The sequence below is a fragment of the Salmo trutta genome, chromosome 25, assembly GCF_901001165.1.
Source record: "Salmo trutta chromosome 25, fSalTru1.1, whole genome shotgun sequence".
Taxonomy (NCBI): Eukaryota; Metazoa; Chordata; class Actinopteri; order Salmoniformes; family Salmonidae; genus Salmo; species Salmo trutta.
In genome coordinates, this window is record NC_042981.1 from 7,379,640 (window position 1) to 7,522,743 (window position 143,104).

General features: G+C 43.1%; 5 protein-coding genes and 1 long non-coding RNA gene across 12 annotated transcripts; 1 reads left to right on the forward strand and 5 right to left on the reverse strand.

The window, feature by feature from the left end:
* Window positions 1-42,939: 42,939 nt before the first annotated feature.
* LOC115161939 (zinc finger protein 345) lies at window positions 42,940-55,040 on the reverse strand. 4 transcript variants are annotated; one of them, XM_029712791.1, is made up of 4 exons: window positions 54,003-55,040; window positions 53,637-53,775; window positions 46,889-47,770; window positions 42,940-46,473 (listed from the first exon to the last, which is right to left on the reverse strand). In XM_029712791.1, exon 4 carries the CDS (start codon window positions 45,941-45,943, stop codon window positions 43,799-43,801), a length of 2,145 nt encoding a protein of 714 aa, XP_029568651.1. In that variant the 5' UTR covers window positions 45,944-46,473; window positions 46,889-47,770; window positions 53,637-53,775; window positions 54,003-55,040; the 3' UTR covers window positions 42,940-43,798. The 4 variants fall into 4 exon arrangements, with proteins under 4 accessions (XP_029568651.1, XP_029568648.1, XP_029568649.1 ...); XM_029712788.1 differs by lacking the exon at window positions 53,637-53,775 and having other exon boundaries at window positions 47,027-47,770; XM_029712789.1 differs by lacking the exons at window positions 53,637-53,775; window positions 54,003-55,040 and adding an exon at window positions 51,733-51,941 and having other exon boundaries at window positions 47,027-47,770.
* A 6,276-nt stretch (window positions 55,041-61,316) lies between these two features.
* Window positions 61,317-64,606, reverse strand: LOC115161940 (oocyte zinc finger protein XlCOF19). Its single transcript, XM_029712792.1, has 4 exons — window positions 64,448-64,606; window positions 63,550-63,781; window positions 62,929-63,048; window positions 61,317-62,570 (listed from the first exon to the last, which is right to left on the reverse strand). Exons 2-4 carry the CDS (start codon window positions 63,647-63,649, stop codon window positions 61,795-61,797), a joined length of 996 nt encoding a protein of 331 aa, XP_029568652.1. The 5' UTR covers window positions 63,650-63,781; window positions 64,448-64,606; the 3' UTR covers window positions 61,317-61,794.
* An 8,816-nt stretch (window positions 64,607-73,422) lies between these two features.
* On the reverse strand, window positions 73,423-87,645 carry LOC115161941 (myb-related transcription factor, partner of profilin). Of its 4 annotated transcripts, XM_029712793.1 has the most exons (5): window positions 87,372-87,645; window positions 86,891-87,093; window positions 83,216-83,272; window positions 81,530-81,940; window positions 73,423-74,676 (listed from the first exon to the last, which is right to left on the reverse strand). In XM_029712793.1, exons 2-5 carry the CDS (start codon window positions 87,090-87,092, stop codon window positions 73,442-73,444), a joined length of 1,905 nt encoding a protein of 634 aa, XP_029568653.1. In that variant the 5' UTR covers window position 87,093; window positions 87,372-87,645; the 3' UTR covers window positions 73,423-73,441. The 4 variants fall into 4 exon arrangements, with proteins under 4 accessions (XP_029568653.1, XP_029568654.1, XP_029568657.1 ...); XM_029712794.1 differs by lacking the exons at window positions 86,891-87,093; window positions 87,372-87,645 and adding an exon at window positions 85,920-86,884; XM_029712797.1 differs by lacking the exons at window positions 86,891-87,093; window positions 87,372-87,645 and adding an exon at window positions 83,832-85,906.
* LOC115161942 (uncharacterized) lies at window positions 74,399-74,810 on the forward strand. Its single transcript, XR_003869461.1, has 2 exons — window positions 74,399-74,474; window positions 74,523-74,810. It is a non-coding gene; the product is annotated as an uncharacterized LOC115161942 (long non-coding RNA).
* An 8,144-nt stretch (window positions 87,646-95,789) lies between the features above and the next one.
* LOC115161943 (gastrula zinc finger protein XlCGF67.1-like) lies at window positions 95,790-103,589 on the reverse strand. Its single transcript, XM_029712798.1, has 4 exons — window positions 103,512-103,589; window positions 98,050-98,254; window positions 97,531-97,578; window positions 95,790-96,386 (listed from the first exon to the last, which is right to left on the reverse strand). Exons 2-4 carry the CDS (start codon window positions 98,150-98,152, stop codon window positions 95,992-95,994), a joined length of 546 nt encoding a protein of 181 aa, XP_029568658.1. The 5' UTR covers window positions 98,153-98,254; window positions 103,512-103,589; the 3' UTR covers window positions 95,790-95,991.
* A 5,635-nt stretch (window positions 103,590-109,224) lies between these two features.
* Window positions 109,225-118,236, reverse strand: LOC115161944 (gastrula zinc finger protein XlCGF42.1-like). The gene is made up of 4 exons (XM_029712799.1): window positions 117,934-118,236; window positions 114,999-115,203; window positions 112,222-112,278; window positions 109,225-110,422 (listed from the first exon to the last, which is right to left on the reverse strand). The coding sequence occupies exons 1-4, from the start codon at window positions 117,937-117,939 to the stop codon at window positions 109,842-109,844; spliced, it is 849 nt and encodes a 282-aa protein (XP_029568659.1). The 5' UTR covers window positions 117,940-118,236; the 3' UTR covers window positions 109,225-109,841.
* Window positions 118,237-143,104: the final 24,868 nt, after the last annotated feature.

The following is a 143,104-nucleotide window of genomic DNA, read 5'->3' on the forward strand; positions in this document are numbered from 1 at the left end:
AAAGGAACCAACTTCGGCGGAAGTCGTGACAGAACCCCCCCTTGACACGCGGCTCCAGCAGCGTGCCGACGTCGGCCTCGGGGACGACCCGGTGGGCGAGGTGCAGGGCAATCCGGATGGAGACGGTGGAACTCCCACAGCATTGAAGGGTCCAACACGTCCTCCACCGGAACCCAGCATCTCTCCTCCAGACCGTACCCCTCCCACTCCACGAGGTACTGGCCCCTTGCCAGTATAGATCGAACTGAATACGCCGGGGCCCCCTCGATGTCCAGATGGGGCGGAGGAACCTCCCACACCTCAGACTCCTGGAGCAGACCAGCCACCACCGGCCTGAGGAGAGACACATGGAACAAGGGGTTAATACGGTAATCGGGGGGAAGCTGTAACCTGTAACACACCTTGTTCAATCTCCTCAGGACTTTAAATGGCCCCACAAACCGCGGACCCAGCTTCCGGCAGGGCAGGCGGAGGGGCAGGTTTCGGGTCGAGAGCCAGACCCGGTCCCCCGGTGCGAACACCTCACTGCAGTGACGGTCTGCGCTGGATTTCTGGCGCAGCCCGGCCTGCTGAAGGTGAACATGAGCGGCGTCCCATGTCTCCTCCGCACGCCTGAACCAGTCATCTACCGCAGGACCTCGATCTGGCTCTAATGCCAAGGCGCCAGAACCGGCTGGTACCCCAGTATGCACTGGAAGGGGGAGAGGTTAGTGGAGGAGTGGCAAAGGGAGGTCTGGGCCATCTCTGCCCAGGGCACGAATGCCGCCCACTCCCCCGGCCGGTCCTGGCAATAAGACCTCAGCCCGTTACTCTCGGGGTGAAAACCCGAGGTAAGGTTGACCAAGACCCCATACGTTCCATGAATGCCCTCCAGACCCTCGACGTGAACTGGGGACCCCGATCAGACACTATATCCTCAGGCACCCCGTAGTGCTGGAAGACGTGTGTAAACAGAGCCTCCGCAGTCTGTAGGGCCGTAGGGAGACCGGGCAAAGGGAGGAGACGACAGGACTTAGAAAAACAATCCACAACGACCAGGATCGCGGTGTTACCCTGTGAGGGAGGAAGATCGGTCAGGAAATCTACCAACAGGTGCGACCACGGCCGTTGTGGAACGGGTAAGAGTTGTAACTTACCTCTGGGCAGGTGCCTAGGAGCCTTGCACTGGGCGCACACCGAGCAGGAGGAAACATAAACCCTCACGTCCTTAGCCAAAGTGGGCCACCAGTACTTCCCACTAAGCCAGCGCACCGTCCGACCGATACCGGGATGACCAGAGGAGGGTGACGTGTGGGCCCAATAGATCAGCTGGTCGCGGACAGCAGACGGAATGTACAGACTCCCAGCTGGACATTGGAGGGGAGCGGGCTCTGTACGTAACGCCTGCTAAATGTCCGCGTCCAGCTCCCACACGACTGGCGCTAACAGCCAGGAGGCCGGGAGTATTGGAGTCTGATCCATGGACCGCTCCTCTGTGTCATACAGCCGGGACAGTGTGTCTGCCTTTACATTTTGGGAACCTGGTTTGTAGGACAGGGTAAACACAAAACGGGTAAAGAACATGGCCCACCGTGCCTGACGAGGATTCAGTCTCCTCGCTGCCCGGATGTACTCCAGGTTGCGGTGGTCAGTCCAGGTGAGGAAAGGGTGTTTAGCCCCCTCAAGCCAATGTCTCCACTCCTTCAAGGCTTTACCCACAGCCAACAGCTCCCGGTCCCACACATCATAGTTCCGCTCCGCCGGGCTGAGCTTCTTCGAGAAGACAGCACAGGGGCAGAGCTTCGGTGGCATGCCCAGCGCTGAGAGAGCACAGCTCCTATCCCAGCCTCGGACTCATCCACCTCCACTATGAACGCCAAAGAGGGATCCAGATGGGCCAGCATGGGAGCCGAGGCGCCCAAAAACCCTGCCTGCCTCAGCCGACCACTGAAAACGTACAGGACCCCCCTTCAGCAGTGAGGTAATGGGAGCAGCCACCTGGCCAAACCCCTGGATAAATCTCTGATAATAATTGGCAAACCCTAAAAAACCGCTGCACCTCCTTTACCGTGGTGGGAGTCGACCTATTACGCACGGCTGAAATGCGGTCACTCTCCATCTCCACCCCTGATGTGGAAATGCAATACCCTAGGAAGGAGACAACCTGCTGAAAGAACAGGCATTTCTCAGCCTTGACGTACAGGTCATGCTCCAACAGTCGTCCAAGTACCCTGCGCACCAGGGACACATGCTCGGCGCGTGTAGCGGAGTATATCAGAATGTCATCGATATACACCACTACACCCTGCCTGTGCAGGTCCCTGAAAATCTCATCTACAAAGGATTGGAAGACTGATGGAGCATTCATCAACCCGTACGGCATGACGAGGTACTCATAATTCCCTGAGGTGGTACTAAACGCCGTCTTCCACTCGTCTCCCTCCCGGATACGCACCAGGTTGCACGCGCTCCTGAGATCCAATTTAGTGAAGAAGCGCACCCCGTGCATTGACTCAATCGCCATGGCGATGAGAGGTAGTGGGTAACTGTACCTCACCGTGATTTGATTGAGACCTCGATAGTCAATGCACGGGTGCAAACCTCCCTCCGTCTTCACAAAAAAGAAACTCGAGGAGGCGGGTGAAGTGGAGGACCGAATGTACCCCTGACGCAGGGATTCAGAGACATATGTCTCCATAGCCTTCGTCTCCGCTTGCGACAGGGGATACACGTGACTCCTGGGAAGTGTAGCGTCCACCAGGAGATTTATCGTACAATCCCCCCGTCAATGGGGTGGTAATTGAGTCGCCTTCTTTTTGGAGAAGGCGAGAGCCAAATAGGCATATTCTTGGTGAATGCGCACGGTGGAGACCTGGTCTGGACTTTCCACCATAGTAGCACCAACGGAAACCCCTAAACACCTCCCCGAGCACTCTCGTGACCACCCGTGAGAGCCCTCTGTTCCCAGGAAACAGTGGGATCATGACAGACTAACCAGGGTGGGCCTAGCATTACGGGAAACGCAGGAGAATCAATAACGAAGAGACTGATTCTCTCCTTATGACCCTCCTGCGTCACCATGCCCAGGGGCGTGGTGGCCTCCCTAATCAACCCGGACCCTAATGGTCGACTGTCTAGGGCGTGAACTGGGCAGGGCATATCCACTGGAACAATGGGGATCCCTAATCTATGGGCAAATGATCTGACAATGAAATTCCCAGCTGCACCTGAATCGACAAGCGCCTTATGCTGGGAATGCGGGGAAAACTCAGGAAAGTAACGTTCAAAAACATGTGGGCAACAGAGAGCTCTGGGAGAGCATGGTGCCGGCTCACCTGGGGTGACGCGAGAGCACCCTGCCTGCTGCCTCGACTCATAGAGGAACCTCCCCAGCACCGACCGGCAGTGTGTTCCAGATGGTGCATGAAACGGCTACAAACAGCCACAGATGGTGCATGAAACGGAACCTCCTCCAGTCTCCCTAAGCGCAGCACCTCCCAGCTCCATGGGCGTCGGAGCGGTGGTGCTGGGGGATGGAACCGACAGACCCCGATCTGGACATCCGCGGGTAGCCAGCAGGTTATCCAACCGAATGGACAGGTCCACCAGCTGATTGAAAGTGAGGGTGGTATCCCTGGAGGCCAACACCCGACAGACGTCCTCGCGCAAACTGCAACGATAGTACTCGATCAGGGCCCTGTCGTTCCATCCCAAGCCAGCGGCCAGGGTCCGGAAGTCCAGAGTGAACTCTTGGGCGCTCCTTGTCCCCTGCCTCGGATGTATGAGACGTTCACCCGCCGCTTCCGGGTAGTCTTCGACCACCCGCCTGAGGGTAGAGCGGCGGGTGAACGTCTCATACATCTGAGGCAAGGGAAATCTTCGATGTGGTCCAGCGCCACATCTCCTTCTCCCCACACGGCGTTGGCCCACTCCAGGGCTCTCCCTGAGAGGCATGAGACGAGGGCGGACACCCTCTCTCGGTCCGAAGGCGCCGGGTGGACGGTTGCTAGGTAGAGCTCTGGTTGTAAGAGGAAACCCTGACATTGTGCAGTCGTCCCATCATACTCCCTAGGGAGGGCCAGACAAATCCCACTGGGACCGGGTGAAAGAGGGGCGAGTAGTGGAGACCTTGGTTGCGCTGGCGGAGGCACCGGAGGGCCTCCCTTTCTCTCCCAGAAATCCATAGTCCGTAGGACGCGATCCATGGTGGTGCCGAGATGATGGAGCATCGCCGCTTGCTCCTGGACGCGCTCCTCGACCCCACTAACAGGGGTATCTGCTCCTGCTGACTCCATGACGACTGGTGTGTGTTTCTGTCAGGCGGTGGGTGTAGCTGGTGCATGATGTCAGGCACAGGAGAGAAGAGATGAGTGAACAACGCACTTTACTACAGAAAATAGCACAAAGTAACAAAACCAATGTGCAAACAATAATGGTTGCCATACAACACGGGTGAACACAGCACCTGGAACAAACCAGCCGGAAACGTACCGACCCTAACATCGGTGGAGGCTAGAAGACTGGCGACGTCGACCGCCGAGCGCCGCCCGAACAAGGAGAGGAACCGACTTCGGCGGAAGTCATGACACTGGGGTTGTTCAGCATGCAAAAGGACTTGTAGATCAGTGACTGTCAACATAATTCTATGCTTAGTTAATCACTGAAGGAGAGGACACAGTTGTCGTAAAAAAGATTGTGAGTGTAGAGAAATGCTTGTTGGAGCTAGAAACACAAGCATTTCACTACACATGCAATAACATCTGTTAAATATGTGTTATTGACCAATAACATTTCATTTCATTTTATCTCTTATTATTTGAGATAAGAGGTATTTCCGGAGGGTATAAAGTAATTTGAGCAAAAAATGTCAGTGAACTGGCTATTCGTAACATTTTAATACATTTATTGACATATGAATGCTACATTGGTTTGGGGATCCTGCATATCATATCAGTGAATTGCTACATCCCTAATATGTACCCATTGATTCTTAAAGAATATAGCATATAAATGCCTCAACTGCCCTACCTAATCAAAACCCAAAATATAAGCTTGTTTTACTCCAATGTTTGTAAACATTGTAAATGTAAACAACTACTGTATAGCCTATAAACTTGGTTAAAACTTTAATGTTGATATGATGGATGGTCAATACTCCATAGTGTAGTCTATGGATAAGAGAGTGGTTATATTTGTCCGGTCCAGTCCCTCAGATTTTTATTGTAACTATAGCGGGGAGAGCACTTTGTTCATGTTTAAATTCAACATTGCTGCTTTAAACACATTTAATAGATTAATCCTCGTGACAATTTAAAACAGGAAAAATAGTGTATTCTTTTTTTTAGATGTGAAATGTTCCATATGATAAGCTCACACACATTCACACGAATCTCAGGCACTAGATTATTTTAAATTATTTAATTAAGCCTATTATACCACTTACTATAGTATAATTATTTTACCACTTGAGATGAGAAAACATGTTTTTTATTAAGTTGACCATGTGCTCTTTATGACAGAATGTTAAAATTAGGTGAAATCTAAAAAATATATTTTTACCTACATCACATTTTTAAATTATAGCACTGCCAAACTGTTATTTTACCAGGTAAGTGGACTGAGAACACATTCTCATTTACAGCAACGACCTGGGGAATAGTTACAGGGGAGAGGGATGAATGAGCCAATTGTAAACTGGAGAAGATTAGGTGACCATGATGGTATGTGTGCCAGATTGGGAGTTTAGCCAGGACTCCAGGGTTAACAGCCCTACTTTTACAATAAGTGTCATGGGATCTTTAGTGACCACAGAGAGTCAGGACACCAGTTTAACATCCCATCCGAAAGACAGCATCCTACACAGGGCAATGTTCCCAATCACTGCCCTGGGGTATTGGGATCATTTGTTTTAGACCAGAGGAAAAGGTGCCTCCTACTGACCCTCCAACACCACTTCCAGCAGTATCTGTTCTCCCATCCAGGGGCCAACCCTGCTTAGCTTCAGAAGCAAGCCAGCAGTGGGATGCAGGGTGCTTTGCTGCAGGGTGGAATGCTGCTTTAACATGACAAATACAGTGTCTTCAGAAAGTATTCACACCCCTTGACTTTTTCCATATTTTGGTGTATCACAGCCTGCATGTTAAATTGATTAAATTGAGATTTTGTGTCACTGACATAAATACAATACCCCCATAACGTCAAAGTGGAAAAATGTTTTTAGAGATTTGTTAATATTATTTAAAAATGAAAATCTGAAATGTCTTTAGTTTATATGTATTCTACGCCTTTGCTATGGCAAGCCTAAATAAGTTCAGGAGTAAACATGTGCTTAACAAGTCACATAATAAGTTGCATGGACTATTCGTTAACATGATGTTTATTGACTACCCCATCTCTGTACCTCACACATACAATGATCTGTAAGGTCCCTCAGTCGAGCAGTGAATTTCAATCACAGATTCAACCACAAAGACGAGAGAGGTATTCCAATGCCTCGCAAAGAATGGCCCCTATTGGTAGATTGGACATTTTTTTTAAAAGCAGACGTTGAATATCCCTTTGAGCACGGTGACGTTATGAATAACATTTTAGATGGCATATCAATACACCCAGTCAATACAAAGACACAGGCGTCCTTCCTAACTCAGTTGTGGGAGAGGAAGGAAACCGCTCAGGGATTTCACCATGAGACCAATGGTGATTTAAAAAAAGTCAGAGAGTTTTAGGGATGTTTTAGGAGAAAACATTGTACTTACTCCTCAATACTAACTTAAATGACAGAATAGAAAAAAACACAAATATACCAAAACATGCATCCTGTTTGCAATAAAACAATAAAGTAATACTGCAAAAAATGTGGCAAAGAAATTAATGCTTTGTCCTGAATAAAAACTATGTTTGGGGCACTACTGACAAAACACGTCACTGAGCAGACCACCATAGTCCCTGTGCCCAAGAACACCAAGGTAACCTGCCTAAATGACTACCGCATCATAGCACTCACGTCTGTAGCCATGAAGTGCTTTGAAAGGCTGGTCATGGCTCACATCAACACCATCATCCCAGAAACTCTAGACCCACTCCAATTTGCATACCGCCCCAACAGAGCCACAGATGATGCAATCTCTATTGCACCCCACACTGCCCTTTCCCACTTGGACAAAAGGAACACCTAAGTGAGAATGCTATTCATTGACTACAGCTCAGTGTTCAACACCATAGTGCCCTCAAAGCTCATCACTAAGCTAAGAACCCTGGGACTAAACATCTACCTCTGAAACTGGTTCCTGGACTTCCTGACGGGCCACCCCCAAGTGGTAAGGGTAGTAATTTTTTATTTATTTAACCTTTATTTAACCAGGTAGGCAAGTTGAGAACAAGTTCTCATTTACAATTGCGACCTGGCCAAGATAAAGCAAAGCAGTTCGACAACATACAACAACACAGAGTTACACATGGAGTAAAACAACATACAATCAATGATGCAGTAGAAAAAAAATAATACTATATACAATGTGAGCAAATGATGTGAGATAAGGGAGGTAAAGGCAAAAAAATGCCATGGTGGCAAAGTAAATAAAGTATAGCAAGAAAAACATGGGGTAGTAGGGTAGGGTAGTAATAACACATATGCCACGCTGATCATCAACAAGGGGGCCCCTCAGGGGTGCATGCTTAGTCCCCTCTTGTACTCCCCGTTTACCCATGACTGCATGGCCAGGCACCACTCCAACACCATCATTAAGTTTGCCGATGACACAACCTATAGGGAGGAGGTCAGAGACTTTGCCGTGTGGTGCCAGTATCGCAACCTCTCCCTCAACATGATCAAAACAAAGGAGATGATTGTGGACTACAGGAAAAGGAGGACCGAGCACACCCCCATTTTCATCGACGGAGCTGTAGCAGGTTGAGAGCTTCAAGTTCCTTGGTGTCCACATCACCAACAAACTATCATGGTCCAAACACACCAAGACAGTCATGAAGAGGGCACAACAAAGCATATTCCCCCTCAGGAGACTGAAAAGATTTGGCATGGGTCCCCAGATCCTCAAAAGGTTCTACAGCTGCACCATCGAGAGCATCCTGACTGGTTGCATCACTGCCTGGTACGGCAACTGCTTGGCCTCCGACCACAAGGCACTACAGAGGGTAGTGCGTACGGCCCAGTACATCACTGGGGCCAAGCTACCTGCCATCCAGGATGTCAATACCAGGCATTGTCAGAGAAAGACCCTAAAAATTGCCAAAGACTCCAGCCACCCTAGTCATAGACTGTTCTCTCTGCTATCGCACGGCAAGCGGTACTAGATGCCAAGTCTAGGTCCAAAAGGCTTCTTAACAGCTTCTACCCTCAAGCCATAAGACTCCTGAACAGCTGACCAAATGGCCACACAGACTATTTTCATTGACCCCCCCCCGTGGCTACTTTGAAGAATCTTAAATATAAAATACATTTTGATTTGTTTAACACTTTTTTGGTTACTATATGATTCCATATATGTTATTTCATAGTTTTGATGTCTTCACTATTATTCTACAATGTAGAAAATAGTAAAAATTAAGAAAAACCCTTAAACTTTTGACTGGTACTGTATGGTTTTGGTTTGTTGTAACCCTCCCTAAAAACTATAAAACAAATGCATACTAGTCGTGGTCATGGGTCCTGCTGGAGTTTCTACACATTCTGGGTGACGTGACACAACGTCATCATCTCACTGGCTTCTTCTCTGGTGAGCTCTCATTGTCTATTGCTGATCACCGTTCTGAAAACATCTCACAATACAAGAGCATTGCAGATTTCGTAGCGCTAAAATAAAATATTGGAAAATATTGGAACATCTGGGAAGGCTCAAAGACAGAATCGGTAACTCTCAGAATGTGTCTCTGACCCGCTCACATTAAACAAGCATCGGTGACGGCCAAGCAGGCAATGACAAGGGGATTTTGTCTCCGATCTCAAAAACTTTTCAGAGACAGCTAAATCGTGGCTAAAATCGTGTAAAATACGCCCGGCTTTAGTCGCAGCCACTCCCAGGTAATATCCCGCAATAACTGACGGGCTATGAGTGTTCTGGCACAAAATGGCTGCTATGAGAGACACGCGTTGGCAGGTGATGAGGTGTTACCCTCCACACGACTACTGTTCTGATAGGATATGGGGAAAATGTCTTCCAAACAACACTGGCAGGCCTAGTCTTTTAGTCAGTTACACACACATCTGACCGCTAAGATGCATGTCTCAGGGTCGATTACAATAACAGTGGTCTGTTGTAATGCTCAAAGTGAGCAGTAAACTGGTAAGACTCCAAAAAGGTGGGCCAGCAGTAAAATCAGACTTTTATAGCCTTCCCCGTAGCTCAGTTGGTAGAGCATGGTGTTTGCAACGCCAGGGTTGTGGGTTCGATTCCCACGGGGGGCCAAGTACGAAGAAAAAAAAATGTATGAAATGAAAATGAAATGTATGCATTCACTACTGTAAGTCGCTCTGGATAAGAGCGTCTGCTAAATGACTAAAATGTAATAGGGGCAGCTAGTGATGCAGAATATGCTGGAGCCATTACCTTACCTGCTATATTTAAAAGTATAAAATCCCCAGAGACCCTTCTCTGTCAGACTGATGCTTCAGAGGAGAATTTGGTCTGAAGCATTTCAGGTAAATGGGTTTTACATGGTGTTGGTATTACAGTAAATTAGTTTTACATGATCTTGGTGTTACAGTAAAAGGGTTTTACATGGTCTTGCTATTGCAGTAAATGAGTTTTACATGATCTTGGTATTACAGTAAATGAGTTTTACATGATTTTGGTATTTCAGTAAATTATTTTTACATGGTGTTGTTATTACAGTAAATTATTTTTACATGGTCTTGGTATTACAGTAAATTGGTTTTACATGGTGTTGGTATTACAGTAAATTAGTTTTACATGGTGTTGGTATTAAAGTAAATAAGGTTTTTAATGGTCTTGCATGTTTGAAATACAGCAGTGCACTTGTACCAGCAATTTGTGGCGAGCAGACATGACATTGCTGCTGAGATTTTTGAAAAGACTGACTTGGAGCTTGTTTAAGGGAAGTGAAATTATAGGTTCCAGACACTGAGTTAAAATAATCTCCAAAATCTCCAAGGACCCAAGACAAAAACACACAGGAAGGTTTTTTTTCACCATAACCCATATTGTGTCGATCTGCCAGTATGTGTGTGTCTTTTCCTGTGTTTGTGTGTTCATGTTTGCATGTGTGCATACAACAGTCCTGCCATAACATACATATTTTACCAATTACTTGAATTTGAGCTATGGAGAGTGGCTGTGTGGGGAGGTGAGCTACATCGTCGCAAGGGGGGAGAGCTACATAGCTGCAGGGGGAGGTGAGCTACATAGCCGCAAAGGGGGAGGGGAGCTACATAGCCGCAAGGGGGGAGGAGAGCTACATAGCCGCTGGGGGAGGTGAGCTACTTAGCAGCGGGGGGAGGTGAGCTCTATAGCTACGGGGGGAGGAAAAACTACATAGCCGCAAGGGGGGAGGTTAGCTACATAGCCGCTAGGGGGAGGTAAACTGCATAGCCGCATGTGGGAGGTGAGATCCATAGCCGCAAGGGAGGAGGGGAGCTACATAGCCGTGGGGAGAGATGAACTACATAGCCGCGTGGAGAGGTGAACTACATAGCCGCAAGGGGGGAGGTGAGCTACATAGCCGCAAGGGGGAGGTGAACTATATAGCCGCAAGGGGGGAGGTGAGCTACATAGTCGCGGGGGGAGGTCAACTCTATAGCCACTAAGGGGGTGGTGAGCTACATAGCAACAAGGGAGAGGTGAGCTACATAGTCGCGGGGGGGTGAGCTACATAGTCACAAGAGGAGAGGTGAGCTACATAATCGCAAGAGGGGAGGTGAGCTATACAGTCACAAGAGGGAAAGTGAGCTCCATAGCCGCGGGGGAAGGTGAGCTACATAGTCGCAAGGGGGGAGGTGAGCTCCATATCCACAAGGGGGGAGGTGAGCTACATAGTCGCAAGGGGGAGGTGAACTCTATAGCCGCAAGAGGGAGGTGAGCTACATAGTCGCAAGGGGGGAGGTGAACTCTATAGCCACAAAGGGGGAGGTGAGCTCCATAATTGCAAGGGGGGGTGGTCCAATCGCCTCGACCACAGATCTGCTTCAATATGGATATGTCCTTAGTCTACCGGTTGGTAGGGAGCTGAGTTTTGCTGACATTATCAAAACATCAATTTGAGAATGAATGTAGTAACTATTACCTGAGTTTTCTCCTGAAACTGAAACTACCGGAAAGCCATCACTGTGTCACTGGCATCTGACTAACAGCACTGAATAGGTGAGGGAGCCATTGGCAGTCTAATGATGTTTTTATTATCCAAATCTTCCTTTCTAAGTTCTTCGAAAGCTAAGTTAACAAACAGATTACCGACCATTTCGAATCCCACCGTACCTTCTCCACTATGCAATCTGGCTTCAGAGCTGGTCACGGATGCACCTCAGCCATGCTCAAGGTCCTAAACGATATTATAATCGCCATCGATGAGAGACATTACTGTGCAGCCATATTCATCAACCTGGCCAAAGCTTTCGACTTTGTCAATCACCACATTCTTATCGGCAGACTCAACAGCCTTGGTTTCTCAAATGATTGACTCGCCTGGTTCACCAACTACCTCTCTGATAGAGTTCAGTGTGTCAAATCGGAGGGCCTGTTGTCCGGACCTCTGGCAGTCTCTATGGGGGTGCCACAGGGTTAAATTCTCGGGCCGACTCACTTCTCTGTATACATCAATGATGTTGCTCTTGCTGCTGGTGATTCTCTGATCCACCTCTATGCAGTTGACACCATTCTGTATACCTCTGGTCCTTCTTTGGACACTGTGTTAACTAACCTGTAGACGTGCTTCAATGCCATACAACTCTCCTTCCGTGGCCTCCAACTGCTCTTAAATGCAAGTAAAACTAAATGCATGCTCTTCAACCGATCACTGTCCGCACCTGCCTGCCTGTCCAGCATCACTACTCTGGACGGTTCTGACTTAGAATATGTGGACAACTACAAATACCTAGGTGTCTGTTTAGACTGTAAACTCTCCTTCCAAACTCACATTAAGCATCTCTAATCCAAAATTAAATCTAGAATCGGAACAACAAAGCATCCTTCACTCATGCTGCCAGACATACCCTCGTAAAACTGACCATCCTACCGATCCTCGACTTCGGTCATTTACAAAATAGCCTCCAACACTCTACTCAACAAATTGGATGCAGTCTATCACAGTGCCATCTGTTTTGTCACCAAAGCCCCAGATACTACCCACCACTGCGACCTGTATGCTTGGCTGGCCCTCGCTTCATACTCGTCGCCAAACCCACTGGCTCCAGGTCATCTACAGGTCTGTGCTAGGTAAAGCCCAGCCATATCTCAGCTCACTGGTCACCATAGCAGCACCCAGCCGTAGCACGCGCTCCAGCAAGTACATCTAACTGGTCACCCCCAAAGCCAATTCTTCCTTTGGCCGCCTTTCCTTCCAGTTCTCTGTCGCCAATGACTGGAACGAACTGCAAAAAACACTGAGGCTGGAGACTCATATCTCCCTCACTAGCTTTAAGCACCAGCTGTCAGAGCAGTTCACAGATCACTGCCCCTGTACATAGCCCATCAGTAAATAGCCCCTCCAAATACCTCATCCCCATACTGTATTTATTTATTTATCTTGCTCCTTTGCACCCAGTATCTCTACTTGCACATTCATCTTCTGCACATCTACCATTCCAGTGTATAATTGCTATATTGTAAACACTTCGCCACCATGCCCTATTTATTGCCTTACCTCCCTTATCCTACCACATTTGCACATACTTTATATATACTTTTTCTGTATGTTTATTTATTCCATGTGTAACTCTGTGCTGTTGTATGTGTCGAACTGCTTTGCTTTATCTTGGCCAGGTCGCAGTTGCAAATGAGAACTTGTTCTCAACTAGCCTACCTGGTTAAATAAAGGTGAAATATATATATATTTATTTAATCCAAATCCAAATGTCTTAAACGACTTCTATATCTTTTCATGTTGCAATGGAGCCTCTAAAGTTGACTGATTGACTCTGGATGCAAGTGATTTCAATGGCAAACTGTTACAGCCGGACATTACTTTCTTTCTTGTGTTAATGGAAGGGTTACTATGTCACCAGCCAGGGCATTATAATCCCTTTCATTTTGCATAACATCTCATAGGGGTTTTAAAGGTCATAAGTAAGTTGTTTTACCAGCCGGTTGTCTGCACCATCCTGAGGGCATAACATGGGAGTAGTCAGTCCTGCGTCCTCTCTCCTGCATCCTCTCTCCTCCCTCCTCTCTGGCCTCCTTTTGAAAAAGGTTGAAGGTAATTGAGAAGAGGAGGAGAGGAGAGGGAAAGTGGACGAAAATGTGCTTGTATGAAATGAGACTCTCCTTCTCCAATTGCGTGTCGTCAGGCAAATGGTGTTTACAAGGTAGAATCCCCAAATAAATGTTTAAAGCGATAAAATGAATTTAGTTAGTTAAAAAAAATGTATAGATAAAAGGATAAGGAGCATATAGTTTTTAAATGTTCGCATGCTTTTCTCCTTCAAGAAAACAATAGCTGATTCAAAGGAGTGTGGCAGATTTCAGGTAAGATACACTTGTGCTTCCTTGCCAAAAGCAGGCTATCGAGGAGGGGAGGACCGTCTTACGTTTTGCCTACTAACGAATTGACACTGTCCTCGAACGGTTTCTGGGTCACGGAGTAGAAAGGATGAAGGCAACAGGGCAGAGGACTGACTTTTTTCCCCAAATGGGAAAAGGCCAGTGAGAGGCTTGACCTGGGACACCTAACCCCTAAACTCCCCAACATGCCTTCTATCGCACTCAAACCAGGAAGTGGCTATGGGTGTGGCTATGGAGTGACCGGGGCAGAGTCCACATCTCAAGTAATCATCGATGCAGTAAAGAGGTCAATGTAACGCAGGACGCTGTGACGCCGTCATTAATATTGGCACACAAATCTGATCTAACAAAGTGTTTGCATCTGGGCCTCGGCTTTTGCATTGATACTATTATACCATTTCTTTTTATTAAAAAAACTCCCATGTCCTTGCCAATGACAAGCATACCCATAACATGATTCAGGCACCACCATGCTTGAAAATATGAAGAGTGAAACTCAAATCAAATCAAATGTTATTGGTCACATGCGCCGAGTACAACAGGTGTAGACATTACAGTGAAATGCTTACTTACAAGCTCTTAACCAAAACCAAAGTGTTAAATCATTACAGCTCTTAAGTTCACAAGCAATGTTATTTCATTCAAAAAGTTGGCTAGATATTTCAACTCTGTATGGCAAGCGTGAATGTCTGACTGAAAATGTTTCTGAGGCTGCTTTGAGCCACAGCTCGTTCTAAGTATGTTAACAATCTAATCACATAATCACATTGTTTTTTGCAAGACAGCGTGGTATCGAAAATCCTCACGACCAAGTGAAGATTCTTGAAATGTGACCCACATCTGTGCCAAATCATTTAGTGTGTGCACCACTATGTTGGCATTACAAAAAAAAACACAGGAAAGACAGTTGTTTGATGTGAGGGGCACAGCGATGTCAGGATTTTGAAAGTCATGTATTGTACACCCAGCATAAGACCCTGGTTTCCTCAGACAGGATGTCCTAGGTTAAGCCCCTCTGGACACCTGCATAGGATTGTGCAGATGCCGACTCATCACAATGTTCAGAGGTAATGTCAGTTCAACTCAGCCCATTCAACTATCACACTTCCTCTATACCTCCTCAGCTTCACAATCTCTCAACATACTGTATCCTCGCTGGAAGACAGCTGACATTGACCCCTGAACACTATGAGGTTGTAATAATACTGTGAAATTGTGAAAATTATAATAATGCCCTTTTAGTGTAAGAGCTGTTTGGAAAGACTGCCTGAAATGTCAGCCTGTTTTGTTGGTATGCAGTTTTGGCCTGCCTGGTGACATAACAGGGCGGTAAATTAGTTAATAGACCAATAAGAAAGAGCGTTCCAAACCTCTCTGCCAATAACAACTAGTTTTCTCCTCTTCACTTAGACCATTCCCAGGCAGTTCTAGCTTGTTTGAGAAATTGCTCTTTGCTAACACTACTTTGTGTTTATTTTTGACCATTTTAACTTAAAACAGTCACAGTAAGGTATCTGTATTTATTATGGATCCTCACTCTTCCAGGTAAACAATTTAAAAAACATTACAATACATTTCACAACAGATTTCACTACACATTAAGTGTGTGCCCTCAGGCCACTACTTTACTACCACATATCTACAACACAAAATCCATGTGTACATATTTGTATAATGCATGTGTTATCATGTGTGTGTGTATGCATGTGTTTGTCTCTCTGTGTGTGTGTGTGTCACTTCACAGTCCCCATTGTTCCATAAGGTGCATTGTTATCTGTTTTTAAATCTGATTTTACTGCTTGCATCAGTTACCTGATGTGGAATAGAGTTATATGTACTCGTGGATCTATGTAGTACTGTGCGCCTCCCATAGTCTGTTCTGGACTTGGGGACTGTGAAGAGAGTATCATCCAGGTGCTACAAAACTAGGGCTGGTTGGACCTGCCTTGTTGATAGTGATGTTACGAAGGCAGAGCAGCGCTGGACAGACCTCTCCCCATCTTAGCTACTCTTGCATCAATATGTTTTGACCATGACAGTTTACAATCCAGGATTACTCCAAGCAGTTTAGTCTCCTCAACATTTTCAATTTCCACATTATTCATTACAAGATTTAGTTGAGGTTTAGGGTCTAGTGAATGACTTGTCTCAAATACAATGCTTTTAGTTTTTGAAATATTTAAGACTAAGTTGTTTCTTGCCACCCATTATGAAATTGACTTCAGCTCTTTGTTAAGTGTTGCAGTGATTTCACTTGCTGTGGTAGCTAATGTGTATAGTGTTGAGTCATCAGCAAACATAGACACACAGGCTTTACTCAGAGCCAGTGGCAGGACATTAGTAAATATTGAAAAAAGTAAGGGGTCTAGACAGCTGCCCTGGGGAATGCCTGACTACCTGGATTATGTTGGTGACTCTTCCATTAAAGAACACCCTCTGTGTTCTGTTTGACAGGTAACTCTCAATCCACAATATAGCAGGCGATGTAAAGCCATAACACATATGTTTTTCCAGCAGCAGATTATGATCGATAATGCCCCAGTGTAGTAGGTTAAATACTTTGACTGCTTTAGCAACGCCCCAGTGTAGTAGGTTAAATACTTTGACTGCTTTAGCGACGCCCCAGTGTAGTAGGTAAAATACTTTGACTGCTTTAGCGACGCCCCAGTGTAGTAGGTAAAATACATTCAAATCAAATCAAATCAAATGTATTTATATAGCCCTTCTTACATCAGCTGATATCTCAAAGTGCTGTACAGAAACCCAGCCTAAAACCCCAAACAGCAAGCAATGCAGGTGTAGAAGCAGGTGTAGAAGCATTGACTGCTTTAGTGACGCCCCAGTGTAGCTCCTTTGTTAGGCTACTCTAATTATTAGCAGAGGGGTTGTTTTTGAATAAAGAAAATCACCTGTCTAATGGGGCAACCACAGTGAAGGCTCAATTTTTTAAAATAAAATGTTTTTTTTGTTATTTTTTTATACATTCTACAGCCTGTAATACCTACATATTTCAAGCACACCAACATAGTCCCTGCCCAAGAACGCCAAGGTAACCTGTCTAAATGACAATCGCCCTGTAGCACTCTCATCTGTAGCCATGAAGGTCTTTGAAAGGCTGGTCATGGCTCATATCAACACTATCATCCGGATACCCTGGATCCACTTCAATTCACATACCTCCCCAACTGATCCACATATGATGCAATCTCTATTGCACTCCACACTGCCCTTTCCCAGCTGGACAAGAGGAACACCTATGTGAGAATGATGTTCATTGACAACAGTTCAGCTTTCAACACCATAGTGCCATTCAAGCTCATCACTAAGCTAAGGACCCTGGGACTGAACACCTCCCTCTGAAACTGGATCCTGGCCTTCCTGACGGGCCAACCCCAGGTGGTGAGGGTAGGCAACAACACATCTGCCACGCTGACCCTCAAAACGTGGGCCTCTCAGGGATTCGTGCCTAGTCCCCTGCTGTACTGCTTGTTCACCCACGACTGCATGACCAAGCATGACTCCAACACCATCTTTAAGTTTGCCAACGACGGTGGTAGACCTGATCACCGACAACAATGAGACAGCCTATAGGCAGGAGGTCAGTGACCTGGCAGTGTAGTGCCAGAACAACAACCTCTCCCTCAACATCAACAGGGCAAAGGAGCTGGTCGTGGACTACAGGAAATGGGGGGCGAGCACACTCCCATCCACATCGACAGGGCTGTAGTGGAGCGGGTCGAGAGCTTCAAGTTCCTGGGTGTTCTCATTGCTAAGGATCATGAAGAGGGCACGAAGACGCCTCTTCCCCCTCAGGGGGTGATCTTTAACCTCTACGGGCCACGGTGGCAGTATTGAGCATTTTGAAAAAAATACGTGCCCATTTTTAACTGCCTCCTACACCAACTCAGAAGCTAGGATATGCATATTATTAACACATTCGGATAGAAAACACTCTGAATTTTCTAAAACAGTTTGAATGGTGTCTGTAAGTATAACAAAACTCATATTGCAGGCAAAAACCTGAGAAAAATAGATTTAAAAAAAATGAGAATTTTGTGGCTGTACTATTTAGTGTCATTGTTTATTAGATACCATAGTGAGAAAGGATTCAGTTCGCAACTCCTACGGATTCCACTAGATGTCAGCGATCTTTATAAAGTTGTTTGAAGCTTCCATGATTAACAGGGAGCAAATAAGAATGCATTGAAGTTGACGTCCGTGGGATGTCGTCACTTCCATTATGGCCTGCACCTGCGCAATCATGAGACACGGGACATTTTTCAAAAACGTTTTTCTAGACACAGGTGAGGTCGGGTTGAAACATTACTGATGTTTCACGTTAAAAATGGCTCTAAAGATTGATGCTAAACAACGTTTGACATGTTTGAACAAACATAAATAGATTATTTTTGTAACTTTTTTAACTTTTTGCCGTGACTTCACACACCCCCCCCGCGCTACCTTTTAGTAGCCACCGAAGCGCTAACAACATGGAACAACTTGGAGTTCTTTGGACATCAATTATGAACTTTGTCAAAAGAAACCACATTTGTTGTGGACCTGGAATTCCTGGAACTGCCAATGGATGAAGATAATCAAAGGTAATGGATTATTGACAATAGTATTATTGATATTACATGGTTACAAGATGATGCTAAGCTAATTAGGCTAGCTTATTGTTCTTAGCACAGCACCTGGTTTATTGCAACTTGTGATTTCCCAGTAAAGTTATTTTGAAATCTGGCAAGACAGTATCATTTACGAAATGTTAAACTATAATTATTTGAATGACAATATTATAATTTACCAATGTTTTCGAATAGTAATTTTGAAAATTGTAACGTTGTTCACCGGAAGCATTTCAGAGAAGAAAAAAAGCAGAATTTCACAGCTACTGTAAAATGCGGTTTTTGGATATAAATATGAACTTGATGGAACAAAAAATGCATGTATTGTATAACATAATGTCCTAGGAGTGTCATCTGATGGAGATTGTCAAAGGTTGGTGCATAATTTTAGCTGGTTTCTGCTTTTGGTGACGCCTGACCTTGAATTGAAAATGGATGTTTGTACTTTTGTGGCTATGTACTGTCCTAACATAATCTAACTTTATGCTTTTGCCATAAAGCCTCTTTGAAAATCGGACAATGTGGTTAGATTAAGGAGATGTTTATCTTTTAAATGGTGTAAAATAGTTGATTGTTTGAGAAATTGAAATTATTAGATTTTTGATGTTTTGAATTTCCAGCCTTGCTAGCAATCCCGTCTCAGGGTTCATTGCTAACCCGTGGCCTCAACAGGTTTTAACACAGTAGTTTCAGTCATAACTACCACCGATCACAAGCTTTTTAATCCCACCCCTCAGCTTCTCTCAGCTCATCCCACCTCTCTCCACAGACCACCTTCTTCTATCTCCATGTGCCATATGTCTTTCAACTGTACTGTGATGTTTAACATAAACGTTTTACCTTTCTAATCACATAGTATCCACAGATTCTAAGTATATTTTTGCTAAAGTATTTTTATATTGTTGATTGATTGAAACTGTCTTTCCAAATCTCCCACAGTGCTATTTGTAGGGTTCATTTTAAATCGATGCTGTAATTTTCCAGCCATTCCTAAACTTGTAACCAAAAACAAGTTACTTGGGGCAAGAATTTTGTACAATAATTTAAATTGAAAACTCCAGGTGTTGAATCTTGCATTGTTTTGTATATCAGCTCATGCATCTTGTGCCATCGGGTACATTAGAAATCTCTTCCCAGCTATTTTGCAATCTGTATGGTGCAACTGTCAACATTTTGGTCCTCAAATAAAACAAGTATATTTTTCTAATTATGGCAGTTTTTTCTCCTCTAGTTTTGGTCCTTAATAAAGGGCAGACAGACCAGTTCTGTACTTCCTCCCCTTTCCACGTACCTACTCCATTTCTGCGGTAGTGCTGCGTTAATTGGGTGTTACTTTGGATTGTGCAAACTATCCCATATATTTCTGCAGGTGTGACATAACTCTATCATGCCTATTCATAATTTTAAAAATAAAAAAAATAAAAAATATATATATATATATATATAATACCCTTTAAAATATATAAATATCATGAAGAAAGTTTTTTTTAATCAATCAGTATATTTGAGTTTAGCCATCATACTTGTCCTAATATTTGTTCTGTCTTTTCTGGAGGATGAAATTGAAATTATAGCCAGGATGGTATGGCTTGTTTGAGAAAGGGCGACACTTCAAACAAGGTTTCTGTCATGTGTGCTCCCTCTCCAGCCTCTAGGTCACCAGGCTGCTCGTAGGGCACACACCTGTCACCATCGTTACGCGTACCTGCGCGTCGTCAGACTCACCCGGACTCCATCACTTCCTGGAGTACCTTCCCTATATACGGTATATATATCACTCCCCCAGGCATCATCGTTTCTGTTTCAGTTGCATGTCTGTGTGCTGTTAGTGTTATTTGTTTTGTATTATGTTTAATTTATTTTATTAAAAGACTCACTCCCTTAACTTGCTTCCGTGACTCTCAGCGCATATCGTTAGGTTCATTTTCAATTATCCGAAAATGAGAAGTTGTAATCTTTATGAACAAGGGATGAGCCTTAGTAATCTACTGCAGAACCAGTTCGGGTTTAAGTAAAACGTTTGAGTGAAGCTTTTTTGTGAGTGGTTTAGTGCTTTAATATTACATAATGTCAACCCCCTCCCAAACTCATATTAATTATATAAATAGGCATGTTTAATCAACGTGCCTGGCTGCTATAAATGCTATACATTGTCCATCTTTCACTTAAACAATGGGGATGAACCAAAAATATCAGTTTTTGGCTAGGTCTACTGGAATTCTTTACAGTTTTGTTGTTTTCAGTCAAAACAAACACCTGGTGCAACTTTAGAGCAGGCTCAACTTGCCTGACTGCCCAGTTGACATGCCCCAGGCAATAGAGGGCAACCCTTAAAGTCAACCACTAAATATAGAAACTGTCTCATATCCTGTAGAATCCCCAACCAGATGTCTCATAACAGGGCATCTAGTTTGTTACCGCAGTGTCTACAGGATGGGAGAGGCAGATGCACTATGTCTGTCTCTAATTAACGCCAGCCTGACTGTGCCAGAGAGAGATGTGTCCAGACATGATAGTTAAAGTACCAAACAACCAAAGATCTGAGATAGGGAACATATCCAGGCACTTGGCTTATGTCTTGAATCATGTCTACCTGGGTCATAAATACCAGTCCTAAAAATAAAAAATATAAAGATACTGACTCTCCTCTGCAAAAACAAATTTAACTTCAAAACTTCGAAGGGCCAGACATTCCAATAGTTTTGGATTCAGATCCCAATGATTGGATTTGCTTCATAGGGCAGGCTCCAAGCAACAAATATATTTCGCAACTACCAGATAATATAATAATTGGATTATGAAGTAAGGTCATTATTTGGGAGAATGTAAGGTGATCCTAAATGTGTGCTTAGGGGATAGAGTGGGTTAGAAGGTAGAGCAGAGTACAGTGTCAAATATTGGCTCCAATTCACAAAGACATGCCAATGGGGAATGAGTTACACATGACATCATACATCTGTGGAAGATGTATGATATATTTCCAATCCTTTGGATCAATACAATACATGGAAATCATTGCTGGATTTCTTAGGAAGTGTGGGGGGAAAGACTGTTTTTGAAATGCTTGCATAACAATAGAGATGTGTTGGCATTAGATAAGGATTACAATGGGCTCTGTGTTTCAACATGGATGGATTTACTGTGTATTTTGTACTGTAGGATTCAATGGAATTAGATTTGCTAACATTCTTTCTTTATAGTTCTGGTTGAAATGCAATTGAATTATATGTGTCCCTATGGTCCAATTATATGTGTGTTTCATCCTCAGAACTTCTAATAAACATGATCGTCTTTCCAACTTAATCCAAAAAAACTAAAATCCAGCCTGCAATTATATGTAACATGGGTAATGCCTTCCACACAGACCCCAATTTACAAATCCTCACCATCTGATTCCACCCCCATAATCTTGTCAGGAAAGGAAACGGAAGAAACCAAAACCATTTATGACCTGCAATTTGACCGCTGTAGCCCGGGAGTGCCACCACTCCCATCCCTGGCCTATTAATCTGTGTGTATGGCTCTGAGGAAGAGAAGAGAAGAGACGAGAAGAGAAGAGAAGAGAGGAGATTAGAGGAGAGAGCTGGAGTTATATCAGCATACTGTAGGTGGCCTTCTCACCTCCTCAGATGATGCCAACGTCAGGGTGTGTTGTTAACACAGGAGGACAAAGACTAGGAGAAAACAGAGGTTAAACCTTCATATGATGTGAGGTAAAGGTAGACCAAAGTGGAAACAGACTTAAACAGAACACAGGGTCAGCTCCATCATGTACATTACGTGCCTCGTCAAAAGGAATTCTTTCAGAATTATAGATTAGGTTTTCCTCCAACAATACGCCTTTGTAACAAAACAAGGTCGGGCCGAGATCCTGTGGATGATGTAAGGAATCACGCTCTTTAAGGACGAGGTGAGAGAAACAAAACAAAAAAACTCAGGGTTCAGCCAGAAGTGGAACTGTTCCCTCTCTTTCTCCTCCACTCTCTCACATAACTGCACTCTCAATTTCTCTTTCTATCTTTTGCAACCTCTCTCTCTTTCTCGCTCGCTGTCAACTCCTAGTCTTTAACTCCTAGTGTTTAACTCCTAATCTTTAACTCCTAGTGTTTAACTCCTAATCTTTAACTCCCAGTGTTTAACTCCTAATCTTTAACTCCCAGTGTTTAACTCCTAATCTTTAACTCCTAGTGTTTAACTCCTAATCTTTAATTCCTAGTGTTTAACTCCTAATCTTTAACTCCTAGTGTTTAACTCCTAGTGTTTAACTCCTACTCTTTAACTCCTAGTGTTTAACTCCTAATCTTTAACTCCCAGTGTTTAACTCCTAATCTTTAACTCCCAGTGTTTAACTCCTAATCTTTAACTCCCAGTGTTTAACTCCTAATCTTTAACTCCTAGTGTTTAACTCCTAATCTTTAATTCCTAGTGTTTAACTCCTAATCTTTAACTCCTAGTGTTTAACTCCTAGTGTTTAACTCCTACTCTTTAACTCCTAGTGTTTAACTCCTAATCTTTAACTCCCAGTGTTTAACTCCTAATCTTTAACTCCCAGTGTTTAACTCCTAATCTTTAACTCCCAGTGTTTAACTCCTAATCTTTAACTCCTAGTGTTTAACTCCTAATCTTTAACTCCTAGTCTTTAACTCCTTGTGTTTAACTCCTAGTCTTTAACTCCTAGTCTTTAACTCCTAGTCTTTAACTCCTAGTATTTAACTCCTAATCTTTAACTCCTAATTTTTAACTCCTAGTGTTTAACTCCTAATCTTTAAATCCTAGTGTTTAACTCCTAATCTTTAACTCCTAGTGTTTAACTCCTAGTGTTTAACTCCTACTCTTTAACTCCTAGTGTTTAACTCCTAATCTTTAACTCCCAGTGTTTAACTCCTAATCTTTAACTCCTAGTGTTTAACTCCTAATCTTTAACTCCTAGTCTTTAACTCCTAATCTTTAACTCCTAGTCTTTAACTCCTTGTGTTTAACTCCTTGTGTTTAACTCCTAGTCTTTAACTCCTAGTCTTTAACTCCTAGTGTTTAACTCCTAATCTTTAACTCCTAATCTTTAACTACTAATCTTTAACTCCTAGTGTTTAACTCCTAGTGTTTAACTCCTAGTGTTTAACTCCTAGTGTTTAACTCCTAATCTTTAACTCCTAGTGTTTAACTCTTAGTGTTTAACTCCTAGTGTTTAACTCCTAGTGTTTAACTCCTAATCTTTAACTCCTAGTGTTTAACTCCTAGTGTTTAACTCCTAATCTTTAACTCCTAGTGTTTAACTCCTAATCTTTAACTCCTAGTCTTTAACTCCTACATTTTCATTTTATAAAAGTTATAGATTATACAGTGCATTCGGCAAGTATTCAGACCCCTTGACTTTTTCCACATTTTGTTACGTTACAGTCTTATTCTAAAACAGATTAAATCGTTTTTTTCCCCTCATCAATCTACACACAATACCCCATAATGACATTTTTAGAAATGTTTGCAAATGTATTAAAAGTAAAAGACAGAAATACCTTATTTACATAAGTATTCAGACCCTTTCCTATGAGACATTGAAATTGAGCTCAGATGCATCCTGTTTCCATTGATCATCCTTGAGATGTTTCTACAACTTGATTGGAGTCCAACTGTGGTAAATTCAATTGAATTGATATGATTTGGAAAGGCAGGCACATGTCTATATAAGGTCCTACAGAAAAAAAACAAGCCATGAGGCCGAAGGAATTGTCGGTAGAGCTCCGAAACAGGATTGTGTCGAGGCACCGTTCTGCGGAAGGGTACCAAAGAAATTCTGCAGCTTTGAAGGTCCCCAAGAACACAGTGACCTCCATCATTCTTAAATAGAAGAAGCTTGGAACCACCAAGACTCTTCCGAGAGCTGTCCTTCTGGCCAAACTGAGAAATCGGGGGAGAAGGGCCTTGGTCAGGGAGGTGACCAAGAACCCGATGGTCACTCTGACAGAGGTCCAGAGTTCCTCTGTGGACATCGGAGAACCTTCCAGAAGTACAATCATCTCTGCAGCACTCCACCAATCAGGCCTTTATGGTAGAGGGGCCAGATGGAAGACACTCCTCATTAAATGGTTTTGAACTCCCAGTGTTGAACTCCCAGTGTTGAACTCCCAGTGCTTAACTACCAGTGCTTTTCCCAGTGCTTAACTCCCAGTGTTGAACTCCCAGTGCTTAATTCCCAGTGTTGAACTCCCATTGCTTAACTCCCAGTGCTTAACTCCCAGTGCTTAACTCCCAGTGTTGAACTCCCAGTTCTTAACTCCCAGTGTTGAACTCCCAGTGTTGAACTCCCAGTGTTGAGCTCCCAGTGCTTAACTCCCAGTGCTTAACTCCCAATGTTGAACTCCCAGTGTTGAGCTCCCAGTGCTTAACTCCCAGTGTTGAACACTCATATCCTTCCACACCCCCTTCCCACATCACTTCCACCTGCTCTGGGTGAACCCCCCCCCCCTCCCCCCTTAACGTAGTGGTCCTAGCTTCGCTGATTGATTGAAACACACGAACTTGGGCACACACCCAAGTCAAAATCAAAACCTTGTGCTTATGCACACCAATGAGACTGAAGCACCTCCACCCTCTCTTCAGGAGAAGCCAATATAAAGCAAATCCCTGGCCTCCATTTTCCCTCTCTTCCAGAGTTCATACAAGACTTAGGGTTCTAGTCAGTCTGTATCGCTGAACTGTTACAGATTGCACAATATACATTTAAGGGTTATTTTCCGATTGAGCCAACATCCAGTACCAGTCAAAAGTTTAGACACACCTACTCATTCAAGAGTTTTTCTTAATTTTTTACTATTTTCTACGTTGCAGAATAATAGTGAAGACATCAAAACTATGAAATAACACATATGGAATCATTTAGTAACCATAAAAAGTGTTAAACAAATCCAAATATATTTTATATTTGAGATTCTTCAAAGTAGCCACCCTTTTCCTTGATGACAGCTTTGCACACTCTTGGCATTCTCTCAACCAGCTTCATGAGGTAGTCACCTGGAATGCAATTCAATTAACAGGTGTGCCTTGTTAAAGGTTAGTGTGTGGAATTTCATTCCTTCTTAATGCGTTTGAGCCAATCAGTTGTGTTGTGACAAGGTAGGGGTGGTATACAAAAGGTAGCCCTTTTTGGTTAAAGACCAAGTCCATATTATTGCAAGAACAGCTCAAATAAGCAAAGAGAAACGACAGTCCATCATTACTTTAAGACATGAAGGTCAGTCAATCCGGAAAATTTCAAGAACTTTGAAAGTTTCTTCAGGTGCAGTCACAAAAACCATCAAGAGCTATGATGAAACTGGCTCTCATGAGGACCGCCACAGGAAAGGAAGACCCAGAGTTACCTCTGCTGCAGAGGATAAGTGCATTAGAGTTACCAGCCTCAGATTGCAGCCCAAATAAATGCTTTAAAGAGTTCAAGTAACACACACATCTCAACATCAACTGTTCAGAAGAGACAGCGTGAATCAGGCCTTCATAGTCGAATTGCTGCAAAGAAATCGCTACTAAAGGACACCAATAAAAAGAAGATACTTGCCAAGAAACATGCAATGGACATTAGACTAGTTGAAATCATTCATTTGGTCTGATGAATCCAAATTTGAGATTTTTGGTTCCAACCTACCGTGTCTTTGTGAGACGCAGAGTAGGTGAACGGATGATCTCAGCATGTAAAGTTCCCACTGTGAAGCATGGAGGGGTGGTGTAATGGTGTGGGGGTGCATTGCTTGTGACACTGTCAGTGATTTATTTAGAATTCAAGGCACACTTAATGAGCATGGCTACCACAGCATTCTGCAGTGATACGCCATCTGGTTTGCGCTTAGTGGGACGATCACTGTTTTTTCAACAGGACAATGACCCAACACACCTTCAGGCTGTGTAAGGGCTATTTGACCAAGAAGGAGAGTGATGGGGTGCTGCTTCAGATGACCTGCCCTCCACAATCACCCGACCTCAACCCAATTGAGATGGTTTGGGATGAGTTGGACCGCGGAGTGAAGGAGAAGCAGCCATCAAGTGCTCAGCATATGTGGGAACTCCTTTAAGACTGTTGGAAAAGCATTCCAGGTGAAGCTGGTTGAGAGAATGCCAAGAGTGTGCAAAGCTGTCATCAAGGCAAAGGGTGGTGACTTTGAAGAATCTCAAATATAAAATATATTTTGATTTGTTTAACACTTTTTTGGTTACTACATGATTCCATGTGTGTTATTTCATAGTGTTGATGTCTTCACTATTATTCTACAATTTAGAAAATAGTAAAAATAAAGAAAAACCCTTGAATGAGTAGGTGTGTCCAAACTTTTGACTGATACTGTATGCAACGTTTCCCGTGAATGCAGTCTCCGCCGACTCGGGAAAATTGCCTTTAATTTTCAATTGGGCTTTAGCGGTGAACTTCCACGATACAGATTAAATAGAGCCCTTAATGGATGTGCCAATGAGAGAAACAAACATTAATGTATTTCTCCAGTTGAACAAGGAAATTCTTCCTGAGCAGATCTGAATATGGGAGGATGGGGATCAATTTAGAGGGCCATAATTAATAACCCAGCTCAGTCCAGCCAAGTCCAGTCCAGTACAGCAAAGTTCAGCCCAGTCAAGTCCAGCCCAGTCCAGCCAAATACAGCCCAGTCCTGCCCAGCCCAGTCCAGTCCAGGCAAGTCCAGCCCAGCCAAGTCCATTCCAGCCAAGTTCAGCCAAGTCCAGCCCAGTCAGTATAGAAGCAGCCCAGTCAGTATAGAAGCAGCCCAGTCAGTATAGATGCAGCCCAGTCAGTATAGAAGCAGCCCAGTCAGTATAGAAGCAGCCCAGTCAGTATAGAAGCAGCCCAGTCAGTATAGAAGCAGCCCAGTGAGTATAGATGCAGCCCAGTCAGTATAGAAGCAGCCCAGTGAGTATAGATGCAGCCCAGTCAGTATAGAAGCAGCCTAGGGATTCTTTATGGCTGGTCTATTGTTGTCTACAATATCTAGTCAGATATTCCTCTTCTCCATTCCTCACTGGTCCCCCCCCTCTCTTAACCCTGATGGAGAAGGGTCCAGAACCCCCCCCCCCCCCACACACACACACACACACACACACACACACACACACACACACACACACACACACACACACACACACACACACACGCGCACTCACAGCAGAGTGGAAATCCAGTATGGTCCTCTGTCTTGCCATATTCTTGGGTAAAGCTTTTCTCCAGACACAGTTTTTCTGCCTGGGTTGACTGCTCTATAGGTCTGGAAAAGTCAATGCAGACTGCGGGAACAAGCCAATGAAGATTGAAAGAAATTGTCCTTGTCATTCCCGTTATAGATTATTGGAGGATTGTAACAAAGTTGTGGAACTTTGCATGGATGACCGTGTTAGCACTGGGTTTCTTAAAGCGATACTAAACGGGAGATTACATGCACCTGCCGAGCTAAAATAAGATTGATTACAATGAAAAACCCACGTAGCTGATCTTACGGGTGATACCAGACAGCTACAACTTTCCTTGTCTAGGTTCTCTATTCCCGCCCCCAAAATTAAATAGTCTGCTGAAATAGTAGGTTTAAATCTCCACTTAGTCTGCTTAATGAGTAGGTTTAAATCTCCACTTAGTCTGCTCAAAGAGTAGGTTTAAATCTGTACTTAGTCTGCTCAAAGAGTAGGTTCAAATTATACTGAGAATAATACCCTGTTGAGGGACAAAATATCTTCCAAGATTTTGACAGCAAACTGGACTGAATGTTAAAGCTGCAATATGTAACTTTTGGATGACCTGACCAAATTCACATAGAAATGTGAGCTATAGATTTGTCACTCATTGAAAGCAAGTCTAAGAAGCTGTAGATCTGTTCTATGTGTGTTATTTCTATGCTTCCTGTTAAGTTTCGTTTCTTGCGTCTTTTACTTTTGGTTTTGTTCAGCAGCTTCAAACAGCTGAAAATACAATATTTTTGTTTATGGAAAATATATTTCACAGTGGTTTAGATGGTACAATGATTCTCTACACTACACTCTGCTTGTTTTGTCACATAAACTGAAATTAGGCAAACTATTAGAATTTTAGCAATAAGGACATTTTAGCATAGGACATCTTTAACACTGACATCAGCTTTAGGGAGCAATTGAGAGAGGGGAGAATGAGAGGAATGGAGAGAGGGGAGAGAGAGCGGGAGGAGAGCGAAAGGGGAGAGAGAGAAAAGAAAAGGAGAGGGGCGATGGCAAGTGAGACAAAAAAAAGGAAAGAAAGGGAGGGAGGGAGGTAGGTAGGGAGGGAGGGAGGTAGGTAGGTAGGGAGGGAGGTAGGTAGGTAGGTAGGTAGGTAGGTAGGTAGGGAGGGAGGGAGGGAGGGAGGTAGGTAGGTAGGTAGGTAGGTAGGTAGGTAGGTAGGTAGGTAGGGAGGTAGGTAGGTAGGGAGGTAGGTAGGTAGGGAGGTAGGTAGGTAGGGAGGTAGGTAGGTAGGTAGGTAGGTAGGGAGGGAGGTAGGGAGGGAGGTAGGGAGGGAGGGAGGGAGGGAGGTAGGTAGGTAGGTAGGGAGGTAGGTAGGTAGGGAGGTAGGTAGGTAGGTAGGTAGGTAGGTAGGTAGGGAGGGGCTAACTGGCTAGGAGAATGTCCTTTCTATCAGTTATCATCAACAACTGGCTCATGAAGGCCTCCATTCATCTCCCGAGTCGATCTCCAACTGGCCCATGAAGGCCTCCTCCTCTTGCCAGGTCGCAATTGTAAATGAGAACTTGTTCTCAACTTGCCTACCTGGTTAAATAAAGGTGAAATAAATAAATAAATAAAAATCTCCCCAGTCAATCTCCAACTGGCCCATGAAGGCCTCCATTCATCTCCCGAGTCGATCTCAACTGGCCCATAAAGGCCTCCATTCATCTCCCAAGTCAATCTCCAACTGGCCCATGAAGGCCTCCATTCATCTCCCCAGTCAATCTCCAACTGGCCCATGAAGGCCTCCATTCATCTCCCGAGTCGATCTCCAACTGGCCCATGAAGGCCTCCATTCATCTCCCCAGTCGATCTCCAACTGGCCCATAAAGGCCTCCATTCATCTCCCAAGTCGATCTCCAACTGGCCCATAAAGGCCTCCATTCATAAACACACTGACAACGACCCTGACACCCTGCCGTAAGGGAGTGCCACTGGGGAGTGTGTGTATTAATATGTATGTGTAGGTTAATAAGTGTGCATGCGCAGGCTTGGGGAGGGAGTGCATTTTAAGGATTGTGTGTGTGTGTGTGTGTGTGTGTGTGTGTGTGTGTGTGTGTGTGTGTGTGTGTGTGTGTGTGTGTGTGTGTGTGTGTGTGCAAGTCGGCCGTATTTCCCTCTATGTATTATTCCAGTTCTTCTGTCTTCACACACTGAACGACAGTAACCACGACGGGCCGTCTTACTGTAAATGACCATAGCTTGATCTCAGAGATGTTATGACTGTTCTCCCCCATTAGAGGAGGGGGTTCCTCTTTTACACCAACCAGTGTTTTATTTAGAGGAGGGGGTTCCTCTTTTACACCAACCAGTGTTTTATTTAGAGGAGGGGGTTCCTCTTTTACACCAACCAGTGTTTTATTTAGAGGAGGGGGTTCCTCTTTTACACCAACCAGTGTTTTATTTAGAGGAGGGGGTTCCTTTTTTACACCAACCAGTGTTTTATTTAGAGGAGGGGGTTCCTCTTTTACACCAACCAGTGTTTTATTTAGAGGAGGGGGTTCCTCTTTTACACCAACCAGTGTTTTATTTAGAGGAGGGGGTTCCTCTTTTACACCAACCAGTGTTTTATTTAGAGGAGGGGGTTCCTTTTTTACACCAACCAGTGTTTTATTTAGAGGAGGGGTTCCTCTTTTACACCAACCAGTGTTGTATTTAGAGGAGGGGGTTCCTCTTTTACACCAACCAGTGTTTTATTTAGAGGAGGGGGTTCCTCTTTTACACCAACCAGTGTTTTATTTAGAGGAGGGGGTTCCTCTTTTACACCAACCAGGGTTTTATTTAGAGGAGGGGGTTCCTCTTTTACACCAACCAGTGTTTTATTTAGAGGAGGGGGTTCCTTTTTTACGCCAACAAGTGTTTTATTTAGAGGAGGGGGTTCCTTGTTTACACCAGTCCCCACCTAAGGGGTTTGGCGCCCACCCCCTTGTGTTGTGCCGTGGGGAAAATCTTTGTGGGCTATACTCGCCTTGTCTCAGGATGGTAAGTTGGTGGATGAAGATATCCCTCTAGTGGTGTGGGGGCTGTGCCTTGGCAAAGTGGGTGGGCTTATATTCTGCCTGTTTGGCCCTGTCCGGGGGTATCGTCGGACGGGGCCACAGTGTCTCCTGACCCCTCCTGTCTCAGCCTCCAGTATTTACGCTGCAGTAGTTTATGTGTCGGGGGGCTAGGGCCAGTCTGTTATATCTGGAGTATTTCTCCTGTCTTATCCGGTGTCCTGTGTGAATTTAAGCATGCCCTCTCTAATTCTCTCTCTTTTTCTCTCTTTCTCTCTTTCTCTTTCTTTTGTTCTTTCTCTCTCTCTGAGGACCTGAACCCTAGGACCATGCCTCAGGACTACCTGGCCTGATGACCCTTTGCTGTCCCTAGTCCACCTGGTCGTGCTGCTGCTCCAGTTTCAACTGTTCTGACTGCGACTATGGAACAATGGCCTGGTCACCGGACGTGCTACCTGTCCCAGACCTGCTGTTTTCAACTCTCTAAAGACAGCAGGAGCGGTAGAGATACACTGAATGATCGGCTATGAAAAGCCAACTGACATTTACTCCTGAGGTGTGTGTGTGTTGCACCCTCAACAACCACTGTGATTATTATTATTTGACCCTGCTGGTCATCTATGAACATTTGAACATCTTGGCCATGTTCTGTAATAATCTCCACCTGGCACAGCCAGAAGAGGACTGGCCACCCCTCATAACCTAATTCCTCTCTAGGTTTCTTCCTAGGTTCTGGCCTTTCTAGGGAGTTTTTCCTAGCCACTGTGCTTCTACACCTGTATTGCTTGCTGTTTGGGGTTTTAGGCTGGGTTTCTGGCCAGTACTTTGTGACATCAGCTGATGTAAGAAGGGCCTTATAAATACATTTGATTGATTTTTATTTAGAGGGTAGGGTTCCGTGATGCCAAAACGAGACCCACAAAAAGGCCACACACACACACACACACACACACACACAACATTGACTGTGTACCACATCAACGTCTGCTGGGAGCCAGTGAACGCCAGCTGGAGGGTCTTCCCTAGCATGACCTGTGATGTGATTCATGTCACACAGCCGAGCAGAACCAATCAACAATGCCTTTCGTTGTAAAGAAGAAGTGTTGCGTCGTACACCGTATCCCGCCGGCATTCTTTTACCAGATAAAACCTGGCTCAGAAACGGCATTATCTGGGTTTCATTCATTACCAAACGCTCCTCCTCCTCCTCCCTGCCCGGGAGGAACATGATTCAGAGAAAACACTTGGAGATATATCTTTTCTTGTGGATAATCTTTGACATCCTCTCCTCCTTCGCCTCCTCCACTTTCTTTTTAACCCAAGGACGTTGTGGGTCAGGGCTGGTGGCCTGAAGGATAAGTTACCTCCCCACACCCCTGTTCTCAGCAAGGTTGCCAAGGTTACCGCTCTGAGGAGAATGATGTCATGGATGTGTTATGTCACAGCAGCCATTGTTTCCAGAGTCCAGGCAGATCTCTTTGGTTCATCATAACAGGGATCAGTATAGTATATTTGATCATAATGAATACCATTATATGCACAGGGAGGACCTGATTGTAGATCAGCATTCCTGTTCTGAGATACTGTGAATATACAGTGGCTTGAGAAAATATTCACCCCCTTGACATTTTTCTTATTTTGTTACCTTACAACCTGGAATTAAAATAGATTTTTTTGGGGGGTTGTATCATTGGATTTACACAACATGCCTACCACTTTGAAGAAGCACATTTTTTTAAATTGGGAAACAAACAAGAAATAAGACAAAAAAAGTTGAGCGTGCAAAACTATTCAACCCCCCAGGTCAAAACTGTGTAGAGCCACCTTTTGCAGCAATTACAGCTGCAAGTCTCTTGGGGTATGTCTCTATAAGCTTGGCACATCTAGCCACTGGGATTTTTACCCATTCTTCAAGGCAAAACTGCTCCAGCTCCTTCAAGTTGGATGGGTTCTGCTGGTATACAGCAATCTTTAAATCACACCACATATTCTCAATTGGATTGAAATCTGGGCTTTGACTAGGCCATTCCAAGACATTTAAATGTTTCCCCTTAAACCACTCGAGTATTGCTTTAGCAGTAGGCTTAGGGTCATTGTCCTGCTGGAAGGTGAACCTCCTTTTCAGTCTCAAATCTCTGGAAGACTGAAACAGGTTTCCCTCAAGAATTACCCTGTATTTAGCGCCATCCATCATTCCTTCAATTCGGACCAGTTTCCCAGTGCCTGCTGATGAAAAACATCCCCACAGAATGATGCTGCCACCACCACGCTTCACTGTGGTGAGTGCCCCTTACTTAGTGGTGTTGCAGACTTTGGGGCCTTTCAGAACAGGTGTATATATACTGAGATCATGTGACAGATCATGTGACACTTAAATAAAGTCCACCTGTGTGCAATCTAACTAATTATGTGACTTCTGAAGGTAATTGGTTGCACCATATATTATTTAGGGGCTTCATAGCAAAGGGGGTGAATACATATGCACGCACCACTTTTCCATTTTAATTGTATTTCAAAAAAAATTAATAAGTATTTTTTTCATTTCAGTTCACCAATTTGGACTATTTTGTGTATGTCCATGACATGAAGTCCAAATTAAAATCTATTTAAATTACAGGTTGAAATGCAACAAAATAGGAAAAATGCCAAGGGGGATGAATACTTTTGCAAGGAACTGTAATCCCAGAATAACTCAGAACACATCATTCCAAACATCACCTACTGTTTACGGTCCACACTGTGGTCAGTATAACCTTTTCCCAACACATTCCCAGCCCATTGAGTAAGACGGTGATGCGAGAATTAATTTTGGGCTAACAACACATCGTCTCCTAAGCACAGCACCTCATCCTCTGAGAGGATTTGACAGGTGTAATCAATCTGGTAGTAGCTCCACTTTGCCCTTTGATAGGCTAGGTGGATGTTTCACCATTTTGCTTATACCAATCAAATCGTCTCAGATCTCTACAAATTCATAGCGTGTAGGAGACAATTTGGGATTCGCCCCAAGATTCCCTTCAAACGCTCTCTCTGGTCCTTCTGTCATGGCTGCGAGAGGTGAGAGAGCATGTATAACTGTAATCATATGATATGGAGATTGAACCCTGTCTTTACCTCTCAGAGGTCAGCTTGGAGATTTCACGGCCGATAACTCAGAGACGGTACTGGTAAAAAAAAAAATACACTAGAAGTGAGTATTTCATGAAGTATGGTTAAAAGGACATCCGGAAAGAACGTAACTTTCTCCATTGCTGTCAAGAATCTGAGAATATTAAACCCTATTTGTGATTTTAATCTGAGAAAATTGTCCAACAACACTTTGTCCACTGCTTCTCCTCTGCATCATCTAAAGACAAGTCAAAGTGTAACCGGAGTTTAAAGCTGTTACTTTCCCTATGTTCTATAAACTATGGGGAAACTCCCAGTGAAACAGCTGTGAGGAAATACCCTGGTATTAACAAATGGCTCTCTACTGTTTGAAGTCCGAGTCCCATCTGTTTGGATAGCGCTAAGTGCTTCCTGGTTGTGATTGGGCCAAACGGGTCGGGGTGAGAAACAGCAGCCATCGAGGAAGGAAGAGGGGAAATGGATGGAGATGACTGGGGTTTTATAGGAGGGAGGGAGGGAGGGAGGGAGGGAGGGAGGGAGGGAGGGAGGGAGGGAGGGAGGGAGGGAGGGAGGGAGGGAATTACACTTCTGGCTGAACCCTGTACCATTGTGTGGTAGATCCTATCGTCTTTTCCGAAACCTGCTTTCACCGGGTGATCAGAGGAACTTAAACCAGAGGATATAGAACTGCGATAGGATTCAGCACAAACATTACCAACTAGACCTGGCAGGGAGAGAGTTTTTATGTTCTGTGTATCTCACCTCGTCCTTACAGAGCATGATTCCTTACATCATCCACAGGATTTGTGCCCGACCTTAAGAGTTAAACACAATGCCATGTGTTTTTTGTTTTGTTACAATGGAGTATTGTTGGAGGAAAACCTAATCTATAATTCTGAAAGAATTCCTTTTGACGAGGCACGTAATGTACATGATGGAGCTGACCTTGTGTTCTGTTTAAGTCTGTTTCCACTTTGGTCTACCTTTACCTCACATCATATGAAGGTTTAACCTCTGTTATCCCCCAATCCTTTGTCCTCCTGTGTTAACATGCCCAGAACTTGACCTTTTGTGTTGAAAGAAAGAAAGAAAGAAAGAAAGAAAGGAAGGAAGGAAGGAAGGAAGGAAGGAAGGAAGGAAGGAAGGAAGGAAGGAAGGAAGAAAAGTAGAACATTGCAACATTGCAACATTAGGATAATGCGTTCGATTCCCAGGACCACCCATACGTAAAATGTATGCACGCGTGACTGTAAGTCGCTTTGGATAAAAGCATCTGCTAAATTGTATATATTATTATACTATAGGAAGGAAGGAAAGAAAGAAGGAAGGACTTCCTGCTACATCAGCCAGTCAGATCCGTCTCCACTCTCAGAGCCTCTAAACAGGTCACAAGGTGTTTCGGTAACACCTTTGAAGGGTACCTTTCATAAAACATTCATAAACCATGCATAATCCTTGCACAAAGAGTTATAGGTTTCTCAAGCATCCAACTAGACCATGACAAAGCAACGACACCTTTAAAGGGACACTGCGAGATTCTGGCAATTGCGCCATTTTTTTTTACTGACCCAGAGTCAGATGAACTTGTGAATATCATATTTATAGATCTCTGCGTGCAGTATGAAGGAATTTAGAGGTAGTTTGGCTAGTGTTTGCACAATGACTGGGTAAGTAGAAAAACTGCTTAATTGCCAGAATCTCGCATTATTCCTTTAAGCAATGACATAAACATATGTTCTATAGAGCATCTACACCAATGACGGAAATAATTAAACAATGTATTTGTCATCTGCCCATCCATGAGCATGGAGGCCAAACAAACTCTGGATGTAGTAGATCAGTCCAACCGGCCTGTCGTCAACAAAGCAAGACCATTGTTTTGCTTGGCCAGTGTTTTTCCCTTGGCTTTAAGTTTACCCTTAGCAACTCAGCAGCCAGTAGGAAAAGAAAGCATCCTCTTTGCCAGAGAGGGTTACAGGTATAATCACTGTTGCATGGAAATACAAGTGATGCTGGAAAATTAATCATGAGGGTAGAATCTCAGTATGAACTAATTGACAGCTATTCAAGCCTGAGTACGTTCATGAAGCAACTTTTTGGAGTCGTGATAATCCGTGTGTCGTGTTAATGAGGATTTTACAGTGGCGTGCTGCTAGATAACATCACATTCATTAGTCAGACCATGACAGGCAGGGAAACAGCAAAGCAATGCTTCTTAACTTTTTAAGGTATAGGGGGCAGTATTTTCATTTTCGGATGAAAAGCGTGCCCAGAGTAAACTGCCTAATACTCGGGCCCAAACTCAAATATTTGCATATTATTGGTAGATTTGGATAGAAAACACTCTGAAGTTTCTAAAACTATTTGAATGATGTCTGTGAGTATAACAGAACTCATATGGCAGGCAAAAACCTGAGAAAAATCCATCCAGGAAGTGGGTGATCTGAGAATTGTAGTTCTTCTTTTGAATCCCTATCGAAACTAGTGTCTGTGGGGTCACGTTGCACTTCCTAAGGCTTCCATTGGCTGTCAAAAGCCTTCAGAAAGTTTTTTCATCTGTCTCCTGTAACCGGGCAGAGAATAGGAGCTCAGTCAATGAGTGGACTGCGCACCACCTCTCAGCACCACCTCTGGCTTGGTTCAGTGTAAATATACCTCTGGCTTGGTGATTTGTAAATATACCTCTGGCTTAGTGATGTGTTCTTATACCTCTGGCTTGGTGCTGTGTAAATATACCTCTGGCTTCATTATGCCGAACTCACCTTTGAACTCTGAGAAAAAAGGACCCAGCGACCTTGAGGAAACGCTTTGAGACATCATCGATGCGGGACGAGAACAAGTCGCACGGGTCAAATCAAATCTTATTTGTCACATACACATGGTTAGCTTGGTGCCGTGTAAATATACCACTGGCTTGGTGCTGTGTTAAAATACCTCTGGCTTGGTTCGGTGTAAATATACCTCTACCTTTATTAAAGGTCTCCCCTCAGAAATTCTCTGGCTGTGTTCCAAATGGCACCCTATTCCCTAATATAGCGCACTACCATAGGGCTCTTTTCAAAAAGAGTTCACTAAATAGGGAATAGGGTGCTTTTTGGGACTCAGCCTCTTGATGAAGGGCTGGCGCCAGTGTTTGTCTATCAACCCTGAGAACCCTATTCTTGAAGTGTGACTATTTTTGTCCCAGCTGCTGGAAATTCATTATGCCAAACTCACCTTTTGAACTCGGAGAAAAAAGGACCCGGCGACCTTGAGGAAACGTGTTGAGGTCAGAGACATCATCAATGCGGGACGAGAACGGGTCAAATCAAATCAAATGTTATTTGTCACATACACATGGTTAGCAGATGTTACTGCGAGTGTAGCAAAATGCTTGGGTCAAGCAGAGTGCCGTGACCTCCCATGGTATGTGAAAATATGATGTGTAAATCATTGCGTTGCGGTCAAGGTGAAGAAAAAGACCTAACACTACTAACGTATAATCATCTGCGAGACAAACAGCATCTCTCCTCTGTTCTCAGATGATGAAGTACAACAGGGATCAACATTTCCTAAACATATCTCCTTGAGGAATTTCATCTTGGCTTTGAATGAAATGTATAGCCTACCGTGAGGTATAGGGGACAGGGTTACAAATTCCACAAAGTCAACACTTCTAAAGCATAATCAGCATGTCTGTATCTCAAGATCAACAGGCTACATTCCCTGAGAAACTATAATGGAGGAGAAATGATACGCAGCCACCTTCACCTAGCATGATACCTCACTGCAGTTCAACCAGGGACAAACGTCAACAACAAACCCTTTCACAATGTTAGACGAGATAAACAGATGTTCCAGGACAATTGGGATTCCATTCATACCGAGACCTATGACAACGGCTAAACAGTCCCCATAAAACTAACATAAGTGGAAATATTGGCAAAGGATCGGATATTACGAAAACCAAGTGGAAATTTGGGCAAAGAATCAGATCTTACAAAAGCAGCACATTGGGCCAACTACAGCCATTTGACACACTCTCAATGCCACTGGTCACAGAGCCATCTCTTCAATGAGCTAAGAGGTTGGCGTACACTGCTCATGTCAAGGGGAAAGTAGAGGCACAGCAAATGCTGGAAAAATTATCTTTTCAACCTTGCCAAATCACGTTCCCTCACTGATTCAAAAGCCAGTAGTAGCTCTTGTGTAAAGGAGCCAGACAAACCCAGTAAAATGTCAAAATAAAAAGTATATTTTGAAGAGTTTCGCTTTTCAAATTCTTCATGCTTGACATCCACTGGCCCAGTCAACCATATGAGGTATTGCACACGTCATCCATTGGCCCAGTCAACCATGAGGTATTGCACTGAGCAGCGACACTGAGCAGCCACAGCCCCATGAAAGAGTAGTGAGTGCCCTACAGACGAGCAAGAAGGGAATGACATGTAAATGCAACAAATCCCTATTAAAAGTGGTAATCATGTCATTTGTTTAACCTGGTAAAACGTCAAATAAAGTAGAAATACAAAAACATGACCTTCAATAGATGTTAAATCTGATTCACTCCTTCATTTGGAATTTCTACATCTGGAAAACACGGAGTGTGCAAAACATTAAGGACACCTGCTCTTTCCATGACATAGATTGACCAGGTGAATCCAGGTGAAAGCTATGATCCCTTATTGTCACCTATTAAATCCACTTCAAATCAGTGTAGATGAAGGGGTGGAGACAGGTTAAAGAAGGATTCTTAAACGCCTTGAGACATGGATTGTGTATGTGTGCCATTCAGAAGTTGAATGGGCAAGCCAAGATTTCAGTATGGTAGTAGGTGCCAGGCGCACTGGTTTGAGTCAAGAACTGCAACTCTCCTGGGTTTTTTACACTCAACAGTTGCCTGTGTGTATCAAGAATGGTCCACCACCCAAAGGACATCCAGTCTAACTTAATACAACTGTGGGAAGCATTGGAGTCAACATGGGCCAGCATCCCTGTGGAACGCTTTTGCCACCTTGTAGAGTCCATGGCCCCGATGAATTGAGGCTTTTTCTGAGGGCAAAGGTGTGTTCCTAATGTTATGTACAGTCACTGTATTATAGCCATTGCACTCAAGCTAGAAGTTGCTCTTAGTAGCAACAGATCTGGGATCACATATTTCTGATTCAGTTGGAGGCTGCTGAGGGGAGGTCGGCTCATAATAATGGCTGGAACGGAGTGAATGGAACGGCATCAAACCATGTGTTAGATGTATCTGATACCATTCCACTGATTCCACTCCAGCCATTACCACAAGCCCGTCCTCCCCAATTAAGATGCCACCAATCTCCTGTGTTCTGATTGCATATTGGGATGAGTGGCCTGGCCTACTTCTGAGAGTCTAGGAACGTACTCCGCACGACAGACTTGAACAGGGCATCTGGGTGGATCGTCTTCACGGTTTTGACATAACTCAACGTCATTACTACCCCCTGGGTAAAACCAGTCACAACTTAACAAATCATTTATAGACAAATGTTTCAGTTGAAAAAAGAAAGTCGGTGATACAGTGATCTGCACCGTTACTCCTTATCCCAGCTTTGCTCCAGGCGGGGCAGTGACGTTTCCGTAGAGATCCACCACTGTTCACTGAGATTTCCACAGCTCAAACGAAAACACATTGAGCAGGCCGCATCTCAATTCATCACTACAAAACAGATTAGACTTTCAACCAGAGGCGACTCAAACTGACTAGATGATTTAATGTCTTGAAGGATCAGAGCATTTCTCTCTCTCTTGCCTTCACCCCATACTTCATAAGGTGTAATAAAACTATGGCGTTAAACAGAAACAGATACCTGCAACAGATGGAGTCGATAAGGAAGAGATAGTAGTCAGTGGAGGCTGCTGAGGGGAGAACGGCTCATAATAACGGCTGGAATGGAGTGAATTGAATGGCATCAAACACATAGAAACTACGTTTGATATATTTGATACAATTCAACTGATTCCACTCCAGCCATTACCACAAGCCCGTCCTCCCCAGTTAAAGTGTCACCAACCTCCTCTGCTATTGTGTCCCGTAGCTGTTTGGTCTGATTGTATTTCTATGAAGTTCAAGCAGGTTGAACTTACTGTAACAGTGGCCTGAATAGACTACAACTAGGGACCAGAGTTGTTCCTGGTCAGGTCATATGGTCAGGGACTGACCCAAGAATTATGGTGACAGGCACAGCAGCATCCAAGGTGACCTCCCCTGTCCTCACTGCCCAGAATGGCCGCAATCCACGATGCAACACAGAGATGGATGCTGCTACTGGGCGGCTCTCTCCTCTCTGAGGTGTGGTTCAGTAAACGGCAGTAAATCTGTCAATGCGGCCGGCCCTGTCTTGTTATTAGCGTAGCAGCTGCATCACCGCAGGAAAGTTGATCAGTCCATGGAGACATTTACCAGAAATGTGAAGCAATTGAAAACATTGGCGTGACTAACTCCCCTCCATAAGACTTACTGTCCTCCATCAGCTGATCTGGGAGGGAAGCAGTTAGAACCGTCAGGGTGACTTAGTGTCCTCCATCAGCTGATCTGGGAGGGACGCAGTTAGAACCGTCAGGGTGACTTAGTGTCCTCCATCAGCTGATCTGGGAGGGAAGCAGTTAGAACCTTCAGAGTGACTTACTGTCCTCCATCAGCTGATCTGGGAGGGACGCAGTTAGAACCTTCAGGGTGACTTAGTGTCCTCCATCAGCTGATCTGGGAGGGACGCAGTTAGAACCATCAGGGTGACTTACTGTCCTCCATCAGCTGATCTGGGAGGGACGCAGTTAGAACCTTCAGGGTGACTTAGTGTCCTCCATCAGCTGATCTGGGAGGGAAGCAGTTAGAACCGTCAGGGTGACTTAGTGTCCTCCATCAGCTGATCTGGGAGGGACGCAGTTAGAACCGTCAGGGTGACTTAGTGTCCTCCATCAGCTGATCTGGGAGGGAAACAGTTAGAACCATCAGGGTGACTTAGTGTTCTCCATCAGCTTGACTCATGTTGCTTGAGTGCCCTTCACTTTTTTTCCCATTGTATGGTCACTACTGAATTGGCTGTGGATTCAGGTAAGCTGTGTGGAGAGTCGTTTTACAGTGTCCTTGTTTCACATTGATGACCTGGTAAACCAACTGAGTTTTTATAAATAGTTTGTTTATAATTCAAGCAAGAGTTTATAAAGTTTATAGCTCAAAATCCTAGAGAGAGAAAGCTGGAGCCTGGACCCTGACATCCATTGAGTAAACTAATTAAAAGACGCTTGCAGCCTACACCGACCTGTTTTCCCAGGGGGTGCAAGGATATGGTCAGATGACTTGATTGGTCACAGCGACAGTCAACACTGCCATCTGGTGGTCAAAATAACAGGCTTCTTAGAGACATTTGTATTAAAAATATATATATTTAACCTTTATTTAACTAGGCAAGTCAGTTAAGAACAATTCTTATTCACAATGACGGCCTACCTCGGCCAAACCCTTACGACGCTGGGCCAATTGTGCGCTGGTTGTAATACAGCCTGGAATCGAACCAGAGTCTGTAGTGACGCCTCTAGCACTGAGATGCAGTGCCTTGGACCGCTGCACCAGTCAGGAGCCCAGACAGTAATATCATAGTCCAAAACATGTAAGCACAGCAGTGTTCTAGAATATTGGAATATTTCATACTTTTCGAATTTCATACTTTAATTCTACCCTGTTGATGATGGTCTCAGAGCCGCATAACTATGTCACAGTAAGACGCCAGACTACCCCATCTCAGCATGTGACATATGATTTACACTTAAAGCGTCTAACGCAGGGGTGTCAAACTCATTCCACGGAGGGCCGAGGGTCTACAGGTTTTCCTTTAAATTTAGATATAGACCAGCAGGTGAGGTGACTTCCTTACAAATTAGTGACCTTAATTCAATCAATCAAGTACAAGGGTGGAGCAGAAACCTCAGACCAGACACTCTGGCATATAATAGCTGAAATGGTGTCATACACATGGTTTCCATGGTTTCTATGTGTTTGATACCATTCCATTCCATTCACTCCATTGCAGCCATTATTATGAGCCGTCCTCCCCTCACCAGCCTCCAGTGTTGTAAAATATTGGACCATTGGCTTTCATATTCTCAGAGCAGCTCAAGCAATTTCTCCAACTGTCAACACATTCAAATAAATCGTGGATGCGTACCGGAGCCGCGTTGGTTGGTAATTGTGGAGCGGTGCGCATTTGTGCTGTGTCCCATGCGAATGGTGGTCTCAGAGCCACGTAGCTATGTCACAACGGGACTCTGGACACGTAGCTATGTCACAACGGGACTCTGGACTATCGCGTCTCTGCTTCTGTGGACTATGATTTACGCTCAAGGCTACGTTTAGACAGGCAGCCATATTCTGATATTTTTTCCACTAATTGGTCTTTTGAACCAATCACATCAGACCTTTTCAGACCTGATTGGTCAAGACCAATTAGTGAGAAAAAAAAGATCAGAATTGGGCTGCCTGTCTAAACACACCCACATAGCCTGATTCAGTTGAGATGAGTGTAGACGTTCACATGATTTATTAATTGACATCAATGGGAGACCACCTTCCTAGATCTGCCCCCTACAATACAAGTCAGCTAGGATCATATTTAGCATTAGGATGAGCACTCTAGAGCCCACCGGAACTGTACTGGCTCTGACATTTTCATTTCCAGAACGGTTCAAGCAACTACAATGAATGTGTAGCCAGGCCAGTGCAGTACAGCTCTGCTTGACTCGGCTCAGTACAGGTCCAATTATTCCACTGTGTGCAGAGTGTGAAGGCAACACCTTCTGACGGACCTCGTAGTAAAACCCAGGATGGGAGTCACTGTGTGCAGAGTGTGATGGACCATGTAGTAAAACCCAGGATGGACTAATTTTGTGCAGAGTGAAGAACCTCGTTGTAAAGGACAGGAAGGGAGTCATTGTGTGCAGAGTGTGAAAGACATTGTAGTAAAACCCAGGATGGGACTAATTTTGTGCAGAGTGTGAAGGACCTCATAGTAAAGGAACAGGATGTGAGTCATTGTGTGAAGGACTACATAGTAAAGGAACAGGATGTGAGTCATTGTGTGAAGGACCACATAGTAAAGGAACAGGATGGGAGACATTGTGTGAAGGACCACGTAGTAAAGGAACAGGATGGGAGACATTGTGTGAAAGACCACATAGTAAAGGAACAGGATGGGAGACATTGTGTGAAGGACCACGTAGTAAAGGAACAGGATGGGAGACATTGTGTGAAAGACCACATAGTAAAGGAACAGGATGTGAGTCATTGTGTGAAGGACCACATAGTAAAGGAACAGGAAGGGAGTCATTGAAAAATTGTCTTTATTATCTGACATTTGAATAATTGACCAAACAGACATTTACAACTACGAGACTCAAATCCTTGTTGTTACCACGACAACACAAAAACACTTCTCTGTTATGTTTTGTTGGTTAGAGTGAACATGAGAGATGCAGTTCAGTAGGAAACCTGTAGCTTATGTATTGTGATCGCACATCCTCCTACGCTAACTAAACATCCTCCTACGCTAACTAAACAGTATATTTACATGCTAACTAAACATCCTCCTACGCTAACTAAACAGTATATTTACATGCTAACTAAACATCCTCCTACGCTAACTAAACAGTATATTTACATGCTAACTACAAAAGGTGATCAACATAAAAGTCCATATATACAAAAGGTAGAAGTCCATATATGGCAGCACAGTGATCGCTCTGGTCTGTCCTGGCACCCCAATGGTAAAAGGAGCTTCCAGTTAATGTCAGGAAAGCGGAGTCACTGCCCATATTCTGAAAACATCTGAAAGAGTATCGCCCCCACCCCCCTTTTTTTCCTACTAGCACTGACTTTGCGGATAGCTACTTTAAGAAAAAATGTACTTAGTCTACTACGACTGATGTGTGGCTGTCTCACCTAGCCATCTTAAGATGGATGCACTAATTGTAGGTCGCTTTGGATAAGAGCGTCCACTAAATGACTAAAATGTAGATGTAAAATGGCATTCACCACTCCTTGCCAATTGTCAATGCCTTCATATCAGGCAATTCAGGAGTGACCTGGTGTCTCAGAGGTTTCCACCTGATCAACGTTTATCCCACAGTCAGAGCAGTGGTATGACTTCTCACTAGTATCCAATTGATTGTGTATCTTTCGATTTTACAGGTTTACAAAACTCTTTCCATACGCAGTACAGTCATAAGGAGTCTCTCCAGTGTGTATTTTCTGATGTGCTCTAAGGCCAGAGATCTGCCCGAAACGCTTCCCACAGTCAGAGCAGCCATAGGGTTTATCTACAGTAGAGCGCATGTGAGGAGGCTTGTGTGTTACCTGGTGTGTTTTTAGATAATCTACCCGGGAGAAACATTTCTCACAGTCAGGGCATTGATACGGTTTTTCTCCCGTATGTTCCCGCTGATGTCTCTTTAAGTGTTTTGCGTGGGCAAACTGCTTCCCACACTCAGGGCAGACATGAGGCTTTTCCCCAGTGTGTGTTCGCTGGTGTTCTGTAAGGTTACCTAGTTTGCCAAAGCTCTTTCCACAGTCGGAGCAAAGGTACGGTTTTTCTCCCCTGTGTATTATTCTCTGATGATTTTTCAATTGGGTCGAATTATTGTAGCTTTTATCACATTCAGGACATTGGAAAGGTTTCTCTCCTGTATGTGACATCATATGAACTTTCAACCGATCTGATCTTGTAAATTTCTCATCACAACGCTCGCAGTGGAAAGGTTTCTCTCCCGTATGTAACCTCTTGTGTTTTTTCAAATTACCTGCTGAAGAGAAACTTTTTTCACAGTCAGGGCAGTGGTGAGGCTTCTCTCCAGTGTGAATCCTTTCATGTGCTTTTAAGTCCTCTTCTATGAGGAAACTAAGACCACAGTTAGAGCAGAGGTGAGGCTTCTCTCCGGTATGTTGTTGTTTATGTCTCTTAAAGGGTATCCAAGACGTAAAACTTTCATTACAGTCTGGACAGTGGTGGCGGGGCTTCTCTCCAGTGTGTGTGTACAGGTGATGATTAAGACCTGTTTGTGTTGTGAAACTCTTCTCACACTGAGAGCACTGGTAAGGTTTCTCACCAGTGTGTATACGCATGTGTTCTTTAAGATGTGATCGTTTTGTGTACCTCTTTTCGCAGACGGGGCACTGGTGAGGCTTTTCCCCAGTATGCGTTCGCTGGTGGGCATTAAGGTTGCCCAGTAGACCAAAGCTCTTTCCACAGTCAGAGCATATGTAAGAAGATGCTGCATGCACTGCTCTCTGGTGAACTTTTAATTGCCTAGAATCATGGAATTTCTTTCCACAAACCGGGCATTCATAAGGCTTCTCTTCAGAATGTATCTTCATATGATCTTTTAACTGGTCCGCTCTGGTGTACTTCTTACCACACTGTGGGCAGTGGAAAGGTTTCTCTCCTGAATGCAACAGCTTGTGTTTTTTTAAACATCCCGCTGTAGCAAAATTTTGCCCGCAGTCAGAGCAGTGGTGAGGATTCTCTCCTGTGTGAATCCTTTCATGTGCTTTTAGATCTTCTAATAAAGAGAAACGAACACTACAGACAGAGCAGTGGTGAGGCTTCTCTCCAATGTGCTTGTGTCTCTTATATTCGATTTCATTAAGGAAATATAAATTGCAATCTCCACAATGGTATAGTTTCTCTCCAGTGTGTGAGTACATATGTCGCTTAAGATGTATTTGTTTTGTGAAAGTCTTATCACACTGAGAACACTGGTAAGGTCGGTCACCAGTGTGTGAACGCAGGTGTTCTTTGAAGTGTGAAGTGCTATGGTATTTTTTTCCACATTCGGGGCAGTAGTGAGTCTTTTTCTCAGTGTGCGTTGGCTTTTCGGCAGTGTGTGTTGGGCTTTCCCCAGTGTGTGCTTGCTGGTGTTTTACCAGCTTGTCTTGTTGAGCAAAATCTGTTCCGTAGTCAGAGCCGAGGTCAGGTTTGTCAACAGTATGGGCCGTTTCCTGACATTGTTCTCCTACATTTCTGGAACTTGGCGATCTATTCTCAGAAACTAAATTAATCTTCTCTTCAGTATGAGACATCATATGTTCTTTCAACTCATCTGAAGTACTGTACCTCTTCTCACATTGCAGACAGTGGAAAGGTTTCTCTCCTTTGTGTAACTGCATGTGTTCCTTTAAAGTTTCCTCAGCGGAGAACCTTTGATCACAGTCAGGACAGCGGTGAGACATCTTTACCTCATGTAATAACAGGTGCTCTTTAAGATTTGCCTTCATTTTAAAACTCTTCTCACATTGACCACATTGGTAAGGCCGCTCCCCAGTATGCGTCATAATATGAATTTTCAACTGATCTGATCTGGTGTACCTCTTGTCACAATGGGGGCAACAGAAAGGCTTAATCCCTGAATGTATACGCTTGTGTTTAGTTAAATACCGTGCAGTAGAGAAAGTTCGGCCACAGTCAGAGCAGGGGTGAGGCTTCTCTCCAGAGTGCACTGGCAGGTGTTGATAAAGATTTTTACTCTTTATGAAACTCTTGTCACACTGTGAGCACTGGAAAAGCCTCTTACCACCATGTAATCGCAAGTGTTTTTGAAGACCTGAATTACTAGAGAATCTCTTCTTACATTCAGGGCATTGGTAAGAACTTGCAGAAGATAAACTTTCTTTGCTACCTGAACAGTGGGATGACTTCTCTCCAGAGTGTGTGTGCAGGTGCCGTTTAGGCTGTGATCGTTTTGTGGATCTCTCCTTACGTTGAGGGCTGTGGTGAGATCTCTTTGCTTTGTCAAGTTCCTGGTGTTTCTCCCCTGGTGTAGATAATGTCTCCACTGATGAGTCTGAGGACTCAGGACCCTGTCCTGTATGAATGACAACAGAAAAACATGTCAGAGTTGCAACAAGTTACACGATATCAACTTTGAAAAGGTGCAACACCCGCTCACCATTAAAAACATTTTAACTATTAAAAGGAAAGATTCACCCAGAAATACCACCTGTATTTCTGCCTGCTTGAAAGTTGAATTGCTCAGATTCACATGAAAACATGAAATAACCCTGGGAGTAAATAGAACAGTCAAAAAGGGGTGAATCTTTCCTTTAAAAGCTTGATGTTTCGGCCTTCATCAGAAAATCAAGGCCATTGACGAAGGCTGAAAACGTCAAGCTTAATAGTTGTTTAAATACAATAAGACGTTTTTTTTTTAATGCTGAGCGAGAGTTGCGCATTTTTCCTTCTCGATGATGATCAAATGTCTTGGTTGCACCTCCACTCACGTCGGTTGAGCAGTGAGAACCCCTCCACTTCTTTCCACTAGATCAACATTGAACATGAGCACAAATCGGCATTAACATGCAATGTGACATCATCGCCCTGCAATGTGGCGTCTTAAATGCAATCTGTTCTATTCATACCTTCATTAGCAAAGACCGAAATCATCTCCTCCTGCTCTTCCACTTTGAATCTCCGCCCCAGCATAAACCTACAGTCCTCCAGCAGCACTGTTGCCTCCTGCTGTACAGACTGTGTGCCACTGTCACAATCAGGATCTAGTGACTCACTCTGCTCTGGTATAATGAGCCACTCTGGTGCTGGATCCGCCAACTTCCTGTTATTAGGTAACCGAGATCCTCCCTCCTCATTCGGTTCTCCATCACAGCTTGCTTGTGAGGTGTCCACCTCTGCTGTCGCTGATTGGCTGGGACTCGAGGGCACACCCCTGGCATCTTCCTGTATTCCTTTGATGTCTTCTTTCAGTTGGAGTAACCGAGACATTCCCTGCTCATCTGATTCCATTAGATTTACATTTTCACAATATTCCCCTACTATACGACGCAATGAGCGTTGAGTCTTTCCTTTGATTTCTGACCCATCTTTGCCTCCTATTCCAATACGTTCACAGAGGTAACGTAAATTGTCCTCAGTTAAAGTATATAAACTCAGTTCGATTTCATCCAACAACGTTTCCCTCTCTCGACTCATATTGTCCTACTCAAATCACGTGGCAACCTTGGACTGGTCAGCCAGCCAGTTCCTCCAAGGTCTCGGACACTTTGCACTTCTCTTGCGTGATATGTGCTGATGCTCACATGAAAATAAAGCTGTGCTGTGCTGCCTCCAAGGTAGACTGAAGGTATTTAGGACATGTCCTCACTCTCCTGAAATAAAATCACACAGAGAAGGGGAATGAAAATCCCAGAATGCCTTGTTGACTTGTTACCCACAGTGACATAACAATAACTTAGCTTTTTTAAACAATAATTATTGATTTGTTCCTGGAATGCCAAAGGTAGGCAGGATAAGGCTGCCACCTAGGGCGGAATTTTCTGAGCTAAACTGACCAAGACGCACCTCCAACAACGCATTGCACCTCACACAATTCTGCCCCAAAACAATGAAAACTTTTCGCCCAGTGGCATATGCACTATTTCAAAATGTAAAAGGAACTCGCACATCTGAGCTATCTTTTTTGCAGCTGCATGGTAACAGTTGAATAAAATGAGAAAAAAGAAGAAACCCGCACACTGCTCTTGATAGTATCACTGATCTTTAATAAGCTTTACGTATCGGCCTTATGGCCTTCATCAGAGCTTTACGTATCGGCCTTACGGCCTTCATCAGAGCTTTACGTATCGGCCTTATGGCCTTCATCAGAGCTTTACGTATCGGCCTTATGGCCTTCATCATAGCTTTACGTATCGGCCTCAGGGCCTTCATCAGAGCTTTACGTATCGGCCTTATGGCCTTCATCAGAGCTTTACGCATCGGCCTTATGGCCTTCATCAGAGCTTTGCATATCGGCCTCGCGGCCTTCGTCAGAGCTTTGCGTATCGGCCTCGCGCTTCGTCAGAGCTTTTGTGAGTTTATATAATTAGCACCCTGATGAAGACATAGCCCCACCCACATCCGTTCCACGCATCGAATGGGGTTGGAGGTGAAGGAAAAACAAATAAGTACTACCAAATATAACAATATGCATTTCATAAATATTTGAATAAAGTGTGTAGTCATTGGGTACAGTGTAAGAAAAACGTCAGAGTAATCTGAAATAGAGGCATAATTCATGTTCACATTTACAACATAACATACATCGGCATTTCATCATGAAGACCTCTAGATAATGTCTGGAGGGTGAAAATCTTTTGCTCAGAGTATTATTTATATCACCTCCCTGTCTGATATCTTAACTGTCTCTAAGCCACAACATCTAAAAAAAAAAAGGTAGAAATGTCATGTTTTAGGTCATTTAAATGAACTGCGACTGGATAATACCTGTCGTTTCTCCCGATTTAACTTTTAAGTTACCTACATAGCAAAACCCACATGGACATTTAATCATGTAGATAACATGAGGGGGGAGCACGTAATAATGTCATTAATTTGGAACTGTTTTCCTGTATGTGGGTGGCAGAAATATTCACACTTCATCATTTGGGGCGGCAGCGTAGCCTAATGGTTAGAGCGTTGGACTAGTAACCGAAACGTTGCAGGTTCAAATCCCCAAGCTGACAAGGTAAAAATCTGTCGTTCTGCCCCTGAACAAGGCAGTTAATGGAAACCCACTGTTTCGAGGTCGCCATTGAAAATAAGAATTTGTTATTAACTGACTTGCCTAGTTAAATAAAGGTTTTTAAAAAAAATAGCATATTGTTGCACTGTGCGCATCCTCCGCATTTATAGCTACCATTCAGAAGAGGGCGTAAAAGTGCTTGGCTAATTTTCTTTTGTGGCTGGCAGTTGGCATGGATCAATTTATCGCTAAATTGCGACCTCTCCTATACACAATAAGTGATTTGATTCTTACATTCAGCTGGCAAAGCTGGGTCCGATTAGAAAACATGCCTGTGTTTCTTGACAGCATCTCCCACTTTTCACGAGTTCAAAGTATAACATTGTTCTTTAGCTCTAGCGGGTCTTCTCATGTTTTCCCCAATGCCAAATTAAGAGTTTCATCCACACATTGTAGAGAGTAGCGTCTTCTTAGAAACCCATTGTTCATCTCCGCTGCTTTTTCTAGATAGTCCTCTGTGGAGTGGCATATATACGGCGCAGTCTGAAAAACGGGCTTCTTGGAAGTCCTCTTTTTAATGGCTCAGGGTGGAAGCTGTCCCCTTGTAATACAGTACTTCTGTCCGTTTCTTTTCTATAGAGTTGTTCATTGAGTAATGCCATAAAGTCTGACAGCTCTTCTCCCGTTCCTCCCCATATGCAAAACATGTCGTCAATATATCAATACCACTTCAGGACTTTATTCAAAAATTGAGTTTCATTTTCATTATTGACAAAACGTTCTTCAAAAAGACCCACATAAAGGTTAGCGTAGCTTGGAGCGAATGTGGAGCCCATCGATGTTCCATTCATTTGGAGGTAGTATTCATCGTCAAACCTGAAATAGTTATACATCAAAACATATTCAGCTCTAGAATAAAGTTTGTTGGTGGGTATTCGTTAGTATCTCTGTCTCTCAAATAGTGAGCAAGGGCTGCCAGCCCCCCCACATGGGAAATGCTGGTATATAGACTCTCGACATCTAATGTGACCAAAATATGCACTATTTAGCAGTGCCCACTGCCAAAGTCAGGAGTGCAAAATATTTATGTTGTCCATGCCCAGCGCGCCTCTCCTGGGTTCTGTTGGAGAGACGCCGTGCTCCACGACACTCAAGTAATCTAATATAAATCACGTAGCCTATGTGGTCTTTCTATCGCCTACAGACTGGAGACCATATTTATGACAATGTTATGTGACACTGTTTTTCTACATCATGCACGTGTCGCTGATCAAATAGCCTAAATGGTGCCATATCATATAAAAAATATGAAACGGACAATATGGAATGAAATTTGGCTATTGACCGGGAGTTTCACTCCTTGGGCTAAATTATAATAAATCCGTGATTTTAATTGATTTTAAGGTACTTTCTTTACGAGCTAGTCATAGCAACAAAAATTAAATACTTTGCTTTTCCTGCTGTGTAAACACAATGATTCCTGCTGTGTAAACACAATGATTCTCATTGCAAATTGCAAATGAGCTCAAAATAACTCCCGATAAACTTGGGTAGCTGATATGCTGATCAGATAGCCACAATTATTAGTCTTAAACTTTGGTCAGGAATCAGGACTGGGCTAATAATGCCAATACAGCTGCCTATTTTAGAAACGGTATGGCATGGATAGGTATTTATAAAACTGCATTGCGGCCGACACTATTATATTTTGCGGGGATATGTGGAGCGGAGGCAATTTTTGGTGCTTGCCTAGGGGCTGCAGAATGGCGAGGACCGGTGTTGTGCCGAAAATCCCCCCCCCCCTTCTAATTTCCTTAATTTTGTGGCTAGAGTCAAATACTTTCTATAGAACAAACTTCACTTCAGGATAGGCATCCGAAATTGATAAATGTGTGTTATATTAAAAACAGAGGGAGTAAAATGTTCGCAAGCAATACACATTTCAGAATGGCTGAATTATTATCCTTACAATTACAAAAATACTGGTCGAATAAGACATGGTCGAGATTACGAATTTTGGCAAAGAGATTTATTTATAGACCAATAGAAAATCAGTAGCGGGTTTAAGTACGGGCGACATGGGGGAGATTCTGGCACAACACCGGGTCCGACTGCAGTGTTGAGTCAACCAACACCACATCAAACACTAGGCCATTTAACTAAATGCAACACACCTGGTCTCCCAGGCCTAAAGCAAATAGGTTACCAAGTGAATGGAAAAACAAGAGGCCCCGGTGGCATTCAGGACCAGTGTTCCCTGCTCTGTTTTGAGCCACATATTAAACGTTAGCGATTAATTATCTATGATTATTTCACTCACCAGCTTGACGATTTGAGAAGGTGTGAAACTACCATACAGAGAAGTTAAGTATTTGCTATCATGTTTTCGGGTTCAATTGCCTGTATAGCTAGCTGTTAGCAATACTAGCTAGGTAGGTAAGATATCTAGCCTGCTAGAGTCGAACAATGAACATGTTTTGACCACGTGCAAGCGTCCTTCATTGGTAGGTTAGTTTCAGGACTGTAAATATAATGGACTTGTCCTTGCAAGGCAACATTTAGCAATGTATTTAAAAAGTGAAAAAATTAAGCTATGAATCAAAGTCGGACCTTTTTACTTATCTTTCCCCATCAACGTCTCCTCAGCAACACTAAAAGAAGAATACTTCCGGGTCATGGAATTTGACGTTTTCAAAATAAAAGTCCCTCACGTAATATAAAACTGTCATTAACCTGTATTTATTAATTGTCTAAAACATTAACAATAACTAATATTTGTTCATATAAGTGGCATTTGCATTACATTTTGGGTTTTAAAATATGTCCAAGGTCAAGATGCCTGGACACTATATGGTACAAATATATAGCAGTGTACAGGAAAAACGATTCTTTGTGCAGGCGTAAAAGTGGTGTGGGGAGTACTCAGTAGGGTCTGTAGAATCTATATATGGTGTAATTACATGGGGCGTTGAATCATGGAGTGTTGCTGGCCTTAAACTGTGGTCAAACAGCTTAAAATGGGTTGCCTGGATACTATACGGTACATATAGCACTGTACAGGAAACACCATATAGATTGTGTCCATAAAGCCAGGGTTCTGTCTACTCACTAGAGTTCCTAGAATACAAAACAGCCGAGTTTGAACACAAAGCTAGGTCATAAGAAGCTTTATGTTGATATTTGAATAGAGACACACATATCAGGACCATGCTAGAAACACTTTCTACTCCACCCACTCCATTGGTCCCAACGCAATACACTACAGGCCTATAAATTACATATTGGCTTATAAACTATTCTAAGTGCTGAAGTACTAAGGTCTGTAGAATCTATACAGCGCCTTCGGAAAGTATTCAGACACCTTGACTTTTTCTACATTTTGTTAGGTTACAGCCTTATTCTAAAATTGATTAAATTAACAAGGCAGCTCCCACAATTTTATTATCAATTTCTCCCAGCCGATCAGTCATTTGTGTAAGTGCTGTGCTTGTTGTGTGTCCTTCCCAATAAGTGTGCTGAAAGTCTGTTGTCAATTTGTTTACTGTGAAATAACATTGTATCTGGTCAAACAACTTTCTCTAGAAGTTTACTAAGGGTTGGTAACAGGCTGATTGGTTGGCTATTTGTGCCAGTAAAGGGGGCTTTACTATTCTTGAGTAGCGGAATGATTTTTGCTTCCCTCCAGGCCTGAGTCCACACACTTTCTAGTAGGCTTAAATTGAAGATGTGGCAAATAGATGTGGCAATAATGTCCGCTATTATCCTCAGAAATTTTACATCCAGATTGTCATTTTTGATAGACAACAATTTTCTCACCTCTTCCACACTGACTTTACGGAATTCAAAAAGTACAATTCTTTTCTTTCATAATTTGGTCTGATATACTTGGATGTGTAGTGTCAGCGGTTGTTTCTGGCATGTCAGCCCTAAGTTTGTCTATCTTGCCAATGAAAACGTCATTCAAGTAGTTGGCAATATCAGTGGGTTTTGTGATAAATGAGCCATTAATTCAGCTCCAGATGGCTTTCTTTCCAAAAAATGTTGTTGCCCCAAAGATTTTTACTATAATTCTTTAACTTATTTGTTTCATAGTGTTGTCGTTTCTTCTTTTTATTTAGTTTAGTCACATGATTTCTTTTATTTTTTAGTATGTTTGCCAATCAGTTGTGCTGCCAGATTTATTTGCCATAGCTTTTGCCTCATCCCTCTCAACCATACAAGTTTTCAATTCCTCATCAATCTAAGAGGATTTAACAGTTTTTAGTCATGTTCTTAATGGGTGAGTGCAAATTTAGTAACTGGAATATCAATTTCATTAATGTGTCAAGTGCAGTGTCTGGTTGATCTAATTACACACCACAGACCAGCAAATATTCTTTACATCATCACATCAGTAACTGTAACAAGGAAGTAAAACCATTGAACATTGTCATGTAATATGACTTAATCTTTCCTGTTCAAAGAACAACATCTTCTACTGTGATGTTGACTCTCTGCTCCAGCAGCACAGTTACCCTCTTAAGAGTCGGCCAAGATGCCATCTCTGGAGCCTGCCCTACACTCTGGGCTCTACTGTTACAACAAGTACCCAGTGACTCTGTAGGCTGTCTCAGTTTGGAAGGACAGCGGCAGGCTAAGCAGGTCCTCGATCTCCTAAAATAAACACACACACACACACACACACACACACACACACAAGGAAATCAAAATGCCCTACTAATGGGTCTCTCTCTAGAGTTTACAAGGTTGAATCATTTCTAATTCCCAGCATCTCCTTCTCAGTCCATTTACAAGTGGATGTTCTAGGCTTCTGAAGTTGTGCTTTTCTTTCTAATCGCCTGTCAGTTTATGACAGTTTGTCTTTATGACAGATTACTCACCCCTCTCACTCTGCTGTGGTATGAGTCACTGTGGAGTTGACTTTGTCTCCAGCCTGTTGCTGCAAAACCAAGCCCCACCCTCCTCATTCTGTCTTCCTTCGGTTGGTGTAACCCAGACATTCCCTGGTCAGTTGGTTCCAGTAAATCAACATTTTCACAATATTCTTCTTATTTTACCCAATGAGCGTTGACTCTTTCCTTTCACTTCAGATCCATTTATTCCACAACGTTCAAACAGGTAAAGTAAATAGTCCTCAGTTAAAGTCCATGAACTCAGTTCGATGTCATCCAACAACGTTTCCCTATCTCGATTTCATGTTTCCTACTCATGTTGCAAATATTTTCCAGTGCTCACATGAAGATCGATCCAAGTGGTGCTTCCAGCATTGAAGGAGAGGAGCAGGTTGTCCTCGCTGTCTTCAATGTAAACCTACTCTATGAACTTAGAAGGTAGACGGTACACTCAAACACACCAGCAGCATATACGCAGCATATAAGCACGAGGTAAGTCTCTTTACCACTCCAATGGAGGACACGGTAACTTTTGGGTTAAAGGTATATTCTAATATGCATACCATCAAATGCATGTGGTAAACAATGCAGGAAATAGAAATGCGTCTCCCATGACTACAACATTTGATCAATAGGCCTATGTTATAATTTGAAGCTACATAATTTTGTTAACAAAACATTTCTTTACATTTATACAAATATCTATAATTAAGCAAGTCCCATGTCATTTTGATCACAAGAAATGCTAACGTTACCTAGATTCTCTGGCTAACTAGCTAGAGTGCATCAAATTAATATCGAATTAATACATTTCAAGCAAAGTTTTGCACAAGACTGTAGATCGCTAGTTAAATAACTCACCATTTAAACATTTTGAGCATGTATAAAGCTTTGCCAGTAGTGCAAATGCCCCCATTTTTGTGTTCATGGTTGGACCCAAAGATGGTGGACGGCATCAGCGTCTCATCAGCAACAATATAGTACTTCCGGGTCACAGAAATTAGGAAAAGTCCACAATAAAAGCCAGGAGTCAGTATTCACGTCATGAAGTAGCCCTCTAAATCACCCCCACCAATTTAAAATGAGATAAATGGTATGGTAAAGCCTTTACTAGTGTTGTCTTATCCAAAAGTTACATACCAAAAAAAATATAGACATCAAATTCTTCAACCTGATAAAAGCCTTTAGATACAAATACTTCATTTTATATGAGAGGACAAACATACAATAGGTGCAGCTCTATCTGGAGAAACTTACTTATTGGATTTTACTTTCATAAAAAATGTATTGACTTAGTCAATGTCGTACTTTATAATGCATTATCAGTTTTGATTCAGGTTATTATTCGCTATTATACAATGTACATTCACACTTTTAGCTCTTATCAAGAGCGACTTCTTACAGCAGCGAGTGCATACATTTTCGTACTGATCCACCATGGGATTCGAACCCACAACTCTGGCGTTGCAAGCACCGTGGTCTACCAACTGAGCCACACTATGTGTTTATAAAAGTGTTATAGGTTTGACCAGATTTCAGAGTTCTATATAGCAAGTATCTATTAACACTTATGTGTATTATTTTACACACATTACAAAAATAACTCACATACCCCTCCATTTTTTTTTCTTTTAAATTTTTCTATTTGGGGTTTATCACCTTAAACCATCAATGGAGATTACTACAAGCACCACTGGTGATGTTTTAAATTGCCTAGAGAAAATAAACTCTACCCACAATCGGGGCAAAAATATGTGTTCGCAGGTGACATTTTAAGTTACTCAGGCTTCTCGCCTGTGTGCACTCCCTGGTGACTAATTCATTCAGATAAAAGAAAATTAGCTATAAATAATACGATTTAAAAACAAATGTACATAGTATATACACTGTTTACATATGTGCATAGTGAGTGGGATAACCAAATAAAGTACAATGCAGTAGCAGCATAGAATTATAGAGAAAGAATGATGAGTATTTACATGAGTTATGTAAATAGGCTAAGTATATGAATGCAGTAAGGTGCGTCAGTAGTGCAGTAAGGTGTGTCAGTAGTGCAGTAAGGTGCGTCAGTAGTGCAGTAAGTGGACATAACTATTGTATTGGTCTGGTAGACTAAAGTGATTCCAGTGTGTAAAGAATATCAATAAATAGTAAGTGTGTGGTAGCATTTCGCTACATCTGCTAAACACGTGTACTGCACTACTGATGAACGACGACACGGATAATATAGAGCTGGCGGGATTTTCCATGCATCGGCAGGACAGAGAAGCTATGTCTGATAAGACGAGGGGCGGTGGGGGTGTCTATTTGTCAATGACAGCTGGTGCGCGATGTCTAATATTAAAGAAGTCTTGAGTTTTGCTCGCCTGAGGTAGAGTACCTCATGATAAGCTGTAGACCACACTATCTACCAAGAGAGTTCTCATCAGCTGGTTGACCGCACTCATCCAGCTGTATAAGGCATAAGCAAACAAGAAAATGCTCATCCAGAAGGGCGCTCCTGGTGTCCGTGACTTTAATGCAGGCAAACTTAAATCCGTTTCACCTAATTTCTACCAGCATGTCACGTGTGTAACCAGAGGGGGGAAAAAAACTCTAGACCACCTTTACTCTACACACAGAGATGCATACAAAGCTCGCCCTCCATTTGGCAAATCTGACCATAATTCTATCCTCCCGATTCCTGCTTACGAGCAAAAACTAAAGCAGGAAGCACCAGTGACTCGCTCAATACGGAAGTGGTCAGATGACTCGGATGCTACGCTACAAGACTGTTTTTCTAGCACAGACTGGAATATGTTCCGGGATTCATCCAATGGTATTGAGGAGTATACCACCTCAGTCATCGGCTTCATCAATAAGTGCATCGACAACGTGGTCCCCACAGTGACTGTATGTAAATATCCAAACCAGAAGCCATGGATTACAGGCAACATCCGCATCGAACGGTTCGAGCTGCTACTTTCAAGGAGCGGGACACTAATCCGGACGCTTATAAGAAATCCCCTAACGCCTTCAGATGAACCATCAAACAGGCAAAGCGTCAAAACAGGATTAAGATTGAATCCTACTGCCCCGGCTCTGATGGTCGTCAGATATAGCAGGGTTTGAAAACTATTATGGACTACAAAGGGAAACACAGCCGCGAGCTGCCCAGTGACGCGAGCCTACCAGATGAGCTAAATGTATTTTATGCTCGCTCCAAGGCAAGCAACACTGAAGAATGCATGAGAGCACCAGCTGTTCAGGACGACTGTGTGATAATGCTCTTGGTAGCCGATGTGAGCAAGACCTTTAAACAGGTCAACATTCACAAAGTCGTGGGGTCGACGGATTACCAGGACGTGTACTCAAAGCATGCGCAGACCAACTGGCAAGTGTCTTCACTGACATTTTCAACCTCTCCCTGACTGAGTCTAATACCTACATGTTTCAAGCAGACCACCATAGTCCCTGTGCCCAAGGAAGCAAAGGTAACCTGCCTAAATGACTACCGCCCGTAGCACTCACGTCGGTAGCTATGAAGTGCTTTGAAAGGCTGGTCATGTTCTCACATCAACAGCATCCTCCCGGATACCCTAGACCCACTCCAATTCGCATACCGCCCCAGCAGATCCACAGATGACGCAATCTCAATCGCATTCCACACTGCCCTTTCCCACCTGGACAAAAGGTACACCTATGTGAGAATGCTGTTCATTGCCTACAGCTCAGCATTCAACACCATAGTGCCCACAAAGCTCATCACTAAGCTAAGGACCCTGGGACTAAACACCTCCCTCTACAACTGGATCCTGGACTTCCTGACAGGCTGCCTACCCTTACCCAGGTGGTAAGGGTAGGCAACAACACATCCGCCACGCTGATCCTAAGCACTAGGGCCCCTCAGGGGTGCATGCTTAGTCCCCTTCTGTACTCCCTGTTCACCCATAACTGCGTGGCCAAACACGACTCCAACACCAAGTTTGCTGACGACACAACAGTAGTAGACCTGATTACCAACAACAATGAGACAGCCTATAGGGAGGAGGTCAGAGACCTGGCAGTGTGGTGCCAGGACAACAACCTCTCCATCAATGTCAGCAAGACAAAGGAGCTGATTGTTGACTACAGGAAAAGGCAGGCCGAACAGGCCCCCATTAACATTGACGGGGCTGTAGTGGAGCGGGTCGAGAGTTTTAAGTTCCTTGGTGTCCATATCACAAACAAACTATCATTGTCCAGACACACCAAGATAGTCGGGAAGAGGGCACGACAACGCCTTTTCCCCCTCAGGAGACTGAAAAGATTTGGCATGGGTCTCCAGATCCTCAAAAGGTTCTACAGCTGCACCATCGAAAGCATCCTGACCGTTTTCATCACTGCCTGGTATGACAACTGCTCGGCATCTGACTGTAAGGCGCTACAGAGGGTAATGCGTAAAGCCCAGTAAATCACTGGGGCCAAGCTTCCTGCCATCCAGGACCTATATACTAGGCAGTGTCAGAGGAAAGCCCCATAAATTGTCAAAGACTCCAGTCACCCAAGTCATAGACTGTTCTCTCTGCTAACGCACAGCAAGCGGTACCGTTGGCTAATGCCTACTTTGTGAAGTGCAAGTGTGCAATTACTCAATTAGCCTTTGCCCTTCTAAACAACACCATTTTTTTTTTTTACTTTGGCAAAGGGTAAAGTCTACAAAAATGAGTCCACTCTGTTCATAACATTTTCTAGTTTTGGGAACAGAAAACTGTATTGAGATCAAATGTTTAATCGATTAGTCAATTATCAGAATGTCAGACAAAATCCATCTCATTCCATCTTCTCCTACTGCTGGCCACTGAGCTTCCTTGCACTACCACATTTGATAGTGAGTGGAAATGCCAACTGGATGCTTCACATTTATACATACGGTGAAATATCTGTCTCATTGTTCCATCTGTAGTGCAGTAGTCGGCTGGTGGTTCAATCATTCTTCTGATTTCTAGCTGCACCAATCAAAGCAATGAGGGTGGTGAAAACCATTCAGCTTGGGGCGACAGAGGAGCAGGGTTCCAAAATGCAATCATATCATATACAATTTTGCTATTTATACAATTGTATTTTTTTGTATACAGACTAGTCTAAAAATCAGTGCAACTTGACAAAGTATCCAATAGACTGTGATCAGTTGCTGGTAAAAAAAAAAAAGAAAAGAGGTTTGCTCATTTGCTCAGACAGCCAGGTGTTGTCCACAGTGAAAATCTGTAGCCAGAGACGGGAGAGAAAGCGAGACACCCCACTCTCGGATTTTTTCTGGTTCAATTAAAGTCAATGACCAGTAGACCAGACCCAGCTGCTACTGCATTTGGGTCTATGGGAGACCCACCCTGTTAAGTAGCCTGAAACGGACCATTTTCTTTCAATGGTAAATGGTCTGAATTAATTATTTTAATTTATCCACCGTCTTGGCTGTAGTCAAAGATGATATATTATGTTGCTCAGCTCAGACGCGACTCGCGAACTTTGCAGGTGTTTCTGATGAATAAACAATGCCAGCCCTGAAACAAAACGTATGCTAAAAATAATTTACACACGTCATAAGAAGTACACGCCATTGGCACGAATTTGCACGAAGCAGGCATTTTGGTTTTGTGACTTAAAGCCCAAATAAATCATACTTTGACTAAAACGATGACTTGTTGACTTGTGCAAGTTATGTTCTTAACTGCTTGCCCACTAGCAAGCTGGGTCCTTAGCATGTTAGCAACCTAGTTCACCTGTTCCTCCAGTAACTCGAGACCACTAGCAACCTGGGTCCTTTAGAATGTCAGCAACACGGGACATTTGGTCCTACAGCATTCTGAGATCTGCAACTTTAGCTTTTGGTTTTCCTCAGCCAGCCGTCTCATTTCCTGCTGGATCCTTTTCATTTCTACGCCGAAAAATCTAACAAAATTATAGGTTTTAAATTGCACTCCTGGGAAATTGACAGGTTATTTTCAGCTATAAAACTGGTACTAATAACATTAAATACTTTGCAAGGCAGAACACAAGCATAGTTTAGGGCGACAGGTAACCTAGAGGTTAAGAGCGTTGGACAAGTAACCGAAAGGCCGTTGGTTCGAATATCCCTAGGGGACAAATCGGTCGATGTGCTCTTGAGCAAGGCACTTAACCCTAATTGCTCTGGATAAGAGCATCTGCTAAATGACTCAAATTAGAAAAATGTTCAACTTCATATTCATCCTCTCCAGCACAACATCAACATATGTGTAAATGGTGCATTTCAGTTTTTTGAAGTAAAAAAAAAGATAAGAGAAAGATAAGCGTTTCCAATGACATCATCAGTGTGCATCATGTGCTTAACCAATTATGAGTAGGCATTGTCTAATTGAATGTCATTGGAAACACTTATCTTCTATATTTTTTACTACAAAACATAGAAACGCATAGAAATGTTGGTGTGTGTGTGTCCCTTTAAGTGAATGTGCATACAATGTTGCTGTGGCATATGCAGTGGAGGGCAAAAGGAAAAGCAATAACAAATCATATTGTGTAATATTTTGTTTACTAACCATACACAAATTTTACAAGACTTATGAGACATAATAACTTGAAAAGACCCAACCGCTCTGGATAAAACCTGCTCTTACCATGATCAAATCGTCCAATTCTTTCATCCTCTTCATCAGAGTCACCTTCACAGTGGTACCGAAATAGGACTTCCATAATGTTCTCTTGTACACAGCATCTTCTTTCAACATTCTCAAGTCGGAGGTTACCGACTGGGCAAAACTGTCATTTTCAACAGCTCTCCTGTAATTGTCCAATACGTCAATGTTCTGTCAGCACGACAGCTGAATCAATGACCTTGTCCTCTTGGTGTGTGTTTTTCTTCTTCATGATGGCTTAAGGTTGAGGGTTCAATCCCTGGATCCTGCTGTACACCTGAGGATCTGCTGGCTACAGCTAGTTTACATGGTATGGACGTCCTAGAAAGAATACATCCTAAACAGTGGTCAGAGTTCAACCTCCTGTTCCTCCTTTGCGTGCCACACCCTCTCCCATTTATACTGTATGTATGAGCAGATTTCAAACAAATGACTGCAGTAAGTGTTGTGGTGCTTATAAACACGAAAGGGAAGGTTTTGGTAGATGGAAAAAAAAAGAATTAGATGGGAGTAATCGAAGATGAGTTCACAGCTCTTTCATACGGACTGTGAAATATCTATTTACATAAACAAACAGGTCATTGGTTTACTACTAGCTTCAATGCAACTTTTTAATAAGAGTATTTTTCTGTTGTTGAAATGTATCCTAAATCAAAGAGGGAAAAACATCTGAATTCAGGGTAAAGACTTTATTATCATTATAACTCATAGCCAATACAGTTAGGCCTACATAACAAAAAATAGAATTTAACAAACTTTAAAGAGTTCCATATAGAATCTAATACCTTTAAATTCAAATATGTATCAATCCTTTCATGCATTATTTCCCTTTTACACACCTTTAGCAACATTAGTTACCCCTAGATGTTTTCCTCTCTACTTTCATTTTGATTCAATGTCCTTAAGTCAGGTTAAGCCATTGGAGATCACCACAAGCATTTTAGAATGTCCCTCACTTCTTCTATGAATGCCATTATGGGGGTAACTAAACTCTGCAGGTCTAGCATTACTGATACGGCTTCTCTCCTGCGTGCCCACTGATCCACTTAAGGAATGATTTGAATGTTGAAAAATGTGCATCAATCATATGTAAAGCTTTCCTACTGGTGGATGTCTGACTGAAGTTAGTACGTTAAGACGAAGGGTCTCTACAGTGAGATCAATGGTAAGGCTTCTCTCCTGTGTGTTCGCTGGTGTGATTTCAAGTTACTTTGTTGAGAGAAAAAGTCCCCACATTCAGAGCAGCAGAAAGGTTTCTCTCCCGTATGCACCCTCTTGTGAACCTTTAGCTGATTCGATGAGGTGAAGCGCTTCTCACAGTCATGACAGGAGTATGGCTTCTCTCCTGTATGTATTCTCTGGTGATGTTTGAAGCTGCCTACATAAGAGAAACTCTCCCCACATTCAGAACAATTATAAGGCTTTTCTCCAGTGTGCACTCTCTTATGAACGGTTAGATGGCTTGGTGAGGTGAAACCCTTTCCACATTCAGAGCAGGAGTAAGGCTTTTCTCCTGTGTGAATCAGCTGATGACGTTGCAAGTCTCGCAGATAGGAGAAACTTTTGCTGCAGGTAGAGCAGTGGTGAGGCTTCTCTCCAGTGTGTGTTCGCTGGTGACCTTTCAAGCCACTCAGTTGAGAGAAACTCATCCCACAGTCAGAGCAGTGGTAAGGCTTCTCTCCTGTGTGCACTCGTTGATGAACTGTTAGATGATGTGATGCAGGAAAGCGCTTCCCACAGACAGAGCAGGCATAAGGCTTCTCTCCAGAATGTTTTCGAAGGTGTCTTTCAAGATATGATGGGAATGGGAAGCTCTCCTCACAGTGTGGGCAGTGGTGAGACCCTTTAGCTTTGCTTCCTTCCTGATGTTTCTTCCCTGATGCAGAAAATGTCTCAACTTGGTCAGAGGAGTTAGGGGTCTCTCCTGGGTGAATGACAACATAAAAACAGGTGAACAGGTGCAGCACACTTTATTTAATTTTTATTTAACCTGGCAAGTCAGTTAAGAACAAATTCTTATTTACAATGACTGTCTACCCCGGCCAAACCCGGACGACGCTTGGCCAGTGCCTCCAGCACTGAGATACAGTGCCTTAGACCGCTGCGCCACTCGGGAGCCTACATCCACAATCATTGTATCAAATTAAAATGTGTCCAATAAAGTAGTAGTGAAAATGGGTATAGAGAACTAACCTTCTAGTGTATGAAGAGTACTATTGAAGTGGGGCTAAGTAGGTTTCTCTGGTTGAAACTATAATGCTACATTTCCTTTCACTTCTTACCGTGATCAGATTCCCCAATGTCGTCTTCCTCCTCCTCTTCTTCTTCTTTTACGATGACATTTAGGCCCAGTGTTTGACTGCTGTTTGACGGCTCCACCGATGCCATCTCTGGACTCGCTCCTGTGTGAATGAGAACATAACAAATTATGTCAAACAAATACTAAAACCATGTAACAAAGTGGTTGGCAGGCATCTAAATAACCAAACTATGTACTTTAAATCTGCCTTGCTCGATCAACAAAAGCCTAAAAATAGTGTCCTAAAAATAATGAAATTAATCTGACTCTGGCTAAAAGGAAAGTAGGAAACCAGCTGGCCTTGAGGACCAGAACACCACTGGGAAAGTGGGATACCTAGTCAGTTGTCCAACTGAATGCTTTCAACTGAAATGTCTTTCGCATTTAACCCAACCTCTCTGAATCAGAGAGGTGTGGGGGGGCTGCCATAATCGACATCCACATCTTCGGCGCCCAGGGAACAGTGGGTTAACTGTTTGCTCAGGGGCAGAATGCCAGATTTTTACCTTGTTAGCTCAGGGATACGATCTAGCAACCTTCCGTTTACAGGCCCAATGCTCTAACCACTAGGTCTAACCGCCGTTGATAAAACCTGCTCTCTTACCTGGATAATCATCATATTCCCAAATCTTCACTTCCTCCTCTTCATCTTTTGTGATGATATTCAACAGGAGTGTTTGACTGCTGTCTTTCACTGATGCCATTTCTCCTGCGGTGCCAAGTGATATTGTCAGTCAGGACCCAGTCAGTATAGTCTTGGGCTCAGTGTGGAGAAGCGGTATAAAGCTGCAGGATGGTTATCCTCACTGTTCCAAAATGAAGCCCTGACTAACAACCTGTAAAAAAAAATATATTTATTTTATTTGACCTTTTATTTAACTAGGCAAGTCAAGTCAAGTCAAGAACAAATTCTTATTTTCAATGACGGCCTAGGAACAGTGGGTTAACTGCCTTGTTCAGGGGTAGAAGGACAGATTTGTACCTTGTCAACTCGGGGATTCGAACTTGCAACCTTCCGGTTACTAGTCAACGCTCTAACCACTAGGATACGCTGTATGAAATGCACGACAATTATGTCATTTGATGGCTTGCTTGCTATATAGCTAGTTAGCACACAACTCTTGATTAAAACAACACATCCCATATTTTCTGATTTATTCAATGTTGCAACGCAAACCTAGTTCCCTGTCCCGGGCCTTGGGTGGCTAAGCAACGAAATAAAATCTACATGTGCAAGGTAGCTGGCTAACGTTACCTATTTTGGGTTTTAGCCAACATATTTCGCTAGCTAGCTAGGTTAGCAGCTACATAATATTTGGTTTAGCTAGCTAACGTTACATATTTCCCTATGTTGCTTACTTAAGGGGGAAAAAACGTTATGTGGTGACATTATTTCGCAAAGAATTGTTTGTTAGCTTTAGCTAATAGTTGAGTCTCAAACGTTAGCTAGGCCTTCCCTAGCCATTTGCCCTGCAACAGACCCGCAAGCGGCGGGTACTTACCTGAGGCCTTGTTCCGCAAAAATAGAATCAGAAAATATTTTTTGTGGACTGGTTGAAGTTATTGTTAAAATTATATTTATGACCTAACATCTCCTCTAAATTAAGAACCAGAACAAACGCAATAGCAACTTCCTCGTTTTCTTTCTCGACATAGTAGGCGTTTTGTCAAACTGCACTTAATGTAGACACACGCCACCTGTTGTCCGGGAGGGTCTTTTTCTTCTTCGATGAGACTAAATGACGGTTGGCATCCAATAAATGTTGCATTACCACCTACAACTAGATTGAGCTATAAATCCATTGCAGCGGGAAGTAGGGGCGCTGCACTGGGCCTTTAATAGTCTTGTATTAGAGGACCAGTATAGCCGCCTGCAGCGCTTTGAAGAAAAATCTAAACACACCCAACCCCAAACTACTTTCGCCACAATGTATAAATCCCTTATGAAAACGATCCCTTATCTAAACCTATACTCATTAAAAACCCACCACCCTATTCCACTATTTAAACCTATCTAGTCCTACCTCAGGCCAAAGCCTGGAAGGACGGGACACCACCACTCAACACACCCTGTAACTCTTCTGACGTCAAATCTCGTGCACCCAAATACTTCTCAGCAGCTGCCACAAGAACCTCTATTTTCTGTGACCTGCGGTACGGTTTATAACCATTGCTATGAATGCTAAAAAGTCAATGTTACTGTAGCATCTATCACTTGTTGGCCTATCGCTCTGTACTGGCACAGATCTACTACTCACATGAACCCTCTCAGGATCTCTCCCCCTTGACCCATCTTCCTCTACTTTCTTTACTGCCTCAGCATACAACACCTTCTGCACTATTCTAACCCGGTTTGGTGTAGGGGGACAAAATAAATTTATGCACGATGGCGCATGCGAGCAGACGGTTTGGGTTCCGTGTAAGGCCCTTCTGCTAGCTTGCTAGCCCCGGCCCGCTAGCTGTCTGAATCGCTGTGTCTCGGGCCCACCAAGCTACTCACTGGACCCCTATGATCACTCGGCTACTGCATGCCTCTCCCTAATGTCAGTATGCCTTGTACATTGCTGTTTTGGTTAGTAATTATTGCCTTATTTCACCGTAGAGCCTCTAGCCCTGCTCAATATGCCCCCAAAGCCAATTCCTCATTCGACCGCCTTTCCTTGCAGTTCTCTGCTCCCAATGACTGGAACGAACTGCAAAAATCACTGAAGCTGGAGACTCATATCTTCCTCACTAGCTTTAAGCACCATCTGTCATAGCAGCTCACAGATCACTGCACCTGTACATAGCCCATCTGTAAATAGCCCATCCAACACAGAAAATTCAAGGAGAGGGCGTACAAAAATGGTCAGATTAATACTGCCATTGAGAAAATTCAAAAGAAATCGAGACATGATCTCTTTCAAGGACAGTCTCGCAAAAAGAAGCATTCTTGCATTCTAACTACCCTCTCAAAGTGCTCTGAACAAATTAAGGGAATCGTTCAAACATTGGCGCATTCTAAGATCCGATGACAGTATCGGTAATGTGTTTTCGGACCCTCCCTTGGTCGTATTCTCGCGGGGCAGAAATCTCAGATCAATTGGTAAGGAGATGATTGTGGACTACAGGAAAGGGACGACCGAGCACGCCCCCATTCTCATCGACGGGGCTGTAGTGGAGCAGGTTGAGAGCTTCAAGTTCCTTGGTGTCCACATCACCAGCAAACTAGAATGGTCCAAACACACCAAGACAGTTGTGAAGAGGGCACGACAAAGCCTATTCCCCCTCAGGAAACTAAAAAGATTTGGCATGGGTCCTCAGATCCTCAAACGGTTCTACAGCTGCAACATCGAGAGCATCCTGACTGGTTGCATCACTGCCTGGTATGGCAACTGCTCGGCCTCCGACCGCAAGGCACTACAGAGGGTAGTGCGTACGGCCTAGTACATCACTGGGGCTAAGCTGCCTGCCATCCAGGACCTCTACACCAGGCGGTGTCAGAGGAAGGCCCTAAAAATTGTCAAAGACCCCAGCCACCCCAGTCATAGACTGTTTTCTCTACTACCGCGACACCAGAGTGCCAAGTCTAGGACAAAAAGGCTTCTCAACAGTTTTTATCCCCAAGCTATAAAACTCCTGAACAGGTAATCAAATGGCTACCTGGACTATTTGCATTGTGTATCAGCAACGAAGGAGAGGGGGTGACCTCGTCAATGTATTGTTAAATCAAGAGGCTGCCTGGATCTTTAATTTAAAAACCCTTGCTCCCTTCGGTCTCAAGGTAGACTTTGATCTGAAACCATTCTTGTGATTAGGATTTTGCAATTCATTGTAAATGTTTGTAGGCCTATGTATCTATGATCGTATGCTATCCATTCGTGTGTTATTTTTATATCTGAGAATTAACCAATGATATCAGGCCACACCCAGCCATGATTACAGACAAGTGTGTCCTTTGACACTATATAAACTAGTGACCTGCAGTGTTTGTCATTATACCCTTATGAAGACAGCTTGTCTGTCGAAACGTTGGATATTAGGTTGTTAAATTATTGCAAATGAGCTCAGTGTGCTGCTCTCCTTTTCTTTTTCAAGGTTTCCTGACCAAGGGCTTCCCATACCAGGAAGAAATGTTGAAAGTAAGAGTACTCTCGATCAGTGATTTGTACACAATGGTCAGTCAGTGTGTTTGCTGGCATTAAAACCCCTAAGCTTCCCAAGTAGGAAGATAGGTCAATGTTTTCCTGAAGTTAGGTTTGTGGTCTAAAATTGTCCACCAGGTATTTCTTAAAAGGTGCGACTTGCTCCACGTCCTGTTCTTTCATGGTGCGCTCTAGAGAGGGGCTTCCGTTATTCCCCAGTTTACCACCAATGTTCCCTCTAAACTGCATGCGTGTCTGCAGAGCACTAGAAATGCTATCCCACGCAGAGGCACAAGGTTGAACTTTTAGTCAACTTTACTAGAGTTTCTCCCTGTTTACACCAGCAACGATTTCCTCCACTGTGGGAATTCTGATCGAGCCAACGTCAAATAAGTTCCTTTCCATGCAACGTGCCCAAAAAAAAATATCTAACTATACAAGACTTAGTTTGTGGTTTTGTCTTCGACAGAGCGGTCAGAGGAGGATTCTATTGCATTGACAAGAGTCCCAAGGTCACTTTTATTTATTTATTTTATTTAACCAGGTAGGCAAGTTGAGAACAAGTTCTCATTTACAACTGCTACCTGGCCAAGATAAAGCAAAGCAGTTGGAAAAACATACAACACAGAGTTACACATGGAGTAAAACAAACATACAGTCAATAATACAGTAGAAAAATAAGTCTATATACAATGTGAGCAAATGAGGTGAGATAAGGGAGGTAAAGGCAATAAATAGGCCATGGTGGCGAAGTAAATACAATATAGCAATTAAACACTGGAATGGTAAATTTGACAGATGAATCACTGATAGGCCTACATTATGATCTGTCATTTAAAGCGGGTACAGCCTCAGTGTTTACAGTAAAAAGCGGGTACAGCCTCAGTGTTTACAGTAAACTCGTGCCAGAAGTTGCACATAATGTTCACCACGTTCAAGTTTCCGTGGGGGGATACGGGGGGCTTGCCGTTCAGGGTTAGAATCTTTTCTAAGTCAAAGGAGCACTATTTTTGTGGCCTCTAGCGCATTCTAATGCCTTTATTCCATCCGAAATACACAGCGAAATTATTAAATACTTTATCGAGGTTACCTCCCAGATTGGAAAAATGTGTTGTGGTATTGTGTGTAGAAGACATGACTTTACCATTTTAAATGACTGAAAATGTATGAATTTAATATATTGTTAGATGTTTTGGATATTTGTTTTTAACCTGTCTTCTCTTGAGATTTACCGCAATATATGAATTGGCACAATGCTTGTTCTTCAAAGTATGTATTTTATTAAAACTGAAAAATGTAAATAGCCGACATTATCCTGAAATTAAAGATTACATAAAAAGGGTTATCAGTCTCAAGTATTATATCTTTCAGATTTTACATATGCTAATCTAAAATTAATTTAGGCTAAGGTAGGGCACTATCAAATTAGGTTTATTTTCTGCCTGATTCCGTTTCATTTTTCACCAAATTCTGTTTTCTTTGTTTAGTTTTCAGGTTTTCGTTCTCAAAATCACACTTTTAATAGAAAAACATCCAAATTGGATGTCCTAGATTGACAATGATGCTTAAATCACATCAGTAGAACACTTTTGAGATCTGGGAAAAATCTGAGAATTTTGGATTTATGGGTGTAGTTACTTTAATTCAAGTGCAGCTGTCATTATGGGTTATTGTGTGTAGATGGGCCGGTGAGAGAAACATGTATTTAATCAATTTAGAATTCAAGCTGTAACACAACAAAATGTGGAATAAGTTAAGGGGTATGAATACTTTCTGAAGGCACTGTATTAACCAGAAAAATGTCTGGCTTTAATGGTCAAAAAAGCAGAATAGTGTTTTTTTATAAGCACAAAATTGTGGGAAACAATAGAGATGAAAAGAGGAAACGCCCTCCACTTAAGCCGTGTCATGAGGACACCTGAACCACCTATTGAGATGTGCCTTTTGTTAAGTAAAGCAGGTAATAAGTGAGGTGCTTGGGAGGCTGAAGTGGGTCTGTCTTTTAACAAGCACATTTTTTAAAAACCATTTCCAAGTTGCCTAGACTACGAGGGTATGCTTTTTAAAAATGACAATTAATAGAGTAATAGCCTACAACCTTGTTTTTTACATTATGATAAATCGGTTAGAGGCAGGGGCCACCCATACGAAACATTTAAGCATGATTGTAAGTCGCTTTGGATAAAAGCGTCAACTAAATGGTTTATTATTAGTATTATTATTGTTATCGTAACCCTTGTAACTCTCCAGTGAAATGTTGTCTGAAATGTATGGGACATTTAACTCTGAAACAGAACCAACCCCTCAAAGGACCAACAAGTTGAAATGTCTATTCAACATGTTACAGCAGGATTATTTCTGAGAAAGTTACTATGAAAAATCCAGACTAAATAGAAGCTAGGCTATCATTCTGGAGAGGGTTTACTGGCTCATTTTGCTGTTGACTTTCATTGCAAGAGATGCCTGTTATGACTGGGCAGTATTGTAAATCCTACTGTGTAATAGATTAGGTGCAATAACTTTTTGTGTTAATCAGGCAAAAAACTAGCTTGTTGCAAATATTGACTTGTTTTTCCTATCATTTACACAGAAGGACCTGACTCCGCTGAACTTGACGTTGAAATGTCTGGAAAGCAACACCCGACAGTTCAAAGATAAGAGGTCTTACCACTGTCCTCACTATGAGAAGAGTTTCCCATTCCCATCATATCTTAAGACACCTGCAGAAGCATACAGAATAGAAGCCTTACTCCTGCACTGACAGTGGGAAGTGCTTCAGAACATCAGCTAATTTAACCACTCACCAGGGAGTGCACACAGGGAAGAAATCGTACTCCTGCTCCGACTGTGGCAAGTGCTAACCAACATCAAGTCAACTAACCTCTCAGAGTTCACACAGGAGAGATCCTATTCCTGCTCTGACCGTGGCAAGAGTTTCTCAAGACTGAACTTCCTAAAGTTACACCAGTGAACACACACAGGAGATAAATCATTCTCCTGCTCTGACTGTAGAAAAGTGCTTCGCTAAATCTAGTAACCTAATAGTGCATAAGAGTGCACACAGGGGAGAAATCATACTGCTGCTCTGACTGCGTAAAGTGCTTCATCGCATAAGCTAACACTTCATAAAAGAGTGCACACGGGAGAATCCTTAGTCCTGCTCTGACTCTGGCAAGAGTTGACTGAACCGCCTAAAATTACACCAGCGAACACACTCGGAGAGAAACCTTACTCCTGCTCTGATTGTGGAAAGTGCTTTGCTACATCTAGTCAGCTAACCGGCCATAAGAGTGCACAAAGGGGAAATGCCTTACTCCTGCTCACACACAGAGGACTGAACCCTTATGACTGTGGGAAGTGAGTCACAAAAATAGTCTAACCATTCAACAGGGAGTTCACACGGGAAAAAATCTGTGGGAGGGGATTTCACTCAAATCGGATAAGAGTGAAAGTTTGTATACTTAAATCCCATTGAAATGAAGAGGGCAGTCCATGAGCACAGACAAAAGATGTTAAGGATCTGGGAAAAATCTGTATTGAGGAATGGTCTAAGATCCCTCCCAATGTGTTCTTCAATCTTATAAAACATTTTACCAAAAGGCTCGGTGTCGTTATCCTCGCAAGGGGTATTGAAAACAGGGGTGCCAATAATTTGACCGTCTTTTCAAAAAAATGAATTATTACTTCTTAAACAATCTTTCTCTGAGCAATTGTATTAGAATAAAATAATTGTCACATTTTTTTGAAGGAAACAATATCGCTCAGTATTTGTATAATAATTTTAGGATTTTTTGCTGATCTTATGTGTCATTAATTCCGTACCCCACTGTATCTAGTATCTGTCCTTGATTACCTGTGATTACCCCTGCTGGTTTTCCTTTCTCCTTATGGGTGGAGGGTGCATGCATGTGGGTTCAGGATGCTACAACATTCTAGACATAAATGTCTTGTCATGAAGAATATGAGACGACACACTGTTCTATGTACAATCTACATTTCTATTTGAATGAGCTGTCCTGATGCATCCCTCCAAACATGCACCAGGTACAAATAAATATCTGGTTGAATGTCTGATTTTCTAGAAAACGAGCACCCACAGCTCCATTTCCGTTTAGTACCAGGGCCTGTATTCATTAAGTGTCCCAAGAGTAGCAATGCTTATCTTATGCGTATTGTAAACCCTACTGTGCAATATATTAGGTGCAAATACTGACTTGTTTTTCCTATTATCATTTACACCGAAGGACCTGACTCCGCTGAGGTTGACGTTGAAATGTCCAGAGAGCAACACCAGACAATTCACAAAGATATGACGTCTCACCACTGTCCTAAGGAACTACTAAAAGTGCTCATTGTGTAGAAAATACTGCAGGCTCTTTGTATGTGCAAAATCTTGTTCTGTTAGCGGACCTCACAGGAATGAAGAATCCAACGTTAAATAAAATGATTGCAACCTGATTAATTCAATTATCCCACGTGATTCACACTCCGGCACAACAGGTGGCGTACGCCTACGTCTGTCGAAAAAAAAAACAATGCGGAAGTTGCCATCACGTTTGTTATGGATATTTATTTTATAAGAGATGCCAAGTCATAAATGACACTGTACTCATTAAACAATGAACAAATAACTTCACCCAGTCTACAAAAAGCATATCTGGTTCCGTTTTACCGCAGCAAGGCCTCGGATAAGAACCCCCAGTCCAAATGGCCAGGCAAGGCCTAAATAGCTCGCTAATGTTACTCAACTCTTAGCTAACGTTAACAAACGCGATCACGACACACAGGTTAAAATATCAAAACAAACTCTGAACCAATTACATTTATTTGGGAACAGGTCGAAAAGCATTAAACATTTATGGCAATTTAGCTAGTTAGCTTGCACTTGCTAGCTTATTTGTCCTATTTAGCTAGCTTGCTGTTAGTTAATTTGTCCTGGGATTTAAACATTGAGTTGTTATTTTACCTGAAATGCACAAGGTCCTCTACGCCCAAAAAAATATATATGTTGAAAATATATATATAATAGGGAGATTCCAGCATGCAAATGTAACCGATGTGAAATGGCTAGTTAGTTAGCGGTGGTGCGCGCTAATAGCATTTCAATCGGTGACGTCACTCGCTCTGAGACCTGAAGTGGTTGTTCTAGGAAGAGTCTTGGTGGTTGCAAACGTCTTCCATTTAAGAATGACGGAGGCAGTGTTCTTGGGTCCTTCAATGCTGCATAAACATGTTGGTACCCTTCCCCAGATCTGTTCGACACGATCCTGTATCAGAGCTCTATGGACAATTCCTTCGACCGCATGTCTTGGTTTTTGCTCTGACATCCACTGTGGGACCTTGTGTAGACTGGTGTGCCCCTTTCCAAATCATGTCCAATCAATTGAATTTACTGCAGGTGGACTTCATCCTTGATGTTTCTACAAATTATTGAAACATGATGCACCGGAGCGCAATTGAGTCTCATAGCAAAGGGTCTGAATACTTATGTAAATAAGGTATTAATGATTTTTTTACATTTTTATAAATTAGCAACAACCTGTTTACGCTATGTCATTATAGGATATTGTGTGTAGATTGAGGGGAAAACAATATTTAATCCATTTGAGAATAAGGCTGTAACGTAACAAAATGTGGGAAGAGTCCAGGGATCTGAATACATTGTGTGTAAAAAAAATGACATGGCCGGCGGCCTATGAGCCTGTTTTTGTATTTATTTTTGCACTATTTTTCTGTTGTCAATCATTTATATTGAGCATTTGGCTAACCAGTGGGCAACGGCCAGACCCCCTACCAAGGTGGAACAGCCCGCTTTTCTGGTTGAATGATCTGAGGTGGCGCAAATTCACATTCAAAGTCAGAGTGAGACCCGCTCTGACTGTTCGGCTCAGGCGAAGTGTTATGCCAACCAAGCTCACAAAATGAGACCACCGATGCAATCTTCACTCTCTCCCACTACTCTTCTATCCCATCCTCTTCCTTCTGTTAAATCCTTCCTTCTGTCTCCTGACTGCCTTTTCAACCCTACTCTCCTCCCTTCGACTCCAACTGTCCCCTTTCTTCCCGGGCAGCCCGATCCTCCTCTCCCGCTCCATGGCTGAGTGACTCACTACGTGCTAACACAACAGGGTTGCTAACACAACAGGGTTGCTAACACAACAGGGTTGCTAACACAACAGGGTTGCTAACACAACAGGGTTGCTAACACAACAGGGTTGCTAACACAACAGTTATGCAGAACTGGAAAAAAACTAAACTTCCGGAGGACCTATCATCCTTCCACTCCTTCTCCGTAGCAAGACTACATGTGAGTAATGTGTAGGAAGAGGCTGTAAAAAAAGATAAACACTTGTATTTTATAACATTATTTGTTTATTGATGTTTTTTATTCTTAGCAGTGGATGCAGGCCAAGGCCGGACTGTCTCCTGAACTCGCCGTTTAACAGATCCGGAGATTGTAGGGATGAGAGAGTGGGCAGAAACGGTTAAGGTAGGGGTGGTTGGGGCAGGGCTGCTTAAGGTAGGGGTGGTTGGGGCAGGGCTGGTTAAGGTAGGGGAGGTTGGGGCAGTTTGTGATGGCTGGGTGGAATGGGTTGTGATTACCGGTAATGGGGAAAATAAGAAATCAAAGTGTGGTGCAGTAGGTGATATTAATGTGAGGGGACTGGACATGGAGGCTGATGGTGTTCCCAGAGGAAAGGTGGGGGAGGCACTGGCAGTTCTTGAACTCCCAGGCGTCTGGTGTTCTAGGGCGACTGACCCGGAGACAGAGAGCTGCCGAAGCACCTCCCGGGCCTCCCCTTCCCCCAGGCGATCCTTCTCCAGCTGAAGGCGCTCCCTCTCCACCTGCAGGCGCTCTGTCTCCACCCTCAAGCGCTCTCTATCCAGCTGGAGCCGGTTCTTCTCCACATCCAGGTGTGCCTTCTGTGTTTCATGTGCTTTTTCTAATAAATCATAAAGAGCTTGGTGGATGTGTTGGGCGGTCTCTGTAACATGGATTTGTTGTGTTTGTGTGTCCAGGATTTGTTGGAACAGATTGGCTTGGGGGCCCTGTGGTGTCCAGCCAGACGTGATGGGTTGGGGTGTAGAGCCAGAGTGGATGGAGTGAGATGGTGCAGGACAGGAGGTGATGGGTTGGGGTGTAGAGCCAGAGTGGATGGAGTGAGATGGTGCAGGACAGGAGGTGATGGGTTGGGGTGAAGAGCCAGAGAGTGCATCTGCATTGCTTGCTATTTGGGGTTTTAAGCTAGGTATCTGTAAAGCACTTTGTGACAACTGCTGATGTAAAAAGGGCTTTATAAAATAAATTTGATTCATTGATTGAGCCTGCATTGAGTGAGCTGGTGCAGGACGGGAGGTGATGGGTTGGGGTGTAGAGCCAGAGTGAGATGGTGCAGGACGGGAGGTGATGGGTTGGGGTGTAGAGCCAGAGTGAGATGGTGCAGGACGGGAGGTGATGGGTTGGGGTGGCACTGTTGGTGCTGGCCAAGGTGTTGATGGTGAGGTGGAGGGCAGCTCCTCCATGGTGACAGAGGGTAAAGCTGACTCCACAGTTCCCTCTGCTGCTGGTGGGGGACCAGAGCTGGAGATTTCTCCCTGAGAGAGACCTGGACAAGAGGATTAGGTCAATATTATTTATCACTTCTTGTTGAAATTACTTCCTTTAAAATGTCATGTTTTCTGTTGGTTTACCATTATGGCATTATGCTTTTTCATTCAAATAAAGAACACACTTAAATTATTCCTGGAGTGTGTTCCATCCTTTCCATTCATCAGGTACTCCTTTAACACTGGTGCTGATTTAATACAGTCTGTATGGAATTTAATAAAGTTTGTGTGGCTCAGTGAAATGTAAACTTTGCCTTGCCTCCTACAGGCTACTCATGAGACCACACACACATCTGAAGGGATAAAAACTAGTGGACTGATTCATTAGATGTGTAGATTAGCTTTTTGTTGTAAAAATGTAAATGTGGACATTGTGTGTGCGTCAGTGTATGGCACAGAGTGGCCATGTCTTGCGTTTTGCCCTGCAGCCAATGGCCTAGCATTAGAGGTCCACAATGTCTGTACACTATGCCTTGAATCTATGCTATCGTGCCCAGAAACCTGCTCCTTTTACTCTCTGTTCCGAACGTGCTAGATGGCCAGTTCGTATAGGCTTTAGCCGTACCCTTAACCTACTCCTCCTATGTTCCTCTGGTGATTTACAGGTTAATCCAGGTCCTGCAGTGCCTAGCCCCACTCCCATTCCCCAGGTGCTCTCTTTTGTTGACTTCTGTAACCGTAAAAGCCTTGGTTTCATGAATGTTAACATTAGAAGTCTCCTCCCTAAGTTTGTTTTATTCACTGCTTTAGCACACTCCGCCAACCCTGATGTCCTAGCCGTGTCTGAATCCTGGCTTAGGAAAACCACCAAAAACTCTGAAATCGCCATCGCTAACTATAACATTTTCCGGCAAGATAGAACTGCCAAAGGGGGCGGTGTTGCAATCTACTGCAAAGATAGAACTCTGCAGAGTTTTGTCTTACTATCCAGGTCTGTACCCAAACAATTCGAGCTTCTACTTTTAAAAATCCACCTTTCCAAAAACAAGTATCTCACTGTTGCCGCTTGCTATAGACCTCCCTCTGCCCCCAGCTGTGCCCTCGATACCATATGTGAATTGATTGCCCCCCATCTATCTTCTGAGCTCGTGCTGCTAGGTGACCTAAACTGGGACATGCTTAACACCCCAACCATCCTACAATCTAAACTTGATGCCCTCAATCTCACACAAATTATCAATGAACCTACCAGGTACAACCCTAAATCCGTAAACACGGGCACCCTCATAGATGTCATCCTAACTAACTCACCCTCCAAACACACTGCTGTTTTCAATGAAGATCTCAGCGAACACTGCCTCATTGCCTGTAATGGGTCTACGACCAAACGACCACCCCATCACTGTCAAACGCTCCCTAAAACATTTCCTTTCTAATCGACCTGGCCGGGGTATCCTGGAATGACATTGACCTCATCCCGTCAGTAGATGATGCCAGGTTATTCTTTAAAACCTGTTTGGGCTAGGGGGCAGTATTGAGAATTTTGGAAAAAATATGTGCCCATTTTTAACTGCCTCCTACACCAACTCAGAAGCTAGAATATGCATATTATTGTTCAGGTTTGGATAGAAAACACCCTAAAGTTTCTAAAACTGTTTGAATGGTGTCTGTGAGTATAACAGAACTCCTATGGCAGGCAAAAACCTGACAAGGTTTCATGCAGGAAGTGGCCTGTCTGACAAGGAGTCGTGCGTCTTGCATCTGTTTATTGAAGAGTAAGGATCTTAGCTGTAACGTGACAATTCCTAGGGCTCCAATAGGCTCTCAGAACCCGGGAAAAACCTGAACGATGACGAGGCGGCCTCTGGCTGAAACAGATTATCGCCTTTGCCAAGTGGCCGATCAGAGGGTCATTGAATGAGGCGCGTGCACGATTCGCCCCCGTGGAGAAATTTCATTCGGCTGTTTAGGCTCATTGCAGATTCCCGGTCGGAATATTATCGCTTTTCTACGAGATAAATGGCATAAAAATTGGTTTTAAACAGCGGTTGACATGCTTCGAAGTACGGTAATGGAATATTTAGAAATTTTTTGTCACGTAATGCGCCATGCTCGTGGCCGTGATTTGCCTTTGGGATAGTGTCTAGAACTCACGAACAAAACGCCACTGTTTGGATATAACGATGGATTATTTGGGACCAAACCTACATTTGTTATTGAAGTAGAAGTCCTGGGAGTGCATTCTGACGAAGAACAAGAAAGGTAATAACATTTTTCTTATAGGAAATGTGATTTTGGTGAAAGCTAATCTTGCCGGGTGTCTAAATAGCTAGCCCGTGATGGCTGGGCTATGTACTTAGAATATTGCAAAATGTGCTTCATCCGAAAAGCTATTTTAAAATCGGACATATCGAGTGCATAGAGGAGTAATGTATCTATAATTCTTAAAATAATTGTTATGCTTTTTGTGAACGTTTATCGTGAGTAATTTAGCAAACTGTTAGTAAATTCCCCGGAAGTTTGCGGGGGGTATGCTTTTTCTGAACGTCACATGCTAATGTAAAAAGCTGTTTTTTGATATAAATATGAACTTGATTGAACAGACATGCATGTATTGTATAACATAATGTCCTAGGTGTGTCATCTGATGAAGATCATAAAAGGTTAGTGCTGCATTTAGCTGTGGTTTGGGTTTATGTGACATGATATGCTAGCTTGAAAAATGGGTGTCTGATTATTTCTGGCTGGGCACTCTCCTGACATAATCTAATGTTTTGCTTTCGTTGTAAAGCCTTTTTGAAATCGGACAGTGTGGTTAGATTAACGAGATTCTTGTCTTTAAATAGCTGTAAAATAGTCATATGTTTGAGAAATTGAAGTAATAGTATTTCAAACGTTTTAAAAATCGCGCCACTGGATTGAAGTGGCCGTTACGTAGGTGGGACGAATTCGTCCCACATGCGCCAGAGGTTAAAAGTGCCTTCCTCACCATCTTAAATAAGCATGCCCCACAAATTTGTATTTTTTTTAACTCAAAAAAGGTTCTGGGACATTGAAGTCCATGGAGAATAAGAGCACCTCCTCCCAGCTGCCCACTGCTCTGAGGCTAGGAAACACTTACCACCGATGAATACACTATAATTGAGCATTTCAAAAAGCATTTCTCTACGGCTGGCCATGCTTTCCACCTGGCTACCCCTACCCCGGTCAACTGCCCGGCACCCTCCACAGCAACCCGCCAAAGCCCCCACCATTTCTCCTTCACCCAAATCCAGATATCTGATGTTCTGAAAGAGCTGCAAAATCTGGACCCATACAAATCAGCCGGGCTAGACAATCTGGACCCCCTCTTTCTAAAATTATCTGCCAAAATTGTTGCAACCCCTATTACTAGCCTGTTCAACCTCTCGTATCGTCTGAGATTCCCAAAGATTGGAAAGCTGCCGCGGTCATTCCCCTCTTCAAAGAAGGTGACACTCTAGACCCAAACTGCTACAGACCTATATCTATCCTACCCTGTCTTTAAGGTCTTCGAAAGCCAAATTATCAAACAGATTACCGACCATTTCGAATCCCACCGTACCTTCTCCGCTATGCAATCTGGTTTCAGAGCTGGTCATGGGTTCACCTCAGCCTCGCTCAAGGTCCTAAACGACATAACTGCCATCGATGAGATATTACTGTGCAGCCGTATTCATCGACCTGGCCAAGGCTTTCGACTCTGTCAATCACCACATTCTTATTGGCAGACTCGACAGCCTTGGTTTCTCAAATGATTGCCTCGCCTGGTTCACCAACTACTTCTCTGATAGAGTTCAGTGTGTCAAATCGGGCCTGTTGTCCGGACCTCTGGCAGTCTCTATGGGTGTGCCACAGGGTTCAATTCTCGGGCCGACTCTTCTCTTTATACATCAATGATGTTGTTCTTGCTGCTGGTGATTCTCCGATCCACCTCTACGCAGATGACACCATTCTGTATACTTCTGGCCCCTCTTTGGACACTGTGTTAACTAACCTCCAGACAAGCTTCAATGCCATACAACTCTCCTTCCGTAGCCTCCAACTGCTCTTAAACACAAGTAAAACTAAATGCATGCTATTCAATCGATCACTGCTCGCCCGTCCAGCATCACTACTCTGGACGGTTCTGACTTAGAATACGTGGACAACTACAAATACCTAGGTGTCTGGTTAGACTGTAAACTCTCCTTCCAGACTCACATTAAGCATCTCCAATCCAAAATTTAATCTAGAATCGGCTTCCTATATCGCAACAAAGCATCCTTCACTCATGCTGCCAAACATACCCTCGTAAAACTGACCATCCTACCGATCCTCGACTTCGGTGATGTCATCTATAAAATAGCCTCCAACACTCTACTCAACAAACTGGATGCAGTCTATCACAGTGCCATCCGTTTTGTCACCAAAGCCCCATACACTACCCACCATTGCGACCTGAACGCTCTCGTTTGTTGGCCCTCGCTTCATACTCGTCGCCAAACCCACTGGCTACAGGTTATCTACAAGTCTCTGCTAGGTAAAGCCCCGCCTTAGCTCACTGGTCACCATAGCAGCACCCACTCGTAGCACGTGCTCCAGCAGGTATATCTCACTGGTCACCCCCAAAGACAATTCCTCCTTTGGTCGTCTTTCCTTCCAGTTCTCTGCTGCCAATGACTGGAACGAACTGCAAAAATCTCTGAACCTGGAGACTCAAATCTCCCTCACTAGCTTTAAGCACCAGCTGTCAGAGCAGCTCACAGATCACTGCACCTGTACATAGATGGGCTGTTTACAGATGTGCTATCAACCTACCTCATCCCCATACTGTATTTATTTATCTTGCTCCTTTGCACCCCAGTATCTCTACTTGCACATTCATCTTCTGCACATCTACCATTCCAGTGTTTAATTGCTATATTGTTATTACTTCGCCACCATGGCCTATTTATTGCCTTAACTTACCTCATTTGCGCTCACTGTATATAGACATTTTTTCTTTTGTTCTACTGTATTATTGACTGTAGGTTTTGTTTATTCCATGTGTAACTCTGTTGTTGTATGTGTCGAATTGCTATGCTTTATCTTGGCCAGGTCGCAGTTGCAAATGAGAACTTGTTCTCAACTAGCCTACCTGGTTAAATAAAGGTGAAATAAAATATAAAAATGGAAACAAGTCTGACTTCCTGTGTGTATAATCCTCTGCCATTTTGGTACACGAATTGGCTGCATGGTGTGGCTTCTCCATGAAATGGTCAAATAAAATTAGCAATAACTACACTTGCATTTATGGATGTATCGGTTTGCCTGCAACAAAAATATCACAACATCCTGGATTGTTCTGAAATGTAATGCACAAAAAAATGTCTGTTGGGGGAAGGATGTTGGGTAGATGTCAATATGTATGTAAAACACAGTTGAAAAATAATTGAAGTGGGGATATGGCTGACATATATGGCTGACATTTTGAGCTTGCCCAGGTCTCCTTCACGACACCATAATCTTCAGTCTGTAGATGCTACCAAGCAGGAATTGATGTAATTTGAAGCTTTACTGCATGTTCTGTAATATGAGTAGTATTTAGATTTCAATATCAAATTGTTTGAGTAATGTTGAACATTGTAAACATGATAAATTCAAAAACCCTCAGATTCGGCACATTTGTGCATACATACCCCCTGAACTTAAAATTGATGTGTTTTTTGTAGTCATGGGCCTACACGGCAGGTATCCTAGTGGTTAGAGCGTTGGACTAGTAATCAAAAGGTTGCAAGATCGAATCCCCGAGCTGACAAAGTAAAAATCTGTCGTTCTGCCCCTGAACAAGACAGTTAACCCACTGTTCCTAGGCCGTCATTGAAAATAAGAATTTGTTCTTAACTGACTTGCCTAGTTAAATAAAAGGTCAAATAAATAAAAAAACACGTACCCCATAATATCAAAGTGGAATTAGGTTTGTCAAAATGTTCAAATTAATTAAAAATGAAAAGCTGAAATGTCTTGACTCAAGTATTCAACTCCCTTGTTATGGCAAGCCTAAATAAGATCAGGAGTAAAAAATATGCTTAGCATTTCACATGGACTCACTGTGTGCAATAATGGTGTTTAACATGTTTTTATGACTACCTCTCTGTACCCCACACATACAATTATCTCTTAGGGAACCTATTAGTAGATGAGTAAAAAAAAAAAAAAAAAGCAGACATTGAATATCTCTTTGAGCATGGTGAAGTTATTACACTATGGATGGTGTATCAATACACCCAGTCACAACAAAGATACACAGACGTCCTTCCTAACTCAGTTGCCGGAGAGGAAGGAAACCCATGAGGTTAATGGTGACTTCAAAAAGCATTTATGAGCATTCCCAACAGTGGGCAGCAGGTAAGCTAGCGGTTATGAGCTTTGTGGCAGCAACCGAAAGGTCGCCGTTTCGAATACCTGAGCCGAATAAGTGAAAAAACAGTTGATGTGCCCTTGAGTAAGGCACTTGACACTAATTGCTCCTGTGAGGCCTACATTCTGTCAAACTATTTATGTACAGCAAATAAACAAATAAACATTAAACCCCAATCAGAAGCAGTGTTTTTGAAATATACATTTTTATATTTCTCAATAATTCATGTAATTGATCTAAATATACACTTGCTTTGTAGCACATTTGATAGGGCCAGTCTACAAGAAGGCCTGGTTGAGGCCAAAATGTCAAACATAAACATTAATTAATTATTTTACATTACTTAAGTCAAATTTAAACCAAATAATAGATAGTGAAATATAACTCACATTATACAATATTGAATTATGAAATATACCGTATATAGGCCTAATGTATAATATATTATTACTATGATGTAATTATAATAATTTTATATAACATTAAGATATAATTACAAGATTAGTACTCACCAAATCCCAAATCAGCAGGCCCTACACCAGCTTCGGTCTCTGCCATTCGGGAAAGCAGTTGCTGCTCCAGGTCGGTCAGCGCCGGCACGGTGTTGGGCCCCCCACCAGTCTGGGTGGACAATGCCCGGCTAGAAGAAACCTTTTGCTTGATTTGGCTCCTTATGAGATTGTACTTCTTCCGGACATCGTCACCACATCTAGCAACAGCTGATGTAGGGGTCAAGGTCCCCGCGATGGTGTTCCAGGTTGCCGTCTTTGACCCCCGGGGGCGAATGTGGGCCTGGGCACCGAAGAGGTCCTCCCAGTGCCCAAGTACCCCTGAAATAATAAGATCCTCATCTCCAGGGGTGAATCGGTGCCTCTTTTTTTCAGTTTCCTTCTCCATTCCTTTGTGTTTTCTTTTTCCTTTATCTACATGTGAAATTTATATAAAATCAGCATCAGGTTGTATGATTCATTCCTAGGAAACAGGCCAAACTTATTAACTTACTAGTGTTCTCCCTTGTTGGTCACATTAAGAAACACAGTTGTAACTGTGTGGTATTTAAACCATAAGGCCCAACGTGGTGTGGTTTATTTAACCTTTAACTACGCAAGTCAGTTAAGAACAAATTCTTATTCACAATGACAGCCTACCAAAAGGCAAAAAGCCTCTGGCCATTATAAACAGATAGTTTGGGTCCCGAATGCTAATTAATAAATCAAGTTAATGTACCTAATCTATTACACAGTAGGATTTACAATACTGCCCAGTCATAAAAGGCATATTTTGCAATGAAAGTCTACAGCAAAATGAGCCAGTAAACCCTCTCCAGAATGATAGCCTAGCTTCTATATTGGATTTCCTAGCTTCTTCTGGATTTTTCACAGTAACTTTCTCAGAAATAATCCTGCTGCAACATGTTAAATAGACATTTCAACTTGTTGGTCCTTTGAGGGGTTGGTTCTGTTTCAGAGTTAGATGTCCGATACATTTCAGACAACATTTCAGACAACATTTCACTGGAGACTTTTGGGCTCCCGAGTGGCGCAGCGGTGTAAGGCACTGCACCTCAGTGCTAGAGGTGTCACTACAGACCATGGTTCGAATCCAGGATATATCCTCATAATTGGCCCAGCGTTGTCTGGGTTACGCCGTCGCTGTAAATAAGAATTTGTTCTTGACTGACTTGCCTAGATAAATAAAAGTTAAATAAAACATTTTCATCCATTGATTCTTGTGGAATCTAACAAGTGCATTTCAATTTATCATGGACCTACATATCACAACATAAGGTTATACGCTACTACTCAATTATGCTTTTAGTGCTGGGATTTTCACACTCAACACTTTGTAGAGTCCACACCCTGATGAATTAAAGCTGTTCTCAGGGCAAAAGGCAATATTAGGAAGGTGTTCCTAATGTTTTATACACTCAGTGTATCTCTTGGACTGAGTCCAGCATGCAGGTTAACGCCATTAGCCTGATGGGTGTGCATGCATCATAAAATCACGTGTTCTTTTTCATAACATTGCTAGAATCAAGGTATTGTTCGTCATTGGGTGTTGTTCAGCCCCCTGAAACAAGGCAGGCTGGAGCAAACATTCTACAATTAAATCGCTGAGTGATGTTGGTTTGAATTCTGTCCAGATTCTCAACTGTGGCTTTAAATGTTCCCATGTGTGAGAAGAAAGAAAACACATACCTTTGAGTAGTAAGACTTTCTTTTCTTCCGTCTTTTCTTTGAGCTCTCCAGCCGGCCCTAAGTTGAAGACAAATATAAAATGTTGATGGCAAATCAGGTGAGTAGGTTACCCTTTTCATGACTCCAATTACATTACAGTGGAGCCATTTCACGTCCCATTTTGCCTAGTGGGGAAAATGGCCCGACTCTCCGACGCTGCCCTGCGTTAACCAAATGCTGTCTAAACGCTAAATAATCCTCACTTGCGATATACGGGTTTGGAAACATTTGGAGCTTAACTTTAATATAAGACCATTTTTCTCAAATTACAAAATATATACTTACAGTACGCAGTCTAGCAAAGCTGCACCTGGCTTTATTTTGAGAAATACGTGATCCAGCCGGATATGTGGAATGGAATAATCCAATGGGAATGTAAGCACAAGGTGAGAGGACGTCGTAGCAAAGGGTGTGTGTGAAAACAGCCAGATACAATTTTACTAAACTGTGCATAGTATGCATCTTATGTATTTTAAAAGGTTATTTATATGACAGTTACGTTAAAAGGTTTCCAAAAGCGTATTGCTATAGGATTAAAAAAACATTGAAAACAGGAGAATAAGTCTAATGAATTTACCTTAAAGACTAGGTGTGCCGATTTCCCAGCTAGCGTATAACGTTCTGAGAACCATGTTTCTTAGAGTTTGGTGAGTGGTTTTTCTATGGATATTTTTCATACAACCTTCCCACAATGTTCTGGGAATGCTGCAGGATACCCATGTAGCACATAACGTTCCCGAGAACCATATGTTTCTTAGGTGGGAATTTCAGCACTTCAGCATAACGTTTCCTACAGTTTTCCTCATGGTTGTATTTAAAGCACATGTGTCAAATTCATTCCACAGAGGGCCAAGTACCTGCAGGTTTTCACTCCTGCCTTGTACTCGATTGACAAATTAAGGTCCGCAATTAGTAAGGAACTCTCCTCACCTGGTTGTCTAAGTCTTAATTGAAAAGAAGAAAAAAAAACAGCAGACACTAGGTCCTCCGAGGAATGAGTTTAACAGAACTGATTTAAAGTAACATTCTCAAATTGTTCAGAGAACGTTAAGAGACTACATTCTTCTGTGGGAATTTCAGTACTTAAGCAGGTTTCCTCATCATTCTGTTTAAATTCATGTTCTCAGAACATAAAAAGAAAAGAAAACTTTCCATAAAAACCACAAGAAAACATTAGTAACGTTCAAAGAACATTCTAAGAAGGCTATTTAAAAACAAACATCACGTTCTCAGCATCAAAACTACTTCTTTGGAGTTTAACGGCAGATGGCATCCAATGTTGCATTACCGCCCCCAACTGGACTATAATATAAATACATTATACTTTGTGATACATAATGGGAAAAATAAATAAAAATGAAAAAAAAAAAAAAAACTACCTGCCAACTAACCCTATACTCATTCAAAACACACTAGCCCATTCCACTACTTTGACCCAATCTGCTCCTGCACCATGCCAATGGCCTGGAAGGACAGGACACCACCACTTAACACACACTGGAACTCTTCTGAAGTCAAATCTCGTATAGCCAAATACTTCTCCGCAGCTGCCACCACAACATCTATTTTCTGTGATTTACATTCCATTTCAGTGGTACAGATGATAACCGTCGCTAAGAAGCCAACCTTTCTGAAGCATATATCACTAATTGGCCCATCCCTCTGTGCTGGCACAGATCTACTACTCACAGGGATCCTCTTAGGATCCTTGACCTATCCTCCTCTACTTTCTTCACTGCCTCAGCATACGACACCTTCTGCACTACTCTGACTCTAGCCACCTCAACCTGCCTCTCTCTCACCAGACACTTCTGATGCCAAGCAACATGGGCACTTCTACAGTTGGCACACAACTTTATCCACCGAAAGTACACAATCCTCCATCCCATTCCCTCATCTTGATTGGGATCTCCCTCCTACAAACTGCTATGACATGACCATAAATGTTACACCTGAAACAGGGCAGTGGATTCAGCACAAAGCTCTAAAGGATAACTGATATATATCCTAACATGACTTTGTCAGGTAGAGACTCTGACTCAAAAAGACTGACAGTGACTCCTGTTTCACCACCGGATCTGCGTCGCACCAAACGGCGGGCGACACAAACACCAGGAATTTAAACTTCAATTGCTCCACCTCCACACTTAAAACTACCCCAGAAAATCACTACTTTCAATGGTGCCCCGTTCCTAAGAGCAAAGCAAGAAACAGATCTTGACCCAAGTTGCATAACATGGACCGCCTGCTCCCTCTGATCAGAAGAAACAAACAAATATCACAAGTCCACTACAGGTTACCTTCACTGACTCAACTGCATCCAACTCCTTTCCCACTCACCCTGAAACCACAAATGGTTCTGCCAAAAGGCAAGGATGCACTTTCTCCCCAAAAAGTCGCCCCTACTGGACAAGACTCTTCTTTATCATGTCCATTGATGCCAGGCTCTGTTTCCAAGCTCTTCACCACACCTCACTTAACTAGGCCCTCATTAACCATGCATTTCACTTCCAGAACTCAGTCTGGTGTACAGCTCACTTTGTTTGCACTTGACACCAATCCTCTTTGACACCCCATCTCCACCTTCCTCAAATTCAACCTCTGCTATCCTCATTCTCTTCAACCTCTTATTCCTCCCTCCTTCCATCCCTCTTCAGAAATCCACCTTTGCGTCCGTGTCCCAATAGTCCTCTTCTCCCGACTTGACTTGCGGCCCAGTGGCATTCAGACGTAACTCCATCTCATAACCTCCAGGGGGGGCAACATTTTGGGAACATGAGCAGTGACCACACACTGAAAAAAAACGACCCCCAGACTCAACTCTTCTCGTAAAGGAAAACCTTCAGCTCTCCGCTTCCTTTTGTCTCTCTGACCGCTGGACTTCATTCAACACACTTCCGAATCTCCCATCAACAAAACTCTATCCTATCCTGTTAAGTGTGTTCAGGTGGGTTTACAGCACCCACTAATTGGACACACCTGATCTTAATGAGTGATTATTTACTTTGAAATGGAGTCTGTTTGAATAGACTAAAATTAACAGAGCAGTGGACTAATTCCAGGAATAGAGAGCAGAAGATCATAGGTTAGAATCGCATTGATGCGGTGCCACAATAAAAAAAAGGTGTGTTTGTTTGTTTATATTAAGCAAATTAATATCCATGTGTCCTACCTGTGCTTGGAGTTCACAACCGGTAACCCAAACTAAGCTAGCAGTGTTAAGTCTTATTGAAATATGTTCTCAGAACATCATTTAGTTACCTTTAAATAACATTCTGAGAATGGAAATTATAGGTTAATAAAACATCCCATGAAAACATTCTGGGAACCATAGTAAAACATTCTCAGAACGTCCCTGCAATCTAGAACAGGTGGAATGTTCACTTGCATTCTCAGAACATTTACATTTTTTTTCTCAGTTTTACCAGTCAGGAAACTTTTGGCTTTATTCCCAGAACCAATGGGAAACCAAAAACGTACATTCCCACAACTTCCAAGGAACCAAATGTGCTAGCTGGTTTAAGAGCAGGTCCCTGCTGTTCATATAATCTTATTCATTATGACCTTAAAGGCAAATCTGATCCTACAAATGGTCCTACTAGCAGACTGTGAAAACAGGCGGTGCTCTGCTTTTACCATGATACACAAATGTTTCAATCTCTTCCTCCTTTACTTCATCTTTAATGTTGACATTCAGTCCCAGTGTTTGACTGCAGTCTTCCTGCTTCACTGATGCCATCTCTGGAGCCTGCTGTTCACTCTGGGCTTTACTGTTACAATCAGGACCCTCAGATTTAGGTCCGGTAAAGGAGAGTGGCAGGCTGGGTTTGATCACCATCCTAAAATAAAGATCAGACACGCATCCCAAGTAAAAATATGAAATGACTACTATGTAATACAAATAGCTGCTATTAACTGGTATGTTGGATTTGAGAGGACATTTCTTCGGTAATCTTTGATTATAAACATAAAATCAGGAAAAAAAAGCGTGAACACTGAAAATATTTGTATGCCTTCTATTTTAGGCATACTGTACATAACCCATACAACATGTAAATTGATCAATACATGATTTTCTTTACAGCCGTGCAATGGGCTGTGGATAGCCTGCACTCACCACGATATGAGCAAGCCTTAGCGACTGACGTCAAGAAAGGCTCCTGTGTTGCTAGCTAACGTTAACTAGCTACAGTGGATAGACGACAAAGACGCTGAATACTAAATTAGCTCATATGGGTTCAAACAACACAGAATCATAAAATTGCATTTAGCTCGTTATTCGTAAGCGAAATAAAAAGGTTTCTGAAGTATCGAAACGTAAAAAAAAAAAAAAAACTGCGCCTGAAGATCCAAAACAAAGAAACGCGGCAAAACTTCCTCATATGTCTTCTTCTGTCTTCATTAGTGACGTTTGGTGACCAACTGCAAGTGTTTACTGCCACCTACCGTCCGGGAGTGTAAATGTGGGTAAATTACCAGTTCCAAATCATACCACCAGAGGGCAATATTGATTTACACCTTATTACAACAAATCACATTTTATGTCACATGCGCCAAACAGGTAGCCCTTACCGTGAAATGCTTACTTACAAGCCCTTAACCAACAATGCAGTTTAAAGAAAAATAAGAGTTATGAAAAATATTTACTAAATAAACCAAAGTAAAAAAATAAGAGCAACAATAAAATAACAATAAAGAGGCTGTATACAGGGGATACCGAGTCAATGTGCGGGAGTACAGGGTAGTCGAGGCATTTGCAGTAATATGTACATGTAGGTAGGGGTTATGTGACTATCCATAGATGATAGATAAGCCATTTGATTAGCTGTTTAGCAGTCTTATTGCTTGGGGTAGAAGCTGTTAAGAAGCCTTTTGGACCTAGACAAGGCAAGCGCTCTGGTACGGCTTGCCTTGCAGTAGCAGAGAGAATAGTCTATGACTAGGGAGGCTGGAGTCTTTGGCAATTTTTAGGGTCCTCCTCTGACACTGCCTGGTATAGAGGTCCTGGATGGCAGGAAGCTTGGCCCCAGTGATGTACTGGGCCGTACGCACTACCCTCTGTAGCGCCTATCAGTCGCCATACCAGGCAGTGATTGCTGTCCAGGACACCTACAGCATCCGATGTCACAGGAAGGCCAAAAAGATCATCAAGGACAACAACCACCCGAGCCACTGCCTGTTCACCCCGCTATCATCCAGAAGGCGAGGTCAGAACAGGTGCATCAAAGCTGGGACCGAGAGACTGAAAAACAGCTTCTATCTCAAGGTCATCAGACTGTTAAATAGCCATCACTAGCCGGCTACCACCCGGTTACTCAACCCTGCACCTTAGAGGCTGCTGCCGTATATACATAGACATGGAATACTGGTCACTTTAATGCTTACATGTTTTGAATTACTCATCTCATATGTATATACTGTATTCTATTCTACTGTATTTTAGTTTACGCCGCTCCGATATTGCTCGTCCAACCACCCACCCCTATTTTGTAAACAAATTCATAGCTTTAAATCACGTTAAATGGAAGGGTATTACTTGATAGCTACAGATGGTAGAAATCATGCAGATGTGTATGGGGAATTAGCATGGGATTTAATTGTATTTTATTTAACTAGGCAAGTCAGTTAAAAAAATATATATATTTAGAATTGGGGCCTACACCGGCCAAACCCGGACGACGCTGGGCCAATTGTGCGCCGCCCTATTGGACTCCCAATCACGGGCAGTTGTGATACAGTCTGGATTTGAACCAGGGTGTCTGTAGTGACGCCTCTAGCACTGAGATGCAGTGTCTTAGACCGCTGCGCCACTCGGGAGCCCAGATGCTTTTGCTCCATTGTTCAGGCGGCCCACTGAGAATATGCTCGAAGTGTGGCTTTAGAGCAGCCTTCAGTCTTGGATAAAAAGGTCAAAATAGAGTTCAATTGAAAAGTTATAAGAGCCAGTGTCTTTAATACCAGTCTCCATTATATAGTTACTAGTTTGTTCATACAACCATCTGGACAGAAGTTCTGATAGTAATGCTTTCCGTTTACAGAAGACAAATATTAACCAAAGCAAAAAGGTACAGAACATGTTCTTAAGCTCAGTTCATGTCAAACATTGAAAACTATTAAATGTGCGCCATTTCCCTAATTAGTTCACAACACTTTTTCTATGAGTTGTGCCTGTATTGTGTTGCCTGGCAACCCAAACTCCTTGCTCCGACCAAACGCTACGCCACGCTCACGGACGTTAGTTTCTTCTCTGCAATGAGTCTGGATCAGACCTAGGAGTACCTCCTGAGGGTTTCTAGACCGTTTGATACTGATCGGTTAGAGATGAGCCAATCGCTGATGACTTTGTTTTGTACAACACCCCTCATTTTGACGTCACCACAAACAACTTAAATGACGTCAGTCTCAGACTGAAGTACGTAGCGTACGACAGAGCAGCAGAAGAATTCAGTTTCAGTCATCAGGCAATGTGTTGTGTGTATCAGAGGAACATTTGACCTGGCCTGAGTAAGAAAACAAGATAAGGCTTGTATTTTATGACATTGTCTCCTGACACTGCCTTTTTGACCCCACCCCTCTTTTCTATCCTATCCTCTTCCTAATGCTAAATCCTTCTCCCTTCTGTCTCCTCCCTTTCCACATCCTTTGATTTCAACTGTCCCCTTTCTTTGATGAATGTTGACCTGTTTACTCCCCTTTTTGTTTACTAGGCCCTACTTCAAAAACTTCCGTCTTATCTAACTTTGCTGTTGAAGTATTGATACCCGAGTTGCCTAACCCGTTCACAGGATTGGTTAACTCAAGGTTCCTAGTGTCTCCACTGAGCTAGGTAAATCTTAACAAAACAACTCCACATCTGGCTTCTTCACCTGCGGGATTGTCTGAGAGGGGGTGCTGAGGAGTATTTCTGTCTGTAATAAAGCCCCTTTGTTGGGAAAAACTCATTCTGATTGGCTGGGCCTTGCTGCACCCCTGCCTATTCATGTGAAATCCATAGATTAGGGCCTAAAGAATTTATTTCAAATTGACTGATTTCCTAATATGAACTGTAACTCAGTAAAATCGTTGCATGTTGCATTTATATTTTTGTTCAGTATATACGATTACTATAATGTAAATATAATATAACATTAAAGTGGAACTGAGTGTTTTAATGACTTTGCAGATATGAAAACAGACAATGATAATATGTAAAAATAAATATACAATTCCCAGTTTGATTAAACACCAACTTTATAAGAGGTTTTAAAATATGTTCTATTTGACTCAGCGTTCCATGACACTAAGACATTGTTGTCAGAATAGATGGATGCAGTTCAATGCATGATTAATATAATTCACCAATACATTTCTTGAAGGGTCCCAAATATAATGCTATCAGGTTATAAATTACAGCTGGTCTGGTACATTGTTTGCTGCTTCCACCCAGTCGAGATGCAGTTTCAGTTTCAATGACCCAATATTTTGAACAAAGACCGGAGGACTGTAACTAAGCCTGGGAATGTCTATACAATCAAACTAGCAAGGGCAATGCTCACAAGTCAGTCTAAACGTGGCTAATAGTCTAGCGCACGTGTTAAAAAAAAGGCCCGCGGGCCGAATAGGACACACAAGTGAGTATAAATGAGTCAACAGCTAAGTCATCTACCTCCGTGAATTCAACTTAAATTGTACATTTTACATTTAAGTCATTTAGCAGACGCTCTTATCCAGAGCGACTTACAGTAGTGAATGCATACATTTCATACATTTAAAAAAAAAAAAAATTCATACTGGCCCCCAGTGGGAATCGAACCCACAACCCTGGCGTTGCAAACACCATGCTGGCGTTGCAAGCACCATGCTCTACCAACTGAGCCACAGGGAAGACCGTACTGCTTCTTGTGTCCCGTTTCCAATGTGCAGCTTAGTGTACAGACAGATGCCACAGTCTGAGCCTGGCTACTAAAATGTTGCAGTCTTGCTTCAGTCTTTAAAGCTTGACAATGAATAACCCCAAAAAACTAAACCTGCAACAAAATACCAGGCAAAGAAGAAACATGTAGGTCTGTTACAGCAACATTTGAGCAATAGCTTAGGCTGGCTACACAACTATAATACATTTTGAGTGCTCCACAGCAATTCTGCATTCAACTGCACCAGTGATCCATGCAGTGGAAAAATATTTTAAAACTTGTTTTAAGTTTAAATGTTCAAAACAGCATACAGTTACGTTTTTGTTTTTTGGAGTTAAATACTTTTTGACTAGGGTCACAGCATATTATGCACATCTGCAAGCATAGCAGCAAAGGCTGGATGAATATGATTTATCTCTTTTGTTTTAATATGTTAAAATGCTATGTATGTACAGCATCCTATGTACATAAGTGGACATTATAAATAAAATACAACAATGGCCAGTTTGGTTTGCAGTGGTGGTGTAGAGACGGCAGGCTAAAAGCCTGATATGGACAGTGATGGTGTAGAGACAGCAGGCTAAAAGCCTGATATGGACAGTGATGTAGTAGAGACGGCAGGCTAAAAGCCTGATATGGACAGTGATGGTGTAGACACGGCAGGCTAAAAGCCATATGGACAGTGATGTAGTAGAGACTGCAGGCTAAAAGCCTGATATGGACAGTGATGGTGTAGAGACGGCAGGCTAAAAGCTATATGGACAGTGATGGTGTAGAGACGGCAGGCTAAAAGCCATATGGACAGTGATGGTGCAGAGACGGCAGGCTAAAAGCCTGATATGGACAGTGATGGTGTAGAGATGACAGGAGCAGTGGAATAGAGATACTAAGGGCAGGCATATGTTTCAAGTACAGAGGAATGTATTGTATTGACAGGAAAGCTGCACAAAGACGAGCAGGCTACAATTCCCCATCGTTTATCAGTGCAATTTTGAAGGCCAACTAGCTGAAAAGAGTCCGAGAGGGTTTATCCAAAGTTCCCTCGTCCAATTTTAGCTCATCTCGCTCTGGCTAGCATTAGTTGTTGATCCTGTTGTTGTTGACGTGCATAGACAACTGAGGGAAAGATAACCTACCTTTTCATGGTTGTTGATCAATAGGACTGTGACGTTCCCAAATGTAAGAGGACTCCCGTTGTATTTACATATTTGTAGAAATCCATTCAGGTGTATTTTGTGGCTTTTAGCAAATGTGTTCTAATGATCTAAAGTCACTCTGTTACAACTGCCTGTAAACACAGTCCAGTTCAAAGTGAATGATGACAGGTCCTACTGCCTGTAAACACACAGTCCAGTTCATAGTGAATGATGACAGGTCCTACTGTAAACACACAGTCCAGTTCATAGTGAATGATGACAGGCCCTACTGCCTGTAAACACACAGTCCAGTTCATAGTGAATGATGACAGGTCCTACTGCCTGTAAACACACATTCCAGTTCAAAGTGAATGATGACAGGTCCTACTGCCTGTAAACATACAGTCCAGTTCATAGTGAATGATGACAGGCCCTACTGCCTGTAAACACACAGTCCAGTTCATAGTGAATGATGACAGGTCCTACTGTAAACACACAGTCCAGTTCATAGTGAATGATGACAGGTCCTACTGCCTGTAAACACAGTCCAGTTCATAGTGAATGATGACAGGTCCTACTGCCTGTAAACACAGTCCAGTTCATAGTGAATGATGACAGGTCCTACTGCCTGTAAACACAGTCCAGTTCATAGTGAATGATGTCAGGTCCTACTGCCTGTAAACACAGTCCAGTTCATAGTGAATGATGTCAGGTCCTACTGCCTGTAAACACACAGTCCAGTTCATAGTGAATGATGACAGGTCCTACTGCCTGTAAACACACAGTCCAGTTCATAGTGAATGATGTCAGGTCCTACTGCCTGTAAACACAGTCCAGTTCATAGTGAATGATGACAGGTCCTACTGCCTGTAAACACACAGTCCAGTTCATAGTGAATGATGTCAGGTCCTACTGCCTGTAAACACAGTCCAGTTCATAGTGAATGATGACAGGTCCTACTGCCTGTAAACACACAGTCCAGTTCATAGTGAATGATGTCAGATCCTACTGCCTGTAAACACACAATCCAGTTCATAGTGAATGATGACAGGTCCTACTGCCTGTAAACACACAGTCCAGTTCATAGTGAATGATTGCAGGCCCGTGTGTCAAATGGCTTATTTGCATATAGGTCTACTGTAGCTCTGATTAGCTATGTCACACTTGTCTGCGTAGACTCCGGTCCTGGACAAGACAGATGTTTTTATTAGGTTTTATTTACTGCAGTGTCTATTAATTGTCCAAAACACACAGCCCCTTTCCAACTATATTGCTATAGAATTTTCACAAATGCCTTAGTCATTCCCAAACATTCTATGAATGAATTTATGAAAATGACCATATCTAAGTGCTTGCTTGTCAGAAAAAGTAAAATAAATCAAATATAATACGTTTTTAAAAGTGTCATTCTTCCTGGGGGTGTTTATGAACAGATTTTAATAAGATTTAATGTTGCTAAAAATGCTGTTAGTTCTACTTTAACATAGAATTACGTTCTTAGCACTCACCATAGCAGTTTACATTGACCATAGCAGTTTGCCAACCGATTTCACGTGTGGAGGCTAATTAATAGTTATTCGTATTGCTATACACATTAAATCACTTTCACTAGATAAATCAATCTAAAATTCAGAAATGAGGACATAATTCCACTAATCATTAAGGTCAAAGTGCAACAACAACAATGGAATTGGGCATCAATTGATAAATGATAGGCTATTATTGAGTAGGCTGAACTTCAATGTGAATTATTTCATGTTAGGCTAATGCAAGTTTTCATTTGAATGGAGGGATTTATATCGTCGGCTGCATGGAATTTGTTGGATTATAATAAATATCATATAATATACAGTCATGTCCATAAATATTTGGACATTGACCAAGTTATTATTTTAGCTGTCTACCACAGCATATTGGAGTTGAATTTAAATAATGAATGAATATGTGCAGACTTTCAGATTTAATTTGAGGGTATTTACATCCAAAATCGGGTGAACGGTGTAGGAATTACAGCACTTTTTTATATGTGGTCCCTCCCTTTTTAAGGGACCAAAAGTAATTGGACAATTGGCTGCTCAGTTGTTCCATGGCCAGGTGTGTTTTATTCCCTCATTAGTTCATTTACAAGTAAGCAGATAAAAGGTCTAGAGTTGATTTCAAGTGTTGCATTTGCATTTTGGAATCTGTTGCTGTTAACCCTCAATATGAAGTCCAAAGAGCTGTCACTGCCAGTGAAACAAGCCATCATTAGGCTGAAAGAATCAAAACAAACCCAACAGAGACATAGCAAAAACATTAAGTGTGGCCAAATCAACTATTTGGTACATTCCTAAAAAGAAAGAACGCACTGGTGAGCTCAGGAACACCAAAAGGCCCGGAAGACGGAAAACACGGAAAACAACTGTGGTGGATGACAGAAGAATTATTTCCCCGGTGAAGAAAAACCCCTTCACAACAGTTGGCCAGATCAACAACACCCTCCAGGAGGTAGGCATATCTGTGTCAAAGTCAACAATCAAGAGAAGACTTCACCAGAGTAAATACAGAGGGTTTACCACAAGATGTAAACCATTGGTAAGCCTCAAAAACAGGAAGACCAGAAGACTGTACAGTTTTTGAACAACATCCTATGGACAGATGAGACAAATATCAACTTCTACCAGAATGATGAGAAGAGTATGGAAGGAACTGTTCATGATCTGAAGCATACCACCTCATCTGTGAAGCATAGTGGAGGTAGTGTTATGGCATGGCCATGTATGGCTGCCAATGGAACTGCTTCCCTTGTATTTATTGATGATGTGACTGCTGACAAAAGTAGCAGGATGAATTCTGAAGTGTTTAGGGCTATATTATCTGCTCAGATTCAGCCAAATGCTTAAAAAAACTACTTGGACGGCACTTCACAGTGCAGCTGGACAATGACCCGAAGCATACTGCGAAAGCAAACCAATACTTTAAGGCAAAGAAGTGAAATGTTCTGTAATGGCCAAGTCAATCACCTGACCTGAATCCAATTGAGCATTTCACTTGCTGAAGGCAAAACGCCCCAAGAACAAGCAGGGACTGAAGACAGCTGCAGTAAAGGCCTGGCAGAGCATCACCAGGGAATAAACCCAGCATCTGGTGATGTCTATGGGTTCCAGACTTCAGGCAGCCATTGAGTGAAAAGGGTTTACAAGCAAGTATTAAAACTCACAATTTAAATGTATGATTGTCCAATTACTTTTGAGCCCCTAAAATTGGATGGGGGGGCTATGTATACAAATGGTTGTAATTCCTACACGGCTCATACAATAATTTTTACAAAACCCTCAATTAAAAGATGAAAGTCTACACTTAAAGCACACCTTGATTGTTTCCTTTCAAATCCATTGTGGTGGCATACAGAGCCAAAATTATGCAAATTGTGTCACTGTCCAAATATTTCTGGACCTGACTGTATATGCCTTTCAGCAGATGTTTTTATCCAAAGCGACTGATGTAAAGTTTATGCACACATGACTGTATGGGTGGTCCCGGGAATTGAACCTACTACCATGGCATTACAAGCGCCATGCTCTACCAACTGAGCTACCAAGGACGGGTGCGGTTACATTGCATCCAATGGCAGTGTCCACGATAGCCTAACCAAGGAGCTGCTTGTGGATTTGACAGCTGTAACGCAGTTCCACCTGCAACACCAAAACAACAGCTATGCAGGTGTCGGCTAGCGCGGATTTGATTGAGTCTGGGCCTTAGAGAAGCACTTACCACAGTCAGAGCAGCAGTAAGATTTCTCCCCTGTGTGCACTCTCTTATGACGTGTTAGATGATGGGATAAGGCAAAGCACTTCCCACAGTCAGAGCAGTAGTAAGATTTCTCTCCTGTGTGCACTCTCTGATGAAGTGTTAGTTGACTTGATTTGGAGTAGCACTTCCCACAGTCAGAGCAGGAGTAAGGTCTCTCCCCAGTGTGTCTTAGCAGGTGTCTTTCAAGATGTGAGAAGAATGGGAAACTCTTCTCACAGTGAGGACAGCGGTGAGACACCTTAGTGTTGCTTTCTTCCTGGTGTTGCTCTCTGGAGGCTTCAACTTCAAGTTCAGCTGAGTCAGGTCCTTCTCCTACGTAAATGACAACGGAAAAAGACAAGTCAGCGTTTGCAACAAACAACAAGTTGCCTGATTCATAAAACAAGTTAATGCACAGTAGGATCTCAAATAGTGCTCAGTCATAACTGGCATATTTTGGTATAAAAGTCTACAGCAAAATGAGCCCCCCCAGAATGATAGCCTAGCTCTGATTTGGATCCCCATTAGCTGACGCCATGACGATAGCTAGTCTTCTTGGGGTACGACAAAGAAAAAGACATTACAGAGAAAAATAATTTACAATTTATATACACATTTGAAAAACATTAACAAGTAGACATTACAAACATTTAAAATACCTGAAACATTGTATAGTCAATCCATATATTCAGGGGTTAGTATCTGTCCAGTCATATGGCTAATATTAGTAGTTGTACTTTTAATGTTCTCTTGAATGTGAATTTACTTTTCGGTTGGGAAATATGAGTTGGTAGGTAGTTCCATTCAGTGGTGTCTCTGTATATAACTTGATTTGAGGAGATTTGTCCTAAGTCTAGAGGGATATCAGAAACGCATATTAGCGTAGACGTGACGTTTTATTTAACTAGGTAACTAACAAACTCTTATTTACAATGCCGGCCTACACCGGCCAAACCCGGACGACCCTGGGCCGATTGTGAGCCGCCCTATGGGACTCTCAATCACGGCCGGATGTGATACAGCCTGGATTCTGCGCCATTCGGGAGCCCAACATCAGTCAAAACCTCCCAGAACAAGCCATGGTATTAACAACAAGATCAAAACGAGAAACTTACGATTCACCACATGGCAGTTTCTTGTCATTGTTGCTAGCTATCTGGCCATCCAGAATAACAGCCTTCTGCACGCTTCGTTTTCGTGACTTTGTCAACTAACCCGTCTATGTAAACAACGCTTTACGAGCTGAGCACAATGGTCTTACCTTTATAATGGTCTTACAGAATGCAAAATAAGGTCTTAGGCTATTACTCTATTTGGTTTTGTTGTAATTTAAAACATTTAAGACAGTGATGTTTCCGATATTTCTGGGGTCCTCTTCCAGATAGCGCGCGTGGGTGCAAAGTCGTGCCTTTTGTTAAGTAAATCAGGTGAAAAAGAGACTGGAGCGCCACTGTGTGAGAAGAAAGGAAACACATACCGTTGAGTAGTAAGACGTTCTGTTTTTCCATCTCTTCTTTGAGCAGATCTATGGTGAAGAAGACAAATATAAAATGTTGATGGTAAATCAGGTGAGTAGCATGAGACACCATCTAGGTTACCTCTTTCATTGAAACAGGAGAGCGAGCCTTGTCAGTTCACCTGGGCCTCAAACAGGGGTGGACAACTCCAGTTCTCGAGGGCCTGATTGGTGTCAAACTTTTTCTCCATATCCTAGCAAAGACAGCCGATTCATCAAATTGCGCTCTAAAATGAAGATCGTGATTAGGTGATTATTGGAGTCACGTGTGTTAATTGGGGCAAAACTGTGACAACAATCAGGCCCCTCGGGGACTGGAATTGCCCACCCCTGGGCCTAAAGGGACGTAGATTAGATGTGCTGGTCTAGGATCAGGTCTCCCCGTCCATATAATCTGATTCATTATGATCTAAAAGGCTAAACTGATCCTACATCAGAACTCCTACAGTCCTACTCTGAGACTGTGAAAACAGCTTTTACCATGATACACAAATGTTTCAATCTCTTCCTCCTTTACTTCATCTTTAATGTTGACATTCAGTCCCAGTGTTTGACTGCAGTCTTCCTGCTTCACTGATGCCATCTCTGGAGCCTGCTGTTCACTCTGTGCTCCACTGTTACAATCAGGACCCTCAGATTTAGGTCCGGTAAAGAACAGCAGCAGACTGGGTTTGTTCTCACCATCCTAAAATAAAGATTACACAGTCTAAGTAAAAACCTGAATGACTTAGGTAATACAAATAAAGCACTTTGTCACTTTTTCATTTAAAATGGAATAAATGTAGATTGTTTTGTCACTGGCCTTTAATGCGACACCCCATAATATCAAAGTGGAATTGTGTTTTTTTAAATGTTTACAAATGAATTAAAAATGAAAAGCTAAAATGTCTTGAGTCAATAATTATTCAACCCCTTTGTTATGGCAAGACTAAATAAGTTCAGGAGTAAAAATTTGCTTAACAAGTCACATAATAAGTTGCATGGACTCACTCTGTGTGCAGTAAGTGTTGAACATGATTGTTTAATGACTACCTCATCTCCGTACCCCACACATACAGATAATTGTAAGATCCCTCAGTCGAGTAGTGAATTTCAAACACACATTCAACCACAAAGACCAGAGAGGTTTTCCAATGCCTCATAAAGAAGGGCACATATTGGCAGATAAACTAAAAAGGACATTAAATATCCCATTGAGCATAGTGAGGTTATTAATTACACTTTGGATGGTGTATCAATACACTCAGTCACTACAAATATACAGGTGTCCTTCCTAACTCAGTTGCCGGAGAGGAAGGAAACCTCTCAGGGATTTCACCATGAGTCCAATGTTGACTTTAAAACAGTTAGTTTAATTGCGGTGATAGGAAAAAAACTGAGGATGGATCAAAAAAACATTGTAGTTACTCCAAAACACTAACCTAATTGACAGTGAAAAGAAAGAAGCCCGCGCAGAGTAAAAATATTCCAAAACATGCATCCTGTTTGCAACAAGGCACTAAACCAATACTGCAAACATTTTGGCAAAGCAACTCTTTGTGTTGAATATAAATTATGTTTGGGGCAAATCCAACACAACAGAGTACCACTCTCCATATTTTCATGCATAGTGGTGGCTGCATCATGTTATGGGTATGCTTGTATGTTATGGGTATGCTCGGATGAAAAGCGTGCCCAAAGTAAACTGCCTGCTACTCAGGCCCAGAAGCTAGGATATGCATATTATTAGCTGATTTGGATAGAAAACACTGAAGTTTCTAAAACTGTTTGAATAATGTCTGTGTATAACAGAACTGATTTGGCAGGCGAAACCCCGAGCACAATCCATCCAGGGAATTGTTTTTGTTGTTGGGGTCAATCTGTTTTCCATTGGTTTTCTATGGCAAGCCCGTTTGAATAGAAATATGCTTGCAGTTCCTATAGCTTCCACTAGATGACAACAGTCTTTAGAAATTGGTTGATGTTTTTCTTTAGAGAAATGAAGAAGTATAGCTTTTCAGAATGAGGGTCCAGCCTAGTGGACTCTACTGTTTTGATGTGCGCTCCAGGTCACGCGCTTCACGTTGTTTTTATCCGGTGTTGAACACAGTTTATCGCGTCTTAAATTTTACCGATTATTTACGTTTTAAAATACCTAAAGTTGGATTAGGAAAGTTGTTTGAAATGTTTGGACAGCGTTTACAGGTAACTTATTAGATATTTTGTAGTCATGCTGGGCGAGTTGGAACCGGTGTTTTGGTAGTGTTGGAACGCGCCAAATAAATGGACATTTTGGAGATATAACGATGGAATTAATCGAACAAAAGGACCATTTGTGATGTTTATGGGACATATTGGAGTGCCAACAGAAGAAGTTCTTCAAAGGTAAGGCATGAATTATATCTTTAGTTCTGAGTTTTGTGTCACACCTGGCGGATTGAATTATGATTGTCATGTGTTTGGTTGATGGGGTGCTGTCCTCAGATAATCGCATGGTTTGCTTTCGCCGTAAAGCCTTTTTGAAATCGGACACGGTGGCTAGATTAACAAGAAGGTAAGCTTTAATTTGGTGTATTGCACTTGTGATTGTATGAAAGTTAAATATTTCTAATAATTTTTTGGGAATTTCGCGCTCTGCATTTTCACCGGATGTTGTCAAATCGATCCCGTTAACGGGATTTGATCCATAAGAAGTTTTAAACTCTGAATCTGTTTTAAAGTTACCATTGGCCTCATGGTCAAATCCCTGAACAGTTTCCTTCCTCTCCGGCAACTGAGGAAGGACACCTGTATCTTTGTAGTGACCGAGTGTATTGATACACCATCCAAAGTGTAATTAATAACTTCACCATGCTCAAAAGGATATTCAATGTATGTTTTTATTTTATTTTTTACCCATCTACCAATATGTGCTCTTCTTTGCGAGGCATTGGAAAATATCATAGATTTTTGTGGTTGAATCATTTTGAAATTAACTGCTCGACAGAGGGACCTTACAGAAAATTGTGTGTGTGGAGTACAGAGATGAGGTAATCCTTCAAAAATGAATGATTACCACAGAGTGGGTCCATTCAACTTATTATGTGACTTGTTAAGCACATTATTGCACCTGATCTTATTTAGGCTTGCCATAACAAAAGGGGTTAAATACTTATTGACTCAAGACATTTCTGATTTTCATTTGTAATGAATGTGTAAAAATGTTTAACAACATAATTCCACTTGGACATCATGGTGTATTGACACATCTAGATGTCATCCATTTTACATGCAGGCTGTAACACAACAAAATGTGGAAAAAGGTCAAGGGGTTTGAATACTTTCTGAAAGCACTTGTATACCAAACAAAAAAAAACACTGATTTCAAAGTTTAACAAACCATACAACTCCATGCACAAAGACTACTTGTAACAATTTACACTGAAATGTTTACAAAAACTGATTTAGTGCTAAAACTGTGCAGATGCAAACTTTGGTAACAGTTACGGTAAAATCTCCCTCAGGTTTTTATGCGACCACATTTTCCAAAAACTCATAAATATCTGCTCCAAATTAAGATTCAAAACAGATGGAAGGGATCTTTTAACATCTTACAGAGATTATTAAGGTATCAGAAATGCATCAAAACAATAATGTTGACGTAAAGACCCCTGTCAACTAATATCAACCCGAAACCATTGTTTATTAAATTTTGCCTTGCAATTCCGTTACCAAAAACCGATATAAGATATTTTCACTCCCTCATGAGGAAGGGTGGATAATGAAAGTTCAAGTAATAGACCTACTAATTAGTTAGTGATTTTACCGATTTCAATTTTATTGATGAATTATTAAGTAACTAAAACTAGTAATTCCATTACCAAATAGGTAACGTAATTACCCAAAAACCAGTAATGGAATTGCTGCAACTGAATTGGCTACGATGTGAAATCATAAGTCACAAAACACAGTTGAGTCACCTACTGTCCTCCCTTCCACTGGCATACTGTTATGTTCAGCTCCCTCTCTCTCTCTAGTCAATGTCAGCTCTCCCAGCTCTTACTGGCACCTACCCATGAGCCCCCTCTCTTTCCATTTACTGCAACTAGCATCCTCACCCACTGAGCACTGACCGACACCAGACGTTCATGGATGTTGAAATTAGGTCAGTCCTCCCTGACCTTGATGTTAACGTCCACAGATGGACCAAATCAGAACCCAACATAAACGTGTACAGTATGTTTCACAAGTTTGGATACTACAGTACGGTGAGTAGAGTACAATACAAAACAGTACAGAGTAGAGTACAATACAGGGATAATTTGTGGTACAAATATCCGCAATCTTGTTAGCTACAGTACATTTGGAAAGTATTCAGACCCCTTCCCTTTTTCCACAGTTACGTTAGTCTTATTCTAAAATGGATCTAAAATACATTTCTCCATCTACACACAATACCCCATAATGACGAAGCAAAAAAATTTTGTTGCTAATTTATACATTAAAAAAAAGCAGTAATACCTTATTCATATAAGTATTCAGACCCTTTGCTATGAGACTCGAAATTGAGCTCAGATGCATCCTGTTTCCATTGATCATCGTTGAGATGTTTCTACAACTTGGAGCCCACCTGTAGTAAATTCAATTGATTGGACATGATTTGGAAAGGCACACATCTGTCTATATAAGGTCCCACAGTTGACAGTGCATGTAGGAGAAAAAACCAAGCCATGTGGTCGAAGGAATTGTTCGTAGAGCTCCGAGACAGGATTGTGTTGAGGCACAGATCTGGGGAAGGGTACCAAAACATTTCTGCAGCATTGAAGGTCCCCAAGAACCCAGTGGCCTCCATCATTCTTAAATGGAAGAAGTTTGGAACCACCAAGACTCTTCCTAGAGCTGGCCGCCCAGCCAAACTGAGCAATCGGGGGAGAAGGGCCTTGGTCAGAAAGTTGACCAAGAACCCAATGGTCACTCTGACAGAGCTCCAGAGTTCCTCTGTGGAGATGGGAGAACCTTCCAGAAGGACAACCATCTCTGCAGCACTCCAATCAGGCCTTTATGGTAGAGTGGCCAGATGGAAGCCACTCCTCAGTAAAAAGGCACATGACAGCCCGCTTGGAGTTTGTCAAAGGCACCTAAAGGACTCAGACCATGAGAAACAAGATTTTCTGGTCTGATGAAACTAAGATAGAACTCTTTGGCCTGAATGCCAAGCATCACATCTGGAAGAAACCTGGCACCATCCCTACGGTGAAGAATGGTGGTGGCAGCATTATGCTGTTGGGTTTTGTTTTTCAGTGCCAGGGACTGGGAGACTAGTCAGGATCGAGGGAAAGATGAACGGACAGAGAGATCCTTGATGAAAACCTGCTCCAGAGCGCTCAAGACCTCAGACTCGGGCGAGGGTTCACCTTCCAACAGGACAACGACCCTAAGCACACAGCCAAGACAACACAGGAGTGGCTTCGGGACAAGTCTCTGAATGTCCTTAAGTGGTCCAGCCAGAGCACGGACGTGAACCCGATCGAACATGTCTGGAGACCTGTAAATAGCTGTGCAGCGACGCTCCCCATTCAACCTGGCAGAGCTTGAGAGGATCTGCTGAGAAGAATGGGGGAAACTCCCCAAATACAGGTGTGCTAAGCTTGTATCGTCATACCCAAGAAGACTCGAGGCTGTGATCACTGCCAAAGGTGCTTCAACAAAGTTCTGAGTAAAGGGTCTGAATACTTATGTAAATGTGATGTCAGGTGGGGTTCTGTGTACATTTGCACATTTTTAATTTGCATTGTCATTAAGGGGTATTGTGTATAGATTGATGAGGAAAAAAACGATTTAATACATTTTAGAATAAGGCTGTAACGAAAGAAAATGTGGAAAAAGTCAAGGGGTCTGAATACTTTCCGAATGCACTGTAATCGTTGCTAATAATCTGCCTAGATGATGGAAATGCCTGTAACCAAGTGTATGCTGTTACCTACTGTGCTGGATTCTGATGCTGCCGCATCAATGACTGCTATGGACTGGTCCCCTTCAGTGACTTCAGCAGCGGTGGATTTGTCAGCAAGTGGTCTGTGGATTCTTCAAATCAAATTTCATTGGTCACACACATATTTAGCAGATGTTATTGCAGGTGTAGCGAAATCCCTTTTTATTTTCTATCTATTACAGAGAAGTGATTAGTAAAACTATACTTTTTTTTCAGATGACCACAGAACCAACCATTATAAATGGGTGCTTCCAAGACAACAGAACTCAAGAGAAAAAAAAAAATCTGTTCAAATAATGATGGCAGTGATCTTCAGTTCGTAAAGTCTGAGTTCCTGACCGAGTTACCGACTTGGAATTCCGAGTTTAATGACTGTAAAAAAAACGATTTGTCCTACTGAATTCGGATATTTCCGATTTCCCAGTTGTTTTGAACGCAGTAATAATCCCATTGATAAAGTAGACCCAGCTACTAAATCAAGGAAAGTGACCAAATGTTTTCATTACCTCAAATTTTACGTGGGGTGGTTTTTGTTTCACTCTGGGTTGAGTAGGCAGAGAGGGGACAAAGTCTGGACTGTCGATGTCCATAGATGACTCTCCTACAAATAAAGGGATTATTTCAGTGGCTGATAATACTTTGTGTAAGAAAGCCGAAGTAGGAAAAATCGTCAAATCAATGTAACTGTTAGCAAGAAAGCTAACTTAATTAGCTAGTTAGTTTATAAGAAAGCTAGAGTATATAGCCAGCTGACAGAAAAGCCTAGTATTTTTTTTTCCGACAATCGACGCGTTACGTTTGTCATTATAAATCGAATTGTTGTTGTGGCTGTTGAAAGATAGTTAGTCTAAGCCAATACAACAATAACGTGGCTAAATTAACCTGTTAGCTAACTACTAGGAATGGCAATAATAAAACAGCGTCTAAACTCATGTGTACATAAAATCTATTGACTACATTGAAGTCTAACAACATTTTCGTTTCTTATGTTTGGCCAATCTATTTAGATAGTAACTCAGCTAAGCTGATATGAAATGAGCAGTGTAAAGACGGGCATTCTGAATGAGGTCCCCAGTCCAGTCACTTCTTCTAAATGCTTGTAGCCACAGATGTCGGCGATCGGCTTTAAAACGAGTGTTAGTTGAAGGTATGCGGCGGTAAAAATGAAGATCCTTCCTAGTGCTTTTTTTCCCCCACACATTTGTTGGTAGCTACGTGAACAACAATCTAACTGAATGTTCTTCCTGGCCCTGACTGATAGGCGACTTCCTGCAACCAAAAATCGCACGCATCTGTCAGTGTTTGTCCTGTAGTGTCATCCAGCGCCGGGGATTGTTGCCGCGTTCACATACTAGTCGAAACTCGGAAATGTTCGACTTGCTATATATTCGTTGAACGCGGTACGTGTATAACTACAGCCAGTTAAGCAAGTCGTACATTTCCGAGTTTTCTAGTTCTGACTAGCATTTGAACGCGCCCCGTAATGTGGGTAAATTACCAGTTCCAAATCATATCACCAGAGGGCAATATTGATTTAAACCTGATTACAACGCTCCTATTTTCTGCATTAAAAAAAATATGTAATGGCGTTATTACAGGCATTGTCATTTATGTTTCACCCTTCTTTTCTGTGCATAACAAATTCAAATTCAAGGTATATATTTTTCTAGACATAAAAGTGTAGGTTAGAAGTATTTTACAATATTTTTAAGTGAGAGGTGAAAACGAGTTTTTTTTTAATTACATGTAAATGAATGTGCTTCTGTTTAACAAATAAACAGACACCTAATATGAGAATACAGCTGTTGTTTCACGACTCACCATAACATAAACTCCTGCGAGGTTCAAACAAAGATGGAATGAAACACTGAAATCCACTGCACTTGAAAATTGCTGGCTAGAAGTTCCTTGCCGTGGAAGTAAATTAAATTCAATTCAAGGGGCTTTATTGGCATGGGAAACATATGTTAACATTGCCAAAGCAAGTGAGGTAGACAAATATACAAAAGTGAAATAAACAAAAATGAACAGTAATCATTACACTCACAGAAGTTCCAAAGTCTCTAGATATGAGAATCCCAGTCCTCAATAGTGGTCTGATTTCAACCTCCTGGGCCTCCTGTGTATGCAACACCCCTCTCCCATTGTACTGTATGTACCGTGGGGTCCAAATTGATTGGATCCCTTGATAAAGATGAGCAAAAAAAAAACACTTTAAAATAAATAATACAAATATATTGTATGCTGTTTAACAAGTAATACAACAAATACAAAAACAGATATGAGTCAACATTATTGAATCCCCTGTTTTCAATACTCCAGCACCCTCACCTTTCCGATGACAACGACACTGAGCCTTCTTCTAAAATATTTTATGAGATTGGAGAACACATTGGGAGGAATCTAATACCATTCCTCCATACAGAATCTTTACAGATCCTTGATATCCTTCGTCTGAGCTTATAGACTGCCTTCTTCAATTCAAACCACACGTCTTCAATGGGGTCCAGAGACTGAGATAGCCATTGCAAAATGTTGATTTTTCAAGTTTTATTTGTCACATGCACAAGTACAGTGAAATGCTTAACATGAACTTGCAAGCCCTTCCCAACAGTGCAGTACTCAAAATCAAAATACTATAACAAAAAACAGACACACTAAAACAAGTAATTAAATGTAAGCTACACTACATGGTCAAAAGTATGTGGACGCCATTCAAATTGATGGATTCGGTTATTTCAGCCAAACCTGTTGCGGACAGGTGTATAAAATCTAGCACACAGCCATGCAATCTCCATAGTGAAACATTGGCAGTAGAATGGCCTTACTCAAGAGCTCGGTGACTTTCAACGTGGCACTGTCATAAGGAGGCCACCTTTCCAAGTAGTCAGTTCGTCAAATTTCTGCCCTCCTAGAGCTGCCCTGATCAACTGAAAGTACTGTTATTGAGAAGTGGAAACGTGTTGGAGCAACAACGGCTCAGCAGCGAAGTGGTAGGCCACACAAGCTCACAGAACGGGACTGCTGAAGCACATAGCGTGTAAAAATCGTCTGTCCTCGGGTTGCAACACTCACTACAGAGTTCAAAACTGCCTCGGGATGCAACGTCAGCACAATAACTGTTTGTCGTGCGCTTCATGAGCCGCACACAAGCCTAAGATTACCATGCGCAATGCCAAGTGTTAGCTGGAGAGGTGTAAAGCTCATCCCCATTGGACTCTGGGGCAGTAGAAATGTTCTCTGGTGTGATGAATCACGCTTCGCCACCTGGCAGTCAGACGGACAAATCTGGGTTTGGCGGATGGCAGGAGAACGCTACCTGCCCCGATGCAGTGCCAACTGTAAAGTTTGGTGGAGGAGGAATAATGGTCTGGGGTTGTTTTTCATGGTTCGGACTAGGCACCTTTGTTCCAGTGAAGGGAAATCGTAACTCTACAGTGTACATTGATATTCTAGATGATTCTGTGCTTCCAACGTTGTGGCAACAGTTTGGGGAAGGCCCTTTTCCTGCTTCAGCATGACAATGCTCCCGTGCACAAAGCGAGGTCCATACAGAAATGGTTTGTTAAGAACAGTGTGGAAGAACTTGATTGGCCTGCACAGAACCCTGACCTCAACCCTATCGAACGCCTTTGAGATTAATTGGAACGCCGACTTCGAGGCAGGCCTAATCGCCCAACATCAGTGCCCGACCTCACTAATGCTCTTGTGGCTGAATGGAAGGAAGTCCCCGCAGCAATGTTCCAACATCTAGTGGAAAGCCTTCCCAGAAGAGTGGAGGCTGTTGTAGGCAAAGGGGGGGACCAACTCCATATTAACGTCCATGATTTTGGAATGAGATGTTCGACGAGCAGGTGTCCACATACTTTTGGGCATGTAGGATCAGGATCAGTAATGGCTCGTCAAGAGCAATAGAGTAGGAAGTCTCAGTCTCAGGAGAAATTAAAGACCTTTCACTTGTAGTTTACTGCTGCTCTCTCCACTCCCTGTCAGGCTGGGCCATTTCCTCCTGCCCCTGATACATGCTGGCGCTCCCTGTTAGGCCATCCTCGGCAGACAGGGTCAATGTTGGGACTGTGTAGGTACCTCTCCATGTCTTCAACAGTGTGAGAGAGGAGCTTCCTGCCCCACATTATCACATGGATGAGAAAGTTCTGTGTACTTTTTACGGCAAGCTTCTTTCGGACGTCAGTGCAAGCTTTCCTCTGCATGGTATGGAGACTGTAATCCACATGGAAAGTGATGTCCTTGCCCTCATTAACATAGTAGCTAGGCATCTGGCCTCAGTATAGCCATTCAGTGCATAACCATTCAGTGCTTCCAAGATCAGAGTAGATGGATGCTCAGTGAGCCTTTCTCCATACACTCGGTTCCTGGGCGGGAATCCACTTTGGAAGCCTGTTTTTTTTTTAGGAAATCACAATTTCCTTCAGTGCCAATTTTCAGGTTCACGGGTCTGCTGTTTGGCCTCCTAGCCCTGACCTCTTAAACGGATAGCTTGAGTGTCAGCTTCTCTATTTCGTCTTTGCATTCAGTCACTGTCTTGGTGTTTTGCGCTAGGTCTGACTATACCTTCGTTGTTTGAGTGGAGATTTGGCCCAATTGTTGCTTATGTGAGGCATTATTTGTTTTGACTAGCTGGTGTGTCCATGTCCAATCTGAGTTGTTTTACTCCCACTGAGTATTCAGCTTTCATTTCCTCAACTTTTTTTCGGAAATCGGTTTGTAGCGTGTTCATAAATGTTTTCATTTTATCTTTGAAAGCATCGCTCAAGTCACCGATCGATTCTCTGATTTCAGAGATAGTATTCTGCTGGTTCCCAGAGCGTAGCGCTGAATGTGGGTTTACCATGGTCGATTAGAGTCTCAGTGGGCAGTTTGCAGTGGAAAGCACAATAATAAATAGTTGCTACATTTAGATTAAATAAATTTAAATTTATTTGGCTATTTGCGATGGTTTGGTGTAGCTCAGCAACGAGCCGCCATTGCACCTCCCAGTCACCTGGAAGCAGAACTTGTACCTTTTTCTGAATGAATTCAGTCTCTATGAATTCTGCTTGTGTTGTGTACCGGTGTACACACTATCATTATTAACCCATTAGAGTGAATTCCAGTCAGAGCAGCAGGAAGCTTTCTCCCCTGTGTGCACTTTCTGACGTAGAGTTAGTTCAGATTAGAGGTCTTCAAGGGTCCAAAAAGTTGTACCCATTCCTAAAAGGACCTGGGGCGATCCCACCCAGACCCGACATGCATAAATCTAATTTTGAAATATAGAGACCCGTTCCGAACGGACACGAGGACAACTAGACCCATTCCGTATAGACCCGGTCTGATCCAATCAGAATGATGGAAGCAGCAGAAAATAAATGTTTTAAGCTACTTTATTAACCGGAGCCGATAAAGCACGAGAGGAGGGAGAGAGGTGCCGCTGTAGCAGGTGAGCGAGGGTCATGGGGAGCAAGAGACAACCAACATGCCGACTTGCACTATATTAGCTGCCATAGCTAGGTTATTAATCATCAAATATGATTACGTAGTACCCGTCTTGACTGCATCAAATGCGGGAGAAGCTAGTTAAGCTAGGCAATTTTTTGTATTTTTTATTTAACCTTTAACTAGGCAAATCGGTTAAGAACAAATTCTTATTTACGATGACGGCCTAGGAACTGCCTTGTTCAGGGGCAGAACGACAGATGTTTACCTTGTCAGCTCGGGGATTCGATCTAGCAACCTTTCGGTTACAGGCCCAATGCTCTAACCACTAGGCTACCTGTCACCCCATTTGAGACTGAAGTATATGCGCTTTCTCATCCTACAGTTACAAATAACAACTTAATATTCTGAATGAAGTAGCAGCCTACCTGTTGGCTCCTGGTCGTTGTTGCCTATAGTTAGAATTAAAATAATGTAATTAAAAGTTTATCTTCCATTCATTAGATATCTTGTGCCACACATTGAGGCTCTATGACTGTGGCCTATTGCCGCTTTGATGACTTATGATTGGCCAACAAAAAGCTGCACGCTCCACTATCGTGAAAAGAAGGAGCAGCAACATAAATCATAACATGTCTCTCTCTCTCTACTGCAGCAGTTGAGTTCAGATCTGTACGGGCCCTTCCGGACAAGTCAGTTAAATTAAACATACCCGAGAGCCATGACAATCAAATCAGGTCTGACCCAGACCTGTAACATTATTTAGAATTCTGGATCCAGATCCGCTTATGTCCCAGATTGGTTCTCAGGTATTCAGGTACAGGTGGATTCGTGAAGACCTCTAGTTCAGATTATATTTTCACAGTCAAGCAGGAATATGGCTTCTGTCCTAGGTGTGTATTCTCTGGTGGCGTATTAAGTTACTCAGGCTAAAGTAATTCTGCCCACAGACAGAACAGTGGAAAGGCTTCTCTCCTGTGTGCACTCTCTGGTGACTGATTAATTCAGATGTTGTAATAAAACTCTTCCCACAATCAGAGCAGGAGTAAGGCTTCTCTCCAGAATGTCTTTTCTGGTGACGGCGCATGTTACCATGTTGAGAGAAACTGTCCCCACAATCAGAGCAGGAGTAAGGCTTCTCTCCAGAATGTGTTCGCTGATGTTGTTTAAAGTTACTTATAAGAGAGAAACACTTTCCACAGTCAGAGCAGGAGTAAGGTCTCTCCCCAGTGTGAACTCTCCGGTGAGTGGTTAAATGAGTTGACGTTCTGAAGCACTTCCCACAGACAGAGCAGGAATAAGGCTTCTCTCCAGTATGTTTCCGCAGGTGTCTTTCAAGATATGATGGGAATGGGAAACTCTTCTCACAGTGTGGGCAGTGGTGAGACCCCTTAGCTTTGCTTTCTTCATGGTGTTGCTCTCTGGACGTTTCAACTTCAACCTTAAGATCAGCGTAGTCAGGTCCTTCTCCTGTGTAAATGACAACAGAAAAACAAGTAATTTGCAACAAGCAAGTAAATTACAACAAGCAAGTTATTTGCCTAATTAATAACTCAAGTTAATGCACTTAATATATTGCACAATAGGATTTACAATACTACTCAGTCATAACAGGCATCTCTTGCAATGAAAGTCTACAGCAAAATGAGCCAGTAAACCCTCTCCAGAATGATAGCCTAGCTTCTATTTAGTCTGGATTTTTCACAGTAACTTTCTCAGAAATAGTCCTGCTGTAACATGTTGAATAGACATTTCAACTTGTTGGTCCTTTGAGGGGTTGGTTCTGTTTCAGAGTTAAATGTCCGATACATTTCAGACAACATTTCACTGGAGACTTTTGGCCTCCAGAGTGGTGCAGCGGTCTAAGGTACTAGAGGCGTCACTACAGACCCTGGTTCGATCCCAGGCTGTATCACAACCCGGCCGTGATCGGGAGTCCCATAGGGCGGCGCACAATTGGCCCAGCGTCGTCAGGGTTAGCGGAGGGTCTGGCCGGGATGCAACGTCAACAGTGAAGAGGTGACTCCACAATGCTGGTCTTCTAGGCAGGGTTAAAGAAAAAGCCATATCTCAGACTGGCCAATAAAAATAATAGATTAAGATGGGCGAAAGAACACAGACACTGGACAGAAGAACTCTGCCTAGAAGGCCAGTATCCCAGAGTCGCCTCTTCACTGTTGACGTTGAGACTGGTGTTTCGCGGGTACTATTTAATGAAGCTGCCAGTTGAGGACTTGTCTAGTTTGAGAAACAGACGCCTCACACTCTAATGTACTTGTCCTCTTGCTCAGTTGTGCACCGGGGCATCACACTCTTTCTATTCTGGTTAGAGACAGTTTGCACTGTTCTGTGAAGGGAGTAGTACACAATGTTGTACGAGATCTTCAGTTTCTTGGCAATTTCTCGCATGGAATAGCCTTCATTTCTCAGAACAAGAATAGACTGACGAGTTTCAGATGAAAGTCCTTTGTTTCTGGCCATTTTGAGCCTGTAATCGAAACCACAAATGCTCATGCTCCACTAGTCTAAAGAAGGCCAGTTTTATTGCTTCTTTAAATCAGAACAACAGTTTTCAGCTGTGCTAACATATTTACAAAAGGGTTTTCTAATGATCAATTAGCCTTTTAAAATGATAAACTTGTATTAGCTAACACAACGTGCCATTGGAACACAGGAGTGATGGTTGCTGATAATGGGCCTCTGTACGTCTATGAATATATTCCATTTTTTAAATATCAGCCGTTTCCAGGTACAATAGTCATTTACAACATTAACTATGGCTACACTGTATTTCTGATCAATTTGGTTGTTATTTTAATGGAATAAAATGTTTTGCTTTTCTTTCAAAAACAAGGAAATTTCTCATTGACCCCAAACTTTTGAACGGTAGTGTATGTTTTGCCTGTTTAGGGCCCCCAAAAGGTTAAAGGCGACACTGGTTCCCTTGATTCCTGAGGAATAAAAACAATGGGTTACGAGCTTAGCACAACTGTCCACCTCTATCATGGGCCTACATAGCCGTAAAATAAGGTGGTAGGCCATTACTCAATTGTGTTTTTGTTGTAATTTGTGGGGGAAAAAATGCATACCCCAGTGACAGGTGAATGCCATTAGCCTGATGGGTGTGCATGTATCATACTCCCTGAAACAAGGCGTTCTACAATTAAATTGCTGAATGATGTCGGTTATCCACGTTGGTTTGAATTCTGGCCAGATTCTGAACTGTGGCTTTAAATGTTCCCATGTGTGAGAAGAAAGAAAACACATACCTTTGAGTAGTAAGACTTTCTGTTCTTCCGTCTCTTCTTTGAGCTCTCCAGACGGCCCTAAGTTGAAGAATAGGGATGTGACAATTGTTTTTTTTAAAGGTTTAAACAGTATTTTTTTTTTTAAGGTTTAAAAGATACGACAAAAATAATAAAATTGCATGTATTCATAAGGCAAAAGGGTCCTGCATATGAAAACTAGGGCAATGCAGTTCAGTCTACCGCAGTCATCGCTACTCCGTCCCCGGGTCTCACGGTGCATCCCTTTTCAGATTTGCATTTCACCACCTTCTCCTTTAACTTCTCAAAATATCGCCACCATACAGGACTTCGCTGCTGTCGCTTGCCTTTCTCTGACATGTTTCTAACTGTTAACAACGATGACGTAGTGGTAGAGAGTCAACTACAAAAGAATAGATTCGCTTGCACGTCAACTCTCTGTGTCAACTCCTATTTCGGAGTGCCAAGATTTGAGTCTGCTAGAATCCAAAGCGAGTTAGCGAGGGACTGAGAGAGAGGGTAGGGCCACAGTATAGGCAGATCAGGACTGAGAGAGAGAGGGTAGGGCCACAGTATAGGCAGGTCAGGACTGAGAGAGAGGGTAGGGCCACAGTATAGGCAGGTCAGGATTGAGAGAGAGGGTAGGGCCACAGTATAGGCAGGTCAGGACTGAGAGAGAGGGTAGGGCCACAGTATAGGCAGGTCAGGACTGAGAGAGAGGGTAGGGCCACAGTATAGGCAGGTCAGGACTGAGAGAGAGGGTAGGGCCACAGTATAGGCAGGTCAGGACTGAGAGAGAGGGTAGGGGAACAGTATAGGCAGGTCAGCCACCAGACAGATAAGAGTCAGAACTGTTCACTAGGACTATCTATCGGTAATCCACATCTGGCTCTCACAACTTCCGTAAAACAGGACTCTGACATCAATGAATACATTAGGATATTCTACATGCAACAGATCGAAGACTGAACACACACTCACATTAGCAAAGAGAAATAGCAGGTGAGCCAGCGTGAGGGACAGAGAGGAGGGGGCAGGCAGCCAGGGTGAGGGAGAGAGAGGAAGGGGTAGGCAGGCCAGGGTGAGGGAGAGAGAGGAAGGAGCAGGCAGGCCAGCGTGAGGGACAGAGAGGAGGGGGTAGGCAGGCCAGGGTGAGGGAGAGAGAGGAAGGGGTAGGCAGGCCAGCGTGAGGGACAGAGAGGAGGGGGTAGGCAGGCCAGGGTGAGGGAGAGAGAGGAAGGGGTAGGCAGGCCAGGGTGAGGGAGAGAGAGGAAGGGGTAGGCAGGCCAGGGTGAGGGGGAGAGAGGAGGGGGCAGGCAGGCCAGGGTCAGGGAGAGAGAGGAAGGGGCAGGCAGGCCAGGGTGAGGGGGAGAGAGGAAGGGGTAGGCAGGCCAGGGTGAGGGAGAGAGAGGAAGGGGTAGGCAGGCCAGGGTGAGGGGGAGAGAGGAAGGGGTAGGCAGGCCAGGGTGAGGGAGAGAGAGGAAGGGGTAGGCAGGCCAGGGTGAGGGGGAGAGAGGAGGGGGCAGGCAGGCCAGGGTGAGGGAGAGAGAGGAAGGGGTAGGCAGGCCAGGGTGAGGGGGAGAGAGGAAGGGGTAGGCAGGACAGGGTGAGGGAGAGAGAGGAAGGGGTAGGCAGGCCAGGGTGAGGGGAGAGAGGAAGGGGTAGGCAGGCCAGGGTGAGGGGGAGAGAGGAAGGGGTAGGCAGGCCAGCGTGAGGGACAGAGAGGAGGGGGTAGGCAGGCCAGGGTGAGGGAGAGAGAGGAAGGGGTAGGCAGGCCAGGGTGAGGGAGAGAGAGGAAGGGGTAGGCAGGCCAGGGTGAGGGGGAGAGAGGAGGGGGCAGGCAGGCCAGGGTCAGGGAGAGAGAGGAAGGGGCAGGCAGGCCAGGGTGAGGGGGAGAGAGGAAGGGGTAGGCAGGCCAGGGTGAGGGAGAGAGAGGAAGGGGTAGGCAGGCCAGGGTGAGGGGGAGAGAGGAAGGGGTAGGCAGGCCAGGGTGAGGGAGAGAGAGGAAGGGGTAGGCAGGCCAGGGTGAGGGGGAGAGAGGAGGGGGCAGGCAGGCCAGGGTGAGGGAGAGAGAGGAAGGGGTAGGCAGGCCAGGGTGAGGGAGAGAGAGGAAGGGGTAGGCAGGCCAGGGTGAGGGGGAGAGAGGAGGGGGCAGGCAGGCCAGGGTGAGGGAGAGAGAGGAAGGGGTAGGCAGGCCAGGGTGAGGGGGAGAGAGGAGGGGGCAGGCAGGACAGGGTGAGGGAGAGAGAGGAAGGGGTAGGCAGGCCAGGGTGAGGGGAGAGAGGAAGGGGTAGGCAGGCCAGGGTGAGGGGAGAGAGGAAGGGGTAGGCTGCCAGGGTGAGGGGAGAGAGGAAGGGGTAGGCAGGCCAGGGTGAGGGAGAGAGAGGAGGTTGTGTCATAACTGCACAGTGATCTAAATTTTGTGTACATTTTTTCTAAACGTTAACGATCCCAATGTTGTTTAAACGTTACACGTCTAGTGAAGAAGACACATATAAAATGTTGATGGTAAATCAGGTGAGTAGCATGAGACACCATCTAGGTTACCTCTTTCATTGAAACAGGAGAGTGAGCCTTGTCAGTTCACCTGGGCCTAAAGTGATGTGATTAGATGTGCTGATCTTGGATCAGGTCTCCCCGTCCACATAATCTGATTCATTATGATCTAAAAGTCTAAACTGATCCTACATCAGAACTCCTACAGTCCTACTCTGAGACTGTTAAAACAGCTTTTACCATGATACACAAATGCTTTTACCATGATACACAAATGCTTTTACCATGATACACAAATGTTTCAATCTCTTCCTCCTTTACTTCATCTTTAATGTTGACATTCAGTCCCAGTGTTTGACTGCAGTCTTCCTGCTTCACTGATGCCATCTCTGGAGCCTGCTGTTCACTCTGTGCTCCACTGTTACAATCAGGACCCTCAGATTTGGGTTCGGTAAAGAACAGCAGCAGACTGGGTTTGTTCTCACCATCCTAAAATAAAGATCAGACACACATCCCAAGGAAAAATATGAATGAAATGTATGACTATTATGTAAAACAATTAACTGCTATTAACTGCTTTCTCCTATAGAGCTCAATTTTTATGGAATAGTCTGCCTACCCATGTCAGAGACGCAGACTCAGTCTCAACCTTTAAGTCTTTACTGAAGACTTATCTCTTCAGTAGGTCCTATGATTAAGTATAGTCTGGCCCAAGGGTGTGAAGGTGAACGGAAAGGCTGGATCAACGAACCACCCTTGCTGTCTCTGCCTGGCCGGTTTCCCCTCTTTCCACTGGGATTCTCTGCCTCTACCCCTATTACGGGAGCTGAGTCACTGGCTTAATGGTGTTCTTCCATGCCGTCCCTGGGAGGGGTGCGTCACTTGAGTGGGTTGAGTCACTGACGTGGTCTTCCTGTCTGGGTTGGCGCCCTCCCTTGGGCTGTGCCGTGGCGGAGATCTTTGTGGGCTATACTCGGCCTTGTCCCGGGATGGTATGTTGGTGGTTGGAGATATCCCTCCAGTGGTGTGGAGGCTGTGCTTTGGCAAAGTGGGTGGGGTTATATCCTACCTGTTTGGCCCTGTCCGGGGGTTTCATCGGATGGGGCCACAGTGTCTCCTGACCCCTCCTGTCTCAGCCTCCAGTATTTATGCTGCAGTAGTTTATGTGTCAGGGGGCTAGGGTCAGTCTGTCACATCTGGAGTATTTCTCTTGTCTTTTCCGGTGTCCTGTGTGAATTTAAATATGCTCTCTCTAATTCTCTCTTTCTCTTTCTTTCTTTCTCTCTCTCGGAGGACCTGAGCCCTAGGACCATGCCTCAGGACTACCTGGCTTGATGACTCCTTGCTGTCCCCAGTTCACCTGGCCGTGCTGCTGCTCCAGTTCCAACTGTTCTGCCTACAGCTATGGAACCCTGACCTGTTCGCCGGACGTGCTACCTGTCCCAGACCTGCTGGAACCCTGACCTATTCACCGGATGTGCTACCTGTCCCAGACCTGCTGTTTTCAACTCTCTAGAGACAGCAGGAGCGGTAGGGATACTCTCAAAGATCGGCTATGAAAAAGCCAACTGACACTTACTCTTGTGTTACTGACTTGTTGCACCCTCGACAACTACTATGATTATTATTATTTGACAATGCTGGTCATTTATGAACATTTGAACATCTAGGCCATGTGCTGTTATAATCTCCACCCGACACAGCCAGAAGAGGACTGGCCACCCCTCATAGCCTGGTTCCTCTCTAGGTTTCTTCCTAGGTTTTGGCCTTTCTAGGGAGTTTTTCCTAGCCACCGTGCTTCTACACCTGCATTGCTTGCTGTTTGGGGTTTTAGGCTGGGTTTCTGTACAGCACTTTGTGATATCAGCTGATGTAAGAAGGGCTATATAAATACATTTGATTTGATTTGATATTAGCTGGTACATTGGACATTTCTCTGGTAATCTCTGATTATAAACATATGCATATCAGAAAAGTGTGAATACTGAACAGATTGTAACGGCTTGTATTTCAGGGTTAGGGCTTCAGGCATACTGTACACAAGCTCTCCAGAACCCAAGGGGATTCAAGGTGGCTTACAGCTGGCCCTTGTCTTGGGTTCTCAGCAGATGTTATGGAGGACAGCTGGCTCCATATGAACTACAATCCTGACGATGATTTAACATTTAGAAATGTTATTCATCCTCGCTAGTGATACGGTTTTGGAAATCTTTGGAACTTAAAAGTGTAATAAATAAAATGTAAAATACAAAAGATACACTTACTGTGTGCAGTTTAGCAAAGTTGTACCTGGCTTCGACACATCCTCTCATCTTGTGCACGCATTTGCACCATTCCACATTTACATCTGGATTGCGTGTGTTTTCAAAATAACCCTACCTGAACTGCATACAGGAAGTGTATTTTTTGTTTTTGAAAAATTATTTCCCGCTTATATGAAAGTTAAGTCCCAAATGTCTCCAAAACATGCCGTATTTGCTTTTAGACAAAGCATTTTGCACAGCATCAGGTCATTTGCCTCATAAGGCTAAAAGGGGACATCTAGGTGTTTTTACATACACTAGAGTGAAGCCAGAAGTAAAGTACATTTCTATTTCAAGTTGCTGTGCTGGTGGGCAGGACGGTTGGTCATTATGTTCAGGAGGGAAATTTGATACAGAATATCTAAAGGATCGTATTATTAGACAAAGTTTCCAAAGGTGGGTCTGTTTTAGACCCACTTCCTCTCTGCTTACCTCATATCAAAATAAAAAAAGTCGTGCATGTGCGCCACATTAGGACCAAAAAAATGACATGTGGGGACTTGTATTTCTGACATAAGGTAAGAAGAGATAAAGTGGTTCTACAACAGACCCATGTTTGGAAACGTTGTCTAATAATACGATCCTTAAGATATTCTGTATCAAATTTCCCCCTGAACATAATGACCAACCGTCCTGCCCACCAGCACAGTAACTTGAAATATAATTGTACTTAACTTCTGGCTTCACACAGACGGTTTTTGTGCAAACCAATACAAATGAAGACAACGCTGGTGTACTAATACAGACCAGGCTAGTTACTAAACGGACCCCGGGGACGTCCAGTGGCTCAACATAAAACCAGGGAATTTGAGTCATGATTGAGGGTTAACTGTACACAACCCATACAACATTTACATTGATTAATACATGATTTAGTTTACAGCGGTGAAGTGGGTTATGGATAGCTGGCACTCACCATCATGACTTGAGCAAGCCTTCAGAGGTTGACATCAAGAAAGACTCCTGACTGTATTTGCTAGCTAGCTACCGTTAGTAGTTGATAGAAATGATGTACACTAAATTAACTCATGTGTTCAATCAAAACAAAATCATAAAATTGCATGAAGTTGTGTTGCAGACTAGATGAAGCTCGTTATTTGTACGCTAGCTAAAGGTTTCCGAAATATAAAAAAATATGCACTTGAAGATCCAAAACAAAGAAGCAAGGTAAAACTTCCTCATATGTCTTCTTCTGTCTTCATTAGTGACGTTTGGTGACCAACTGCAAGTGTTTACTGCCACCTACCGTCCGGGAGTGTAAATGTGGGTAAATTACCAGTTCCAAATCATACCACCAGAGGGCAATATTGATTTACACCTTATTACGACTACAGACCAATTATTGTTGTGTAAATTCTGCATCAAAAATGTTATAGAGTTTTTTTCAATCATTTCAAGCATTGTCATCAACGTTTAACTCTGCTGTTCTTTGTATAATAAATTCGAATTTAAGGTTTATTTTTTACTTGAAATTAAGGAGTAGGGGTTCCCGAGTGGCGCAGCGGTCTAAGGCACTGCATCTCAGTACTAGAAACGTCATGACAGACACCCTGGTTCAAATCCAGCTGTGATTGGGAGTCCCATGGGGCGGTGCACAATTGGCCCAGTGTTGTCTGGGTTTGGCTGGTGTAGGCCGTCATTGTAAATAAGAATTTGTTCTTAACTGACTTGCCTAGTTAAATAAAAAGGGTGACCTCATTTCTGCCTACAATTACTGCTTTTTTACTCAGTAAAAAAACTGTTTATTATCCTTAATTATTAGAAGAGTGGCTGGTAGAGTCAGGGAACAGCACACAGTGAAATAAACGTTGTACATTTAACTTTAAAGGTACACTACATATAGTTTACATATGAGTCTGACTGTACTGGTGTTAAAACAACACTTTTGAAAGTGTTAAATATGTAATTCTGTTGCAGTGTTCCCCGTTTTACTGTTAAAGTATTCAAAGGAACTTGATTGTAGTGTTTGCGTAGCGCATAGTAATAAAACTGCAATATTACAGTAAACATTTTTTTTTGGGGGGGGGGGGTGTTTTAACACTGTATGTTGTCAAGCTTAATTTGCATATTTCCCAGGGTGCCTTTTCTTTTTGAGTAAAGTGAAGAGTTAACACCCATTATTTTATTTGTCAGTGACAGAGACATGGTTGTTGAATTCTTTCCTTTTAAAGGACTTTGGATTTCACAAAGTGAGTTCCTTGACGAATACAAATTAAACTCTATGACAATACATTACATCTATCATATGGCCTTACGTATTGGTTTAGTTGGTGGCTTAGTTTTACCTTAACACAGTGGTGTTAGGAAAGCCCTGGTCTACAGACCACATCAGGCCTGCAAATCACATTATGCTGACTTGCAAAATGATTTGTAATTCCTATTGTTAGAATATTCAACAGTAGGAATTTTATTAACATGCAACCTGCATTCAGAATGACTGTCAGAGTTAGGAAACTTGATAAAAGCACTACATAAACCATTTCAACCAGAAAATAAATACATCTAATTAACTGATTGGATTAGTTTAGAAAAATGTATCTTATTTGTTTTTGTGTAGCATAAGATTAAATCGATGAAAGTACATGCAAAAACACAGATATACAAAAACAATCCTTAAAGATCTACCTGCAGTCGTGCATTCTGGGAAATATAATAATGTTGGGTGTGGTTTTGATTGGACTGGTTTACTCTCCACAGTGTAAAACAATAACTCTGGTTATTAACATCAAAACTGGTGGTTCCTTTACACCACTAAGTGTTAATGTTACTCTTACAGAGTCAATTTAACTCTTGAATCAACACTAGAAATGATACACTAAATAATCAACACTGATCAATATGCTCTGCAGGACCAGGCCCTCTGAACAGACCCATGTTTAATTAAAGCTTCATAAATATGTTATTAACATTTAAGGCATCATAAATATTTTATTAATGTTTTATAAGGCACCATAAATATGTGTTTAAGGCATCATAAATGTGTTGATAATGTTTAATAAGGCAATCATAATGACGTTATAAATCTTTAATGCAATATACTTAACCTCTACAGGATCGCTCTCATTAGCTCTCCTGGTCAGAGTCGTGTCTGGTAGTGCCAGAAAGGGTCAATGGCTTTTTCTGCCACTTTACTGATGAGAAGTCCAGCCAACGACTGAGTCATGTGGGTTGGAAAGGGTTGGATATGGGACATAATGTTATTTCAGATATGCACAGGAATACCAAATTCTCATTGACCAGCTTAGATCTTAAAAAATACATAAGAAAAAGTCAAGAGAGAATGCAGTGACCATTTTACATGTGTACACACACACGCACACACACACAGAGTGAGAGTGAGAGAACACAGAAAATACAGCATACCATCAGGGTATGTGGTCTGTGGTAGTAGGAATCACCCGGTTCTGGGCCCCTGAAAGGCCATGTCAGCGGAACCTGAACCCATTTCATTCCTGTCTCCTGATATCACTCAGGGCCCAGGGAGAACCCTAATCTCTCTCTCTCTCTCTCTCTCTCTCTCTCTCTCTCTCTCTCTCTCTCTCTCTCTCTCTCTCTCTCTCTCTCTCTCTCTCTCTCTCTCTCTCTCTAATTTAAGGGTATTTATTGGCATGGGAAAGGGGAAAGGGAAAGGGTGATACCTAGTCAGTTGTATAACTGAATGCATTCAACTGAAATGTGTCTTCCGCATTTAACCCAACCCCTCTGAATCAGAGAGGTGCAGGGGGTTGCTATAATCAACATCCACGTCTTTGGCGCCCGGGGAACAGTGCCTTGCTCAGTGGCAGAACTGGGAAACAAAGCAAGTGAAATAGATAATAAACCAAAGTGAAATAAACAATAAAAAATGAACATTAAACATTTCACTCACAATAGTTCCAAAAGAATAAAGACATTTTAAATGGCATATTATTATTATTAATTTTTTTTTGGGGGGGGGAGGAATCAGCTTTAATATTGCAGATAGATTGTTGCTTCTATCAATGTAATTGTTTGCATCATTTCCAATCCCCCATATATTTTTGGGGTAAATATATATATCCATATACATACATACATACATTACATACATACATACATACATACATACATACATACATACATACCCATATATATATACTGCTCAAAAAAATAAAGGGAACACTAAAATAACACATCCTAGATCTGAATGAATGAAATAATCTTATTAAATACTTTTTTCTTTACATAGTTGAATGTGCTGACAACAAAATCACACAAAAATAATCAATGGAAATCCAAATTATCAACCCATGGAGGTCTGGATTTGGAGTCACACTCAAAATTAAAGTGGAAAACCACACTACAGGCTGATCCACCTTTGATGTAATGTCCTTAAAACAAGTCAAAATGAGGCTCAGTAGTGTGTGTGGCCTCCACGTGCCTGTATGACCTCCCTACAACGCCTGGGCATGCTCCTGATGAGGTGGCGGATGGTCTCCTGAGGGATCTCCTCCCAGACCTGGACTAAAGCATCCGCCAACTCCTGGACAGTCTGTGGTGCAACGTGGCGTTGGTGGATGGAGCGAGACATGATGTCCCAGATGTGCTCAATTGGATTCAGGTCTGGGGAACGGGCGGGCCAGTCCATAGCATCAATGCCTTCCTCTTGCAGGAACTGCTGACACACTCCAGCCACATGAGGTCTAGCATTGTCTTGCATTAGGAGAAACCCAGGGCCAACCGCACCAGCATATGGTCTCACAAGGGGTCTGAGGATCTCATCTCGGTACCTAATGGCAGTCAGGCTACCTCTGGCGAGCACATGGAGGGCTGTGCGGCCCCCAAAGAAATGCCACCCCACACCATGACTGACCCACCGCCAAACCGGTCATGCTGGAGGATGTTGCAGGCAGCAGAACGTTCTCCACGGCGTCTCCAGACTCTGTCACGTCTGTCACATGTGCTCAGTGTGAACCTGCTTCATCTGTGAAGAGCACAGGGCACCAGTGGCGAATTTGCCAATCGTGGTGTTCTCTGGCAAATGCCAAACGTCCTGCACGGTGTTGGGCTGTAAGCACAACCCCCACCTGTGGACGTCGGGCCCTCATACCACCCTCATGGAGTCTGTTTCTGACCGTTTGAGCAGACACATGCACATTTGTGGCCTACTGGAGGTCATTTTGCAGGGCTCTGGCAGTGCTCCTCCTGCTCCTCCTTGCACAAAGGCGGAGGTAGCGGTCCTGCTGCTGGGTTGTTGCCCTCCTACGGTCTCCTCCACATCTCCTGATGTACTGGCCTGTCTCCTGGTAGCGCCTCCATGCTCTGGACACTACGCTGACAGACACAGCAATCCTTCTTGCCACAGCTCGCATTGATGTGCCATCCTGGATGAGCTGCACTACCTGAGCCACTTGTGTGGGTTGTAGACTCCGTCTCATGCTACCACTAGAGTGAAAGCACCGCCAGCATTCAAAAGTGACCAAAACATCAGCCAGGAAGCATAGGAACTGAGAAGTGGTCTGTGGTCACCACCTGCCAAACCACTCCTTTATTGGGGGTGTCTTGCTAATTGCCTATAATTTCCACCTGTTGTCTATTCCATTTGCACAACAGCATGTGAAATGTATTGTCAATCAGTGTTGCTTCCTATGTGGACAGTTTGATTTCACAGAAGTGTGATTGACTTGGAGTTACATTGTGTTGTTTAAGTGTTCCCTTTATTTTTTGAGCAGTGTATATATATATAAACATTCATGCATGTACACATATAAACATACATACCTTTTTTTTTAGAGTATACCTTTATTATTCCCCAAACCCTACCACCCCTCCCCCAACTGGAGTAAACTAATAAACAACAACACTTAGGCTTCTACCTTCAGTTTATACACATTATACACATTTTACAGACACAATCTATTTTACAATAGTTGCATTTTGTTTGTTTTTAGTCCTTCCTCTATTTCTGATGTCCATCCAGTTTGATTTCTATTTGTAACTGTGCTATTTCACAACATTTCTGAACATACAGTATATACATTTTACAGACCCCGTATGTTTTACATTTGTTATCTTGTTGTTATTAGTCCCAACCTTCAAATCCATTCAACCCCTCCCATCTATCTCTTAACACCATCCATTTTGGATTTCTATTTGCCATATATTTTTCAACTGTGTCAAATGTCATATTTTGTCTATATACAGTGTTGTAATAATGTGCAAATAGTTAAAGTACAAAAGGGAAAATAAATAAACATATTTATCTCTCTCTCAACCCCCCCCCCCTTTATCCCTTTCTATCTCTCTATATATATATAGTTTTTAATCAGGAATAATATTTGATTAGATTAGTATGAAATTGTTTGGTGATATACATTATGTATCAGAGAGTAATTACCCATAATTCTGCACCTTTGGACAGTTGTACGTCCAGTTTTGATCATCATGATTTAGTGACTGAGAATCTATTTATCTTCTTTAAAAAAAATACAGACTAACTTTCTGTTCTTTTGAAGAATGTATTTGCAATTTTCTTCTTTATGAAGTTAGTATCTCCAATTATCAGTTATCTGTCGCGGTTTCTTCTTATTCCCGACGCCTTACAAGTCCTCAACTGGCAGTTTCATTAAATAGTACCCGCAAAACACCAGTCTCAAAGTCGACAGTGAACAGGCGACTCCGGGATGCTGGCCTTCTAGGCACACCTGATTTCCATTTCATATTATTGTTCCCTATTTAACCCTCTGGTTTCCCCCTTGGTTTGTGCGTGTTTGTTCTGTGTTAAGCTGTCGCGTATGGTTGTGAGCTGAGTTATTTTCCCTGCGTGGAATATTTTGGTGTTTTGTTGAGTAAAGACCTTTATTACTCGTTCTCGGTGTCCTGCGCCTGACTCCGTCCCACCTGCTGCACACTGACTCTTGAACACACATAGAGAGACTATAGCAGAGGAGAGCACATAGAGAGACTATAGCAGAGGAGAGCACATAGAGAGACTATAGCAGAGGAGAGCACATAGAGAGACTATAGCAGAGGAGAGCACATAGAGAGACTATAACAGAGGAGAGCACATAGAGAGGACTATAAGCAGAGGAGAGCACATAGAGAGACTATAGCAGAGGAGAGCACATAGAGAGACTATAGCGAGGAGAGCACATAGAGCACATAGAGAGACTATAGCAGAGGAGAGCACCTAGAGAGACTATAAGCAGAGGAGAGCACATAGAGAGACTATAGCAGAAGGAGAGCACATAGAGAGACTATCGGATAGCACATATAGAGACTATAGCAGAGGAGAGCACATAGAGAGACTATAGCAGAGGAGAGCACATAGAGAGACTATAGCAGAGGAGAGCACATAGAGAGACTATAGCAGAGGAGAGCACTAGAGAGCTATAGCAGAGGAGAGCACATAGAGAGACTATAACAGAGGAGAGCACATAGAGAGACTATAGCAGAGGAGAGCACATAGAGAGACTATAAACAGAGGAGAGCCATAGAGAGACTATAGCAGAGGGAGCACATAGAGAGACTATAGCAGAGGAGAGCACATAGAGAGACTAATAGCAGAGGAGAGCACATAGAGAGACTATAGCAGAGGAGAGCACATAGAGAGACTATAGCAGAGGAGAGCACATAGAGAGACTATAGCAGAGGGGATAGCACATAGAGAGACTATAACAGAGGAGAGCACATACAGAGACTATAGCAGAGGAGAGCACATAGAGAGACTATAGCAGAGGAGAGCACATAGAGAGACTATAACAGAGGAGAGCACATAGAGAGACTATAGCAGAGGAGAGCACATAGAGAGACTATAGCAGAGGAGAGCACATAGAGAGACTATAACAGAGGAGAGCACATAGAGAGACTATAGCAGAGGAGAGCACATAGAGAGACTATAGCAGAGGAGAGCACATAGAGAGACCTATAACAGAGGAGAGCACATAGAGAGACTATAGCAGAGGAGAGCACATAGAGAGACTATAGCAGAGGAGAGCACATAGAGAGACTATAGCAGAGGAGAGCACATAGAGAGACTATAGCAGAGGAGAGCACATAGAGAGACTATAACAGAGGAGGAGCACATAGAGAGACTATACAGAGGCGAGCACATAGAGAGACTATAGCAGAAGAGAGCACATAGAGAGACTATAACAGAGAGCAATAGAGAGACTATAGCAGAGGAGACATAGAGAGACTATAGCAGAAGAGCACATAGAGAGACTATAACAGAGGAGAGCACATAGAGACTATAGCAGAGGAGAGCACATAGAAGACTATAGCAGAGAGCACAAAGAGAGACTATAACAGAGGAGAGCACATAGAGAGACTATAGCAGAGGAGAGCACATAGAGAGACTATAGCAGAGGAGAGCACATAGAGAGACTATAGCAGAGGAGAGCACATAGAGAGACTATAGCAGAGGAGAGCACATAGAGAGACTATAACAGAGGAGAGCACATAGAGAGACTATAGCAGAGGAGAGCACATAGAGAGACTATAACAGAGCACATAGAGAGACTATAGCAGAGGAGAGCACATAGAGAGACTATAGCAGAGAGAGCACATAGAGAGACTATAGCAGGAGAGCACATAGAGAGACTATAGCAGAGGAGAGCACATAGAGAGACTATAGCAGAGGAGAGCACATAGAGAGACTATAGCAGAGGAGAGCACCTAGAGAGACTATAGCAGAGGAGAGCACATAGAGAGGACTATAACAGAGGAGGAGCACATAGAGAGACTATAGCAGAGGAGAGGCACATAGATGAGACTATAGCAGAGGTAGAGGCACATAGAGAGACTATAGCAGGGAGAGCACATAGAGGAACTATAGCAGAGGAGAAGCACATAGCGAGACTATCGCAGAGGAGCGACATAGCGAGGACTATAGCAGAGGCGAGCACCTAGAGAGAACTATAAGCCGAGGAGAGCACATAGAGAGGGTAACTATACCAGAGGAGAGCACATAGAGAGACTCTAGCAGCGGAGAGCACCATAGAGAGACTTATAGCAGAGGAGAGCACAATAGCGAGGACTCTAGCAGAGGCGAGCAATAGAGAGAACTCATAAGCAGAGGAGAGCCAATAGAGAGACCTATAGCAGAGGAAGACACATAGAGAGACTCTAGCACGAGGAGAGCACATAGAGGAGACTATAGCAGAGGAGAGCAAACATAACAGAGGAGAGCACATACAGAGACTATAGCAGAGGAGAGCACATTAGAGAGGACTATAGCAGAGGAGAGCACATAGAGAGACTATAACAGAGGAGAGCACCATAGAGAGACTATAGCAGAGGAGAGCACATAGAGAGACTATAGCAGAGGAGAGCACATAGAGAGACTATAACAGAGGAGAGCAATAGCGAGACTATAGCAGAGGAGAGCACATAGAGAGGGCCTATAGCAGAGGAGAGCACATAGAGAGCTATACAGAGGAGAGCACATAGAGAGACTATAGCAGAGGAGAGCACATAGCGAGACTATAGCAGAGGAGAGCACATAGAGAGACTATAGCAGAGGAGAGCATATAGAGAGACTATAGCAGAGGAGAGCACATAGAGAGACTATAACAGAGGAGAGCACATAGAGAGACTATAACAGAGGCGAGCACATAGAGAGACTATAGCAGAAGAGAGCACATAGAGAGACTATAACAGAGGAGAGCAAATAGAGAGACTATAGCAGAGGAGAGCACATAGAGAGACTATAGCAGAGGAGAGCACATAGAGAGACTATAACAGAGGAGAGCACATAGAGAGACTATAGCAGAGGAGAGCACATAGAGAGACTATAGCAGAGGAGAGCACATAGAGAGACTATAACAGAGGAGAGCACATAGAGAGACTATAGCAGAGGAGAGCACATAGAGAGACTATAGCAGAGGAGAGCACATAGAGAGACTATAACAGAGGAGAGCACATAGAGAGACTATAGCAGAGGAGAGCCTTAAGAGACGATAGCAGAGGAGAGCACATAGAGAGACTATAGCAGAGGAGAGCACATAGAGAGACTATAGCAAGGAAGCACATAGAGAGACTATAGCAGAGGAGAGCACATAGAGAGACTATAGCAGAGGAGAGCACATAGAGAGACTATAGCAGAGGAGAGCACATAGAGAGACTATAGCAGAGGAGAGCACATAGAGAGACTATAGCCAGAGGAGAGCACATAGAGAGACTATAACAGAGGAGAGCAAATAGAGAGACTATAGCAGAGGAGAGCACATAGAGACACTATAGCAGAGGAGAGCACATAGAGACTATAGCAGAGGAGAGCACATAGAGAGACTATAGCAGAGGAGAGCACATAGAGAGACTATAACAGAGGAGAGCACATAGAGAGACTATAGCAGAGGAGAGCACATAGAGAGACTATAACAGAGGAGAGCACATAGAAGACTATAGCAGAGGAAGCACATAGAGACTATAGCAAGGAGAGCACATAGAGAGACTAGCAGAGGAAGCACATAGAGAGACTATAGCAGAGAGCACATAGAGAGACTATAGCAGAGAGAGCACATAGAGAGACTATACAGAGAAGCAAATAGAGAGACTATGGCAGAGGAGCACATAGAGAGACTATAACAGAGGAGAGCACATAGAGAGACTATAGCAGAGGAAGCACATAGAGAGACTAAAGCAGAGGAGAGCACATAGAGACTATAACAGAGGAGCACATAGAGAGACTATAGAGAGGCACATAGAGAGACTATAACAGAGGAGAGCACATAGAGAGACTATAGCAGAGGAGAGCACATAGAGAGACTATAGCAGAGGAGAGCACATAGAGAGACTATAACAGAGGAGAGCAAATAGAGAGACTATAGCAGAGGAGCACATAGAGAGACTATAACAGAGGAGAGCACATAGAGAGACTATAGCAGAGGAGAGCACATAGAGAGATTATAACAGAGGAGCACATAGAGACTATAGCAGAGGAGAGCACATAGAGAGACTATAGCAGAGGAGAGCACATAGAGAGACTATAGCAGAGGAGAGCACATAGAGAGACTATAGCAGAGGAGAGCACATAGAGAGACTATAGCAGAGGATAGCACAAAGAGAGACTATAGCAGGGAGAGCACATAGAGAGACTATAACAGAGGAGAGCACATAGAGAGACTATAGCAGAGGAGAGCACATAGAGAGACTATAGCAGAGGAGAGCACATAGAGAGACTATAACAGAGGAGAGCACATAGAGAGACTATAGCAGAGGAGAGCACATAGAGAGACTAGCAGAGGAGAGCACATAGAGAGACTATACAGAGAGCACATAGAGACTATAGCAGAGGAGAGCACATAGAGACTATAGCAGAGGAGAGCACATAGAGAGACTATAACAGAGGAGAGCACATAGAGAGACTATAGCAGAGAGAGCACATAGAGAGACTATAGCAGAGGAAGCACATAGAGAGACTATAGCAGAGGAGCACATAGAGAGACTATAGCAGAGGTAGAGCACATAGAGAGACTATAGCAGAGGAGAGCACATAGAGAGACTATAGCAGAGGAGAGCACATAGAGAGACTATAGCAGAGGAGAGCACATAGAGAGACATAGCAGAGGAGAGCACATAAGAGACTATAATCAGAGGAGGAGCACATCAGAGACTATAGCAAGGAGAGCACATAGAGAAGACATTAGCAGAGGAGAGCACATAGAGAGACTATAGCAGAGGAGAGCACATAGAGAGACTATAGCAGAGGAGAGCACATAGAGATACTATAGCAGAGGAGAGCACATGAGAGACTATAGCAGAGGGAGCCATAGAGACTATAACAGAGGAGAGCACATAGAGAGACTATAGCAGAGGAGAGCACATAGAGAGACTATAGCAGAGGAGAGACCATAGAGAGACTATAACAGAGGAGAGCACATTAGCAGAGACTATAGCAGAGGAGAGCACATAGAGGAGACTATAGCAGAGGAGAGCACATAGAGAGACTATAGCAGAGGAGAGCACATAGAGAGACTATAGCAGAGGAGAGCCCATAGAGAGACTATACAGAGAGAGCACATAGAGATACTATAGCAGAGAGAGCACATAGAGAGACTATAGCAGAGGAGAGCACATAGAGATACTATAGCAGAGGAGAGCACATAGAGAGACTATAGCAAGGAGAGCACATAGAGAGACTATAGCAGAGGTAAGCACATGAGAGACTATAGCAGATGAGAGCACATAGAGAGACTATAGCAGAGGAGAGCACATAGAGAGACTATAGCAGAGGAAGCACATAGAGAGACTATAGCAGAGGAGAGCACATAGAGAACTATAGCAGAGGAGAGCACTTACAGAGACTATAGCAGAGGAGAGCACATAGAGAGACTATAGCAGAGGAGAGCACTTACAGAGACTATAGCAGAGGAGAGCACATAGAGACTATAGCAGAGGAGAGCACATAGAGACTATAGCAGAGGAGAGCACATAGAGAGACTATAGCAGAGGAGAGCACATAGAGAGACTATAGCAGAGGAGAGCACATAGTGAGACTATAACAGAGGAGAGCACATAGCAGAGGAGAGCACATAGAGAGACTATAACAGAGGAGAGCACTTACAGAGACTATAGCAGAGGAGAGCACATAGAGAGACTATAGCAGAGGAGAGCACATAGAGAGACTATAACAGAGGAGAGCACATAGAGAGACTATGGCAGAGGAGAGCACATAGAGAGACTATAACAGAGGAGAGCACATAGAGAGACTATAGCAGAGGAGAGCACATAGAGAGACTAAAGCAGAGGAGAGCACATAGAGAGACTATAACAGAGGAGAGCACATAGAGAGACTATAGCAGAGGATAGCACATAGAGAGACTATAGCAGAGGAAGAGCACATAGAGAGACTATAACAGAGGAGAGCACATAGAGAAGACTATAGCAGAGGAGAGCACATAGAGAGACTATAGCAGAGAGAGCACATAGAGAGACTATAACAGAGGAGAGCAAATAGAGAGACTATAGCAGAGGAAGCACATAGAGAGACTATAACAGAGGAGAGCACTAGAGATATACTAGCAGAGGAGAGCATAGAGAGATTATACAGAGGAGAGCACATAGAGAGACTATAGCAGAGGAGCACATAGAGAGACTATAGCAGAGGAGAGCACATAAGAGACTATAGCAGAGGAGAGCACATAGAGAACTATAGCAAGAGATCACATAGAGACTATAGCAGAGGATAGCACAAAGAGAGACTATAGCAGAGGAGAGCACATAGAGAGACTATAACAGAGGAGAGCACATAGAAGAGACTATAGCAGAGGAGAGCACATAGAGAGGACTATAGCAGAGGAGAGCACATAGAGAGACTATAACAGAGGAGAGCACATAGAGAGACTATAGACAGAGGAGAGCACATAGAGAGACTATAGCAGAGGAGAGCACATAGAGAGACTATAACAGAGGAGAGCACATAGAGAGACTATAGCGAGGGAGCCATAGAGAGACTATAGCAGAGGAGAGCACATAGAGAGACTATAACAGAGGAGAGCACATAGAGAGACTATAGCAGAAGAGAGCACATAGAGAGACTCTAGCAGAGGAGAGCACCTAGGAGAGACTATAGCAGAGGAGAGCCATAGAGAGACTATAGCAGAGGAGAGCACATAGAGAGACTATAACAGAGGAGAGCACATAGAGAGACTATAACAGAGGCGAGCACATAGAGAGACTATAGCAGAGGAGAGCACATAGAGAGACTATAGCAGAGGAGAGCACATAGAGAGACTATAGCAGAGGAGAGCACATATAGAGGACTATAGCAGAGGAGAGAGCAATAGAGAGACTATAACAGAGGAGAGCACATAGCGAAAACTATAGCAGAGGAGAGAACTAGAGAGACTATAGCAGAGGAGAGCACATAGAGAGACTATAACAGAGGAGAGCACATAGAGAGACTATAGCAGAGGAGAGCACATAGAGAGACTATAGCAGAGGAGAGCACATAGAGAGACTATAACAGAGGAGAGCACATAGAGAGACTATAGCAGAGGAGGAGCACTTACAGAGACTATAGCAGAGGAGAGCACCATAGAGAGACTATAGCAGAGGAGAGCAACTAGAGAGACTATAGCAGAGGAGAGCACATAGAGAGACTATAGCAGAGGAGAGGCACATAGAGAGACTATAGCAGAGGAGAGCACATAGAGAGACTATAGCAGAGGAGAGCACATAGAGAGACTATAGCAGAGGAGAGCACATAGAGATACTATAGCAGAGGAGAGCACATAGAGAGACTATAGCAGAGGAGAGCACATAGAGAGACTATAGCAGAGGTAAGCACATAGAGAGACTATAGCAGATGAGAGCACATAGAGAGACTATAGCAGAGGAGAGCACATAGAGAGACTATAGCAGAGGAGAGGCACATAGAGAGACTATAGCAGAGGAGAGCACATAGAGAGACTATAGCAGAGGAGAGCACTTACAGAGACTATAGCAGAGGAGCGCACATAGAGAGGACTATAGCAGAGGAGAGCACTTACAGAGACTATAGCAGAGGAGAGCACATATAGGAGCCTATAGCAGAGGAGAGCACCTAGAGAGACTATAGCAGAGGAGAGCACATAGAGGAGACTATAGCAGAGGAGAGCACATAGAGAGACTATAACAGAGGAGAGCACATAGTGAGACTATAAACAGAGGAGAGCACATAGAGAGACTATAGCAGAGGAGAGCACATAGAGAGACTTAACAGAGGAGAGCACTTACAGAGACTATAGCAGCGGAGAGCACCTAGAGAGACTATAGCAGAGGAGAGCACATAGAGAGACTATAGCAGAGGAGAGCACATAGAGAGGACTATAGCAGAGGAGAGCACTAGAGAGACTATAGCAGAGGAGAGCACATAGAGAGGACTATAGCAGAGGAGAGCACATAGAGAGACTATAGCAGAGGAGAGCACATAGAGATACTATAGCAGAGGAGAGCACATAGAGAGACTATAGCAGAGGAGAGCACATAGAGAGACTATAGCAGAGGTAAGCACATAGAGAGACTATAGCAGATGAGAGCACATAGAGAGACTATAGCAGAGGAGCACATAGAGAGACTATAGCAGAGGAGAGCACATAGAGAGACTATAGCAGAGGAGAGCAATAGAGAGACTATAGCAGAGGAGAGCACTTACAGAGACTATAGCAGAGGAGAGCACATAGAGAGCTATAGCAGAGGAGAGCACTTACAGAGGACTATAGCAGAGGAGAGCACAATAGAGAGACTTATAGCAGAGGAGAGCACATAGAGAGACTATAGCAGAGGAGAGCACATAGAGAGACTATAACAGAGGAGAGCACATAGTGAGACTATAAACAGAGGAGAGGCACATAGAGGACTATAGCAGAGGAGAGCACATAGAGAGACTATAACAGAGGGAGAGCACATAGAGAGACTATAGCAGAGGAGAGCACATAGAGAGACTATAGCAGAGGAGAGCACATAGAGAGACTTAGCAGAGGAGAGCACATAGAGAGACTATAGCAGAGGAGAGCACATTAGAGAGACTATAGCATAGGATAGCACATAGAGAGACTATAGCAGAGAGACACATAGAGATACTATAGCAGAGAGCACATAGGAGACTATAGCAGAGATAGCACATAGAGACTATAGCAGAGGAGCACATAAGAGACTATAGCAGAGGAGAGCACATAGAGAGACTATAGCAGAGAGAGCACATAGAGAGACTATAGCAGAGGAGAGCACTTACAGAGACTTTATTAACAGAGCTGGAGTTCTCTGAGAGAACAGCAAGGAGGTTGGTGGTCTTCACAGGCTGTAGCAAAGGGGGTCTTCGAGAAAGGCCAGGTGGTTTCACAGAGGGTATCTGGAAGAAAGGCCAGGTGGTTTTCACAGAGGGTATCTGGAAGAAAGGCCAGGTGGTCTTCACAGAGGGTATCTGGAAGAAGGCCAGGTGGTTTTCACAGAGGGTATCTGGAAGAAAGGCCAGGTGGTCTTCACAGAGGGTATCTGGAAGAAAGGCCAGGTGGTCTTCACAGAGGGTATCTGGAAGAAAGGCCAGGTGGTTTTCACAGAGGGTATCTGGAAGAAAGGCCAGGTATCTTCACAGAGGGTATCTGGAAGAAAGGCCAGGTGGTTTTCACAGAGGGTATCTGGAAGAAAGGCCAGGTGGTTTTCACAGAGGCTGTAGCAGGGCTGGAGAAAGGGGAAATGGTTGAAGATTATTATATAACCTAATATTATTTGAGGGTAATGATGTGAGTTTCTGTGCCTATGCCTCCCTACGTATTGTTTTCACCATATCATTCGCAGCTGTTAATATCCAAGTCTCTGCAATAATGTGAAAAAGTAAATATATCTTAATAGAAAATGATTTAAGTAAAAGTGAAAGTCACCCAGTAAAATATTACCTGAGTAAAAGTATTTGGTTTTTAATATGCTTAAGTATCAAAAGTAAATGGAATTGCTAAAATAAACTTATGTACATTTAAAACCATATACTTTTAGACTTTTACTTTAGCAGTATTTTCCTGGGTGACTTTTACATTAGTAATTTTCTATTAAGATATCTTTACTTTAACTCAAGTACGACAATTTAGTATTTTTCCACCACTGTGTGTGTGTGTGTGTGTGCGCGCACATGCCTGTGTGTGTGTGTATGCCTGACTGTGTGTGGTTACATTCAAGCACAGCAGCAGTACTAAAGGCTTCCTTTTGTTTGGTTAGTTTAGAGAGGGTGCCGGTTGGTAAACGTTTGGACAAGCAGGCCTCGCTCCTGCTCCTGAACAATAGAAGATGTGAGGGGCTGACCAGAGTCAGACTTGGGCTATTATCAGCAGGGCCAGGTGAGCTATCTGAGCCCCATTGTCAACGAATAGGGGTTTGACGTTGTATGGTATGTCAACTCCAGGTAAACTCCGAGAGAGAGAGAGAGAGAGAGAGAGAGAGAGAGAGAGATGAAGGGTCAGTGATAAGCCCTTGAGAACGCAGGTTTTACGAGCGGTAAAATCTCCCAGCAGACCAGTGTGGAGGCCACTAGCCACTTAGAGAAGACTGTAGGGAGATTTCATGACCTCCATTCACACTCAAGAGACACAATGCTGGGAGTAACATGGGGCTGAGACAGAGAAGTTTGGGTGGCGGGAACATTCCAGCCATGTCTTACTGGGGCTTTTGTTGAGTGATTGATATAACAACCATGCAAGTAGAGCTATATGACAAATCTGTATAACACACACACACACACACACACACACCACACACACACACACACACACACACACACACACACACACACACACACACACACACACACACACACACACACACACACACACACACACACACACACACTTAGGTCCTCAAAGGGAACTTGTAGCACTTGAAGCCCTCATCTGGGTCACATTCACTGGTGACCTTCTCTCTAGTGCTTTAATCCAGTGTGTGTGTGTGTGTGTGTGTGTGTGTGTGTGTGTGTGTGTGTGTGTGTGTGTGTGTGTGTGTGTGTGTGTGTGTCTGTGTGTGTCTGTGTGTGTGTGTGTGTGTGTGTGTGTGTGTGTGTGTGTGTGTGTGTGTGTGTGTGTGTGTGTCTGTTATACAGATTTGGGGTCAGTTCTGAGCAGCAGGCCCTAGAGCTGAAGTGTCCATTCCAACAAACTAAGTTCCTTTACACCTCTATCAGGACACCTCCACCGGGACACCTCCACCGGGACACCTCCACCGGGACACCTCCACCGGGACACTTCAATGGCGACATCTCAAAGGAGGCATCTCAATAGTGACATCTTAATGGTGACATCTCAATGTTGATGATTTGGTGCGTAACCATTCAGATATCAGCTGAGCCTCTTTCATACTCACAATATGCTGTGGATACATGTATTTAGTTGAACACGCTATGTCTAGGGATGTATGAGCAGTTATGACAGTTTGATTATGACTCACTAAAGGTATCAAGGCTGCACATGTAGCTCCTTAGAGCACGTGTCAAACTCATTCCATGGAGGGCCGAGTGTCTGTGGGTTTTCACTCCTGCCTTGTACTTGATTAATTAAGGTCAGTAATTAGTAAGGAACTCCCCCTCAACTGGTTGTCTAGGTCTTAATTGAAAGGGAAAAAACGAAACCCAGCCTCAATGAAATGAGTTTGATTTAAAGTAACGTTCTCAAATTGTTCAGAGAAGGTTAGGAGACTACGTTCTTCTGTGGGAGTTTCAGTACTTCAGCATAACGCTTTCTGTACGCTTCCTCTTAGTTTGATTTAAACTCATGTTCTCAACATTAAGAAAACTTTCCATAAAAACCACAAGAAAACATTAGTAACATTCATGTGTTTGACACATGGTCTAAGGAGCTACATGTGTAGCATGGATAAACCCGAAGTCTCTTATCTGGAGGTCAGGGGTCATCGGTTCACAGGTCTCTCTGCTTACTGTCTCTCCTCACCGTAGGAGAGGAGCGCTGACGCAAACCGCCGGCCAAAACATTTGTCAGAAATGAAAACATCATGGCAGACCTTGTTACCCAGGAATGGAGGGGAATACTTATTGGGTGACATCACCATCTATTCTGTCTCTCTCCCTCCATCTCTCTCTCTCTCTATCTCTCTCTCTGTCTCTCTCTGTCTCTCTCTCTCTCTCTCTCTCCCTTCATCTCTCTCTCTCTCTCTCTCTCCATCTCTCTCTCTCTCCCTCCATCTCTCTCTCTCTATCTCTCTCTCTCTCCCTCCATCTCTCTCTCTGTCTCTCTCTCTCTCTCTATCTCTCTCTCTGTCTCTCTCTGTCTCTCTCTCTCTCTCTCTCTCTCCATCTCTCTCTCTCTCCCTCTGTCTCTCTCTCTCTCTCTCTCCCTCCCTCCATATCTCTCTCTCTCTCTCTCTCTCTCTCTCTCTCTCGCTCTCTCTCTCTCTAAGCTGTTTTTTATGCCTGTGGATATGGGGACCAAAGATTAGTACATTAACACAATTCCCACCAATCCCGTCTAAATGACCCACAGCTGGGGTGACATAGAGCTGGGGCTGAGCTGGGGTTAAACGCACACACCACAGCAAATTCTCCAGTGTTAAATCAAAACTGAAAGAGTGGGACCATATACACACTGGAACCAGTGTTAAATTAACACACTGCTTAGTGTAAAAGCTTATTCGAATATTTCCCGAGAGTGCCTTTCCTTTCGAGTGAATTGTAGAGTTATTATTTATGATTGTATTTTGTTAGTGACAGAGACATGGTTGTTCAATTCAACCATTTTCAGTCCTATGGACTTCACAAAGTGAGATCCTATGTGAATATGGTATCATTAAATATCTATATTTTTAACACAATACCATTCGCATTTCATAAGGCCTTATTTTGAGGGCCTAGTTTTACCGTAATACAGGGGCCTGAAACTCATACACATCACTTTGAACCAAAACCCCGCCCGTCATTATCATATTTCCCAGCATGCTGTACTGCAGGTAGACACAAAATAATAATACATTAACATGTGATTGTTTTTGCGTGATTAATGTTGATTGATTGATTGATTGGTAAATCTTATGCTACACAAAAAATAAATAACATACATTTTTCTAAACTAATCCAATCCCCCAAAAAATGTTCACCCGTTACTGAAATGGCTGTTCCAGTTTGATTGGTTTAGATAGTCTTCTCATAAGACTCCTAACTTTTGGAGTCATTTTGCATGCAAGTTGCAGGTGAATTAAAATGCCAGTTGTTGGCTATCCTAACTGGGTGGATTCCAATAGATAATACATGTCACTTTGTGAGCCAGCATAATGGGGATATGCAGCATTCAGAATGACTGCCAGGGTTGGGAAAACTAAGATATGAGACTACCTAATTCATCTGAAGTGGAACAACCATTTCAGTAGTGTGTGTAATAAGTCCAAGTAAAATATTGAATTAGTTTAGAAAATGTACGTCATTTATATTTGAGAAGCTTAAGATTAAGCAATCAATCAATGCACAAACATGGACCTTGAAACAAACGATTCTAAAAATCAACCTGCAGTAGAGCATGCTGGGAAATACGATAATGACGAGTGTGGTTTAGGTTCGAGGTGAAGTGTATGAGTTTCTGGCTCCTGTTGGGTAAGCTAGGCCCTCAAAATAAGACTTTATGAAGTACGCATGGTATTTTGTTAAATCATTTAAAAAAAGGATCAGTGTTAATCTCGTTGTTGATTTAAAACTGGAGAATTTGCTGTACACACACACACACACACACACACACACACACACACACACACACACACACACACACACACACACACACACACACACACACACACACACACACACACACACACACACACACACACACACACACACACACACGGTTACACTGACCTTCCTCCAAAATATAACCACAAAATCAATGACTGCTATTCTCTACAAAGTTTATACGATTTAGCTAAACCAACTCTAATAAGCAACAGCTTTTCTTTATATTTGGCAAATCAAATGGCAGGCAAGTGAATAAACAGGACACAGAGGGAACCATTGAGGGTTTTTCTTTCTCCCTCGGCCCTCTGTCCATGCAGGCCTTGTTGTGAAACTCTGGACACACTTACTGCCCTGTTTGTCCCGGGACGTTGGGGGGCACAGGTCTGAGCACAGGGCCACTGGCGGACTGAGCGGTGTGCTGTTCGCCCCTCTCCGACGTGAGCCAGAGGAAATCTGTGATTCCGGTTGGTGTGAGCAGAGTACACAGAGGCTGATCCTGGTTGGCTGACTGCCTACAAGGTATAGGCTTCCCAGCTCTGCCAGGGACAAGGCACATAGACTGTGTGTGTGTGTGTGTGTGTGTGTGTGTGTGTGTGTGTGTGTGTGTGTGTGTGTGTGTGTGTGTGTGTGTGTGTGTGTGTGTGTGTGTGTGCGTGTGTGTGTGTGTGTGTGTGTATCGGCATACTGTAACCTGCCAACGCTGTCAGGTTCAATGTACACAGAGCTCCACCTGTCAGGTGCCCAGAGAAGATAGGGAGGAGAAAGGGGTGGTTTGGGGAAGGAAGAAGAGAGAGGAGAGGGGTGGTTTGGGGAAGAAGAGTGGTTGTTTACAGGAAGAAGAAGGGTTGTTTACAGGAAGAAGGGTTGTTTACAGGAAGAATGGCTGTTTACAGGAAGAAGGAGCATTGTTTAGAGGAAAAATATGTTTTTTTACAGGAAGAAGAAGGGTTGTTTAGAGGAAGAAGAGGGGTTGTTTACAGGAAGAAGAGGGTTTTTTACAGAAAGAAGAAGGGTTGTTTACAGGAAGAAGATTACCGTTTTTTTACAGGAAGAAGAGGGGTTGTTTACAGGAAGAAGAGTTGTTTACAGGAAGAATATTTTTTTTACAGGAAGAAGGGTTGTTTACAGGAAGAAGAGGAGATGTTTACAGGAAGAAGAAGTGTTGTTTACAGTTGGTATGAGTGATCAGGGTTCAAACCCAGATTATCCACATAACTCAAGACCATGTTAACCCACAGAGCTAAAGCCTAGTTGTCAGCTTTCGGAGTTACCTTGAGTCTCAGGAAAGGTTATTCAACACAAATAGATGAGAGAAGGCTAGTATATGAGAGAGGGCTAGATTATGAGAGAGGGCTAGATTATGAGAGAGGGCTAGATTATGAGAGAGGGCTAGAATATGAAAGAGGGCTAGATTATGAGAGAGGGCTAGATTATGAGAGAGGGTTAGAATATGAGAGAGGGCTAGATTATGAGAGAGGGCTAGATTATGAGAGAGGGCTAGAATATGAGAGAGGGCTAGATTATGAGAGAGGGCTAGATTATGAGAGAGTAGTAGGTATGAGAAGTAGTACATTTGCCCACTAACAAAGAAATGATCAGTCTATAATTTTAACTTCAGACGGGCATGTATATGTGCTTTCTTGAGCAGGGGGACCTTGCGGGCGCTGCTGGATTTCAGTCCTTCACGGCGTAATGTGTTACCAATTGTTTTCTTGGTGACTATGGTCCCAGCTGCCTTGAGATCATTGACAAGATCCTCCCGTGTAGTTCTGGGCTGATTCCTCACCAATCTCATGATCATTGCAACTCCACGAGGTGAGATCTTGCATGGAGCCCCAGGCCGAGGGATATTGACAGTTATTTTGTGTTTCTTCCATTTGCGAATAATCGCACCAAATGTTGTCACCTTCTCACCAAGCTGCTTGGCGATGGTCTTGTAGCCCATTCCAGCCTTGTGTAGGTCTACAATCTTGTCCCTGACATCCTTGGAGAGCTCTTTGGTCTTGGCCATGGTGGAGAGTTTGAAATCTGATTGATTGATTGCTTCTGTGGACAGGTGTCTTTTATACAGGTAACAAACTGAGATTAAGAGCACTCCCTTTAAGAGTGTGATCCTAATCTCAGCTCGTTACCTGTATAAAAGACACCTGGGAGCCAGAAATCTATCTGATTGAGAGGGGGTCAAATACTTATTTCCCTCATTAAAATGCTAATCAATTTTTAACATTTTTAACATGTGTTTTTCTGGATTTTTTTGGTTTTGTTATTCTGTCTCTCACTGTTCAAATAAACCTACCATTAAAATTATAGACTGATAATTTCTTTGTCAGTGAGCAAACGTAAAAAATCAGCAGGGGATCAAATACTTTTTTCCCTCAGTGTTCACATACAGAGGCGACAAACCCAGACCTTCAGGTCAGCCTTAGTGAGCTAGCCTTGGAGTTGGTGTCTACCTCAGCCTTAGTGAGCTAAATCAGGTGGCTTACACAAGGGGGACTAGAGAACAGCTGTGAGACGTTCAGATAAAGCCTATCCGTTAGCTTCACTGATAGGACTCTGCATTGCCAGTCTGTGTGTGTTTGTGTGTCTGCATGCATGGTGCAGCAGGCCAGGCCAGGGTCTGTGAGAGAGAGTGGAATTGTCCTACAGGTCCAGGAAGAGATCTCTCCTCTCCTCTCTCTTCTCTCCCTCCTCTCCTTTCCTCTCCTCTCCGTCCTCCTCTCCTCTTCCTCTTCTTCTCCTCTCCTTTCCTCTTCCTCCTCTTCCTCTTCTCCTCTCCTCTGTTCTGACTGTTCCAACAGAGCCCATCTGGAGTCACTCTCCTCTAGCCCTGCCTTGGATCACTCCCCTGTATTAACAGCCCCTACGTCGCTCGTAAAACTAACCGCAACCCTCACTCTCTTTTTCTGTTGGTACGTGTTTCTTTCTCTCTTTCTTTCTCTTCCTCTCCAAAGTGCGATTCTTCGCAAATTCCCAAACAGCCAGCAGCAAAATTTATTTTAGGTTGCTTCTTTGTTTAGCAGGTGATGAACATTGTTATAGTGACTCACACATCATATGACCTTTATCTTCCAATAAATGAGAGCTTTGAGACAATGATCGTTTGTCCAAATGGTCACATTTAAAATCAAATCAAATGTATTTGTCACATACACCGTTTACAGCAGGTATAAAAGGTGCAGAGAAATATCATCTCCCTCAACAATAAAGTACACTAATCAATAGAGAAATGCTATCTCCCTCAACAATAAAGTACACTAATCAATAGAGAAACGCTATCTCCCTCAACAATGCAGTACATTAATCAACTGAGAAATCCTATCTCCCTCAACAACGCAGTACATTAATCAATAGAGAAATGCTATCTCCCTCAACAATAAAGTACACTAATCAATAGAGAAACGCTATCTCCCTCAACAATAAAGTACACTAATCAATAGAGAAATGCTATCTCCCTCAACAATAAAGTACATTAATCAATAGAGAAATGTAATCTCCCTCAACAACGCAGTACATTAATCAATAAGAACAATGAAACGAGTCAAGTCCATAATAACAATGAATAGAGGTAACAGAAGAGAAGAAGAGAAGAGAAGAAGAGAAGAGAAGAGAGAAGAAGAGAAGAGAAGAGAAGAAGAGAAGAGAAGAGAGAAGAAGAGAAGAGAAGAGAAGAAGAGAAGAAGAGGTAGTATGGAGAGTAATAATGGATTTACACTGTCAAATATGAAGTGGGTCATATTATATCAATAGTATAAAATACAGTGGTCTGTCTGTCTGTCTGTCTGTCTGTCTGTCTGTCTGTCTGTCTGTCTGTCTGTCTGTCTGTCTGTCTGTCTGTGTGTAAGACTGGCTACCACAGGGGCCAGCAGGGGCCCCATAAAGCACAAGACGTGCAGTAAATTTTCCCCTTTAACTCAAGGGCTGCCGGAGAGTATGGTTTCTGCTTGGTATTTCCATTGATAAAAAAACTGTGTTATGGGTGAGAAAGTTTGGAAGTGTTCCGGAGGGTTCCACATCAAAGGCAAGCCCAGAGCAGAGGTCTTGTTTTGGTTGGAAAAGAAAAATATTGAGCAATATAAAAAGTGCCAAATGTCTTTTTTTATGAGGCCGACCGTCACGCTTTATAAGGTGATACGACTGTCAACTGGCAAACCGTAATCAAACTCACAGTATGTTTATGTAAAATCTTAGCAGCATATTCCCCATTACCTGATCTCTAAAATCAAGATGGCCATATAGATTCTGTTTTAAAGGAACAACAGAGCAGAGACCTTCTACTAGGGTTAGGTTGACAGGTTTAGTGGTGAGCTGAGGGGAGGGTGAGTTGTGGTTTGGGGCTAGATGAGGTGCGATATTATTTAGGGTGATCCTGTGACCCCCCCAGCCACCCAGCCGACGAGGGCAACACCTGACTTGGCTGGTGTAGCGGCAGCCCTCGTCCTGGGTCAGGCATCCCAGCCATGCCTAATGTGGAGGCTATTAGATTATTACAGTACCAGATGGCAGTGACATAGCCAGAGAGCTATTCTGTGATACGCCTACAAGACCCTAGAGTGCTACTCCCCCTCTTTTAAGCGTGATTCAAGTCTCTTTCTATCTCTGTCTCAACGTGATTCAAGTCTCTTTCTATCTCTGTCTCAACGTGATTCAAGTCTCTTTCTATCTCTGTCTCGGTGTGATTCAAGTCTCTTTCTATCTCTGTCTCGGTGTGATTCAAGTCTCTTTCTATCTCTGTCTCGGTGTGATTCAAGTCTCTTTCTATCTCGGTGTGATTCAGTCTCGGTGTGATTCAATTATCTCTGTCTCGGTGTGATTCAAGTCTCTTTCTATCTCTGTCTCGGTGTGATTCAAGTCTCTTTCTATCTCTGTCTCGGTGTGATTCAAGTCTCTTTCTATCTCTGTCTCGGTGTGATTCAAGTCTCTTTCTATCTCTGTCTCGGTGTGATTCAAGTCACTTTCTATCTCTGTCTCGGTGTGATTCAAGTCTCTTTCTATCTCTGTCTCGGTGTGATTCAAGTCTCTTTCTATGTCTGTCTCAATGTGATTCAAGTCACTTTCTATCTCTGTCTCAATGTGATTCAAGTCTCTTTCTATCTCTGTCTCGGTGTGATTCAAGTCTCTTTCTATCTCTGTCTCGGTGTGATTCAAGTCTCTTTCTATCTCTGTCGGTGTGATTCAAGTCTCTTTCTATCTCTGTCTCAATGTGATTCAAGTCTCTTTCTATCTCTGTCTCGGTGTGATTCAAGTCTCTTTCTATCTCTGTCTCGGTGTGATTCAAGTCACTTTCTATCTCTGTCTCAATGTGATTCAAGTCACTTTCTATCTCTGTCTCGGTGTGATTCAAGTCTCTTTCTATCTCTGTCTCGGTGTGATTCAAGTCTCTTTCTATCTCTGTCTCGGTGTGATTCAAGTCTCTTTCTATCTCTGTCTCGGTGTGATTCAAGTCTCTTTCTATCTCTGTCTCGGTGTGATTCAAGTCTCTTTCTATCTCTGTCTCAATGTGATTCAAGTCTCTTTCTATCTCTGTCTCGGTGTGATTCAAGTCTCTTTCTATCTCTGTCTCGGTGTGATTCAAGTCTCTTTCTATCTCTGTCTCGGTGTGATTCAAGTCTCTTTCTATCTCTGTCTCAATGTGATTCAAGTCTCTTTCTATCTCTGTCTCGGTGTGATTCAAGTCTCTTTCTATCTCTGTCTCGGTGTGATTCAAGTCTCTTTCTATCTCTGTCTCGGTGTGATTCAAGTCTCTTTCTATCTCTGTCTCGGTGTGATTCAAGTCTCTTTCTATCTCTGTCTCGGTGTGATTCAAGTCTCTTTCTATCTCTGTCTCGGTGTGATTCAAGTCAAGGTCATGAAGAACTTTACACCAACTGATCAACTGGAAGCCAGTTTAGTTCCTGGGGAATGATGAGTACCACTGTGTGTCCTGGGGCTGAGC

Excerpts from the sequence above, each read along its gene's own strand:
- LOC115161940 (XM_029712792.1), bottom strand. The coding sequence starts at position 63,649 with ATGGCATCAGTGAAAGACAGCAGTCAAACACTCCTGTTGAATATCATC. Across the intron at positions 63,049-63,549 it reads GGAATATGATGATTATCCAG|GAGCGAGTCCAGAGATGGCA; the intron begins GTAAGAGAGCAG and ends TCATTCACACAG. Across the intron at positions 62,571-62,928 it reads CATTGGGGAATCTGATCACG|GAGAGACCCCTAACTCCTCT; the intron begins GTAAGAAGTGAA and ends TCATTCACCCAG.
- LOC115161943 (XM_029712798.1), bottom strand. The coding sequence starts at position 98,152 with ATGGCATCAGTGAAGCAGGAAGACTGCAGTCAAACACTGGGACTGAAT. Across the intron at positions 97,579-98,049 it reads TGAAACATTTGTGTATCATG|ATCTGCTCAAAGAAGAGATG; the intron begins GTAAAAGCTGTT and ends TCTTCACCATAG. Across the intron at positions 96,387-97,530 it reads GAACGTCTTACTACTCAACG|GAGAAGGACCTGACTCAGCT; the intron begins GTATGTGTTTCC and ends TCATTTACGTAG.
- LOC115161939 (XM_029712788.1), bottom strand. The coding sequence starts at position 47,594 with ATGAGTCGAGAGAGGGAAACGTTGTTGGATGAAATCGAACTGAGTTTA. Across the intron at positions 46,474-47,026 it reads TTCGGTCTTTGCTAATGAAG|GACAGGGTCCTGAGTCCTCA; the intron begins GTATGAATAGAA and ends TCATTCATACAG.
- LOC115161944 (XM_029712799.1), bottom strand. Across the intron at positions 112,279-114,998 it reads TGAAACATTTGTGTATCATG|GGCCGTCTGGAGAGCTCAAA; the intron begins GTAAAAGCATTT and ends TCTTCAACTTAG. Across the intron at positions 110,423-112,221 it reads GAAAGTCTTACTACTCAAAG|GAGAAGGACCTGACTACGCT; the intron begins GTATGTGTTTTC and ends TCATTTACACAG.
- LOC115161941 (XM_029712793.1), bottom strand. The coding sequence starts at position 87,092 with ATGGTGATCAAACCCAGCCTGCCACTCTCCTTTACCGGACCTAAATCT. Across the intron at positions 83,273-86,890 it reads TGAAACATTTGTGTATCATG|GGCCGGCTGGAGAGCTCAAA; the intron begins GTAAAAGCAGAG and ends TCTTCAACTTAG. Across the intron at positions 74,677-81,529 it reads GCCTGCTGATTTGGGATTTG|GTCTCTCTCAGGGAGAAATC; the intron begins GTGAGTACTAAT and ends CCTCTTGTCCAG.